This window comes from Callithrix jacchus, chromosome 15 (genome assembly GCF_049354715.1).
Source record: "Callithrix jacchus isolate 240 chromosome 15, calJac240_pri, whole genome shotgun sequence".
Classification (NCBI taxonomy): Eukaryota; Metazoa; Chordata; class Mammalia; order Primates; family Cebidae; genus Callithrix; species Callithrix jacchus.
In genome coordinates, this window is record NC_133516.1 from 61,486,486 (window position 1) to 61,608,381 (window position 121,896).

General features: G+C 39.9%; 1 protein-coding gene across 3 annotated transcripts; it reads right to left on the reverse strand.

Moving 5' to 3' along the window:
- Positions 1-16,769: 16,769 nt before the first annotated feature.
- SUMF1 (sulfatase modifying factor 1) lies at positions 16,770-121,447 on the reverse strand. Of its 3 annotated transcripts, none has more exons than XM_035276164.3 (10): positions 121,165-121,447; positions 108,046-108,219; positions 104,859-104,933; positions 73,874-73,956; positions 71,212-71,334; positions 70,323-70,437; positions 61,453-61,566; positions 28,192-28,251; positions 20,233-20,326; positions 16,770-17,855 (listed from the first exon to the last, which is right to left on the reverse strand). In XM_035276164.3, the coding sequence occupies exons 1-10, from the start codon at positions 121,438-121,440 to the stop codon at positions 17,806-17,808; spliced, it is 1,164 nt and encodes a 387-aa protein (XP_035132055.1). In that variant the 5' UTR covers positions 121,441-121,447; the 3' UTR covers positions 16,770-17,805. The 3 variants fall into 3 exon arrangements, with proteins under 3 accessions (XP_035132055.1, XP_008980306.3, XP_035132054.1); XM_035276163.3 differs by lacking the exon at positions 16,770-17,855 and adding an exon at positions 18,957-19,110; XM_008982058.5 differs by lacking the exon at positions 20,233-20,326.
- Positions 121,448-121,896: the final 449 nt, after the last annotated feature.

Here is a 121,896-nt window from a genome sequence, read left to right on the forward strand (position 1 = left end):
TCTCCCCTGATAAATATTCCTGCACCCTACAGAAGAATTTCTCCTATGTTGAGCTACCTTGGCTGTTCTCCAACTAGTTTTAGAATAAAGAAGCATTGACATGCTGCAGATTCACTGTGCATGGGGATGTAAATTGGTAAACTGGTACGATCTCTTTGGAGAGCTGTCAATGTCCAGAACAATTTGAAATAACCATATGCTTTGATACAGCAGCTAGACATCCAGGAATTTATCCCACAGAAATATCTACACAAATTGGCAAAGTTATAAATAGGTACAAATAGGTTTATTGGAAAAAAAACTTTAATAATGAAAACTGGAAATAACCCACATATTCATCAGTAGGGAAATGCTTAAATAAATTAATTCGGCTATTTAAAAAAGACCTAGAGCTCTATAGTACTTTCACGAGGTATACAAACTATATTAAATGAATAGCCTTTATAGTATTACTCAATTTTGTTTTATAAAAACCTTATGTAAGTTGCCATTGACAGGCCAAGATAGCCAACTAGAAGCAGCGGCATTCTAAGGCTCCTGTGGAAAAAAAACATAATAAGCATGAGAATCCTTCACTGGCAACCAAGGTATCCATATTCTCTCATCAAAATTGATTAGAAGGTTTGGCATGACCCATGGAGAGAAGGAAGAGCAGTGTGGTGTGGCAGCCTACCTGAGAACCACACAGGGAAGGGGAACCTCCTCCTGCCAGCCAAGCAAGGTGGTGAGTGAGCATGCTACCCAGCTGGGGAAACTGTGCTTTTCCCACAGAACTGTGCAACCCATGGACTGGAAGATCCCACTCACGAACCCACGCCACTGGGGCCTAGCATCCCAACCCCAGAACGCACAGATTCTTAAAGCCTCTCAGCTGGAATCTACTTAAGCCTACCGAATTGGTGGGGAGGGGTGACCACCATTGGCCATGGCTGCCTGCTTTCTAAGCCATTTGAGCTCCTTGGGAAAGTGGCAGCAGCCAACACTGGGACTTGCAACCGCCTAACAAGCTAAGCTCCCTGGGCAGGGGAAGGGCAGCACCCCATTTCTAGAGGTCCAGGCTGCTCTTTTCCTCTGCTGGAGTCAGGGAGGCTAGAAGACTTGGTCCCAAGACTCATCCCCATAGCCCAATACATGGCTGTGGCAGTCTATAGCTAAAGTGCTTCTTCAGGTCTAACCCTGACCCATCCTTCCTCAGTAGGCAGGTCTTCCCTGCAGGATCTCCAATAACTCTAGCCAGAGGCTCAGAATTTTGATCTCCTTGGTACTGAGTCTGTAGTAGGAGGGACAGTCACACTCTCTGTGCACCAGCAGACTTAGCCTCTTGTCCTGGTAGCTCTGAGGAATCCGGGCAGCCCAGATGAGTTGGTCCCCCCAGCAAAACACACACTCTCCACCAAGGAACAAAGTGCTTCCTTAAACAGGTCCTGATCCTCATGCCATCACATTGGGTGAGACACTCCAACAGGGGTTGTCAGATACCCTATACAGGAGCAATCCTACTGGCATCAGGGCAGAGGTCCCAGAAGAAGAAGCAGGCACCCATCTTCGCTGCTTTCCAGCCTCCTTGAGTGACATCTCTAGGCAAGGGAGCAAATAAGACGAAAAAAGTCCAAAGTGAACCCCCACCAAATTGCAGCATTTACTTGTCTGGAAAGGATTTTGTTTCTCCTTCACTAATAAGTGGAGGAGAAACAAAATCCTTTCCAGACAAGCAAATGCTGAGGGATTTCATTACCACCAGGCCTGCTCTGCAAGAGCTCCTGGAAGCAGCACTAAATATGGAAAAGAAAAATCCATACCAGCCACTGCAAAAGCACACCAAAATATAAAAACCAATGACATGCTGAAGAAACTGCATCAACTAGTGTGCAAATAATCAAATAGCATCATGATGACAGGATCAAATTCACACATAACAATACTGACCTTAAATGTAAATGAGCTACATATTTCAATTAAAAGACACAGGCTGGCAAATCGGATAAGGAGTCAAGACTCATCAGTGTGCTGTATTCAGGAGACCCATCTCACCTGCAGACACACACAGGCTCAAAATAAAAAGATGGAGAAAAACTTACCAAGCCAAAAAAAAAAAAAGGCATTACATAATGGTAGTAAAAGGATCAATGCAACAAGAAGAGCTAACTATCCTGAATATATATGCACCCAATACAGCAGCACCCAGATTCATAAAGCAAGTTCTTAGAGACCTACAAGGAGACTTTAACATCCCACTGTTAGTATTAGACAGATCAACAAGACAGAAAATTAACAAGGATATTCAGGACTTAAACTCACCTCTGAATCAAGTAGACCTAGTAGACTACAGAATTTTCTATCCCAAGTCAACAGAATATATATTCTTCTCAGTGTCACGTGGCACTTATTCTAAAGTTTTCAACCACATAATTGGAAGTAAAACACACCTCAGCAAATACAAAAGAACTGAAATTATAACAAACAGTCTCTCACACCACAGTGCAATCAAATTAGAATTCAGGATTAAGAAACTCACTCAAAACCACACAATTTCATGGAAATTGAACAATCTGCTCCTGAATGACTCCTTGGTAAATAATGTAATTAAGGCAGATGTCAAGAAGTTCTTTGAAACCAAGGAGACCAAAGAGACAATATACCAGAATCTCTGGGACACAGCTAAAGCGGAGCTAAGAGGGAAATTTATAGCACTAAATGCCAATATCAGAAAGCTACAAAGATCTTAAATCAACACCCTAACATTGCAATTAAAAGAGATAGAGCGGCAAGAGCAAACTAATCCAAAAGCTAGCAGAAGACAAAAAATAACTTATATCAGAGAAGACCTGAAGGGGATAGAGATGTGAAAAACACTCCAAAAAAATCAACGAATCCAGGAGCTGGTATTTTGAAAAAATTAACAAAAAGATAGACTGCTAGCTAGACTACTAAAGAAGAAGAAAGAGAAGAATCAAATAGATTCTTTTATATCACATAAAAAAATGATAAAGGGCTCACACATGGACACAGGGAGGGGAGCACTACACACTGGCGTCTGTTGGGGGGAATAGGGGAGGGACAGTGAGGGCTGGGGAGTCGGGGAGAGATAGCATGGGGAGAAATGCCAGATATAGGTAAAGGGGAGGAAGGCAGCAAATCACACTGCCACATGTGTACCTATGTAACTATCTTGCATGTTCTTCACATGTACCCCAAAACCTAAAATGCAATTTTTAAAAGAAAACAGCACAAAGTATATCCACTTAAGAATTAAGGTTAACAATTTTACCTTTTGAAATATTAGAATAATTCTTTTTAATATATTTCAGTGAAACTTCAATAAAATATATGTGATGAATAATAAATTACCTCATATGTGAAAAAATAAGTGATAAAGGGAATATGACCACTGGCCCCTCAGAAATACAAACTACCATCAGAGAATACTATAAACATCTCTATGCAAATAAACTAGAAAATCTAGAAAATTGGATAAATTCCTGGACGCATATACCCAACCAAGACTAAACTGGAAAGAAGCTGAATCCCTGAATAGACCAATAATAAGCTCTGAAATGGAGGCAGTAATTAATAGCCTACCAGCCAAAAAAAAGCCCAGGACCAGATGAATTCACAGCTGAATTTTACCAGAAATACAAAGAGGAGCTGGTACCATTTCTTCTGAAACTATTCCGAGCAATTGAAAAGAAGGGACTCCTCCCTAACTCATTTTATGAAGCCAGTATCATCCTGATACCAAAACCAGGAAGAGACACAACAAGAAAGGAAACTTCAGGCTAATATCCCTGATGAACATTGATGCAAAAATCCTCAATAAAATCCTGGCAAGCTGCACATCAAAGAACTTGCCCACCATGATCAAGTCAGCTTCACCTCTGGGATGCAAGGCTGGTTCAACATACACAAATCAATAAATGTAATCCATCACATAAACAGAACCAAAGACAAAAACCACATGATTACCTCAATAGATGCAGAAAAGGTCTTTGATAAAATTCTACATCCCTTCATGTTAAAAACTCTCAATAAACTAGGCACGGATGGAATGTATCTCAAAATAATAAGAGTTATTTATGACAAACCCACAGCCAATATCATATTGAATGGACAAAAGCTGGAAGCATTCCCTTTGAAAACCAGTACAAGACAAGAATGCACACTCTCACCACTCCTATTCAACACTGTATTGGAAGTTCTGGCCAGGGCAATCAGGAAAGAGAAAGAAATAAAGGGTATTCAACAGGAAGAGAGGAAGTCGAGTTGTCTCTGTCTGCAAATGACATCATTTTATATTTAGAAAACCGCATCACCTCAGCCCAAAAACTTCTTGAACTGATAAGCAATTTCAGTAAAGTCTCAGGATACAAAACTCAGTGTGCAAAAATCACGAGAATTTCTTTACACTGATTAGGCTACCAGAGAGCCAAATTATGAATGAACTCCCATTCACAATTGCTACAAAGAGAATAAAATACTTAGGAATACAGTTAAAAACAGATATGAAGGACCTCTACAAGGAGAACTACAAACCACTACTCAAGGAATTAAGAGAGGACACAAACAAATGGAAAAACATTCTATCCTCATGGATAGGAAGAGGCAGTATCATGAAAATGGCCATACTGCCCAAAGTAATTTATAGATTCAATGCTATTCCCATCAAACTACCATTGATATTCTTCACAAAATTAGGAAAAAACACTTTAAATTTCATATGGAACCAAAAATGAGCCCGTATACCTGAGATAATTCTAAGTGAAAAGAACCAAGCTGGACGCATCAGACTACCTGACTTCAAACTATACTAGAAGTCTACAGTAACCAAGACAGCATGGTACTGGTACCAAAAGAGACATATAGACCAATGGAGCAGAACAGAGACCTCAGAAGTAATACTACACATCTATAACCATCTGATATTTGACAAACTTAACAAAAATAAGCAATGTGGAAAGGATATCCTCCTCAGTAAATGGTGCTGGGAAAACTGGCTAGCTATGTGCAGAAAACTGAAACTGGACCCCTTCCTTACACCTTATACAAAAATTAACTCAAGACAGATTAAATATAAAACCTAAAATCATAAAAACCCTAGAAGAAAACCTAGGCAAAACCATTCAGGACATAGGCATGGGCAAAGACTTCATGACTAAAACGCCAAAAGCAATTGCAACAAAAGCCAAAATTGACAAACGGAATCTAATTAAACTAAAGAGCTTCTGCATAGCAAACAAAACTATCTTCAGAGTGAACAAAAAATCTACAGAATGGGAGAAAATTTTTGCAATCTATGAATCTGACAAAAGTCTAATATCTAGAATCTATAAGGAACTTAAACATATTTACAAGAAAAAGACAACCCCACCAAAAAGTGGGTGAAGGAGGTGAATGAACACTTCTCAAAAGAAGACATTTATGTGGCCAACAGATATATGAAAAAAAGCTCAACATCACTGATCATCAGAGAAATGCAATGAGATACCATCTCATGCCGGTCAGAATGGCAATTATTAGGATGCTGGCGAGGCTGTGGAGAAATAGGAACACTTTTACATTGTTGGTGGGAGTGTAAATTAGTTCAAACATTGTGGAAGACAGTATGGCAATTCCTCAAGGATCTAGAATCAGAAATACCATTTGACCCAGCAATCCCATTCCTGGGTATATACCCAAAGAAATATAAATTATTCTACTAAAAAGACACATGCACGTGTGTTTCTTGCAGCACTATTTACAATAGCAAAGACATGGAACCAACCCAAATGCCCATCACTGATAGATTGGATAGAGAAAATGCGGTACATATACAGCATGGGATACTATGCAGCCATAGAAAGGAATGAGATCCTGTCCTTTGCAGGGACATGGATGAAGCTGGAAGCCATCATCCTCAGCAAACTAACACAGGAACAGAAAACCAACCACATGTTCCCACTCGTAAGTGGGAGTTAAACACTGAGAACACATGGACACAGAGAGGGGAACAGCACACACCAGGGCCTGTTGGGGGATGGGAGGTGAGGGGAGGAACTTAGAGGATGGATCAACAGGTGCAGCAAACCACCATGGCACACGTATACCTATGTAACAAACCTGTACATTCTGCACCATATACCTGGGTTCTTTTTTTTTAGAAGAAACAAAGAAAAAAGTAAGTTATATATATTATGTATAATTTCTGTGTGTGTATATATTACATATAAGTCATCATATTCAATAAATATCCACATACACATGTATTACATATGTTTGTAAATACACAGAAAAAAGTCTGGAAAGATAGACTGTTTATTGTAGTCACCTACTGGCATGGATATGGGAGAAGACCAGAAACTCATAGGATGAGGAGCTTCTATATTCATTTTACTTACATTTTGAGTTTCTAATTTTACCTATACATTTTCAAACTCTAATAACTAAAAAATAATAAATTTTTAAAGAAATTTGATAGCCAAAAATTAGATAATTCTTAATAAAGGCAGTAGAAGTTCTGAAAACGATTAGAGTTAAAAGATGACAAATTATTCCAGAACTCTCTTTGCCTCTGCAGGCCACATTCTCTATGTCCTTCTCTTCCTCCTTTTTAAGAAGTTAGCAACTGGAACAAACACTTTAGCTTTTCTTTTATCTGTGGAATAAAAGTCTGCACCTCCTCCCTTTTTACTCAGACCTCCTAGGCTTCCCAAATCCACACTACCCCGAATAAAAGGTTCACCAACTCTAGAGATCATATGTACAACAGCAAACAGCAAAGAGAGAGGAAGGGAGGAAGGGAGGGAGGGAGGGAGGACCAAAATAAATCAAACCAGTATCAACAACAAACCCAAACTGACCACTAGAGGGAGAACATCACACATAAAACCACTTTGAGTTGCCACTCCATGGAAAACCATACCCCTAGACAGAGATACAAGGGTTGGCGCCACCAAAAATTGCTCAAAGCTAAAAGCCCACAATCATTCACGTGATTCAGTCTTCGGCTTGCCTAATATATCCTGAAGCAAAGGGTTTTATTAATAAATGCAAAATTACAAATGTGAATATGTTTCCCCTATTAGTGATGTCCCCCCACCCTCCCTGCTCTGAACTAAATTTTTACAAATGTTCTGGAATAGAAGCAAACGTTGAGTTGGAAGCTGCCCTGAAACTGAGTCTTAAGAAACAATACCCAGTTTTGAGCCCAGCCAGGGAGTTAGGAGAAGCAAGTAAGAAACTTTAGTCTCATTTTACAAAGACCAGGGGATTTAATCTTATCAAGGAAGTCCTCTCATACGCTTTTTCAGACTGCTATTTAATGAGGATGATGCAGCACACTTTTCCCTTCATGCTTCACACGCTGATCTCAGTCGCCCTTATCAGTCACATTCTTTTTATGTATTTGTGCCTGGAACGAATGAGCTGATAATGTACCTTTTGATCTTCATTTTTTCCAGTGGATCAATGTGTTCCATACACCTAAGCCTTCTCCCACCGCGCCCCTAAAAAAAGTCAATTTCTTTAGGGTAACATGATTATTTTAAAAAAGAAGCAACAAATTGCGGGGGGTTATGAAAACATGTCTTTCAAAAATGTGTAGCCTTCGCCTGGGCCATTTCAATCCCGTAGTGAGAATAATTACTGCAATGTGACTAAGCATTGACCATCAAAGTTTGGAGTGGGTTTAAAGTAGGTCAAAGGTTGACATTCAGTTCCCTCTGTACTGACTGCTTTAACCCTCCTGCCTTGATTCTACCTTTTCTAGAAGTACTTGCACTTAATTTTCAAAATCCGAAGAAGAAATCGATTCCGTAACTTGTCCAAAGGCACAAATCTAGTAAGTGGTAGGAGAAGAATTTAAATCCAGACAAGTCTGGCTCCAGAGCCCACATGTTCTTAACCACTAATCAATTCCACCTCCTCCCTCCTTGCCTTTTTTCCTCCGGAAAGCTATCCCTTGCCCCAGTAATCGCCTGTCTTCAGTTCACTGCTCCCCACCCCAGACTCACAATAAAACTACGGACTCAATACAGTGGAGAGAACAGAAGTCACAAAAATGGTGTGAGTCCTGGTTCTGCCTCACTCAGCCGTGTCACCTCTGGCATCTTGAGTCCTAGTTTGCTAAGTGCATTTTGGGAATGTTAACCAAAAATAACCAGTTCCCCTCAAGACTGCTCTGCAAATTAAATTAGGTCATGTACACAAAGCCTCCAGCACAGTGCCTGGTACCTAAGAGGTGTCTGCTGGCTGGAAGGCAAACCAGCCAAGACAAGAAAAGACATAGAACAACCACAATTTACAGCACAATGAACACAGTCTACCAGGAGAAAGTGATCTGTTTCAGAAAGTAACACTTTCACCTTCCTCACTGGCTTTATAACACAGCCACCATCCAGGGAAAGATGGCTAGGGACATCACAGGGTGCCACACCACATAACCTCGAGTGGAGGCTGCAATACTCAGGGAATCTTCCATGACTTGCACCGAATACTTGTAAAGCCCTTTTTGGGAGTTGTTTTATACAAACTGATTCCAACTACAGAATTGTTGAGGGCAGTCCATGCAGGGAATTATGACGCAAATTATCTAGGTCCATTATTGCTGTCTCTAAAAAAAAAAGTGTGACAATCCATGACAGGGCCATCTGTCTGTGAAGGGGCCAGGGAAGGAAATTCACCTCTGCATTTAATAGGTCTCCCAAAACAAACAGGAAGGAAGGGCTTCGTAACAGTTAATTTAACCTGCTCTTGTGGTCATTTAAACTCAACTCTTTTTTGACTGTCCTCAGAAAAGATGGAGAAAGGCTGTCATTTTCTCCCAAGACAGATTCAGTCACTCTCAGACCTTGCTCTTGTTCTAGATGAATGGCTTTCAAACTTTTTTGTTTCAGAATCCCTTTACACTCCTAGAAATAATTGAGGACCCCACAGAATTTCCGTAATGTGGATTGTATCTACAGACATTGAACATATTAAAAGACTGAACCAGTGTGGTGGCTCACACCTGTAATCCCAGCACTTTGAGAGATCGCGGCAGGAGGATGGCTTGAGGTCAGGAGTTTAAGACCAGCTTGGGCAACAGAGTGAGACCCCCGTCTCTACATTTTAAGAAAAAATTAAGACTGGGAAATTTTTTAACATAAAAATATACAAGCTCATATTCTGTGAGCCCTCAGGCTACATAACATGTAGTCTCTAGAAAACTCCACTGTATACTCTTGAGAGAATTTAAAAAACAAACAACATCTTAATATTATCATAAAAATCAGTTTGACTCACAGGCCTCCTGAAAGGGGGCTGGAGGTCTCTGGGGTATCCTTGGAGAACTGCTGAGCTAGATAAAACCTACTCTAGGTTATAGCGAGTCCCGTCTGCCACATCCTGAACTCTTCTCCTTGGATATCATATTGATTTTCATTGATTTTTATGATTTTTAGAGACAGGGTATGGCTCTGCCACCCAGGCTGGGGTGCTGCAGTGTGATCATAGCTCACTGCAGCCTCAAACTCCCAAGCTCAAGCAATCCTCCCACCTCAGCCTTACTCCTGAGTTGCTAGGGCTATAGGAGTACGCTACCATGCCCAGCTAATTTTTCTATTTTCTGTAGAGATGGAATCTCACTATGTTGCTTAGGCTGATCATGAACTCCCAGTCTCAAATCATCTTCCTGCCTTGGCCTCCCAAAGTGCTAGGATTACTGGTGTGAGCCACCATGCCCAGCCCCCATCTTGATTTTTAAATCTGATCATTTATGTAGTTAGAGTTTAGATCCTGGACCAATAATTTCAAAAAAGGATTAAACGAGAAGGAAGAATTTAAACAATTAGGCAGAACTACCTAAACGTCTATTCTCTAAAACCGAAATGCAAATTAACACTGAAGACACCACAGAAAACCTTGAACAGGCTGGTCATCGTAGACTGGACCAACAGACTGTCCTCGCTTTTCTCTTTTCTGTCTTTTTAATTATTGTCATACCCATGAATGACTTTTCCATTAGTATTAAACCTGCTAGAGGTTCATTGTGAGGTGGATTCAAGAGGAAAAGTCCCAGAATTTCACAATATATGTAGCAACAACCAGATCTCGCTTTCTCCTTCCCTGAGAACTTTGTGGGACAGACAGACCATACAGGATCGGGTATTTCCAAATTCAAATACTAACAGAGGTTTGGGGATTAATCATGCCAGCTTTTGTCTTTTTGAATGTTTGATATGGGGGTCTATGCAGTCTCTGTGTTCTTTCTTATTCTTAGCCCATTTTGTCCTTTGCTCTGTGGCTGTCGCTTCCTGGCTGCCCAGGGCCATCCGGTAGTACCTTCCAGCTCCTTTGCTTCTAAGAATCATATTCATAATAGGAACAAGTAACTAGGAAGCACTTATCCAAGTACTTTTTCTAAGCACTTTTTGCATTGTCTCATATCTCCCCACAACCCCACAAGGTAGGTATTATTATCCCCATTTTACCTTAGAAGTCATTGCTTGCCTCAAGATGGCACGGTCACATATGTGGTGGTGCAGAAATAGGAGCCCAGACAATCTTATCCCAAGACCCTCTACCCACAACGCTAAACTGCCTTTTAAAGGGAGTGATGCTGGACACAATGGCTCTCACCTGTAATCCCAGCACTTTGGGAGGCTAAGGCGAGTAGGATTGCTTGAGCCTTTGAGCTCAAGACAAGCCTGGGCAACATGGCAAAACCCCATCTCTACAAAAAAACCCAAAAAAAACTAGTAGGCATGGTGGCATGTGCCTATAGTCCCAGATACTAGGATGCTGAGGTGGGAGGCTCACCTGAGCCCAGGAGGTAGAGGCTGCAGTGAGCCATAACTGCACCACTGCCCTCCATCTGAGATTCTGTCTCAAAAAAATAAAATAGAAGACAGTGATGGAAGAGATTGAAGGGGCATCCTTCCTATGTTATTTAAAAGTAAGTAAATCTTATTTGGCAAAGGTGTGGAGCAGAGAAAAATTGTCGACTTTGAAAAAGCAACCAAGGGCCCTTCCCCACAGGCACCAAAGTAAATGTAGGTGAAGCTTTTATCAGTGCCACCTGACAAGGAAAGCCTTATCTCTTTTCCCGATAGTCCGCTAGTGGTTTCCCTTTTCCCCTAAGCGTTGATTCAGAGCTTCTAGCATTACCCTGTTGAGGTCCAAGCTGACATGCTGGAAAAGAGTTGCTCTGATCAATCTTCCATTCCCCTCGGCAAAGAAAACAAGGGTTTTGTCAAACATGGCCCAGACCCAAGGGCGGGAAAGCAATCCTATCCGACCTTCAATTACTCTGAGCTGGATCGCCTTCTTCCCTGACAACTGTGACTAATTCCAAAGGCCCAACCAGCCTTCTCATAATCATGGCTTTGGGGTCAATTACTTTCAGGGCAGATTAGAATCAGATCTGAAGCTGAAAAATTCCACCCCCTTGGTACTAATCCCTTGAACTTTCCAATCCTAAATAGGGCAAGTTTCAGGAAAGAGCTTTTCTCTTTTTTTACAGCCTACCTGAATATTGTCCGTAATAATTTTGCTTAATCAAAAAATTAATTAAACTCTTGCTCTAATGGTCTAAACGCAAGAGTCAGAGGAAGAAAGGTCTGGCCATCTGCCAAAGCTCCATCTGAGGCTCTAGGAGTTAATAATTTCCATGGTGTTTTAAGCACTTCAAGCAACAAAGGCTAGTTTTCACTAATAGCACAGCTGATTCTGGCAAGCCTATAAAACTGAGGCCTGCTCTAGGGTAGTTTGTATCCAGAGAATTAAGTTTTAAGAAATAAAATTAAATCAACAGTCAAAAAATTAAAATTTTGCTATGCTCTGATAATAATCTGCAAACTTAGCCGTAAGTGCTCAAGTTAATGAAAATGGGCTCCGCTGAGATTACTCATGGCTGTTAAATGCTTTTAGGTGGGGATGGGGTGGGGATAGAGGAGAGGCATCTCATAAGGTATTTCTAGGCAAGATGAGGTCCCTGGGCAACCCACGGCCGTTTCTTACATTTATACATTTCTTACTTGATCAGTCATTCTTCAGATATAAATACACACGATTTTTTTTTTTGGCTCTGTGAAAAGAATCAACTCTTCATAATCTAGGCTGCAAATGCAAATTGGCACCCCACAGATGAAATCTGGCTGCAGAAGCAATTTATTAGGTCTTCACAGTGTTTGCTTTTTTAAAACCTTAGTTGGTTGCCAACATTAAAAACTCAGAAGACTTCACACAAAAATGCAAACATCTAGCTAATCCTGGAAACAGGATAACTGAGCAACTCCCGGCTGACATTTCTGTAGGGCAGTCATGGACGAGCACGAGAGCAGTAGCAGCATGCTTAGAACAGGCCTCACTCACGCCCAGCCTGCTTCACCTGTTGATAGATACATCTTGCCTGGTCTTGCACTTCCTTTCTTCCTCCATAGCCAGCTAGCAGGTTAACTCTCTTATGAGAAATACTGCTAATGTCATGTTAATATTTGTTGGAAGGGAGGAGGGAGACAGATATGCCAAATAAATAAAAAAGAAAAAATAAGCCCCACACTAATCCCTTGCATAAAATTCCCGAAGTTTCAGAACAGAAAGCACTATGTTTACAGTGCTTTTTTTTCAAGATATTCTTGAAGTCAACTATGGCTTTTACTACGTGCAAAAAGTTTATTTGCAGCTTGAATACTGAGGATAAAAATGTAATCTATTTCGAAAAGGTGATTAGCAAGAGAATTAGAATTCTGGATTCTCATGGATGAATTTTCAGTCATTATTTTTTGTCAATAGAATTCTCAGTAAAGACAGTCCCTGAAAAAAAAAAAAGAATTTACCAATACACTACTTTGAAGTCACCACCTCCACCACACCCCTGCCCCAACCAATTTTTTTTTAGAGATGGAGTTTCATTCTTGTTGCCCAGGCTGGAGCGCAATAGCGCACTCTCAGCTCACTGCAACCTCTGCCTCCCAAGTTCCACTGATTCTCCTGCCTCAGGCTCCCAAGTAGCTGGGATTACAGGTGCTCACCACCACATCCAGCTAATCCTTGTATTTTTAGTAGAGAGAGGATTTCACCATGTTGGCCAAGTTGGTCACGAACTCCTGAGCTCAGGTGATCCACCCGCCTCGGCCTCCCAAAGTGCTGGGATTACAGGCATGAGCCATCGTGCCTGGCCCCAACCAACTCTTACTAAAATAAATGGTAGCTTCCATTTCTTTTTTTCAACAGTCATATGGACAACTGAGATGCTTTGTTCAAAAAAAGGTGGAAGTGGGGTGAAAAGAAAATGTCCATATTGACACAGATCTGTACTCCATTTTAAGCTGTAGGTTGAATGATGTAGTTTGAGGCATCTGTGCAGCCCATTTTCCATGAAGAAAAGGTCCTTCTTGATTACCACCCCTATTTCCCCCAGGCCCTGCCTTCTTCTAATCATGTTTACAGCTTTAGGAAAAAAGATACATGTTGCTTCTCACTGAACTGTAATGTACAGTCCAAAAAAAGATTGTCCAGGATTCAGGACTAAAGCAGACTTGAGAACAAACCTCAAATTCCTTCCATGCTTCAATAGGGCAAGAAATGAGAATTAGAAACCAACTCTAGATATAAGAGCTCCTAAAACAACAGCAACAAAAAACAGTTTTTTAATACTGGAACTGGCACATCGACCAAATGGTCTGCTCTGCTCCAAGTGTTTATTTAAAGCAGAAATAGCTCACAAGTGATTAATAAACAGAGAATGGAGGACCATAGAATGTGGAAGTCATGTTAAATCACATGCGGTTTAAAATGTGTTTAGAAACAAGCAGGCACAAGCTTTCTCATGATTTAAGAGAAACCCTTAGCAGTATATCAAGACCTGCAGGACAAAAAAATTAATTCTATGAAAGTGCCTTCTTTTAGTGCATGTAGTGGTTTATTTAGTGGCTTCAAGAACTGCTACACTTTCCACTATGTTAACCTCTCTGAAAAACTGAGAGTGCAGATAAAGATGCTGCTAAGACATTGCCCCTCTTAAAGTTGACTGACAAAGAAATCTACATCCCAGATCAGATTTTTTCACTTTTGATGGAAGTGGTCTCCATTAGAAGCTTATGTCCTGAAGGTCTTACATCTTGGAAAAGAAAGAAGTGGCCTCAAGGCTTAATGCTGCTAAGGATCAACTGGCTGTAATGTTGGCTGCAAATGCCAGTAGAGATTTAATTAACTGGTTTTGTTAGGATAGTTATTATTTTGTTAATGTTGTGGCACAATGTACAAAATTCCTTAAGTTTTGAGTAATCTGCCTCTGCCCCTATTTTCCCCTTATGCCTCTATTTTTTGGGTGCAGTTTCACAGACAGTGAGGCTTTTCAGGACTACCTCTATGGCATTCTTTTTTTTTTTTTTAAATTTTTCATTGCATTTTAGGTTTTGGGGTACATGTGCAGAACGTGCAAAATAGTTGCATAGGTACACACATGGCAGTGTGTTTTGCTGCCTTCCTGCCCTTCACCCACATTTGGCATTTCTCCCCAGGCTATCCCTCCCTAGCTCTCCCTGCCGCTGTCTCTCCCCATTCCTCCCAATGTGTAGTACTCCCTTCCCTGTGTCCATGTGTTCTCATTTTTCCTTACCCGCCTATGAGTGAGAATATGTGGTATTTCATTTTCTGTTCTTGTGTCAGTTTGCTGAGGATGTTCTCCAGATTCGACCATGTCCCTACAAAGGACACAAACTCATCGTTTTTGATTGCTGCATAGTATTCCACGGTGTATATGTACCTCTATGGCATTCAACCTGAACTTTTCATACTCTCATTCTGTTGGTCTGCTCATATGTCACTATGCAACATTACAAAGTATAGTGGCTACAGCTTTCCATAGTTTGGGGTATTCTTTAGTTGGTAACCCAGACATGTAGTTCTTAAATAAATGGCTTGTTAGGATGTCATTTTATTTATTTTTAGAGACAAGGTCTTGCTCTGTTGTCCAGGGTGGAGTGCAGTGGCACAATCACAGTTCACTGCAGCCTTGAGCTCCTGGGCACAAGCGAATCTTCCACCTCAGCCTCTCAAGTAGCTGGGACTACAGGCATACACTGCCATACCCACCTAATATTTATTTTTCATTTTTTATAAAGATGGGGTCTCGCTACGTTGCTGTATTCGTGCATTCTCACACTGCTACGAATACCCAAGAGGTTCTCTATTTAAAAAAGAGGTTTAATTGACACACAGTTTCACATGGCTGGGGAGGCCTCAGGAAACTTACAATCATGGTGGAAGGCACCTCTTTACAGGGTGGCAGGAGAGAGAGAGTCCTGAGCAAAGGGAAAAGCCTCTTATATAATTATCAGAACTCATGAGAACTTACTCACTATCACTAGAATAGCATGGGGTTTACGGCCCCCACGATTCAATTACTCCCACCAGGTCTCTCACACAACATGTAAGGATTGTGGGATGAGACTGTATAGGGGAATTCAAGAGGAAATTTAGGTGGGGATGCAGCCAAACCACATCAGTTGCCCAGGCTGGCCTCAAGTTCCTGGCCTCAAATGATCCTCTTGCCTCAACTTCCCAAAGTGCTGGGATTATAGGTATCTGCCACCATCCCCAATTTAGAAATTAATTTTACATGCCTTCCAGTATTATGCTGCTGCTAAAAATGCAATTCTAAAAAGTATACCCAAAACACCCCAAAATATTTATGCAATATGACATTAATTAACAAAAGAAGAATTCAAAATATATACACTATAAATATAACAATGTAAAAAATATATGCAGGTGGGAGGTAACAAGTTAAAACAAACTGTACTAGAGTAGGGTGACTTTAAAAATAAAATCTCTTATTTCCTATATTAGCTATTTGCTACAAATGTTTGTTCTTTTTTTTTTTTGGCCTGGGATTAATCATCAAAAGGTGGAGGTTTGTAGAAAAATATTTAATATCCACAAAATGAACCAAAAATGTGGCTGAACATTCTAGCTTCATGACTTCTTTTTTTTTTTTTGGGGGGGGGGATGAAGTTTTGTTCTGTTATTCTGTTATCCAGGCTGGAATGCAATGGCACAATCTGGGCTCACTGCAGTATTTGCCTCCCAAGTTCAAGCGATTCTCCTGGCTCAATCCTAAGTAGCTGGGACTACAGGTACATGTCAACCACTCCTGGCTAATTTTTTTTGTATTTTTAGTCAAGACAGGGTTTTGGCATGTTGGCCAGGCTAATCTCGAACTCCTGACCTCAACTAACCCACCTGCCTTGGCCTCCCAAAATGCTGGGATTATAGGCATGAGCCACTGAGCCTGGCCTACATAACTGTTTTTCAAGTCAAATGTTTTAACATGTTAAGAGGCTAACATGTAAAAAAAGTAGCAATGAAGTGTTGGTTAAACACTTTTGAGTATTATTTGATTTAAACATTTCTTTCATATGGCACCAAGAAATGGCTTAAGCATTCTCAGGACTGAGAAATCAGGATGGGATCTTGATACCAGGGAGCTTAGGATGAAAGCCATTTTTCTAAAACAAGGTGCTTTCCTGGCATGTGAGGCAAACACTGGGTTTTACAAGATCATTAACTGAGGCAGTGCCTTTGACTTGGCATTATCTACTGTGGCAAGAAGCAGCAAGGTCATGATAGGCTTCCTGGTGGAATACCCTTGCTTTTTGGAATTAAAATTCCCACCAATTACTCACATATCAAAGTTATACACTAGCTAATAAACATGAAAGTTTTCAAGCAAATAAAACACATGTATCACAAAGTCATTTCTTTAAAAGAAAACACAAAGAAGAGAAAGAGAAAAGAAGCTGATGAGAGTGAAGCCTGATTTAGCAGGGAAGTTTATTCGACATAGTGCATGATTCAAAGCATCTGATAACCCATAGCTGACAAGGTTTCCTATACCCAATTACAAAATACCAGACACCCTGAATATAGCTAATTCAAGGTCCTCATTCTCCCCTATACCTAGAATTAAGCAGGTTTCCCCATTTAGCACACATTTCACATTCACTGAAGGCTTTGGGGAGAGGAGGAAACAGAGCTTATGACCGCCCCTCTGAACCAAAGGCACTTAATATTAAAAGATAAAGCACAGTTGAGTCACCCCACAGACATTCCTGTGTGTTCAATGGCTGAACTTCAGCATATCATCACTGGCCCATGTGGGATTCATCATAACAATGTAAAAGACACTGATTTCCTTGGAAAAGCAAAGTGCAGTATGAATATAAAGGAGTCACCACCCCTCCTTTTCTCAAAATAATACATAAGAGAATTCCTACTTTACATGATTAGTATCACCCAAGGTTCACACATGGAAAAAAATAGCTAAAAAATAATCTATCATAAATTCTCACTATGAAGTCACAATAGAATCTGCTATCCTCTTTAGAATTGGTGAGTTAGACAGAACCATGCTGTCCATCCCCCCATTTGATAGGGGAGGGCACCTGAGGCCCAGGTAGGTCAAGTGTCGAACCTGGGGTCTAATCCCTGTGGCAAAGCCTGGGTAGGATGCCAGCCTTCTGAAGGTTCCCTCCACTCCCCTTCCTCTTTAAAGACTCTCCAAAGTAAAATAAGGCGATGATCTCCAGAGACGCAGCACACAATAAAGCACATGCACTGACCCAGGTCAGCAATTTGGTCTCGCAAGACGGTTCCTTTGGCCATTGGGCAGGTATGTAACCCATCTCAGGGTGGGAATTCTTTGAGTGAGATTGTTCAAAGTTCTGAGGACAGCCCAGTGTAGGCTAGACATGACTCCTTCTTGGATTGGGGAAGGCTCTTCTTGGCTGTCAGTCTATGGTGGGCAGGCGGTCGGCTGCACAGCGGAATCCCAGATTCGAAGCGGAGCTATCAGGTGTGTTCTGGCTCCGAGCAGCACAGCGATATCTGTAACAGTAGGACTGTGCAAAGAGAGAAAGCAAGGTAAGTGCTCTTAGGACTCTCAGCCGAGGGCTCTAAACTGTTAGATGCATGTTGCACAAAAGCACCAGCTATAGACAGTACTTCCCCACAACCCTTCCTGTATGGATACTTAACATGTATGCTTTAAAAAGGGCAGCACATTCAAGAATTAACCATGTTTTCCAACGTCCTTTACCTTATAAACATAACACAGATATGGCACAAAGATGTTCAACATTAATTATAACAGCAAAAAAGAAAACGTAACAACCAATGGTTGCCTAAGTTTAGGCACATCCATATAATAGAATAGTAAGTAGCCACTCAGTCATGATTTTACATGATATTTAATGACACAGGAAGTTTTCATGATAAAATATAAAATTAGGCCAGGTGCAGTGGCTCACATCTGTAATCCTAAAACTTTGGGAAGGTGAGGTGGAAGGACTGCTTGAGGCCAGGAGTTTGAGGCCAGCCTGGGCAACACAGCAAGAGCCCCATCTCTACAAAAAATTAGATGAGTATGGTGGTGTGCACCTATAGTCCCACTTACTTGAGAGGTTAAAGTGGAAAGATCTCTTGAGCCCAGGTGTTTGAGGCTGCAGTGCACCGTCACTGAGCCACTGTGCTAAAGCCTGGTTGACAGAGCAAGACCTTGTCTCCAACAAAAAAAAAAAGTTAAATGAAAAAGTCAGAATATATGCTGCATATGTGGTATGACTCAGTGTAGATAACTACATATGCCAAGAAAAGAAAAACAGAAAGATTCAGAATGCACCACAATGTGCACAGTAGTTATCCCTCAAGCAACCTGGGTTTCATATTTCCTATAGGAAAGCGATGCAATATTCTTATACAATAAGTATATTAATTTCTGAAATTAAACCAAGTAATAAGTGATAGACGGCAACTGAAAAAATATTAAGAACAACACTAAGATATCATTTAATAACTAAATAACATGATATCATTTACTAAGTCATATTTATGATATCATTTAATACTAAAAGATTGGCAAAAAATTAGACAACAAGCCTAGAACATCAAATGTGGGAATGGCTGTGGGAAAACACTGCTTTTTAAAAATACATAGCTGTGGGAGTTTAAATCGTAGTAATTAATAAAGCTATACAATGTTGTGTGCGGTTTTACATCTGCGTTATAAAATAAGAGCCAGGCACAAGTACACACATGCACACCAACAGAGACCTTGAGCGCCTAGTACATACCAGACATGGGGCCAGGTATCTTCATCTGTTATGCCATTTGATTGCAACAGCCCAGAGAAAATGACTTACCCAAGATTACACAGTTATTAAAGAAAGTAGAATTCCAATTCAGATCTAACTGTGGTGTGCTTGTTTCCTTGCAAGATTCTACACTCCCAGAGGGAAGGATACCACTTCTCACATCTTCTTTCTCACTGCCCAATACACAAGCCCTGCATGCACTCAAACACTTGCACACACATAACAGCTGAATGCATATATCCCTGGCTACCTAGCAGGTATTCAGTGATTGACCACAAATTACTTCAAAAGCCTCCACATGCCAAAAATAACCACACATGAAACTCTTGTGCCCTAGGATTATTCTCCGACCCAAAATAATGGAGAATAAAAATAAATTAGTCATTCTGTGTGCCATGAGCTTAAATTCTGAGGTGGCCCAGTGCAGCTCAAGTCCCTGCAAGCTGGTTAAAGAAGTTTCACAAAGAAACATGTGGAATAACTTTGGATCTATGCAGAAGTGATAATGTGGAGTCGGGGGAAGATAAGTCAGCATGCAAAACGTTTTTTCTTTTCTGTATTATTCTCTTTTCTTTCAGAAAAGTAAAATGCTTCTTATCTTTATGAAAAGTAGCTCTAAAGTTGACACAGAAATCTCTGGAGCACTTCTACCATAAAAAAGAAAGACAGTGCTCTGTTTTCTATAGACAGTGAAATGATAACAACCAATTTTCTCATTTCCTTGTGGTCAGTGAAGAATACAACATTAGCAATTGTCAGGTAGACAAAAGGAAGATCAATTTAAAATGTGCTAGGAATAATTGATACATTGATGGCATCTACCACTATGTGTAACCTGCATGCAACGGAAGCTCTCAAATGACTAGCGGTGACCATGCAGGAAGACACAGCAAAAGCCTCATTCCACGTAGAGCCTACTCATCGGGCTGTGAAACTACGGTGCTTTGGTATTTCTAGAGTCAAGTTCCTGCAGACAATTCAGGGCCCCATGCAACCAAGCATGTGTAGTGAATTCCACACTACAGCAAACATCAGGTTCAGGGGGAGCTAGACGATGATATGACATTCTCATCCCATAAATGTACATGCATGACCAAAAACAGTCAAGTGTTTCCTGATTGCTCACTGAGTACGTCCACAGAAGAGACCTGAGTAGTATCATAGTCCTGTCTTGTTGGAGACCTCAGGCTGGTTGAAGAAGCCGATGATACATCAAACAGCTACAAAGCATGGAGAGGTAACAATTCTGAGGTAATTAGCAATACAGGTGAAGGAGCTGTCCCTTGTAGAATGCAAATGTTTTAGGAAAGACTTTTTTAGAAGGCCGAAATTGATGTGGGTGGGATTTCCATGATCATGGCAGTGGTCCTTGAACCTCAGCATACATAAGAACAGCAAGATACCTTGTTTAAATCCATGTTCCTAGGCCACGCATCCAGGAACTCTGATTCTGGAAGTCTAGTATGGGCCCCAAGAACATACTTCTAACAAGCTTCGAGGTGCTGCTGATGGTACAGGCCCATGGGCCACACTTTGAGTAACACTGGTTACAGGATTTAGAAAGGAGAAAAGAAGGCACACGAAGTGGAGAAAACAATGGCTTCAGAGGCATGAAGATGGAAACATTCAGGCAAGTTGAGAGCATAGCAAGGCCTCAGCCTGATCATGTCAGAGCATGGTTTAATTATTCATCAAATATACGAGAGCTTACAATATGGATGCTATTTTAGGTATGACAGATACAACTGGAACAAGACAAACAAGATACCTGTTATCAGGGAGCTAACATTCAACAGGGAATTGTCAGACAATAAAAAAACCAATATAGTCCAGATGGTTTCCAGGAATAGTCACCTTGGAAGGAAGGAAAACAGGGAAAGGGGACTGAAGGTGACTAGGAGCCTACTTTAGATAGGGTGATGGTCCGGGAAGGCCTCTCTGAGAAGATCACATGTGAGCTGAGTTGCCCAAAGATCTGGAGCGTGAGAATTCCAGGCAAGAACAATGACTGGCACAAGATGGTTAACAATAAGGAGGAAATGTGGGTGGGTAAATAGGATTGAGTCACATCACACACAGCCTTCTCAGCAGACAGAGGAGTTTGGACTTGATACACGTGAAAACTGTATTAGGTAGTACTGGTGCAAAAGCAGTCACAGTTTTTGCCATGGAAAGTAATGGCAAAACTGCAATTACTTTTGCACCAACCTAGTAACAACTAATATTTTGCTAATTTACTCACCAAAAAGGACAAAATCCAAGACTCATTAGCTATTTAATCTTAGGCAGAGCCTTTTTGAATTTGTTCCCTCATCAATAAAAGGGAGCTATCAATGGAATCATGTTAAAATACTTCATCAGCCAGGCGCAGTGATTCGCACCTGTAATTCCAGCACTTTGGGAGGCCAAGGTGGGTGGATCACCTAACAGGAGTTCAAGACCAGCCTGGCCAACATGGCAAAACCCTGTCTCTACTAAAAATACAAAAATTAGCTAGCATGGTGGTGGGTACTTGTAACCCCAGCTACTCAGTAGGCTGAGGCAGGAGAATTGCTTGAACCAGAAAGGCGGAGGTTGCAGTGAGCTGAGATTGCATCACTGTACTCCAGCCTGGGTGACAAGAGTGAAACTCCATCTCAAAAAAAAAAAAAACCACTAAACTAAACAAAAAAAACTTGATCTTTGCCTTTACATATAAAAGGAAAGCACTAAGCAAGTGGAAGTCATTATAACTGCTACTATATCATAAATGTAACACTCTTAATCACAGAAACTAACTTTGCCTGTCTTATCTGACCTCTTTGGGGTAACTGGCTTCCTCACTAAAACAACAAAGGTATTAGCCAGCTTCTAAGCAGGTCTTTGGAACCTTGTATTCAACTGCAGAAAGATGGTAATGCCCCTGCCAGCATCTGAATGTGGATATACACTTGCTACATAAATGGGAAAGTTAAGAAATCTCTCTGGTGATAGGGCATAGGACTTAGGTTTTTGTTGAATGGCATATTTTTACGTGTCACTTATCTCTTAAATTACATAAGAAACCATTTTAAAATAAGATGCTGTTCATATGCCACAAAACCTAGCATATAACAGCTAAAATGAACTGTTGGGACCTGCCCAAGGCACTGTGTTGATATTCTATGGCTGTAATACAGGATAGCAGAAAAGAAATCAAGGATATGCAAGAGATTATTCCCAGAGCCATATCTGAAGACCCTGGTATATAGAGAATAATGTCATTCTTGAAAGACAAAAATTAAATACACAAAAAAGTTTGCTGGAATACTATCCTATCAATTGTTTTCTTTAGGAAGCATAATGATTTTGTTTTCATTTTGATCTTTATTATATATTTTCTAATTTTTGTGCTATGAAAATGTCTTCTTTGTATAATAAAAAAGTTTAAAATCAGTGCCCCTCCCTTCTCCACCACCGAAAGTTAGTTCTTTATTAGATCACAGCAATCCCTGAGACTGTCCATTAACCAAAAGGATGATAAAGAATTAAACCCTAAAAAGCAAGACTCAATACAAAAGTTAGTGTTGAGAGGTCAGAGCCATCACTTAAGAAAACAGTCAATTCACACCATGATTCCATTTCAAAGACACTCATTCACTTGGCAACATTTATTAATAAGTTGTTCATTTGAAATTCCAACTAATAAAGCACATAATTAAAAAGGTAAATGGCTTCATTATAAATGTCCTCATTGCTCTTTATTTTTTTTCCAATTTTATTTTTAGTGCCAAAAGTGGTTCTTAAGGATGTGAGGTCTTTCGGTGGCTGAAAAATGGGTCATTCTACTAATTAAGAACAGGAAAAGTGGGAAGGACCTGTTTTAGTCCTATTTCATCAAGATGGCTAATTACTGTGTGAAATTGACCTCCATGTCTGTGCTAAGAATGTGATCCTAAACTTGGGAACAATCCATTACCAGCCTTGGGGCTTCAAAGTCAAGTGGAACAGAGAAGAAAACTTTTAAGGACAAAAGGCATTTAAAAAATTATTGTAGCTCATGTTAAACAAAATCATTATCGAGAACTGCACAACAGAACTGAGGTCTCAATTTCCCATCCATTGCTCTTGCTTTTCATCTTGGTGGGAAGGTGAGGATCTCCTTAATGTTGTAGGATGGGCTAAAAACCTAGAGGGATTAATCTAACAACATCAACAATGAGTATTTCTTGAGAACTTACTATGTGAACTGTTCTAAGAACTTCATATGTATTAATTCACTTAATCCTCTCAATAATCCTATGAGGTAGGCATTACTAGTCTCTGCACAGTACTAGTCTCTGTGCTGTATACCTAAGGAAAAATTTAGGCACATAGATGTTAAAAGTGTGCCGAAGGTCACATGGCTTATAAATGGTGGATCCAAGGTTCCAGCCTATTCAATCCAATTGTCACTCTTAACCACATGACATGTTCATAGTTTTTCTTTCTGTGCCCCCATCTCCTTATTGAAGCTATACTTTGGATAGATTTTCAAAAAGTTATGAATGATCATCAGAATTTAGCCAGGCAGGCCAGGCATGGTGGCTCACGCCTGTAATCTCAGGACTTTGGGAAGCTGAGGCAGGAAGATCACTGAGATTAGGTGTTCAAGACCAGCCTAGCCAACTTGGTGAAATCACATCTCTACTAAAAATACAAAAATTAGCTGGGCATGGTGGCACATGCCTATAATCCCAGCTACTTGGGAAGCTGAGGCGGGAGAAGTGCGTGAACCTGGGAAGTTGAGGCTGCAGTGTTCCAAGATCATGTCACTGTACTCTATCCTGGGCGACAGAGCAAGACTATGTCTCAAAAAAAAAAAAAAAAAAAGAATTTAGCCAAACAAACTGGTGTTGGCCCATGATCAAAAATATGTTACCATCTAAGCAAGAAAAATGTTTTAAAAATGAATTACAACATTATTATTTTTACCAACTTTTTTCCTTTTACTGATTTTCACCAATGCCATGAACATTGCTTTTGCCTATCTAGTTGGGAGTATTAGTTGGTTCCTTCTTCAAAACAGAAGAGGGTAAATAATCTAATTATAGATATAAAGATGATGCTGATAGGAGAAACTAACTTTTACTGAGCCTTCACCGTAAGCTAAGCACTGTACCAAGAACTTATATAGGGTGGTTCATTTACTCCTCACCAGAACCTTATAATGGGTGCAATTATGGAATGTTACAAATATGAAAACTGAGGCTTAGAAAGATTAAGGAATTTGCCCAATGTCACATACCTAGCAAGAAACAGATATAGAACTCCAATCCAGATGTAATTTCCAAATCCACATCTCAGTAATTTAGTAAAAGCTGTCACTCTTAATCTACTGGAAAGGCTAAGCACTCTGAAAATAATTCACAACCAACACTGTGCTATTTTCCTGACCTTACAGATATAACCAGACTGGTGTAAAAGACCAACCTAATATACAAATCACTTGACCAAGATTCTGTAAGTGTCCTTTTTCTATGGAAAATCCTGTGGATCTCACTTTGTTTTGTCACTCTGCTATTCTCCTCTTCTGATATGTTATCCATATCATATGAAGCCTGACTAAATTAAAACATATCCTTCAGGTGAGCTAAGAAAAGATAAAAAATGCATGACATAAACTTTAAATCAACCACTAAAATTATAAAACAAAGAGTTACAGCTAATAAGCATAAGGAGAAAAAATGAGGTGATTAAGAAGTATGTAATCAAAAAGAAGACAGAGAACAAAGAACAGATGAGACAAAAAAATATCAAGATGGCACATTTCAACCAAACCATATCAAAAACCACATTAAATATAAATGTTCTAAACACCCAATGAAAGGCAGAGATAATGCCAATAAATTCAATAACTTAAATGAAATGGAAAAATTCCTTAAAACATACAAACTACCAGAATGTACTCAAGCAGAAGCAGATAAGCTGTAGTCCTACAGCTATGTTAAAAATCAGACCTACAGTAATAGAAAAAAAAATTGGACACACTTGCTCACAGCTGTAGTCCCAGCCATTGAGGAGGCTTAAGCAGGAGAATCACTTGAGTCCAGAAATTTGACTCTGTGTCTCTAAATCAATCAATTAATTAATTGTTAAAACTCTCAGCCTAAATGCATTCACCAAGGAATCCCATCAAACGTTTCAAGCATAATGCTAATTCTACATTAACTATTCCCAAAAAATTAAAATAAATTAATATTTAACAACTCAATCTATGAAGACAGTAATACTGTGAAACCAAAATCAGACAAAGATATTACAAGAAAACAACAGAATAAACTAGATGCAAAAATACTCATAATTTTTGCTGATCAAATCCAAAATATATAAAAAAGATAATACATCATGACTAAGTAGAATGTATTCCAGGAATGCAAGGATAGCCTAATATTTGAAAATCAATGTAATTCACCATATGAACAGACAGAAAAAGCAAAATCATATTATCGTCTCAATAGATGCAGAAAGCACCCAGCAAAATTTACATCCATTGCTGATTAAAAATAAAAAACATTAGCAATGGAAAAAACTTTCTCAAGCTGGTAAAGGGTATGCATCTAAAAACTGTGGCTAATACATACCTGATTTTGAAAAATTAAATGTTTATTCCCTAAGATCAAGAATGAGGTATGAATGTCTACTCTTACCACTACTATTCAACACTATACAGAAGGTTCTAGCCAATGCCATACAGCAAGAAAAAGTGATAAAAGGCATCTAGATTAAAAAAGAAGAACTGTTGATATTCACAGATCACATGATTGCCTATATGGAAAATATGATACCACCTACAAAAACATTACTGAAACTAACAAATGAGTTTTGCAAGGTTGCAAGACACAAGATGAACATACAAAAATCAGTACCATTAAGTGTATTTAATAAAAGCATGTATGAGATTAAAATATATTTTAAATAATCTACCGGGAAGCTTATAAAAATGTAGCTTACAGATAAGCTAAAAATTATAAAACATGAAATAGATACATTCATATGCATGGAACTGGGACAGTTAATGTTCTTTACTTGCTTAAAATGTTTTTTATAAGCTTCTGTTACCCCATTTATTCTTGATGAAAAATCTTCTGGTCCTCAATTACTTAGAAAGTAAATGAATTCTCAATTTAGAAAAGTGCCATATGTCAGAGACAAAACTGGTGGCAATTATGATTTTGAGATACTATCGTACAAAGGGAGATTCACCTGTTTTTCATGGAAGTCTGGTTTCCTGGCAGGAAGATTCAGGTACATTCATAGTAACAACTTCAGATAGAGAAACGACCTGGGATTAAAGACTCTGATGTATACATGAACATGTAAATATACTGGGAAGACCTGGGACAATGCTTTTAATTTAAAATTGAAACTAGAATTTTAGGCTGGGCGCAGTGGCTCATGTCTGTAATCCCAACACTTTGGGAAGCAAAGGCAGGAAGAATTTCATGAGCCCAAAAGTTCAAGACCAGACGAGGCAACATGGCAAGACCCCATCTCTACAAAAAATTTAAAAATTAGCCAGGGGTGATGCAGGTGTCTGTAGTCCCACCTACTTGGGAGGCTGAGATGGGAGGACCACTTGAGCCCAAGAGGTCAAGGCTGCAGTGAGCTGTGATTGTGCCACTGCACCTCAGCCTGGGTAAAGAGCAAGACGCTATCTCAAAAAAAAAAAAAACAACAAATTTTATGAAGATAAATTTGTCTACATTTTGTTGTCAATGTAGGTATACATACCTACAAATTCACACATATATATATATACATATATAATTTAGAGAGTTTTTTTTAGGCTAGTGGTTTCCAAACTTGGCTGTATGTTTTTATCACCTTGAGAGCTTTAAAAAATGTTATGTTGGCCAGGCACAGTGACTCATGCCTGAATCCCAGCACTTTTGGAGGTTGAAGTGGAAGATCACAAGGTCAGGAGCTTGAGACCATCCTGGCCAACCTGGTGAAACCCTGTCTCTACTAAAAATCTAAAAATACAAAACATATCTGGATGTGGTGGCATGTGCCTGTAATCCCAGCTATTCAGGAGGATGAGGCAGGACAATCACTTGAACCAGGGAGTTGGAGGTTGCAGTTAGCCGAGATTGAGACACTGCACTCCAGCCTGGCAACAGAGCAAGATTCTGTCTCTGGAAAAAAAAAAAAGAAGGAAAAGAAAAAAAGTAATGTCCAGTTCACACGGAAGAAAAATGATGAAATCAGAATCAGGATGAATCAGAAGCCCGGCATCAGTATTTTATATAGATCGCAGGTGATTCCAGTGTGCAATAAAGCTTGAGAACCACTATTTTAGGACAAAATTTGATAATGGCATTATTATCAAATTAGTAACTTAATTTGGAGCCATTAGAGGTGGTTTTAAGTCTCTAACCACTTGGACTGAATAAATTACCAGGGGAAGCAACAACAATCTTCAAAATGCCGTCTCTGCACAGGGATGGAAAGCTGGGGTTCAGGAGATGCTAAAAATATATGACTCAAAGAAACAAGGGAAGGGATGGTATTCTATTTCCAAATTCCTTCTAAAGCTTATTTATGAAACATCAAGTCACTCCAAACTGACCAAGAAAGCCAGCTCAGAAACTAAAATCATAGCCCAAAGAGAAGAAACACTCTCTGAGAATGATGCTTATTACACAAGGCACATTTTATACCCAGAAAACGGGATGCTCCCATTTCACTGTATCACAATCTGTCCTCCATACATTCTTAACAGAAAATCCAGAAATGGACAGGATTCTCAAATAAATTAAGGGTGTGCTTTCAGACTTACATGCTGAAAAAGGTATATACACTCACCCCCATGCAGTTCATGGGACAACAAAGGTCTCTCAAAGGGGCAAGATTCACTCAATGAAATTTGGTTGACAGTAGGTCATTCACAACCTCTGTCACCTGTGTTACTTTTCTCCATGCATGTAACCAAACTTGAGACGACTGTCCTTTTTGTCTGGTTTCAGTGGGGTTAGGTATGCATTTGCGAAAATGAATGGGACATTTGGGGCTATCATTTACAGTGGATCCATAAAACTGCTATGAGAACTAGAACAGCAAAACAGAGTTTAGAGACATGACTTACCCTATGGCACATGTAGGATCCACCTTTCTTCACCCGGTCTTTCCCAGAAGGGGGACCTTTCTACGGATCAAGAAAAAAGGCTACATTAGACCAGAAATCAAAGCTGCCCCTTACACAGTGGGAGGAAACCCACTTTGATCCAACTAGTTCTCTCATGGTTGCCTAAACTCTCCACACGCATGCATTTCTACTCGTAGGTTTTGTATCTGTATTCATGGGCCCTCCCAAATGCCCACCTCCCCAAATCCTACCCATCCTCTAAGGCCCACCTCAAGTTTCCACTCTTTGGTGAAGTCTTCGTGACAATAGGAAGCAATCCTGCCTCTAAGTCTCTACAGCATTTCTTGCCTAGATGACTAATAAGCAGCTTGGCTGCACCTCTTACCATGTCATGTGAATATGCTAATTTACCCTGTGTTATAATTGGTTTACTCATCTACACTGGCAAGCCTCTTTAAATTATATGGGTTTTTTTGGAAACAAAAAAATTTTTTTGAGACTCCCTCTGTCACCCAGGCTAGAGTGCAGTGGCATAATCACAGCTCACTATGGCCTTAACCACCTGGACTCAAGCAATCCTCCCTCCTTAGCCTCCCAAGTAGCTACACCTACAGGCACGAACCACCACACTCGAGGTAATTTTCAAAAATTATTATTTGTAGAGACAGGGTCTCACTATACTGCCCAGGCTAGTCTCGAACTAATGGGTTCAAGTGACCCTACCACCTCAGCCTTCCACAGTGTTGGGATTACAGGAATGCACCACCACAGGCCAGAATTATATATTTTTATAATCCTACTGTGTAACACTTAATAAACACTTTGCTGACTGAATGAAAGAGTTTGCTTGTTAGCCTTTTTAAAAAAATTTAGGTGTGGTTTATTGATATAAAATAATATACAGTAAAATCCCATCTTTTTAAGTGCACAGTTCCAATGAGTTTTGACAAACATATATAATCATGTAACTGCTATCAAAATCAAGATACAGAACATGGTTTATCTTAAAAAAAAAAAAGACACATAGTGCTTACTATGAACCAGTCACAGTTTGAGTACTTTACAAATATTAACTCACGTATTCTCCACCCAACCTTGTAGGTAAATTAAGTAATTGGCAAAGTTAGTGCCACAGCCAGGCAGCCTTGCTCTAGAGTCTACACTCGGAGGCACTCCACTGTGCTCCCATTTAGAGACCTGAAGTGTAGGAAATTAGGCAGAAAAGAAGGCAAGAAAGAGCAGTAACTACCACTGTAATGACAATTAAGATCTACACAGAGCCAGTATAATGGCAAGAGCTTTTTCTAGGGAGGGCTTCAGATAAAAGTTCAAGGGAAACAAAAATCCTAAAGCATCAGTTGCCAAGATAAAAGCCTCAACATCAGGTAAGCTATACAGAACATCTGAGAGGTACTAATAGGCTTTAATAAGCCAGAACCATATCAGGGGACTCTGTGGGGATAGGGCTTTATCTCTTTTTGTTGTTGTTGTTCAAAAAGACAACTAATCACACAACTGCCTACTATTTGCTTATCGAAAATGTGAGAAGCTGGGACAACGCTGCTCCTATCTTACTTTTTCCTTTTCCTGTGAACCACCTATTTCAAGGGCCCTTACTTAAGTGGTAGAAATTTAAAAAACCACGTTTTCTCCAAGCATGGCTGATGCACTTTCTTGCAAATGTAAACCATGTGGGCAGAAGTGCACATTATCTTCTAAGCATTTCCAGGTACAGATGCTCCTTAGCATGGGATTAGGTCTTGTCCTGATGAATCCATCATAAGTCAAACATTTAATACACCTAACCTATCCAACATCACAGCTTAGCCTAGCCTACCTTAAACATGTTCAGCACACTTACGTTAGTCTGTAATTGGGCAAATCATGTAACACAAAGCCTGTTTTACAATAAAGTGTTGAATATATCATGTAAATTAATACTGAACCGAAAGTGGAAAACAGAATGGTTGTATGGATACTTAAAGCACAGTTTCTCCAGAAGGCATATCACTTTCGCACAGCTGTAAACTCAAAAGAATCTTAAGTCAAACCATTGTTAAGTAGGGGACAGTCTGTGCTTAGAAACACTCACAGACAAAGCCATTGGCTATTCCTCATTCATCTGCAGGGCTACAATATTTCCAAAGCCTTAAATGCTTAATGTTACATTAATAAACTTTTATCAATTATAAACAGGCACACTACAAATGTGAAAAGCTTCATGTCAAAATAATGGCCAGCAGCAGTTTTCTCCCCAGGAATATCTAGAATCTGACAAACTTTCTGAGTGAGTTTATTATTCTATAAAAGACAATTACCAAGAATTCACAGCAGCATCAATGAAAGCATTTCTTTTTTTTTTTTTTTTTTTTTTTTTTTTGTTTTGTTTTTTTTTTTTTTTGAGATGGAGTTTCGCTTTTGTTACCCAGGCTGGAGTGCAATGGCGCAGTCTCGGCTCACCGCAACCTCCGCCTCCTGGGTTCAGGCAATTCTCCTGCCTCAGCCTCCTGAGTAGCTGGGATTACAGGCACGTGCCACCGTGCCCAGCTAATTTTTTGTAATTTTTAGTAGAGACGGGGTTTCACCATGTTGACCAGGATGGTCTCGATCTGTTGACCTCGTGATCCACCCACCTCGGCCTCCCAAAGTGCTGGGATTACAGGCTTGAGCCACCGCGCCCGGCCAAGCATTTCTAACTGTGGAACTCTCTCATACAACGGTCACACTCTCCTATACTGTTTCTTGCTTGACAATTCTTGCATTACACTGCTTTAGGTGGTTCTCTGCATGCTCTGTTACAATGTATCAAATGACAGTTTAAATTGTGATTCAAGTCTCTCACAGTATCTGCCAACATGCAATTTAGAGTCCTCAAGTAAATCTAGGAACAAGAAGGAGCTGATTTGCCGTGAGAAGGCATGGGAACAAAATAGTTTCCTTTCATCATCAACTTCAATGAACTAAGTCTGCAATCAATAACTATGACACTTATCAGAGTGACACAAGTACTAATGACAGTCATCCCAGGCTGACACAACTGCAGCCCTTAACACAGTCCTCAATTTAGGTGACTGCTCAGCTGGTTCTTATAAATAAAACTCTTTTTTGCTAGCAAACAACATGACGATTAGTTAGAACTGTTTGAAATGTTTGCCACTTTGCCTTTAAAAAACAGAAAAATGACTAGGAAGGTATAGTGGGTTGAAGAGTGTTCCCAAAATTCATGTTCACTCACAGTCCCCCAGTGTCTGACCTGATTCAAAACAGGAACTTGGCAGATTTGTAATTTTTGTAATTAATATAAAGCCATATTGGACTAGGGTGGGCTCTAAAGCCAATGACTGGTGTCCCTGTAAGATGAGGAGAAGATGCACAGAGAAACAATGAGATATCTATGGGGTGATGGAGAGAGGGACTGGAGTGAGGTAGCGACAAGCCAAGGAATGCGAAGGATTCCCAGAAGCCACCAGGAACGATCCTCCCTTGGAGACTCCAGATGGGGTGTGCCCTGGATGGCACCTTAATTTCAGACTGTGAGAGGATAAATTTTTGTTGTTTGAAGACATTAAGTTTGTGGTAGGTTGTTATGCAGCCCTAGAAGACTAATCCAGAGAGCTGGGGAAGAGGGGTGTCTCCATTCCAGTTTGTGAAAGACAACATTAATACATCAAAATTAACACTGTCTGATGATCAAGTTATTACTGCAGGTTAAAACAACTTAAGTGGCTATTGGTGGTGGCTTTAAATACCTCATCTGTTTGCCTGTATACCTCAGCAGAAAGAGAGGCTGTAGGGCCCTACCACCTCCACTTCCGGTGCTCAAGAGTCTCCGGGATGCACAAGACTCCACTTGGAATTAACCTAGACGCCCATCAGCAGTGAACTGGATAAAGAAAATGTGATACATATACAACAAATCATGTTCTCTGAAGCAACATGGACAGAGCTGGAGGCCATTATTATTCTATGTGAATTAATGCAAGAGCAGAAAACCAAATACTGCATATTCTCACTTATAAATGGGAGGTAAACATTGAGTACACATGGACACAAAGAAGAGAACAATAGACACTGGGGCCTATTTGAGGGTGGAGGGTGGGAGGAGGATGAGGACTGAAAAACTACCTACTATTAGGCTGATTACCTGAGTGACAAAATTACCTGTACACCAAACCCCACGGCACACAATTTACCCATATAACAAACCTGCACATGCACCCTTTGCACTTAAAAGTTGGAAAGAAAAAAAAGTTTCAGTGGAAAAACACATGGAACATACAGACTCTGCCTATAATCAGGCAGGTACCACCGTGAATGTTGTCTTCAAAGGTACTATTGCCCATAACTGCTCTAGTCCCACAGACACTGAAATATTAACACGTTTCTAATGCTTGCATGGTTGCAAGGAAGAGCAAAACACACAGGTTTCTACATGTCACTCCCAATAACCTCAAAAGGCCAAGGTACAGGCAAGGTCCTCGGGGAAAAAAGATAAAGAAGCAACACTCAGTGTTAGTGCAGAGAAATCTACCCGTTTTAAACATCTGGGAAGACATGAAAGTCTTTACCAATGAAACTAATCCACTGCAGATGCCACAAACCACATACCAGTGAGACTGGCTTGTCTGGAGGAGGAATGAGTCTATAAGGAAGAGGGGTGACCAGCCTGCTCAGGGCTGCCGGGACATTTTTCACAGCACCGTGACTGCACTCTGTGTAGTCAAGAGACACTTCCCTGTCCCTCCTTGTCATGCCCAATACATTGACAAGGAAAGCAACAGAAGGGATGGAGAGTGTGAGAAATTGCCATCACTCAGCAGTCAAAAGGCACTATTAGCAACCTGGATGGGACTGAAGACTATTATTCTAAGTGAAGTAACTCAGGAATGGAAAACCAAACATCATATGTTTTCACTAGTAAGTAGGAGCTAAGCTATGAGGATGCAAAGGCAAAAGAACAGCACAAGGGACTTTGGAGACTCAGGGGAAAGGATGGGAAGGGATGAGGGATAAAAGACTACAAATAGGGTGCACCAGAATCTCACAGATCACCACTAAAGAACTTACTTATGTAACCAAACACCACCTATTTCCCAATAACCAATGGAAATAAAAATGTTAGAAACAAATAATAAACATGTTATTTGACAAAATCCATAGTATGAAATGCTAAGCACCCATTAAAAAGAATGAGGCACTTCTGTATGTGTATACTTTACTATCATTTTTACTAAAAAAATAACAGCATCAATAATTTATTCTGACTTCCTTACAAAAACTATAGCTCAGGAAAATAGAAGAGTTATGAGTGAATATTCTTTATAGAGGAATTCCAGATAATTGATGCAGAAGGAGTAATAGAATATCACTTAAATATCACTATTTCAAAAAGCTTGGCCAGGTGCAGTGGCTCACGCCTGTAATCTCAGCACTTTGGGAGGCCAATGTGGGAAGATTGCTTGAGCCCAGGAGTTAAAGACCAGCCCGGGCAACATGGCGAAACCTCATCTCTACAAAAAATACAAAAATTAGCCGGGCTTGGTGGTACATGCCTGTAGTCCCAGCTACTCAAGAGGCTGAGGCAGGAGAACTACTTGAGCCTGGGAGGCAGAGGTTGCAGTGGGCGGTGATTGTGCCACAGCACTGCAATCTAGACAATAGGAATGAGAGACCCTGTCTCAGAAAACAAACCAACCAACCCTCCTAAAGAACTGAATCTAGGCAATGAGTATCAATGGCTGCTAAAATCAGTGAGTGAAAGGATGATGAAGATCCTTTTAACGAATGGTTCAGACTGACAATGCCTACTTCAATACTAATCAATCTTACTAACAAAAATAATCTTATCAGTCTCACAATAAGACCCATGCATAATATGCCTCCTGATGTAATACAAAGAATGCATAAGTCCTATGAAGTGTTTTTACTCTTCTCTACACACACACGCATATACACACACACATCCTACCTAAAGCCTAAGTATAGTCAAGATTTAAATCTAAAAAAAATACTGTAGGAAATACAGGGGACAGAAGAATATACTAAAATGATTCCACAAAGATGCAATGAACAAAACCCAGACCATGGGAAATTCTTTTAAAAAGAGATCAGGGCTGGGCGCAGTGGCTCACGCTTATAATCCCAGCACTTTGGGAGGCCAAGGCAGGCAGATCACTGGAGGTCAGGAGTTTAAGACCATCCTGGCCAACATGGTGAAACCCTGTCTCTACTAAAAATATAAAAATTAGCCAGTCATGGTGGTACACACCTGTAATCCCAGGTATTGGGGAGGCTGAGGAAGGAGAACTGCTTGAACCCAGGAGGCAGAGGCTACAGAGCCAAGATTGCATTACTGCACTCCAGCCTGGGCAACAGAGCAAGACTTCATCTCAAAACAAAACAAAACAAAAAACAAAAACAGATCAGACATGTTTTCAACAAATAGCAAGGGAGGAAAAAGAAAGGAGACATTATAAATTGAGAGACTTAAAATATTCTCTGATCATGGTGGTGGCAGGGGACAATTCTATATGCCTTGTGGCAGTTTTTGTCCTGGATTATCTTTTGAAGGATGTTTGTGTAACAGTCAGTCTCAGAAGATGACAGAGGGCAGATTTGTTTCCTGGCCAGAACAATAATGTCAAAGGTTGGGTATGTTTATTATAAACCTCTTTTTAAGACTGGAAGTCTCCTAAGCTCAGGATTCCCCGGCTGTGACAAAGACCTACTGTGTCATCCTTATGGGACTTGGGAGAGAAGGGGAAGCAATGTGAATGAAGTGCATGTGGCTTGCTGTGCTGTGATGAGAAAAATCCTGTAACTCTGACACAGAAACTTCATGTCTTCTGCCAGCATCCATGACACTGTAGTGGCCTATCTCATGAGCTTGCAAACACGATTACATTTTAGACTCTTCACAGCCTTGAGGAAGGCATGTCAGCCAAACAAAATGCATAGTATTACTGTCATATAGTTATATATATATATATGAAAAATGTAACAACACAGTGTGACCATTATTGCCTTAAACAATCTTATGTTTTTAAAAAGAATTAAGTGAAAATATAAATACAGTCTTTTCTACTTACCTATTTACCATATTTCCCACTTGTCAGTTCCGCCGGTATCTAACCTAGTGCCATTCCCTTTCACTCTAGAAAAACTGCTGAGTATTTCTTAGTATGGCAGATCTGCTAGCAGCTTCACTGTCTTTGTTAATCTGAAATGACTTTATTTCTCCTTCATTTAAAAAAATGTAAATCTTTATTATGGGTAATTGCTGATTCCTATGAAGCTGTAAAAGGTCAGAGAAATCAGTGTACTGTATGTACATCCAGTTTTCCTCAATGGCAACATCTTCCAAAACTCTGTACTGTATCTCAACCAGGATGTTGACATTGACACAGTCAAGACACAGAACATTTCCCTCACAAGGATCCCTTATGTTGCCCTTTTATAGTTATGACCACTTCCTTCCCATCCCCCAACCCCTTCTTTACCCCTGGAAAACACTAACCCCTTCCCATTCCTATAATTTTGTCATTTCAAGAATGCTATATTAACATAAATGGAATCATACAGTATGTAAACTTTCAGAACTGGCTTTTTTTCCTCACTCAGCATAATTCTCTGGAGATTCGTCCAGATTGCTGTGTGTACCAACAGTCTATCCCTTATTACTATTGAGTAGTATTCCATGGTGTGGATGTATTAGTCTGTTTAAATACTCACCCACTGAAGGACATCTGGGCTGTTTCCAGTTTTTGGCTATCACGAATAAAGATGCTATAAACAGTCATGTACAGGTTGTTGTAGGAACATAAATTTTCATTCCTTTGGAATCAATGCTAAGGAGAGTAATTGTGTCATATAGTGGTCGATGTTTATTCATTTTGTTGTTGTTGTTGTTGTTATTGTTTTAGACAGAGTCTCTCACTCTGTTTCCCAGGTTGAAGTGCAGTGGTGCAATCTTGGCTCATTGCAACCTCCACTTCATGGGTTCAAGCCATTCTCCTGCCTCAGCCTCCTAAGTAGCTGGGATTACAGGCACGCACCACCAGGCCCAGCTAATTTCTGAATTTTTCGTAGAGATGGGGTTTCGCCATGTTAGTCAGGCTAGCCTCAAACTTCTGACCTCATGTGATCAGCCCACCTTGGCCTCCCAAAGTGCTAGGATTACAGGAGTGAGCTACCGTGCCCAGCCAAATGTTTAGTTTTTAAAGAAAATGTCAAACTGTTTTCTAAAATGGCTGTACTCTGTCACATACCAGCAATGTATAAATGATCCAGTTTCTCTGTATTCTAGCCAGTCGCTATTTTTTAATTTTAGCCATTCTGACAGGTGTGTAGTGACGTCTCATTATGGTTTTAAATTGTATTTCTCCGGTGGCTAATATGTTGAGCATCTTTTCATGTGCTCACATGTCATCTGTGTATCTTCTTCTGTGAAGTGTCTCTTCATACCTTTTGCTTGTGCTCTAATTGGATTGTTTTTTTTTTTACAAGTGTTGAATTTTTTATATATTGTAAGTATATGTGGCTTTTGTCAGATATATGGGTTGCAAATAATTTCTCCCACTCTGTAGTTCTTAACAGAATCTTTCACAGAAAAAAAATTCTGATTTTTATAAAGTCCAACTTATTTATTTTTCCATGTGCGGGTGATCATTCTTTTTGGTGTCAAGTCCATACATCTTTGCCTAGCCCTAGATCCCAGGTTTTCTCCTGTGTTTTTCCTAAAGGTTTTAGAGTTTTTTAGTTTAAATTTTAACTCCTGTGATTCACTTTGAGTTAATTTTTGTGTAAGGTGTAAGACTAAGGTAGAGACTCATTTTCTGCCTATGGATGTCCAATTGTTCTGGCACCATATGTTAAGGCTTCCTTTCCTTCATTGAATTGCTTTGGCAACTTTGTCAAAACTCAGTTGGGCATCATATATGTGTGGGTCTATTTCTGGACTCCCTATTTTGTTCCACTGATCTATGAGCATATCCCTCCACCTACATAAAACAGTCTTGATTACTATAGCTATTTAGTTGGTCTTCAAATTGGGTAGATTGGTGCCTCTCACATTATTATTTTTCAAAATTATTTTAGCAATTCTAGTTACTTTGCCTTTCCATATATATTTCATAATAATCATGTCAATATCTATATAAAATATTGCTGGGATTTTGACAGAAATTACATTAAACAATTGGGGGAAGAACTGACATCTTTACTAGGCTGAACTTTCCAATTCATGAGCACTGTCTCTTCATTTATTCAGTTATTTCTTTCACTAGTGTTGCACAGCTTTTAGCATGCAGGTACTACACACATTTTATTAGGTTTACTTATAAACATTTCATTTGGTTTTGGTAACCGTTAATGTACTGTATTTTAAATTTCAATGTCCACATGTTTCTTGTTAGTCTACAAAAATACACTTGATTTTTTTATGTTTATCTTGTGTCTTATAAACTTTATAAACTGATATATTAGTTTTAAGAAAATTTTGGTAGTTTCCTTGGGACTTTCTATGTAAACAAACACTCATGTATCTGCACACAGGGACTGTTTTATTTTTTCCTCACTGATCTGTAAGAATTTCTAGCCAGTAGAATAAGGTAAGAAAGAAATGGTAAGAATTTCCATTTCTTATCTTATTCTACTGGCTAGAAATCCCAGAACTGCGTTGAATAAGAGTTCAGGAAACAGACATACTTATCTTTTTCCTGCTATTAGTGGGACAGCACTTGGTCTTTTACCATTAAGTATAATGGTAGGTACACGGTTTTTTGTAGATGCTCTTTATTTAAAGTTTGAGAAAAATCTCTGTATTGCTATTTTCCTGAGAATTTTTGTCATAAATGAGTGTTGAAGTTTCTTAATACTTTTTCTGCACTGATATAATCATGTGATTTTCTTCTTCTTTAGTGTCTTATTATAGATTACACTGACTGATTTTTAAATATTTAACCAGATTTCACTCCTGGAATAAACCTCAATTATCATGTTTTAAAAAATATATTGATGAATTCTATTTGCTAACATTTTGTTGGGAACTTTTGTGTCTATGTTTATGAGGGATGTTCACCTGCAGGAATCTTTATTTACTGCTTTGGGTTTGGGGATCAAGGTAATACAAACTTTATAAAATGATTAGAAAGTGTTCCCTTCTTTCCATTTTCTATAAGAAATTGTGTAGAATTGGTGTTGATTCTTCTTTAAATGTCTAGTAAAATTCTTCAAGGAATCCATTTGGGCCTGGAGATTTGTTTCTTGAGAAGTTTTAAAATTTCTAATTCTATTTCCTTAATAGTTATACGACTATTCAAATCACCTATTTAATACTGGGTGAACTGTGATAGTTTGAATTTTTTGAGGAAGTGTTGTTCCTCATCTAAATGGTCACATTTATGTGTATACGGATGTTCACCATATTCCCTCATTATCCTTTTGATGTCTACAGTGTTTGTACTGATATCCTGTTTCACTTCTCATATTAGTAATTTGGGTATTTTCTTTTTGCTTTGTCAGTCTTGCTAGAGGTCTGTCAATTTTATAAATCTTTTCAAAGACCCAGCTCTTCATTTCACTGACTTTTCTCTATGTGTTTTTCCATTTTCTATTTCATCGATTTCTGTTTTTATTATTTCCTTCCTTTTGCTTGCTTTGGGTTTGGTTTCCTTTTTGCTGGGTTCTTGAGTTAAAACATATTGCTTTTGAACTTTTTCTCTTCTCTAATGTACACATGCATTTCTATAAACTTCCCTCTTAGCACTGCTTTCACTATATCCCACAAATTTTGATGTTTCATTTTCATTCAGTTCAGTGCATTGTTTGATTCACCTTCGGACTTCCCCTGTGAGCTTAAGATTATTTAGAAGCATGTTTTATAGTTTCCATGTGTTCAGGGATTTTCCTATTATATTTCTGTTACTGATTTCTAGTTTGATTCTACTGTGGTTAGAGAACACATTCTGTATGTCACCATATCCTGTGCCATCAGATGAACCTCGACTAATTAAAAAAATTTTAAAAATTAATTTTTTAAAAAAATTAATTAAATCAAAAAAATTTTTTTATTAGTCGAGGTTCATCTGATGGCACAGGATATGGTTTGTCTTGGTATATATTCCACGTGTACCTGAAAAAAAAGGGTATTCTGCTGTTATAGGGTAGACTGTGCTAGAAATCTTGATCAGATCCTTTGGCTGATGGTATTGTTGAGTTCTTCTAAATCCTTGCTGATCTTCTATCTAATTGTACTATCAATTATTGAGAAAGGAGTGGTACTAAAATTATGGCTTAGTCTACTTCTCCTTCCAGTTTTATTAGTTTTTGCCTCATATGTTTCAGCTCCATTCACGGGGGCACACACAGTATTACTATGTCCTCTTGATGGATTAACCATTTTATCATTATATACGTTCTTTCTTGACTCTGGTAATTTTCTTTGCTTTGAAGTCTGCTTTACATGATATGAATATAGCCATTCTGACTGTTATTTGATTAATGTTTACATAGTATATCCTTTCCAATCATTTTGTTGTCAACTTGCTTATATCATTATATTTGAAGTTTCTTGTAGACAGCAGGTAATTGGGTTGGTTTTTAATCTACTAAGCCAATCTATGTTTTTAATTAATATATTTAAGCCATGTGCTTTAAATATAATTATTGATATGTCATGACTTAAGTCTGCCATTTTATTTTTTGTTTTCTGTCTGTTCTCTTTGTTTTTTTTTCTTTTTTTTTTTTTGTCCATTTTACTTTTTCTGACTTCCTGTGGGTTACCCAAACTTTTAAAAAAGAATTTCCACTTTTATTTACCTACTGTGCTTTTGAGTGTACCTCTCTGTGTAGCTTCTTTAGTGGCTGCTAAAAGGTGTATTTATATTCATAAACATATCACTCTACTTATGTACATATAGTCATAAATATATCAGTCTATTCAGGTCATTTTAACAGTTCCAGTGAAATATCAAAACCATAACTCTCTTTAACTCCCTTTAGCTCCCCTGGGTTATAATATAATCATATTAAATATTTCCTCTAAATACATTTGGAGCCATATCAGACAATGTTATAATTTGTTTCAACTGTCAAATAAAATTTAGAAAACTCCAGAGAAGGAAAGCCTATTGTATATACTCATATTTTGGCTTACCATGTTTGTTCTAGTCTGATTTTCAAAGGTTCCTCCTTCAATGATTTTCTTTCTGTTTAAGAAAATTCTTCTAGCCATTGTTTTAGGATAGGCTGGCTAGCAACAAATTCTTAGCTTGCCTTTATCTGAGAATGTCTTGATTTCCCCTTATTCCAAATAGATACTTCACTAGATAAGGATTCTGGGTTAACAGTACTTTTCTTTCAGCACCTAAAAAACATCATGCCATTTCCTCTGGCCCTCATGGTCTCCAATCAGAAATCCATTGCCATTCAAAAAAATTTTTTTTTCCCTATAGGTGTCATTTTTTCTGGCTGCTTTTAAAAGCTTCGTCTTTAGTGTTCAGAAGTTTAATTATAATAGTGTCTTTGTGTGGATTTCTTTGGAATTACCCTTGATGGGGTTTGCTTAGCTCCTTGAATCTGTGGGTTTAAGTCTCTTGCCAAATTGGAGATGTTTTCAGCCATTATTTTGTCAAGTACTCTTTCTGTGCTATCTTCTTTCTTTTCTCCTCTGGGATTCTCAATACATAAATGTAAGATCTTTTGTTATAATCATGTAGATCCTTGTGGCTCTCAACATTTCTTTATTTGTTTACTATTTTCTTTCCATTGTTCAAATTGGTTAATTTCTTTTGTTCTAGTTTACAGTTCACTGATTTTTTCCCCCTCTATGCCTTCCATACTGCTGTTGAGCCCATAAACTGAGCTTTTTGGTTTGATTTTTCCATTTTCAGTTCTAAAATTTGCATTTGGTTCTTTTTATATTTTCTATTTCTTTGCTGAAGCTTTCAATTTTTTCATTTGTTTCATGTGTGATCATAGTTGCTCACTGATTTCTTTTTTTTCCCATGGTTTCTTTAAAATGTTTGATGGTTAAGTCTAACATCTCTGTCATCTCAGTGTGGGCATCTGCTGTCTATTTAAATTTACTTTGAAATCTTCCTGGTTCTTGGAATGGCAAGTGACTTTTCAACTTAAACCCTGACATGTTCTTATTATGTTACAAGATTCTGGATCTTATTTAAACACCCTATTTTAGCTGGCTTTCTCCAATACCACCCTGGCAGGGGAAGAGAGGGGGTGTGATCCTGTTACTGCCAGGCAGAAGTAGAAGTTCAGGTTCCCTGCTCAACTTCCATTAACAACTCAGAAGGGACCCCTCATTACTACCAGATGGGGGTGGAAGTTTTGGTTCCCCACATTGTTGTTACAGCAAGGTAGGGGTAACCTCTTTACTACCAGATAATATGAAAGACCTGGCTACCTACTTGGCCTTCTCTGGTGCCTAAATGCAGCCTCATGAGGGTACAAGTCTAGGCTCCCCACTCAGCCTTTGCTGGACAGTTTTTTCTTTTGGTGTTTTAGACAAAGTAGTTACTGTCTAAAAGCTTTCTGTATTGTTAGTCTGCCTGTTTCCTACTTGTTCCTTTGGCTAGAGACAGCAGGCTTTTGCTGAGACTTTGTCTGCACCTGTTAGCATTTCTGAGTTGCTTGCTTCCTTAGCTCCAAGTCTGGGATATACAGGGCAAAAAGGAAATATATGAGACAGGGTCTCAGTCTTTCACCCAGGCTGGAGTGCAGAGGCCTGATCTTGGCTCACTGCAGTCTCAGCTTCCTGAGCCCAGGGAATCTTTCCACCTAAGTTTTCTGAGTAGCTGGGACTGCAGGCGCATACCATGATACCTGGCTAATTTTTGTATTTTTTGTAGAGACCAGGCTTTGCCATGTTGCCCAGGCTGATCTGGAACTGCTGGGTTCACCATAATGTCATTTCCAGGATTCTGAGGTCTTCAGACACTCTGATTTCTTTTAACTTTCCATGGTCTGTTTATATTTCTTTTACATGGAGTGTCCAGAATTTTAGTTGTATTTAGGAAAATGTACATCTACTCCATATTTCTAGAACCATGAGTCAAACCTCCTTCACCTTCAGTTTTGAAGAATTATTCTCCTGGATGTAGAATTCTTAGTTGACAGGTTTGTTTGTTTTTCTCTTTCTATTCTTTATGTCACAACACCATTCTCTGGTTTCCACTGTTTCTGATCAGAATCATCCATTAATCACATTATTGTTGTTGTGTATGTTATGAATTGTTTTCCTCTTGTTATATTCAAGATTTTGTCTTTCAACAGTGAGAATATGATTTGTCTAGGTGTGTTTCTTTTTGTGGTTTATCCTAATTGAGGTTCACTGAGCTTCTTGGACCTACAGATAATCTTCATCAAATTTGAGAAGTTTTCAGATTTCCTTTAAACTTTTTTTGTCCTTTTTGCTCCTCTCCACTTGAGATTCCCATTGCACATGTGCTAAAATTATGTTGGGATACATGATGTTGTTGCACAGGGCTCTGTTGAATTTTCTCTGATATTTTTTCTGCTTTTTAAATTTTTATGTATTTATTTATTTTGAGACAAGATCTCACTCTGTCACCCAGGCTGGAGTGCAGTGGCATGATCTTGGCTCACTGCAGCCTCAACTTCTGGGCCCAGGGAATCTTTCCACCTAAGCCTCCTGAATAGGTGGAATTACAGGTGCATAGAATGACACCTAATTTTTTAAATTTCTGTATATACAGGTTTCACCATGTTGCCCAGGCTGATCTCGAACCCCTGGCCTCCAGTGAATTACCTGCCATAGCCTCCAAAAGTATTGGGATTACAGGCATGAGCCACCATGCCCAGCCCTCTCTGCTCTTTGGTTTAGATTAATTAATTTTTGTTTGTTTGTTTGAGACAAGGTCTTGCTCTGTCACACAGGCTGGAGTGCAGTGGTGTGATCTCGGTTCACTGCAGCTTCAACCTCCCTAGGTTCAGGTGATCCTGCCACCTCAGCCTCTCAAGACTACAGGTATGCACCACCACACCTGGCTAGTTTTTTACTTTTTGTAGAGATGTGGTTTTTCCATATTGCGCAGGCTGGTCTCAAACTCCTGCACTCAAGCAATCCACTTGCCTCAGCCTCCCAAAGTGCTAGGATTACACGTGTGAGCCACTGCACTCATCCTGGTTACTTTCTCTTGATCTACCTTCAGGATCACTGAATCTTTCTTCTACTATTTCTAATGTGCTCTTGAGTTCAACTAAGGAATTTTTCATTTCAGTTAGTAGTATACTTTTCAATTCTAGAAATTCTACTTAGTTCTTTTTTATAATTTCCATTTGATTCTCTATTTGTTGACTCACAGTTGGCATATTTTATAGCAACTCTTCAAATATACTTTCCTTTAGTTCTTTAAATATAATCATAATAGCTATTTCAAAGTCTTTGTTAAATCTAGCATTTGGACCTACTGAGTCAGCTTCAATTTAAATACTCCTCTTCTTTAGTATGGGTCATACTTTCTTGTTAGTCTGCATGTTTATTACATTTGAGCTGAAAACTGGACATTTAAGATTTTATATATATATATAATACACATATAAGATTACACATATAATCTTAAATATTTTTATTTTCAGATGTGTATATACATATATATATATATATATATATATATATATATATATATAGAGAGAGAGAGAGAGAGAGAGAGAGAGAGAGAGAGAGAACACACATATATACATAACAGCAACTCTTGATTACTCTATTTTTCTGAGTGTTTTTGTTTTGTTTTGATAACTTACCTGAATATAAACTGCAGAATCTCATTCCCCATGGTCTGTACCCACTGATGTCTCTGTTAAGATTTTTTTTCAATTCTATTGAGGTCATATTTGTGTTGCATACTTGAACAGCTGACCAATAATTTAGACAGAGGCTATCTCAGACACCTTGAACCCATTGGGCTTCCACCCTTCACCAACCAAGGTGTATGAATTGGGGAACAGCATTCAAACTGGCAGTCATCTCAAGTCTCTCTGGCTTTTACTTTTTGCTGGGCTTTCCTGGGTCTTCCCCACTTAGTTTAGTTTAGTTTCCCAGAAAACCTAGAAAAGCTTATTTCACACCTTTAATGTCTCTCTCACTTGCACGATCTCCCTGTTAAATTTCTGGCTGGTCTACCACCCATCCCAAATCACATATGCTAATGTGGGCTAGTCATGCTGCATGATTTCCCAAAATATTCTGACATGAGTCTGCTTTTTTCTGACAAAGCCATAGGCTTTCAGTGCCTGCATCCTCTACCCTGAATCAAGCCTATCTTTGGCTACAAGGCTTTGGTGTTTGTCACCAGTCTGGAAATGGCAGTTATATTTTTTATTTTTGGAGACAGGGTCTCCTTCTGTCACCCAGGCTACAATGCAGTGGTACAATCATAGCTCACTGCAGCCTTGACCTCCCAGGCTCAAGCAATTCTCCAATCTCAGCCTCCTGGGAAGCCGAGACCACAGGCATATGCCACGACATGCAGCTAATTTTTTATTTTTTTTGTAGAGACAACATCTCACTATATTGACCATGCTGGTCTTGAATTTCTGGACTCCCACCTCAGCCTCCCAAAGCGATCATCCCACCTCAGCCTCCCAAAGCACTGGTATTACAGAAGTGAGCCACCATGCCTGGCCTATTTGTTTTTTGTTTTAATGATAGATTGTGACAGCAAGAGGATATGCAATCAGTTCCAAGCAAGAATGTCACATATTCTCACCCATTCTTGCCCTAAGCTATAGAAATTTCTCAAGAATCAACACTTCTAAATTTTTCACCTCCCTTTTGTGGATTTCCAGTTTCCAGTGGTTGTACATGTGTGGTTTTTTTCTCTACAATTTTGTTTAATTTTGTACTTGTTTTCTGTATTAGTGAATCACTTGACCTCTTACACTGCAATTACCAAAATAAGAACCAAACCAAATGTAATTAGGATCCTAACAAGAATGGAACTTATTAGGATCTTGATTCTCAATAAGCCAATTACAGAAAAACATTCATGAGATAATAAAGGCAATATGAATGCTAAGTATTAGATAATATTAAGGAATTATTTTTAAGTTTTTTTTGAGATTTGATAATGCCACTATAATTTTTTTTTAAAGAGTGTTTAGCTTTTATAGTCACATACTGAAGTGCTTTTTTGTGTGTTTTGAGACAGGGTCTCATTCTTATACACAGGGTGGAGTCCAGTGGTGTGATCATGACTCACTATAGCCTCAATTTCCTGGGCTCAAGCAATCCTTCCACCTCAGCCTCCTGAGTAGCTAGCTGGGACCACAGACACATGCACCATTTAAAATTTCTGGGTAAAGATAGTGTTTCACAATGTTGCCCAGGCTGGCCTCAAAGTCCTGGGCTCAAGTGATCCTCCCATCGCAGCCTCCCAGAGTGCTGGAATTATAGGCATGGGCCACAGCACCCAGCCACATACTGCAGTTTTTTAGGAAAAAAGGATATAGTATTTGGGGTTGGTTTTAAAATAATTCAAAGTGTTAGATTAAACTAGACTGGATAATTGTTAATGTGTAATGTGTCACCTTGGCTAGATTGAACCTCATTTCCTAGAATTCTCTTCCCTTTATGTTTCTGGTTAGGATGGGCTACAAAAGACATTTACTGAGTGATCTGGAAGACAGAAGAGTAGCAATAGCCACAGTGTTTTTATTCTCAGAAGACTGAAAACAAGGGCTTCAGGCAGGGCTGCAATTGCTTCTCACTGACCCTATACCCTCCGTTAGTTTTCCAGGTCCTTGGCAGGTATGTATTTAGCTCCATGGTGAAGAGCACTAGCTTCTCCTGTATGAAACCCGCATCAAAACATTTTTATCATCAGAGACACAGCCTCTGTTCATCTGCCTCCAAAAGAAGTCTCTTTCAATCACCTCAACCATCTTTAGAGAAGAAACTCTTTGCTTTCAAATATCTACAATTTAAAATGACTGATGATGCTGTTAATTACCATACCATCTACTTGCTAAGAATATACTAATTCTTATCATTGCATTTCATCCTCATAATCACCCTGGAAAGCAGGAAGTATCATTCTTTTCATTTTAAGGTTGAAGAATACTGAAGCTCAGAGAGATGAAATAAATAGCAACACCAAGATAATACAGCTAGCAAGTGAGACAACCAAGAGTCAAAGTTCATCACACCAGGGCACCTGCAGGCTTACCCCACCCCTGTACCTAACCAGATCGAGTATCATCTAGGTTCAGCAACATCTCTACCCAAGGTACATATTTATGAAAAATAAAGTCAAAATGCCAATAATTTATATTTTTTAACTTAATGTCTAACATGAAGAAAAGATTTTAAGAGTGAGCAGATGAAACAATTACTTGAAATAAAGCTTTCTGAATTATGTTCATTTATCCCCAGAAACAAGGACCAATGAAGAAGGGACTGCAACTAGCGTTAGCCCCTCATGCATGAGGAGAGGAAAAGGTGACCCCCAAAGAAAGGTAAAGAAAGAAAACTAAAGATCAAATTGCAAAGAATAGCTCAGTAAGACAAAGAAACCAAATTAACAACCTCCACTGTATTTTTTCTGTAAAAGCAGAATGCCAGTGCGGTGATTACCATTTTAGTGAAATGAATAAAAACAGTCATTTCTTCCATGCTCTTTGTTTCACCCATGCCAGGTTAGAAAGGAAGAGAATGTCTGAAATTGTATTACACGTGTTCACACCATGGTGGCTCCTCATTTTCCAATAAAATACGTCACTTTCAGAGCCCAAAGTCTATGGTAACAATTCTTGCTCCTGAGTAATACATGAAATCAGATATTTAAAATACCAATCTACATGTAAAACAAATAGCATATAAATAAACAATAGCAGCTAATATTTACTGAGCACCTTACAACCGGGTATTGTTTTCTATTTCAGTCTTCCCAACAAATTTTTGATGGAGATTCTCTTATTAGTATGGCAGACTTATAACTGATCATCCAAATAAGGATATTTTAGAGACTGAAAGGTAGCACTATCAACACTTGTACCAGGCACATATATAAACCAGGAATGTTTGGATGCACAGTCATTAGCCTTATTTTACAGATAAAGAACTAAGGAACAGAGAAGTTGCATAGTATGCCCAAGGTCACTCGGCTAATAAGCTAGGAGTCAGGCTGAAGGCCAGGACGTCTAGCTTCAGCCTCATGCACGGTCATTCTGCCACGTGCCCCTTCCGAGCTAAGTCACAGACTATCACATTTTTCAAATAAATCATTCAGATCTTACAGTTTCAGACACACAAACGCCTCTATAGTTCACAAGTTTGACAAGGCCATAAAAGCACACAATAAAAAGTCTTACAAGAGATTTCAAGTAGAAAGTATCTGCTAAAAAATCTGCAGAGACTCCACAGGATGAGCCCAGGCAGGAGGCATCACCAGGGGATCCAATGCACAGGCAGGGTGGTTGGGAGAACCAGTATCTAGTCTCGGCCTGTCCCTTCCCTCCTGGCCTGAGTTCCCTCATTTGTGCTCCTCTAGAGACCTTATAAGGTCCTTCCTTCCCCACTATTCAATGTGAGCTGGTGGACACATGTCCAAATTCTTCTTTCTTGGAGCTTCTCCATCCCAAATTCTTTCACTTAATCTAGGAAACTTTCTGTAATTTCTTGCTGAGGTGTGAGATAAGCAACTACAATCTTCTTTGAGGTGCCTCACTCAAGGGCCTCAAGTTTTACAGCTTCTCTCCCCTCTGCCAAACAGGAAGGAGAGAGAATAGAAGGAAGAGTGAGGCCCCGGGAAATTGGTTAATTATCTGACCTATATAATGATAGATACATATGCTCTGTTTAAGAGGCATGAATTATTATAACTGTGAAACACAAGGCTATAAAGCATCTATGTGATGAAAACCAGTGAATCTAACTATTAAGAGAAAACACGTAACGCAGTAGATTTCTGCAACAAAGAAGAAACTTTCTCATCATCTGCTAGTAGTGGTAGACTGCCAGATGGAATGCAGGCAGTAGACAGCTAGATGGAATTTGTCTCCTAATAATGCAAGTAGTTCTTTAACTTCAGAAAGTGTAATACACTAATATGTGGCATAAAAGAACATGCCTACTCTATCCAATTGCAGAAGGATTAGATCTGAAGTATAGAGAAATCAGTTTCTTTTATCCTAAGGAATTCATGTTATATAGTGGCATCATCCTGAATGCAAAGGCGACTTCTAGATGAACTAAAACCAAACCACTAACAACACAGGGTACAGACTATATTCACTGAAAGATTTGCTCCAGAATCAGTCACTTATATTTCTTAGAATAACTGTGTAAAACTGTCAGTTCTGAGTGCAAGGCCACATATGATTCTAAGTATCACTTGAAGTGAGAAAAACAGACACGGTTTAGTCTCACTATGGATCTATCACATTCTTTTCTTCTCAGAACCTCCTGTGTTCTTCAGTGACAATTTATTAGCAAGTTATGAGAGAATAAAGCAATTAGCTTATACCAAATGGCATTTTCAGTTAAACATTATTTTCAGAGAACCACTTAAAGACTTCCATGATTTTATTTGGATGTTTTGAAAGTGGCTAAGTGCTAAGTGCCCAATTCTGTATGCTCTATGCTCTGCTGCTTGATTAGATGCCACGTTTACTTCCTTTACTGAGTATAAAGTGGAGACTGGCCATGGAAAGAAGTGTTATTTATAACTGCATGCTACCAGATGGCCTATCTCCTTTACACATCCCTAAAAAGGTCCAAAAAAATATCTTCCATGTATTAGATTTCAGAGTAAGGTATAATTTCAGAGCTTGTTAGCTTATTTCATTTGAATTGTCATTACACATAAAACATAATAGTCATAATTAACATATATCAAATGTTTACTACATGACAACCTCTACAATAGACATTTTCTCTGTAGCATCTCCTTAAAACCTCCAATAACCCCATAAAGGGTATTACTATTTCCTCACAGATGAGGAAGCTGGGTGAAAGGTTAAATAACTTGCTTCAGGTTATTCAGCTGGTAAATGGGTGAGCTATGACTTAAATCCAGGTCCCACTCCAAAACTGCGTGTTTTTAACCATCATGATACACTTCCTCCTTAGTTACATACATATACATTTAAAGGAATAAATGTATACATATGTAAACCCACTGAGGTGGGTTTGCTTGTTCTCGTAACATCTGCAAGAACCTTAAGAAAAGAGATTGTCTCTGTTAGATTCCCAGAACCCAGCACGCAAATCTGGCATTCAGGAGCTTGCCAGTAAATTTTGCTGAATGGATAAAAGTATACACTTACATAAAACTTCTATGTGTGAATATGCATCTTCCTATATTAAAAATGCATCCTCACATCCACATGAAAAAAACTCACAGTATAATCTGGTAACAAAAAACCAGAAAATTTAACTATTCTATTTTCTCTTCTTAATAACCTGGTTTTATTTCCAGATCCTTAGGGAAAGAACAAATGAGTCATACTATGACATGGGGAAGTCACTAAAAGTAAGCTATAGGACAAGAAATGGCGCTATTTAACTTTACAACTCATTAACAAGTCAGACGTCAGATACAAAAACTAGCCTGCCAAATCAATAATTTTTAAAAATAATTTAATGAAAATGAGAGGTTACAAAGGAAAGAAGGATGAGAAACTGATTTAAAATCTCAAGACATTAAAAACCGTAGGAAAAATTCACTGCCTCCCTCTTGCTTGTGGAAGAAGCCACCGTATGACACAGCAATTCTCATCTCTTAAATTATCTTTATATTTATAACAAGTCTTGAGATGCCTGGTGTAACATATGTGCCTTGTGACAAAACATTACTACAAGGAAATAAGTAGCCTTTCATGTTTTGTATTTGAAATAACATCTGGAATCCAGTAAACATTAACAAGTCCAGGAATCAGAAGAGCTGGGATTTAATCCTGACTGCAAATCAAGTTCAACATCTGGGCCAAAGTCAAAACCTCTAGAGCTCCATGCCATGAAAAATGAGTGCAAGACCACATCTCCTTTTCCATAATCAGGAATATTTTGAGGATATGAGAACAAGAGGGTGGGGGTGGGGGGTGGGAAATGCACACGTGAGCACTTTGAGCTCTTCAGCAGAGAAAAGTCCCATATAAATGTAAAGCTTAAGCATGTTGACTTCACTCCTCACTCCTCATTTTTTTTCACTCCAGAAGCACAGCAGTCTGAGGTTAAAGTCAAGACTATTACACAGGGATGCAGGGTCTAAGGCATGCATCTTTTAACCTGAAACACATTTCACACTAAAAATCTATAAAGCTACAGTGGGGAAGGGCTTGGGGGCCATCTTTAAGTTGACGGAGACCACTCTTCCTCCCAAACCATCTGTGATGACTCAGGAGTACTGTGGGAAAACTGTTTATGAATATGGACTGCTGTATGTGAGAAAATGTAAAGAAGAGTATCATTCTATGAGTTGGAATATACATGTGTATTAATCTTTGCTTACAGTCAAGAGTGATGAGATGGAGCCCCAGCTGAAAATATTAAGCAGAAGTCACAGGCTGAGACAGTGTGGGAACATTGGGGGTTTACTGTAATTCATTACCAAGAAAAAAAACATCTGTCCAGGGAGGTCCCAGGTCATGAAGAAGATGGAAAGGAAGACCCACAGAGGTGGAAGACAGGATGCCAAGCCTGGCAAAGGATCTATCCCTCAAAACAGTGCCTAAATTTCCCTTCCTTTCTTTTCTTTTCTTTCTTCTCCCTCCCCTTCCTCTTCTCCCCTCTCCTCTCCTTCCTTCCTTCTTTCATTCTCTCTCTCTCTCTCCCCCCCCCCCACTTTCTTTCTTTCATTTATCTTGCTCTGTCATCCAGGCTGAAGTGCTGCAGTAGCATGATCTCAGAGAGCTGTAACCTTCGCCTCCTGGGTTCAAGCAATTCTTGTACCTCAGTCTCCCGGGTAGCTGGGACTACAGGCACGTGCCACCACACCCAGCTATTTTTTGTACATTTTAGTAGAAACGGAGTTTCACCATGGTGGCCAGGCTGGTCTCGAATTCCTGACCTCATGTGATCCTCCCACCTTGCCCTCCCAAAGTGCTGGGATTATAGGTGTGAGCTACCACATCCAGCCAAGAGCCTATATTTCTGCTCTCAATTACCTCAAACCACATCAAGAGAAGAGATTAAAATTCTCAAGCAACTGACCCAAACTGGGGGCCTAATTCTACCTGGAATTCCTGGAGTACCCCTCTGCCCTGAAAAGCTGCTTAGACATGGTCTGTCAGCTGTGGGTGCAACTAAGGGAACCAAGAAACACAGGCTTTCAAGCCCTCACCCTGAAATTTCCCCATGGCCTTACCAGGTGAAGAAATGTACAGCAAGGAATAAACAATCTTTTGATTGAAAGGAATCCAAAACCTGGGCTTTGGTTCTGGCTTCCTAAGCATCAGTGGAGCAAAAGTGCCTATTACCATGGAAATGATGAGAAACCACCATTAGGAATTCTGAGATTCAAATTCTCTGGAGGCAAGGACTGTGTGATGTTTATGTTTGCCAGTAGCACAGAGAAGGTGCTCAAAAATGCTATTAAACAAATGAAAGAAAAAGAACATAATCCATCCTACTAAGCAACAAAAGGCAATGCTGAAGGGGAAAGGATTTTCCAAACGGAGATGTTCCAACTGAGAGGCGCTTAGAAACCACAATCTCTCATTCACCAAGTGCTTGCTGTGTGGTGGGCACAGTGAGTTTACCTCTCTTTTTAATCCTCAGAACAGCTCAATACTACTGAATCTTACTATTACTCCATTTTATAGACAAGGAAACAGAAGCAAAGGATTTCACCCACTGGCCCCAAGATAGCAGAGTTGGGATGTGGACCTAGGTTGAAATCATTTTAAAACCACCCTCTTAACCATGTTACTGTCAGCTGCGGCTTCCATCATTGCCTACTTTCCAAGCCAGCAGCAGACCCCAGGGGCAGTTGCCCAGATTTACTGTAGCCTTAGGAGTGACTTGTTACATTCTCAGCACAACTTTCAGATGAAACACTAAGCCTATAAAGGTGACATGACTCACCTAGGGCCCCACAACATTTTCAAGCTAAATCTCAGCTGGAAAGCCAGGCAACTGACCTCACTTTCATCACTGAACCATGGCTCTGTTATTCAGTGCAGCAGAAAGAACTTTACTGAGAGAGATGAATAACCGCATTAGCAAACTCTCTGCTCTTTTCTTTTAATGTTTCTGTTATAACCCCAACCCACCCTGCTGACCTGCTGCCATCCCAATCTTACAGCATATGGCTCTCCCTTCCCAGGAGTGTGATACACTGTGAAAAGATGACGAAGAAAAGCCCCTTTCTTGAGCACACCAAAGTAAGGAAGACAATTTACAAGTCACCCTCCAAAGCAGCTAGCTAGTAATCTAAAGGAAGTTCTTAAAACAGCTCTACTGCTCCCAGAAGAAGCAGGAAAACACGACACAGAAAAACAAGAAGAAAGAAGTGCATGAACACACATGCATCCCTCTCAATGCATTTACTTTCAGTATTGAAAAGCCATCATGCTTCAGGACTGAAGGGCAAGCATAGGGCAGCTATGGCTCAGGGCACTGATTAGGCATTTACTTTAAAAGAAGTGGGGAAGGAAAGGAAGAAGAAAATCCTTTCTCCACTTACTGAATTCCTCAAAAGGCTGGATGCTGTCTTTTTTGTCTTTGGGTCCCATGAACCTATCATCATGACCTCACCAATTGCTGCCATCCTTTCTAAGGGCACCTCCTCCAAGAAGCCTTCACAGCTCCAACTGGTGGATAACAGAGAAGTCACCCAGGCACCCCCTCAATCATATCCATAACTAATCTTATCAGAGTACATCCTGATTCATCTGATTGGCACTCAATCTTTCTTTGACAAACTAGAAGCTTCCTAACAGCAGGATTTGTGTTACATATCCCTGTATCTCAAGAGCAGATACAGCCCCATACTACAGTAGATACTTAGGAAACGTAGGCTGACTTCAGTGCTACAGGACTTTGCCTTGGGCCCTGTCCCATTCATACTATATCAATGACTTAAAAACAGCCAAATCTGTTGGTTATAATAAGTTGGAAGGGACAGCTACCACCATTGATGACAGCACTGAGAGCCACAGTGATTTCTATCAGCTGTCTCTCAAGGTTGAAACCCATATACAAAATGAAATCTAATGGAGAGATGAACTAGGCACTGCATTGTTTCAAAATGTAAATATAGAACAAAAATCGAAAATAATTTTAAAAACCACTTTTCACTTTTTTTAAAAAAAAAAACTGCATGTAAAAAATGGCTACATAAAAAAATTACTGTGTATCAAAAATATTTGGGGAGATCTAGCCTGAGATCAACATAGGAGAAAAATGCAAGTTTTATTTGGCTACAGGCTTAACAGCAACCATCAGTGAGGTATGGTTCTCCCTGTTACTACTGTAGCTACTACTCATAGTAACAGGAGTAGTACCCATAGTAGTGGTAGTATGGCACTAGCAGCAACTAGGATGGAAGCTACCATGTCTTACATGCTATTTGCCAAACATTGTGCTAAGCACCTTATTACATTCTCTCACTTCCTTACAACTCTATGAAGTAGGAATCTTCATCCCCATTTAAGAAAGAAGTAACCTGAGTCTCCGAGCAGTTAAGTGACTTGCACAGGGTCACACATCTGGCAAGCCGCAGTTATCCCTGTAACTGTGATTCAAACCCAGCTTTATTGGCATCCACTAACCTAACTCTTAACTACTGACGTAATCTGAGGCCCAATGAGACAGAATGAATAAAAAAGGGAGAGCCCCACTTTTATATGGGCATCTACCAGACAGCGTCTAGAATACTGTGTATAATTCTGGGTGTCCATTTAGAAAAAGGGACATTTTCCCCCCAATTCCTGTTATTCAGAGGAATGTAACTGGGTTGCCCTGAATTGCAAACCCTGTTATCCCAGGTGCAGAAGAACAGGAATGCTTATCTAGAAATAGAAAAATGGGTGGGGCAGGGAAGACACTATGACTGTCCTTAGATATCTGAAGGGCTTTTATGTACAAGGCAGAGGAAGATATGTTCTTGTCCTTGGCCATGGCAGAATGAGGGCCACTGAGCTGACACTTCAGGGAGGATCTGAGGTGGACACAGGAACCTTCAGCGACAACATCTCAAAATGCAGTAAGTTGCCCCAAGTGTTGGAGAGTTCTTGTTCACCAAGAAGTTTTTAGCAACAGGCTATAGGACCACAGTTGTCAGGGGTATCAAAGAAGGAATTTCTATAGGGGGAGAGGTTAGAGGAGGTTTTCCATTTCCCACCTTTCAGATCCACTGATCCTCCAAACTAAGGAGGCCATGATACATTTTGGTGTTCCGCTCTCTTTGCTCAGGAAGAATCAGTAGTTGTAACGTGAGGCTCTGGGGGTGATTTTGTCCCAAAGTGGAAACAAACAGTATTTCTACCATCATCCAAACAGTAACTGGAATTAGAATTCGCTCTTTTCAAGCAAGAAGCATATGTTTGGATAACGTATTTGGAAATGTGTCTGCAGGATCTAAATATCCAAACCATACTTTCAAGTTTATTTCTACTTCTCAATGGTTCTATTATACGGGATGAAGAAGCTTGCAACTGATCCGCAATGAAAAATAATGATGGGTAAACATTGGTACTTCCTCCAGAAGACATTCATCTTCCACTGGGGAGAAGGAGATCAAATTGTTTTCCTAAACATACTCCCGAAAGGCTGATATTTTGATCATCTTGCTTTCCCCTGGGCATTTACTATGTATAACCTGCAGCTGTATTAAATTTATTATCAGCTGAACTTCATTATCACTTTCATGCTTTTTTTCATTTTCAACGACCAGGTTAGTTCTCCATTAAACTGATTTATTCATGTCCCCAGAATGTCCAGATTAAAAATATGTGAGTGAGCCAGGTGCGGTGGCTCACACCTGTAATCCTAGCACTTTGGGAGGCTGAGGCTGGTGGATCACCTGAGGTCAGGAGTTTGAGACCAGCCTGATGAATATAGTGAAACCACATCTCTACTAAAAATACAAAATTAGCCAGGCATGGTGGCACATGGCACATGTACTTCCTGAAGCTGAGGCAGGAGAATTGCTTGAACCCTGGATATATAAGTTGCAGTGAGCTGAGATAACACCAGCCCCAGCCTGGGCAACAAGAACAAAACTCCATCTCAAGGAAACAAAACAAAAACCATGTGAGTGAAGGCCTCATGGCAGGGAATATTTCTCAGTCAATTTCCTCCCCCAGCCCCCAGCACATTCTAGGTATTCAATGAACGCTTGCTTCAAATGATGAGGCTGTTGATGGGACAGTCAATGAGTATGAAAGTCTTAACTAAGGAGAAGGATGATGTGATATTTACTGTTTTTTGCCTGACTGAGACAATGGAAGTCTCATTGCCTGGGTGGAGGAGGATCAGGAGGTAAGTAACACTCTCATATTTCTGTTGCACACTGAGACACAGTGCTGAGAGGCCAGAAGATCATGGGGAAGAGGAACAATCAAAGTGTGGAGTTTAGAGGATTGACAAAAGTACTGTGAGTCCAAGCCCTAAGTCCTATCTTGCAATGGCAAAGAAGTATCTGAGTGGAGTCAGCAAGTGTGGCATCTGCAAGCATGAATATACGTGCTAATCTCTGGCCAGGGGACTGGTACGTGCCCCAAATGTACTTAATGTGCTATGTGTGGATAGGCAAGAGCTCAGAGGAGTGACCACTGCATACCACGGAGGATAGACAAGGAGGGCTTATCCCAGGTCAATTCTACTTTTGTGTGTGTTTATTTTGTTTGTTTTAATTTTTTGAGACCAGGTCTGGCTCTGTTGCCCAAGCTAGAATGCAGTTGTGTGATCTCGGCTCACTGCAACCTCCACCTTCCAAGCTCAAGCCATCCTCCCTCCTTAGTCTCCTGAGTAGCCGGGACTACATGCATGTGCCACCATGCTCAGCTAACTATTTGTATTTTTTACAAAGATGAGATTTTGCCACATTGCCCAGGCTGGTCTTGAACTCCTGAGCTCCAGCAATCCTCCCACCTCAGCTCCCCAGAGTGCTGGGATTACAGGCATGAGCACTGTAACTAGCATATCCCAGGTCAATTCCACACATCAAAGCAACCCTGAGAAACAGAAGACACTTCCCAAAATGTCTAGAGCTATACAATCTACTAGATAATCAAATTCCACATTAACAGAAACAAAACAAACTGAATCTCTGGCTAAAATTTGGTGAGTAGCAGAGATTCATTCAGAGGAGAAATACATTTTGGAAAACTTTGATCCCACTGGACTTTGATGATCCAAGAAGCATGAGCAAAGTTTTCATTGAGAGGAGGAGTATGTGATAAGCCAACAAAAGATAAGTGTTAGGGCAATATCAACAATCATTAATTATAAATATCATTTTCTTCCCCTCTGCTTTTTTTTCTTCTTTCCCCTATGCTTCTAAAGGCCAATGTTCCTTGTTAATTCTGCTGATGGAAGTAAGAAATACTATAACTAGATAGCCAAAACATAATATAAACAAAAACAGTAAAATAACAACAGTCCTCTGGAAGTAGAATGATACAAAGTATTTCATATGTAGTGACAAATTAAATTTCACATAATTTCATCCTGTATAATTATTTCCACTTTGTAGACAAGGAAACTGAAGATACAGTCTAAATTTAGCAGCAGTCCTTTAATATTAAGTGGCAGAGCTATAATCCAAGTTACTTTCATTAATTAATTCCAAAATTAGACTTCTTTCCCTGGATAGCTGGGCGCAGTGGCTCATGCCTGTAATCCCAGCACTCTGGGAGGCAGAGGCGGGTGGATCACCAGAGGTCAGAAGTTCAAGACCAGCCTGGCAAATATGGTGAATCCCCGTCTCTATTAAACTAAAAATACAAAAAAATTAGCCAGGCATGGTGGCATGGGCGCCTGTAATGCCAGCTACTTCGGAGACTGAGGCAGGAGAACCGCTTGAACCTAGGAGGCGGAGGTTGCTGTGAGCCCAGATTGCACGACTGCACTCCATCCTAGGTGACAAAGCAAGCCTCTGTCTCAAATAAAACAAAACAAAAACAAAATGAGAGTTCTTTCCCCGAGGAAAAGAAGCCACCTTAATACAATCGTGTCGCTAACAGAAAGGGAAAGATCTCACAGATCGCTCCATCCTGTCACATCATCAGCTCAACAAGTCAGCATGGTACTTTGGTACTGAAAGTGAGTATGGAGATGTGGGAAATTAGAACGTTATATAAGCTCTACATATTCTTTTAACTGAAAGCATTACATAGTGCCACAAACTAATATCGGTCTCAGACTTAGGCAACTGAAAAGTAAATAAACACAAACCACGTTTTCAAAAACCACATTATTATTTGGTTAAAATACATCACAGCACTGGCCGTATACTAGATTGTGTCTGTGAGGAGGAAAATGATGCCATCTTAATGTGGCATCTCCATGGGACACACACAAGGGACACACACACACATGCACAGCTAACACCAAGCTGACCCTTACTTCACATGGCCAAATACCTCATCTTCTCTTAGATGTGTACAAAGCACACATGGCTGTTTCCACAACCTGCTTTTGCCATAAATGACTGCCCAATAAAATAAAAACTAATGATTAACTTTTGCTCCCTGGCAATCACTGAATAAGAAAAAGATATTTCCTGAATAGCCTTTGCATACAGGGTACTGACTATCCCCAAGCTCTCCAAAGAAGCTTTAAAATTGTTTGCCCTTATAAGTTAGTCATAGAACTAACATAAATACATAACATAGAAGAGGTCAGTTCCTGAATTGAAATATTTACTAACCAGGTAGATATTTTTGTTAACTTTCCCTGAAAATGTCTCTTCTAACCAGCCTCTGCTTATGAAACATCTGGAGACTGGACAGTCATCAAACTCCCCCAATTCTGGATATCTGGAAGTGGCATTATTGTAGGGTCAATAATTATATATAGGTTCTTTGATAAGCACTAGAGATACACAGTCCATTAGGGAAGAAAAGCAAATAAATTAAGATCTCAAAGAGAAATAGGAATTAACCAGCTCAAATGAGAACTACCACAGCTGTGAAGAATTGCAAGGCTCAAATCCCAGAGCGATGAGGTGAACTGTTGCTTTAAATGGCAGATGGAAGGCTGAGAAGCTGAACAGAACTTTCAATAGACTCACAGCCTAAGGAAACAAAAAACTGGAGGTCAAGGCCCTCCAAGGTGGAAGATCTACAGTAAAACCCTTAGACTTTTGGTTGGCACCCTGAAGAACTATAACCAGGGGGAAATGGAAATAGAATGGCCCTTATAAGGACTGAAGCTCTCTTTCAAATCATCTCAATTCCTGACTAGATTGAAGCTCATCTGAAATAGAAGTTTCTAGAAGCAAAGGTAAGTCCTCTCCAGAGACACATCACACTATCTAGATCTCAAATAACCTCCATAATTTTTCACATCAAATGTCTGATACTCAGTCAAAACTAACCAGGCATGGGAGAAAACAAGATGTGACTGAAAGCCAAGAACAACAACAGAAACAGATCAACGTGGTACCAGATATTAGAGTTATCAGACAAACTTTAAAAATGATTACTGAAAAACACAGTGAAACAGCCCTGCACACTGACCAGAGCAGCTTAAATAAAACATACTAACAATATCGAGCACTGACGAGAAGAACAGTTTTTGTTCTTTTTCTTTGGCTAAAAGAGAGAAAGTAAACACAGTAAACTGTTGATATATGTTAAATCTATGTGGTAGGTACAGAGTTATCTATTATGCTATTTTCTGTACCATTCTGAATTTTTGTAACATTTCATAATTAACTCTTTAAACAAAAGATGTGGCTAGAGAGACCAGCGAGGGTTAAATTATTTTAGCCTTCAAAAGTCATGTTCAGGAATTTATAAGCATAAATCTGACAGATGCAGTGTCCTACATCTCTAATCCCAGCACTTTGGGAGGCCAAGATGGAAGGATTGCTTGAGGCCAGGAGTTTGAGACCAGTCTGTGTAACAGAGCAAGACCCCATCTCCACAAAAATTAAAAATAGAAGTAATAAGGTCAGGCATGGTGGCTCATGCCTGTAATCCCAGAACTTTTGGAAGCCAAGGTGGGCCTGAGATCAGGAGTTAACAGATTAGTCTGGCCAACATGGCGAACCCCTGTTTCTACTAAAAATACAAAAATTAGCTGAGCATGGTGACAAGCACCCGTAATCCCAGTTACTTGGGAGGCTGAGGCATGAGAATCACTTAAACATGGGAGGCAGAGGCTGCAGTGAGCTGAAACGGAGCCACTGCACTCCAGCCTAGGGGATCGTGTGAGACTCTTGACTCCCCCCAGAAAATAATAATAACAAAAAAATAAAAAGATAAAAGTAATAAGTTTTAAAAAATAATTTATACTTTATTATTCAGATAGGAGGCATTAAAGGATTTTAAACAGAGGAGTGACTTGCTCTCCATGTAGATCAGTCGAGTTGCAATATAGCAAAGAAAGGAAAGGCAGGGAGCCCTCTGGGAGGCTGCTGCAGTAACCTAGATGAGGGATGATCATGGCTTGTCTGCTGGCAATAAAGAAAAGCTGTAAAGACCTGAATTATGGAGTATCAATTGTCCAAGGATTTGGGGGTTAGTTCTCAAAACTGTTGAATTATATCCCAGTCAAATGAGGAAGCAAAGGAAGTCACTGGGACAATGAGAAACCTAAAATGGGAACAAATTCATTAGTGTAAGGGCAACATCCAGGATAAAGCCTGGGACTGGTGAAAAGAAAAATGAATTTTTCTGTAAATCCTTAGAAGAAACACAAGTAACTCTAAAACTGAAAGCTAACAAGCACACAGCTTGACACCAGATGGTCAGATAGATACATTCACAACTTGCCAGCATTCTAAGGCCTGGCACACCCCCTTCCAAGCATGCAGATGCTTTTATCCGAGAGGAAAAAAATTCTATTTCTGATTCTGACAGCAAATGCCAAGTCACATCTTGCCAGTAGAAAATGACATCTCCCAACTACAAACCCACCTAGAATTTTACAACCGTATTCTCATTTTGACCACTACTTCCACCAGCCCTGCCAGAAAGTGAAAGAAACTGAGGAGGGATGAGAGTTTCTGAAGAACTCAGCTTTTTTATCTGTACCCCCCAAAAAGTAGATCTGTTTCTCTAGATTATTCATGAGCAGCCCACACGTAATTCTGTGAAGAAAAATTAAGCATATCAAACAACTTTACTTCCATATTCTGAAAAATTAGCCTCAGGCAGAGTCTATTTCTTCAATTGCTCCGTAATCCTATACTGAGAAGACACTGAAGAATTAATTTTCTTTATTGTTACCCTTTGAGCCTTATCAAAAGGTTCCAGTTTAAAATTAAGCACATCAAGTACCCAGTCTAGCTAGTTTGGTTATAAATATACATTCTTGGAACTGACTTATGAATGACTACTTTGCTGGAGATGGGATTTTTGCATGATATTTTCCCCCCAATCTGTTCACACCATAAAAAATATTCAGAGATGTTCTTTTTAAAAGAGGCACTTTCCACACACATGCCCATGTAGCGTCTCAATTTTTACATATTCTGCTGGGTAGTTTGGTTTTAGAGGCAGGGTAGTATACTATATGCATTCAACATTTTTCACATGCCATAATAAGTAAAACTTAGACAAACACGATTGTCTTCGGTTACCAAAGTATATGATGCACTGGCCTGACGTACTAAGAGGTTCAGGAATTAATTAAATGACACAACTTCCTGCTTCAACATTTAACCAGATAACACCCTTTCTCATTCTCTCCAAACAATGCTGCTGAATCAAAATTTCAACCCATCAGAACTCAGATACTAGACGCATGATAAATACCATCTAGCAGATCTTAATAGTTAATAATAAAACAGTAATGAACGTTATAGTTACTTATATATCATACTTTGATCAAATTTATGAGACCGAATATAATTTCTAAAGTTATAGGCAGATTTCCTCAAGTAGTTAGCACCTTCACAATCCAGGAGAAGATAAGATGCTCACAGACATTTTTACAAATGCTCTAAGGTTGAAATAAGAAACATGTGCTTAACGTCACTTTGGGGAAATCCCAATATTAATTTACAGAGTATGTAAATATCTCTTGGAAACACATGAAATTCTGGCTGCAAATTGCCCAGAGGACGGATGCTACCATTCCAAGATACGTGCTCTGCAAATAATACTCACTGGGTTAAGTGTTTCTTCCACAGAATGATGAACAGTCCACCAGTCTGAAGTCCATTCCCATGCATTCCCCACTATGTTGTATAAGCCATAACCATTGGGAGGAAAGGCATCAACCTAAAAATAAAGAAAGGAAAAACACTGTCAAACTATCCACCTGGTTTAGAAAACGTCTTCAGTGCAGAAATACAAGAGCTTTAATTTCAGAGTATGAACATTGATTTTTTATTCTAATAGTCAAAGTACAATTTGGCCAACATAAAGACAAAGAAAAAGGCATTATTTGTTTTGGCTTTGAGCTCTTAGAGGGATTTAGAAATCTAAAGAGAGTTTATATTAAATGGTATAGAAGGCAGAGAAATTATTCCTAATAGAGTGACTTAATATTACCATAAATCAAAAATTTATATCAAACATTGGGTGAGTAGGGGGAGAATAGATGATACTTAGACTTTCAAAATCATTCACAGGAAAATCCCGTTGGATCCAATATGAGTTATGTCATCAGAGTTCAGCGTTGCTGGCCACACAATGTCTTTTAGCACCAAGAGACCCCCAGCTCTGTCTTCTCCCCAAGTTTCCACCAACTCATGATCTGAAGCCTCAATACTTAAGGCGATTTATTTTTTTAAAGAAAATGTGAATTCATTATCAAGTGTATTTGTAATAGAGGATTTTTAGTCTCTGAAACCTGAAGTCTGGGGCAAACTATATGCATTCTTCAGCAGAAAATTATACATTTCAAAGGCAAGTCAGACAGTCTGCCACATAATACTGTCACAAATACAGGACCAAAGTGTAGAGTTTTTATAAAAGCGGGGAGGGCAAGAGAAAAAAAAACCTTTACCTGAAACAACAGTAAATGCAGAACAGTTTTGCTGGCTTAATGACTTACTGTTTCTCCCAGCTTCTTAAAATGGAACTTCTCAAACATAAAGGAAAATTTCATTTTTAAAATGAAAAAATATACACATATCAAGCAATTTGGGGGGTTTTAAAAATCTTTTTGTAAGTCCATGCTTTTGCCGTACTAAATGAAGTAGGATGGAAGAAATGAATAAAGTAAAATTCATTCCATGTGGCTTCAGATGGTTTCACATCTACACATGAATATGGAAGCATCTGATGCTTCCGCAATTCAGAGCACTCCAATCAAAGTCACGAAGCTACTGTGAAAAGAACTTAATCTGGATGAGTTGGAAAGCTGAAAATTCTCACCACACTGCTTCCAAAATCAGCAATCATTATGGAAACAGCAGTACTTATTCATTGGTTCATTCAGTAATTCCATGCACAGTGACTAAAGGCAGGGAGTGTTTCAATGACAAATAATGAATGACCTCATCTAGTTTAATGAGGGAGAAAAAAATATATACCCAAAACTCAAAATCCAATTCTGAAAGGCAGAATGGGATGAGTGGGGTAAGAGAGGGAAATAAAAGGTCAGAGAAATTCGTAAGAGGGAGAAATTTCTGGCTGAAGGCATTTTCCTTTACGAAAGTAGAGTTGTCTGGGCAGATTTTGAATGGGGCTCAGAGTTCAAAAGAGAAGAAGAGGCTGCAGGCATAAATTACTTTTTGAAGAATTTGGAGATGATCAAAAAAGAGCATGGTAGAGTAATAGCTGGAAGGAATAGGAAGAAAAAGAAGAAATTCAGTTCTTTTAGGAGCCAGGTTATCAAGTGGAATTAAAAGATGAAACAGGCCGAGCACAGTGATTCATGCCTGTAATCGTAGCACTTTGGGAGGCCAAGGTGAATGGATCACCTGAAGTCAGGAGTTCAAGACCAGCCTGGCCAACACGGTGAAACCCCATCTATTACAAATCCAAAAAAATTAGCCAGGTGGGCACGCGATGTGTGCCTGTAATCACAGCTACTCAGGAGGCTGAGGTAGGAGAATTGCTTGAACCCAGGAAGAAGAGGTTGCAGTGAGCCAAGATGGCACCACTGCACTCCAGCCTGGACAACAGAGCGAGATTCCATCTCAAAAAAAAAACAAACAAACAAACAAACAAAAACAGATAAAACAAACACTGGAGGAAGGAATCATTTTCCAGACTTATAGAGCACAGGTGGAGGTGCCCTCAAATCAGTGTGCCTGAGGTCCTATCTGTGCACCAATACTATTTTGTTTTTCAGACAGGGTCTTGCTCTGTCGTCCATATTGGAGCACAGTAATGCAATCACAGCTCACTGCAGCCTGAACCTCCCAGGCTGAAGAGATCCCCAGCTCAGCCTCCCAAGTAGCTGGGACCACAGTTCATGCAGCAACAGACCCGGCTAATTTTTAAAATTTATGTGTAGTGATGCAGTCTCCCCACGTTGCCCAGGCTGGTCTTGAATTCCTAAGCTCAAACAAATCTCTCATCTCAGCCTCCCAAAGTGCTGGGATTACAAGCATGAGCCACCAGACCCAGTGACACCAACAGCTAACAGCTAACATTAGACAAGCAACTTAAGCTATATAGGTGCTATTTTGTCTGTAAAATAGGAAAAATAATAGTACCTACTCAGGGTTTGGGTATTTTTTTCTTTAGCCACCTTAAATAATTTGATGTTTAAGAGGTAAAATGTGGAGGTCACCGCCCCTAAAATTACTATAGGTGAGCATGCCACTAAGGAAAATACAAATTTTAACTGCCTGTTGTTAAACTAATCCACTAACCAAAGCTTCCTCTTAGGAAACTCAAATGCAAACAAATGTATATGAGAATATTCCTGGCACATTTTCAGATGAATGAGGTGATATGCATTAAAGCCAAAACTAATCACTGGGTAACAAGCAGCATAGCAAAACGTAAATTCTTTCGACTCACTGTGGTCAGAAGAGTTTGCTCCGTATAAAATCAGATCTAGCTGGGTGCAGTGGCTCATGCCAGTAATCCCAGCACTTTGGGAGGCTAAGGCAGAAGGATAGCTTGAGGCCAGGAGTTCAAGACCAATCTGAGAAACATAGTGAGACCCCATCTCCACAAAAGAAAAAAAATTTTTTTTTTTTTTACACAAAGTCTAGCTCTTGTCACTCAGGCTGGAGTGTAGTGTCCCATCTTGGATCACTGCAACCTCTGCCTCCCAGGTTCAAGTGATTCTGCCTCAGCCTTCTGAGTAGCTGGGACTATAGACTTGCACCACCATGCCCAGCTAATTTTTTTTTTTTTTGTATTTTTAATAGAGACGGGGTTTCACCATGTTGGCCAGGCTGGTCTCAATTTCCTGACCTGGTGATCTGCCCGCCTAGGCCTCCCAAAGTGCTGAGACTACAGGCATGAGCCACCATGCCCAGCACACACACAAAAAGTTTTTTTTAATTAGGCAGGCATGGCGGTGTGTACTGCAGTCCCAGCTACTTGGGGGGCTGGGGTAGAAGGATCCCTTGAGCCCAGGAGGCCGAGGTTGCAGTAAGCTGTGATCATGCCACTGCACTCCAGCCTGGGCGACACAGCAGGACTGTCACATATAAATAAATAAAATCAGACCTGAAATAATAAATATATAAAATATTAAGTCAGCGAGCTATTTCCACATGGGCCAACTCATCATGAAAGTTAAATTCCTGCTCCAACAGACCAGAGCATGTGGACACAAAAGAGCAGCTTAGGTGGACTTGAGATACTATGGGTAAACAATTTCCATAAGATAGAGATCTCATTAAGTCTCATTGTAAACACAGACGGCAGCTGTCTCTTTCTGGCTGGCTTGCTTGCTTTCTCCTCTAGCCCTGTTTGTCAAATTGGTTCCTTCAGGGCTCCCAGTAAATGTTCTCATTTTGTTTTAGCAACTTCCATGGCGGCTTCTTCAGGTAAATTTCCTACACATATGCTGAACTTCCAGTCAAATATTCCAATTCTAAACATCTGTAGAGTGTCCTTATTTCATACTGAACATCATGTTTTCTGAAAAGGTACACTGATTTTAGAAGAATAAATGGCTCTATTTTCCTTTTTCCATGTAATTAAATAGAAAAGAAACTCTGTAGCTCCAAGTGCTGTCAAATATGCATAACTATCCAAGACAATCTTGTCAAGGCCCTTTGCTAAAATGAACAGGCACTTATATCATTTGTTTTGTTCATCAAAAATGCTTAACACAGGCCAGGCACAGTGGCTCATGCCTGTAATCCCAGCACTTTGGGAGGCCGAGGCGGGCGGATCACGAGGTCAGGAGATCGAGACCATCCTGGTCAACCTGGTGAAACCCCGTCTCTACTAAAAATACAAAAACTTAGCTGGGCCCGGTGGCGCGTGCCTGTGGTCCCTGCTACTCGGGAGGCTGAGGCAAGAGAATTGCCTGAACCCAGGAGGCGGAGGTTGCGGTGAGCCGGGATTGCGCCATTGCACTCCAGCCTGGGTAACAAGAGCGAAACTCCGTCTCAAAAAAAAAAAAAATAAATATATAAAAATTAGTTGGCAGAGGGAGGCTGAGGCAAGAGAATCGCTTGAACCCAGGAAGCGGAGGTTGGAGTGAGCCAAGATCATACCACTGCACTCCAGCCTGGGCAAGAGAGCAAGACTCCATCTCCAAAGAAAAAAGTAAAGAAAGAAATGGCTATCACAGGCTTGTCCAAATGAGGGCCTCGAAGGTCATCACCTGTGTCTTTGGAATGGAGCTCACCTATCTTTCAGGACTAACTGATCCTGTTCAACTGCTGATCACATGGACCCTTCCACACTTTGGCTTTCAAAGCACTTATTTGAAATCTGCTACGAGGACAACTAAGAACTGCATCTACTGCTCCACCCAGGCCCATACCTAGGCTTCAAGTTTTACCGCAGCTGCCTTGCTTGTCACAGCCCAGCAAGCGTGAGGGGATCCAAGCTGCTGAGATCGTTTTTCTGCCAGTGTCTCTAGTGTGTCCACTGCCTAAGAAAGCCAAACATGAGCAGTGCCATTCATTTTCTGGGTTAGTTGCATCCACAGGTCAGTTGTTACACACCCCTTAGCAGATTCTGACTTTAATGGCCACTGTCTTGCTGTCTGTAACAACCAACACCGTTCTTGAGGTCTAATGAGCATCCGCAGCAGGCACCTTCACTGATACTCCATGCATCCGGCAGTGCCACTTCTGCTGACCAAAAGCAGCCCACTGGGCACCCTCATTCCACGTCCAACTCCATACCAGCAAGCTGGGCTTCCTACTCATTTAAAGTTTGAGGAAAGATTGAGATCATTTCCTCCCCAAGACCTACTTGATCAAATAAAATGATTTGCCTGCAAGAGTAGCAGCGCATTCTAAGGGAAACTTCGGAGCTGCTAGGTTTGATAAGTCATTTGCCTGCTGCTACTAAATAATTCACCCATTTCCCATGGGTTTGTGTTGATTTATTATATATGAAACTCCCATATATGGAAATATATATATATATATATATATGCACTCATATACATATTTAAGGGATACTCTCATGCAATTTATTTCTTGTATTAATAAATGCTTTATTTATTTATTCATTCATTCATTTAACTGATACAGAATCTTACTCTGTTGCCCAGGCTGAAATGCAGTGACACAAACTTGGCTCACTGCAATCTCTACCTCCTGGGTTCAGGCAATTCTCCTTCCTCAGCCTCCCACATAGCTGGGACTACAGGTACCCATCACCACATCCAGCTAATTTTTATATTATTAATAGAGACAGGGTTTCATCATGTTGGCCAGGGTGGTCTTGAACTCCTGACCTCAGGCGACCCACCGGCCTCAGCCTCCCAAAGTGTTGGGATTATAGGCATGAGCCACTGTGCCTGTCCCAAAACTATAATGCTTTAACTACTATTGCTCAAAATAATTGTTCATTTCTGTTAGGTCAAGTGTCTCTTTGCTCTTCATCTTTTCCAAAAATCTTTTTCTTTCTCTCTTGCTTGTTTGGTTTTTCAGTTTAAATCTTGGAATCACTTGATGATGTTTCCAATAGCTACCTATGTCACATTTAGAAATAAATTTTGATCCCTGCACTTTGGGAGGCTGAGGTGGGTGGATCACTTGAGGTCAGGAGTTTGAGACCAGCCTGGCCAACATGATGAAACCCCACCTCTACTAAAAATACAAAAAATTAGCCAGGTGTGGTGGAGGGTGCCTATAATTCCAGCTACTTAGGAGGCTGAGGTGGAAGAATCACTTGAACCCGGGAAGCGGAGGTTGTAGTGAGTAAAGATGGTGCTACCACACTCCAGCCTAGGTGATGGAGCAAAACTCTATCTCATTAAATTAAAAAAAAAAAAAAAGAAAGAAATTTTGGAAGAATGATTATTCCATGAAACAAAAAGGCTAATATATTTTTAAATAACTACTGCTTGAAGGGTTGATGAAAGAAAATTATTCTCTGTAGGAACAAACCCAGTAAAGGGCTGTTTCTCGACCACAAGATTTCTTTTCTCACAGTGTTAAGAAAAAAATAGAAATGTTGTTGCTATGCTTTGAATAATAATGTCCCTTCAACAATTTATATTGAGACTTAATCCCCAATGCAACAGGATTAACTTTTTTTGGTTTTTTTGGAGATAAAATCTTGGTCACCCAGGCTGGAGTACAGTGGCGCAATCTCGGCTCACTGCAACCTCCACCTCCTGGGTTCCAGTGATTCTCTTACCTCAGCCTCTCAAGTAGCTGGGATTACAGGTGCCCCTCCATCACACCCAGCTAATTTTTGTATTATTAGTAGAGACAGGGTTTCACCATGTTGGCCAGGCTGGTCTCGAACTTTTGACCTCAAGTAATCCACCTGCCTCAGCCTCCCAAAGTGCTGGGATTACAGGAGTGAACCACTGTGCCTACCTGCAGCAGGATTAATTTAATTCCTACATGCAAGTATGGCCTCTGAGGGTGTGACTATATCATGAGGGTTCCTCCCTCATGAGTGGGAATAGCGCCATTATAAAAGTGCTCAAGATTGAAGGGAGTACTCTTCCCCTTCTGCCTTCTGCCTTCTGCCAGATGAGGACACAGCATTAGTCTTCTCTGGCAGATGCAGCCAACCCAATCATACTGGTCCCTTGATTTTGGACTTCCCAGCCTCAAGAGCTTTGAGAAATAAACGTCTATTATGTACAAATTATCCAGTCTGTGGTATTTTGTCACAGCAGCAAAAAGGGTCTAAGACAGTCTTTAACATGGCTTTATGAGTATATGATTATGCCAGCAAAAGAATGGTGAGAAAGGAACTCTTGTACACCCATAGAGGAAAACATGCCCCAAGCCTTGTAGAAAATAACTCAACCATATATCTGAAACTCACCAAGAAAGTTTTCTAGCCTTTGACTGAATTATTTCACTGCAGGGAATTTATCTTTAAAAAATCATCAAAGGGCTGTATGCGGTGGCTCACACCTGTAATCCCAGCACTTTGGGAGGCTGAGGCGGGAGGATCACCTGAGGTCAGAAGTTTGACATGAGCCTGGCCAACATGGTGAAACCCCATCTCTACTAAAAATACAAAATTATCCACGTGTGGTGGTGTGCACCTACAGTCCCAGGTACTCAGGAGGCTGAGGTGGGAGAATTGCTTGAACCTGGGAAGTGGAGGTTGCAGTGAGCCGAGATTGCACCACTGCATTATAGCCTGGGTGACAAAGTGAGAATGTGTCTCAAAAATAAATAAATAAATAAAATAGCTCAAGGTTGAAGGGAGTGCTCTTTTGCCCTTCTTCTGCCTTATGCCAGAGAGGACACAACATTAGTCCCTTCTGGCAGATGCAGCCAACATCAATCATGCTGGTGCTTTGGTCTTGGGCTTCCCAGCCTCCAGAACTGTGAAAAATAAATTTCTGTTGTTTATAAATTATCCAGTCTGTGGTATTTTCTTACAATGGCACAAAGGGTCTAAGACATTCTTTAACATGGCTTTATGAAAGTATATGACTATGCCAGCAAAAGAATGGTATACACCCATAGAGGAAAACATGCCCTAAGCATTCTGGAAAACAATTTGGCCATATATCTAAAACTCTTACCAAGAAAGTTTTCTAGCCTTTGACTAAATTAATTCACTGCTGGGAATCTATCTTTCAAAAATCGTCAAAGGCACAGGTTAATATTTATGTACAAGATGTTCACTGTAGAAAAGAAATAACCTGTTTCTGGCAAATACATTAGGGTTCATTTATAAAATAGGGTTCATTTCCAGATGCTGAAGGATAATGTATTTGTGGCATACTGCTAATGACAGATGAAACATTTCTGATACAGGCAGGAAAAAAATAGTAGAATTTAAAATACTATATCAACTGACCTAAATGCATTATGTAAAAATAATATGATACATATACATTGGAAACACATATGCTGGCAAATATGGTAGTTAAGATCATGGGCTTTGGAAATAAACCGACCTGGTTCAAATCCCAGCTGTGCCGCTTTCCAGCTGTGTAACCTTGGGCAAGTTAGTTAACCTCTCTGTGCCTCAGAATGCTCACCTGGAAAATGGGGATAATAGTACCTACCTTACAGAGTTGAATGGACAGTAAATGAGATAATTCATGCAAATGGCATAGCACTACGCCCAGCACATTACCAGCACTCAATAACTACGAGTCATTACTAGAATCATCAACACAGAGAACTAACGAGAAGAAATGCGCTAATATGCTAACGGGGGTTATTTCTGGGTGGTAGAATTCCAGGTCAGTTTAGTCTTCTCTTTTGTACTCTTTCTGTTTTTCCAAATATTCTGCAATAAGAATTACAGAATCAGAAAAGAAAATCCACTATACAAAAAAGAGCATCTGATGAATTATTAGTATTTGCAATGTGCAACAGTGAATGGACATACGAAGGCAACACCATGTGAGTCAGAAAGTGGGCAATGCCTTTCACCCCGTGTCTACTGGGAGCCTCAGTTCTCAGCAGCTGCTGCCCTCCTGCAGAGGTCTCATTACTCACGGGCGCAGTTCCTTGGAAGCCATCCTCGCCAGTGTTGGTCACCGGAAACTCGCCCTGCCAAATGTTGGCATAATGCTGGCCTTTGGGCTGCAGTTTGTTGCCCCAGGGGAAAAGTCTGTTAGAAGAGACACAGGCATCAGCCTGTCAAACAGGCACAGGTTTTGGATTAAAGTCAAGAGAAGGGATGCAATGAAAAAGAGAACATTGCTCGCTTGTTCTGGGTGAACCTTTTTAAAATATATATAAATAAGTAAAGCTTTTAATCAGGATTTATTTTAAATTTCCTTATAACTTCCCATGTCAAGCTCACAACAGCCTCAGTCTTGCCCAGGTACTCAGGAGGCCTGAAATAAATCACAAAACTAAAAGAAGGACTTATTGAAAGCTGAGAGAGTAGACCTCATTTTGGACTTATATGGTAGTGTGATCAGGCACCATCACACCACACTTTTTTATAAAGCCTGGGCTATTTTAAGGAGGTTTTCCTAGAAGATGTGAACCCAACATGAGTTTTCTATCTCATGGCTCTAGAAGCAGAGAAATACTGCTGCTTCAGGAGATGCCTAAAATAAGAAAATGCTAAAAGCAAGGTAGTCTGCCAAGAAGCTCTAAGCAGTGATACGTAACTCAGGGGGGTTGAATTGCTAGGACTTGCTTTGGGACTGGAGGGAGCCCAGATGGCCAGACACTGGGTTTGAGGGTAATAAAAGGTTTGCAATCCATTCTCCAGTGTCTTCTAAGTAATTTTGTGGAGATGAGGAAAAATCAATAAGAAAAAGAATTATTGTCGTTATTGACCTTCTGACCAAAGTAAGTTCCACAGAGTTTTTGTTGCTTGTTTGTTTAAATGATCAACATATTGTCAGGCAAGATGAGACCCTCTAACTACCTATTGTGCAGGCCTCCTCGACAGCTGTATTCCCACTCAGCTTCCGTGGGCAGCCGCTTCCCTGCCCACATGCAGTAGGCAACTGCATCGTTCCAGGAGACGTGGAGAACTGGATGATCTGGCCTGGGGAAGAGCGAAAATAGAGTGAAAAGCAGCACCAGCCAGAACAGGAAGCAGGAACTGGCTTCAGCAAAGCGCTCATAATCCCTCCCAGTTCAACCTGTGACGCTGAGGTCATCCTGGTCCTGAAGTCAAACCTTAGCCATGCTACATCTGTCACCCTCCACCCCAGGATTCTGACAATCCAGTATCCCAAATGGGTTACACTGCCACTAGGAGCTAGACTCAAAACACTTCTTCACTTTGTAGGCTTGGATTCCCCTAGAATTTCATTGGTATGGCAGATGCGGAGATAATCCAGTTGCTAGAAGGGCCATCAGCAGAAGCTTCCAGCTCCTTTGGGGTTTAGCAGAGCTGAGAGCCATCTCAGAGCCACCGATAACTGACCACAGCAGGGGCATACAGCCCCAGCCATTTCAGCCTACTGTGGCTCAACCTATGACCATATACACCATAGAGCCCCATGTGTTGTCTGGAACTTCACTGGGCCTGCATTGTGGCTGTGGCTTCTCCCTCTGCTCTGTCCTGCTCTGGCTCCCTCCTTTCCTCAGTTGTGGGGACCTAACATTTTTGCATCCCAAACTCTATCTAAGCTGTTTCCAGAGTACCCAACCTGTGATTCTGGCTTTCAATTCTGTGTCTTTCTATTTTTCCTCTACAGGTGGCTAGTCTTTTTTTCCTGAGGGTATAAAAAAAAAAAAAAAAAAAACAGAGAATGAGGGGACAGACCCATTCACCCAGCACTAGATGGCTTTGGTTGAATTCCCTGCTCACTTTTTTTAAAGTGGGCTACACATTCCTAGTTCATTCCTTATATACCTTTGAATTCCCCATATTAATTACACCAGGGCTTTCATTTATTCTTTCAACAAACATCTACTGAGTATCTACCATGTACCAGTCAGTGTTGCTAGCACAGACAAGAGATGTACCCTTTCCAAAGACCCAGTTGGTGTTGACTACATGAATAACATACATTCCCCTTTGGATTTTCCTTCCTCCTTTAGCTTTTCCCTCTGTAACTAAATTCAGGAAAGCAGATATGAATTGGGAGCTAAGGCGCCAAGTCCACCCGAGGAGCCCAGGAATCCTTTACTTTCTACTTTGAAGGCTAATTTCAACACAGAGACTTCCAAGTCAGGCTTTGAAAGACATCTGATATTTGTCAAGGGGCTTTATCTCTAAAGCTGAACTTCCTGTACTCCTAGCTCTCAGACAATAAGGGCAATAACCAGGAATGTTGTTAAAAATAGAGGCTTAAAAATTGCATCTGAAAAATTAGGTTAGGAGAGCAGGTTTCTTGGGCTGTTGAGATGCTGAGTCCTAACTCAAACTCTGCTCCATCTCCAGGGTTTAAAGTGTTACTCTATTTTTGCTTGAGATAATTATTTCTTTGCCACCCTGGAGACTTGCTGACCGACTTGGCTGTCTGTAGTTTTCCAGTTAGATGGTGGCTTCAAAGAATGCCAATCCGGGACTAAAGAGCATGTGAATCCTAAACCCAAGGCCTGGGCTTCTACAGTGGCAACCTGGCAGGACACAACTATTTATCTATAAGACAGACATCTTCTTCCTCAAAATGACCCACTAATAGAGAGAACAGAACCAGAGTATAAAGATTAAACATGTCGGCCAGGTGTGGGGGCTCACGCCTATAATCCCAGCACTTTGGGAGGCCCAGGTGGGTGGATCACAAGGTCAAGAGATCGAGACCATCCTGGTCAACAAGGTGAAACCCCATCTCTACTGTGCTCTAAAAATACAAAAATTAGCTGGGCATGGTGGTGCATGCCTGCAGTCCAAGCTACTCGGAAGGCTGAGGCAGGAGAATTGCTTGAACCCAGAAGGTGGAGGTTGTGGTGAGCTGAGATCGTGCCATTGCACTCCAGTCTGGGTAACAACACCAAAACTCCATCTCAAAAAAAAAAAAAAAAAGATTAAACATGTCATGAGGTTTGCAACATGCCTCTCAACGGGAGCAGGGAGGGCTGGGTGCAGTGGCTTACACCTGTAATCCCAGCACTTTAGGAGGCCAAGGCGGGTGGATCACAAGGTCAAGAGATGGAGACCATCTCGCCAACATGGTAAAACCCCATCTCTACTAAAAATACAAAAATTAGCTGTGCATGGTGGCATGCACCTATAGTCCCAGCTACTCGGGAGGCTGAGGCAGGAGAATCACTTGAACCCAGGAGGTGGAGGTTTCGGTGAGCCAAGCTCACACCACTGCCTGGACACAGAGCAAGACTGTCTCAAAAAGGAAAAAATAAAAGGGAGCAGGGAAACCTGGAAGAGGTAACTCTTTGACAGGCCAAATGAGGAAGGAAAGAGGCCACTAATTAAAAGCCTTCTTATGAGCGAAGTACAGTGTTTCGTTTTTTACATACATTATTTCCCACCATATTACTTTCCTACCAATCAAGTAGAGTTTGTCACTCTCACTATTTTACAGATGAGAATGCCCACTGGGTTATTTTGAAAGAGCAAAGGGTATCTATTTTAGAATGGAATATGTCAACTGGGAAGGAGGGACCAGCCTCACCTGTGCCGAATAGTAGAGCCGGGCCCTTCTGGGTGTCTCCAGTTAGCACCTTTCACAGGTAACCACCAGGGAGCAGCTGCAACCTCAAAGCAACCCAGAACAAGCTGGTATTAGCTACAACTCTAGAAAAACATCGACTCAGTACATGCAACAAAAATCTCAGTCTTCAACTTCCATTTGGATTACCAAACAAATACATCTACCAGAATAGCAAAATAAAGACTTATATGTAAATAACTCTCTAATAAACAGTATTGCTTCATATCATAAAGCATCACAGTGAACAATAAATATGTATTCAAATGGTGTATATCCGTAAGAATTTTTTTTAAGTGCATGGCTAGCCAATCCTATGTAATCTCTGACAAGGGAGACAGGTAGTACTGCTGCTATTTAAAAGATGAGGAAACAGAGTTAACCTTACAACTAAATGCGAGGCTGAAGGTCAATCGTGGTGGTTAGAGATCAAGCTGAAGCACAAAGGAAAAACTGGGGTGTTTTTCAAAAGAACCTAATTCAACTTCCAGCCCACCATTAGCTGTGTGACCCTGGGCAAGCTCACCACTTGTCTGGACCTACCAAGTACTTGTCTGTGAAATGGGAGCACACCCACCTGCCTCACCTAACAGAATACAGAGGTCAAATCAGGTAAGACTGGAAACTGCTCAGCAAATCGTAACTAGAACCTTAACTCCTACTCTATGGTTCTGTTAACCGAAATAACCACAGCCAGTGCTCCTCACTTAGTGAATGGTTTAGTTAGGAACACAGGCTTTGGAGCCAGTCACAATGAGATTTGAATCGTGGCTCTGCTGTGTATGGTGTAACCCTAGGTAACTTATTTAACCTCTTTCTCCAAGCCTGTTTTCTCATTTGGAGATGGAGATAGTAACAGCACCTACATCTTGGGTTACTACAAGGAGGAAATATAACATGCACACAGGACTTATGACTATGCCCTTAGCAACTGAGGTTAATGACTTAGCAAGCACTCAGTAAAGGGAACCAGTCTCACCACGGCCCCATGACAGTCAGTCACAAGGAAAGCCATAAAAAAGAACCATTGTTGCTAATACTAGAGCTAAAGGAGGTTGTAAACGATTCTTCTATTTTTCTTTTCATTTCTTTTTTTTTTTTTTTTTTTTTTGAGACAGGGTCTCACTCTGTCACCAAGGCTGGAGAACAGTGGCACAGTCATGGGTCACTCCAGCCTCGACCTCCCCAACTCAGGTGATCCTCCCAAGTACCTGCGACCACAGGTGTGCACCACAATGCCCAGCTAAATGTTTTAGTATTTTTGTAGAGATGGGATTTTGCCACATTGCCCAGGCTGGTCTTCAACTACAGGGCTCAAGTGATCCCCACCCAACTTAGCCTCCCAAAGTGCTGGGATTACATGTGTGAGCTGCCGCATCTGGCCTGCAAATGATTATTCTAATACAAATACAAATGAAAATGACTCAAGGTTATCCCCAAAACAATGTTACTCTTTGATTGTTTTCATCCTTTTGAGCTTGTCCGAGCAGAGGTTAAGGGAGAATACGTCCTTGCTAGCAATTAAAGCAATCACTGAAAACACCAAGTGACATTCTTGTTCATTCTCTTTTCACATCAACACAATCAGAACATTCACGATATCTCAATCATGATTTGATGGGAAAATCCAATTTTTCAAGTATTTCAACAAAAGAAGGCATTGGGTCTTTAAATGACACCATAGCAAGGTGTTTTTCTGTTTTGTTTTTTAATGAAGTCTCTCTCTGTTGCCCAGGCTGGAGTGCAGTAGCGTGATCTCAGCTCACTGCAACTTCTGCGTCCCAGGTTCAAGCAATTCCCTGCCTCCTGAGTAGCTGGGATTACAGGTGTGTGCCACCAAGCCTGGCTAATTTTTTGTATTTTTCTTAGAGATGGGGTTTCACAGCAAGGTGTTTTATTTTACAGAGAACAAGCTTCTATTTCATTTGGGGCACTTCAGAAGCTTATCTGGGGCTGTTCTCATTGACTGGGCTGTGCAGGTTTAGGTGCCCATGACAGGCAATTCATTCAGCGTCAAGGGAGATGCTGCAGTGGAAGCTCAGGTCAGCCCACACTTGTGTTTCAGGAGGATCTTCAGATTACTCGTGCAACTCTAAAGCACCACCATCAGAAGGTTTTAGTTCTTAAAATTACAAAACAAAAATAAAAATGCTCTAAAAAATGATAAAACACAGCAATATGTTAACCTCTGTGAAATCTGAGAGGTAGATACTACAATGACTTTTTTCTCATACCCTTTTGTGTTTTGAAACATTCCATCATTAGCGATTTCTTTTAAAACATGATTTGTTTATCCATTCTACTACTGATGGGGATTTGGGTAGGTTCCAGTTTGGGGCTTTTATGAATAGTGCTGCTTCTACGAACATTCTTAAAAGAGTTGTGGCTTTTGCCAAATATATGTATGCATTTCTGTCGACAGTACCTGGTGGAGTGGAACAGCTGGGTCTTAGAATACACATATGCACAGAGTTAGGAGACACAAAAACACACAACCCTTAAACAGGAGAAGGCCTCACCATTTCCTACCCCTTCTTTTTTTTAAGTTTATTTTTATTTATTTTTAATTTTTTATTTCCACAGGTTTCTGGGGAACGGGTGTATTTGGTTACATAAGTAAGTTCTTTTTTTTTTTTTTTTTTTTTTTTTTTTTTGAGACGGAGTTTCGCTCTTGTTACCCAGGCTGCTGGAGTGCAATGGTGCGATCTCGGCTCACCGCAACCTCCGCCTCCTGGGTTCAGGCAATTCTCCTGCCTCAGCCTCCTGAGTAGCTGGGATTACAGGCACGCACCACCATGCCCAGCTAATTTTTTGTATTTTTAGTAGAGACGGGGTTTCACCATGTTGACCAGGATGGTCTCGATCTGTTGACCTCGTGATCCACCCGCCTCGGCCTCCCAAAGTGCTGGGATTACAGGCTTGAGCCACCGCGCCCAGCCATAAGTAAGTTCTTTAGTGGTGATTTGTGAGATTCTAATGTATCCATCTCCTGAGCAGTATAAACTGAACCCAATTTGTGGTCTTTTATCTCTCCCCCGAGTCCCTAAAGTCCACTGTGTCATTATTATGCCTCTGCATTCTCAGAGCTTAGCTCCCACTTGCGAGTGACAACATATGTTGTTTGGTTATCCATTCCTGAGTTACTTCACTTAGAATAATGGAAACAGTGTGAAGATTCTCTAAAGAACTAAAAGCAGAACTACCATTTGATTCAGCAATCTCACTACTGGGTATCTACCCAAAGGAGAAGAAGGCATTTCATGAAAAAGATATGTGCACACACATTTATAGCAGCACAATTCAAAATTGCAAAAATGTGGAACCAACCCAAATGCCCATCAATCAACAAGTGGGTAAAGAAACTGTGGTGTGTGTGTGTGTGCATACATACACACACGTGCGCACACGCGCACGCACACACACACACACAGATACACAATGGAATAGTACTCAGCCATAAAAAAGAATGAATTAATGGCATTCACTGCAATCTGGATGGAAATGGAGCCTACTCCTTTTTCAAAGAGGAACTTTCCTTCGAGTCATTTTATGTACAGAAGCCCCCAGGGCTTCTCTCTAGTGGCCTCTCAGCCCATGCCCTTCTACTCTCCTTTTCCTCTTAATTCAATCTGGTTACAAATATTTACTGAGTACCCACTATATAGCTGACATTGAACCTAATTCATGGAGGGGAATCTACAAGTCCCAGAAATCCTCAGAGTATGATTTAAGACAGCTGGTATATTAAATAGCTTTAAAAGCATTTATTTTACAAATAATAATCGGTATGGTTTGTATATTTATCCCCGCTCAAATAGCATGTTGAAATATTAATATAATCCCCAACATTGGAGGCGGGGCCTCGTGGGAAGTCTTTGGATCACTGGGGTAGAACCCTCATGAATTTTTTGGGCCATCCCCTTGGTGATGAGTGAGCTCTCACTATGTTCACAAGAGATCTGGTCATGTTAAAGTCTGTGGCACCTCCCCCCACCTCACTCTCTTGCTCCTGCTTTCAGCATGTGAAATGCCGGCTCCCACTTCAACTTCTGCTATAATTGAAAGCCTCCTGAGGCCTCCCCCAAAGCTGATACCAGAGCCGTGTTTCCTGGACAGCCTGCAAAACTGTGAGCCAACTAGACCTCTTTCTTTACAAACTACCCACCCTCAGTTATTTCCTTATAGCAATGCAAGAATGGCCTAATACAATAATTAATTCTTTGGATAGAAAGTGTGAAATTAGTCACCTCATTTTCTTTCAGAAAGTCTCTAAAATTCAAATTGGTGGGTCCAGATACCACCCTACACACATCAGTACTATAGTTTTTTTTATCTCATTCCACCCCTGACCCCACCCTCTCCCATACACACACCTACTCACTCACACTTTCTCTCATTCTAAGGTACCTGCTTTTCATTTCTCCCAGCATCTATTCTTTCTGAAATCTTTCATGTTACCTAGCAATCCACCCAAAACACACCACTAACTGAACACCGTGGAGCTATATGATGATCACCAATCTCAATGATGTGCACAGTAAGATGGAAAAAACACATGAACACACTCTGGCCAGAGCATGGGGAAGAGAACACCACAGCAACATTATCCTTGGCCAAGGGCTGCAACCTAGTTCTTTGGTCCAAAATAGTAAGACCCAAAGCAATTACACAAAGATATATGTATAGTAAATCTAGACATAATATTGTTTCTAACTTAAAATTACAAAATAACCCACAGTCCTTGATGTCCATGAACAAAGGAATACTATATGGCTAGTATACATGACATGGAATACATAAAATACACTCTAACGTGGAAATAGGAATATAATATACAGTCATAAAGGTAACCTGTAGAATATACATTTGATTTCATTTCTGTAAAATATATGCATAACAATGTTTGTTAGTATAATCAGGAGAAAAATATCTGGAAGAATATATGCAAACTTAACTGTGCAAAGGATTAGGAGAGTACTATTAGACATTTTTAGAATGAGTATGTGTCACTATCACAGGTTTTCTCAACCTCAGCACGGCTGATATTTTAGGCCAAATACCTTGTTATGGGAGACTGACTGTCTTGTATACTGTAGGATGTTTAGCAGCATCTCTGACCTCTACCCGCTAGATGCCTGTTGCATCCTCCCTCTCCCACACCAACTGCGGCACACAAAAATGTCTCCAGACATTGCTAAATGTCCTCAAGGGAGAGCAAATTATCTACTGCATTATGATAATTAGAAAGAAAATTACTACTCTTACATACTAATATACAGTTCATAGTAGCATAATAGTAAGAGTATCTGACCCTGGAGCCAAGTTGCCTAAGTTTGGACAGCAGTACCACCTTTTACAGCTTACAGGATCTCCAGCTGCTTATATAACCCCTTCAGGCCTCAGTTTACTCACCTAAAAAACAGGAATAAAATACTACCATCTACTTCCTGGGGTTATTATAAGGATTAAATTTAAAAATACATGTAAAGTGCTTAGAAAAATGCCTGGTACAGAGTGTTAGCTGTCATTATTACTACTATTCATTTATGTTAATTGCATGTTACAATATTCTCTTAGAGCTTTCAAAGAACATACATTCTAATTAGTGAAAATCTACCCCCATAACTCCTTACCTTGAGCCCCCTCCACCCTTTTCAGAGTATTGATCAGCTGAGAAAAGTGACCAAGGGCTAAGAGGTGAATGAAGTGTTGGAGCATACGTCACTTCCAAAGACTTCTCAAGAAGACATACCATCTTCTATCACAGTCATGACGTGAGAACCATCTACACATAAACTAACCCACTCTCTAAAGCAAGCAGCACCGTGAGGGTAGGATGGGGGGGCGTGTATTTGTCCATTCTCACACTGCTAATAAAGACATACCCAAGACTGGGTAATTTATATAGGAAAGAGGTATACTCTGGTTTCTTTTCAAATCATATAACTCTTTCACCTTTTACTATAAAGGAAACAGGTTTAATTGATTCACATTCCACATGTCTGTGGAGGCCTCACAATCATGGCATGGCAGAAGATGAAGGGGAAGCAAAGGCATGCCTAACATGGTGGCAGGCAAGATGGCAAGAGAGCATGTGTAGGGGAACTCCCCTTTATAAAACCATCAGATCTCGTGAGACTCACTATTACAAGAACAGCATGGGAAAAACCCACTCCTATGATTCAATCACCTCCACTGGGTCCCTCCCATGAGGATTATGGGAGCTACAATTCATTCAAGATGAGATCTGGGTGGGGACAGAGCCAAACCAATTCAGGGAGGTGTGAGGGGTAAACAGAATACAGGAGAGATCCACAAGCCTCAATCTCCAAACTCTGGAAAGTTTTAGCCCCTGTAAGGGAACTAAACTACACCCTGTCTATGAGACAGACATTAAGTCACCATTGCAATGGTCAGGTGCAGAGTCAGAAACCATTTTCCTATTTCACACATGAAGAAGAAAAAACTAATAATCAAAGTCACCCACAACTAAGGACTGACAAAATCAGAGGCAGAGCCTTATTCATCCTGCCCAAGTTTCCCTTGGAATGCCAAATATTTTCTGGCCAAATTTAGGGCAAATACCATCTCAAGTCACTAGATGCTTTCCTTTTCCAAGTGTTACTGTTTCTAAACATTTCACATAACTTGTTCTTGAACTCCTGATTCTGTCTTGAAAATAAGTGCTATTCTTAGGTTTAGGAACTTAACAAAATAAACAACTTTTGAGAGTCATACATTAGGCATTTTATCAAGGCTATACTGCAGATTATGACATCTCTCATTCCTTTTAACAAGAATAGTGTTCAGATGTGTTGTTTACAGAGCAAAAGCAGCAACATGAGTGGACTGACATCTATGATAAACCTCAATCTAAAAAGAGACTTTTTTTTCTTTTTGGATGTGGTTGTCCACCTACACATGCTCTGCTCAACTGAGACAATTTCCAGAGTTTCAACACTCCCTTATATCCAGAGGAAAAAGTACTTTAACATGACCTATTTCTAGTCAACCATCTCCATAGCAACTGTCTAGGGTTTAAGTTGAAACAGCTGTACAAGCCAGCCAGTAACCAATTACAATGTAAATAGGACCCATGTGAGTTTTGAGGTCCCCTTGAGAAATGAACTTCAGAGAGCAAGGACATGTTTCCCACCTCTCCCTGGGGACATAACCAGACTTGTAGTAGCAGCTTAAAGAATAGGAAACAAGACAACAAAAGTGTCTTTATTCTTGCCAGAGGTGGCAAATTATGCTTCTCATACACACACAGCACAGAATAAAATCAGCACTGGAAAAAGAGAAGCTCTGCATAATTCTGCACACTCAAGTGTAAAGATGTCAAGTTCACAACTTTACAACTGCTCACTTAAAAATTAAATGAATTTAGACAAGCAAATTTAAAAGATGGACGTTTCTTGAAATGTAGTATAAACATGACAGCTATCCCTATAAAAACAGCCTGGGAGAATTTTTCAACTGGCATCAGTGAACAATGAGAAATTACAGATCTGTTCAAATTCAGGAAGTATAAATAAAACCAGAGGAGAATTTAGCAACTGAAGGAATTAAATGGAATAAAGAGCACACAGTAAAAATATTTCTTCAGTACCCAATACAAGTGTGGAAAGCTAAGAATGAGGCTTGAATAAAGGCTAAAAACAAATTCATCATGAAAATAGGTAGTCAAGTCTGACAGCTTATTTCAAATTAAATCCTAAGTCAAGTACCTTGACAACTTAATAGACTGCATGGGAGAGAAAAATGCATGCTTTTTCAAATAGGGTAAAAATATTTATGAAACTTAAGGCAGATCTGAACTTTTTCAATATTTTTTGCTTCAGTTCTTAGTGAAATTCCTCATGCTATAATACATTGCATTCTCAAGGCACACAATCGGAAATCAATATACTCAAAACATTTCAGGTCCTTAAGAGAGGAGTGAAAATGCTATGCAGAGTTATTCACTATTGAGAAAGTGCAAAAAATGGCTTTAGGAATCTATGGACTCAAAGACGCCTCAAAAGTCATCCAGTTTACTCATTTTCAGTTGAGACCTGCATCATTATCAGGGGTTAGGAGGAATTCATTTGGGGCTTGTAAAAAAACATTAACAAAAATAAGAGAAAAACACTTTATTATTTAAAAATAATTTTTTACTCTTTTTTGTCAAATAAGTGACTATAAATTGGTATAACCTGTCTTGAAAGCAATGTGACAATATTCAGAATCAATTATTTTATACCTATTTGAAGGAATACATCACAGTCATTAAAAATTATATGCTGGAAAAATAAAATTTGAATAAATGTCAGCCCTTTACTGAAAGTGAAAAAAGCCAGTTACAAAAATGTTTGCACAAGTGCAATTAAAAATATATCAATATAAACACCCACCCACATACCCACACATTCCAAGAAAGTATTAGCAGTACATATATTTAAATGTTTGCAATGATTATTTCTGGGTGGTGAGATTATGGGTATATTTAAAGTTCTCTTGTATCCTTTGTTTTCTAGAGAAAGGGTCATGCTCTGTCACCCAGGCTGGAGTGCAGTGGCACTATCTTTCCTCCCTGTAACCTTGAACTCCTGGGCTCAAGCAATCCTTCCACCTCAGCCTCATGAGTAGCTAAGACTATAAGACCACATTTGGCTAATTTTTTCATTTTTTGTAGACACGGAGTCTCATTATGTTGCCTAGGCTAGTCTTGAACTCCTGGCCTCAAGCAATCCTCCCAACTCAGCCTCCCAAACACTGGGATTACAAGTATGAGCCACTTCTCCCGGTCCTGTTCCATTTTTAATGTCTGAATTGTCTACAGTAAACATTTTTTATTCATATGTTCATTTAATTTTAGTTTCATTTAGTTTTTTCTTTTAATGGAGCTGAGACTTAATTTTATATTGAAAAAACAAAAGTAAACAAAATCAAATAAATGTTCATTAAAAGTTTCTCATATTCATCATTCTATTACAAATTTTATTTTTATATTCACCTTCCAGTTTCATCAGCAAGTATACGTACAGTTTTTCCAAATTTTATATAGAATGTTTTTATTGATTTTATTAAATATTTTTCTATGTTTTATCTGAACTTCATAATGATCATTTTTAGTGGCTGCCAATATTTTTGTCTTGTCAATACAATACACTGCAATTTCCGGTCTCCTAACATTGAACCGTTCAGGTTATGTTCAAGTCTGTCTGTGGTTGCTTTTTTTGCTATTACAGACAACACTATAGTGAACATCTTCAAACATCTTCATGTACATTTTTTGCTTCTGCTAAATTTCCACAAGCAGCATCACTGTAACCTAAGAGCATGTCTTTAGAGCCCTTGCTAAAAATCATTTACAAAAATCCCCAATAGTATTAGATGGGATGGTTAGTTTCCCTCTGGAAAGAGGTCAGAATGTACATGTAAATCATGACACCCAAGATGAAGGTATCTATTTCAACTCTACAAGAAGGCTCCACTTATACTTATACATTTTTTCCAGTGTCTAAAACAGGGAAAATTACAGAGAGTTGGAATGCCATCTGATTGTTGCTGTGCTATGTTTTCATGCTTTACAAGCTCTGAAGCTTCTAAGAAGAGGGGTCAAAGAGAAGACAGAACATAGAAAAGGCATTTTAAGGACAGAAAATTCTCCCACACACATTGTTTTGGAGGTAAACCACAATATAAATAATCCCACCTATTATTTGTAAAAGACAGGAAAAAGAGTATCCTCAAGGGACAGGGGCTCTTGTTGCAAAGGCAGCAGAGGCTCACAGCCTGAGATGATCTACTTCCTACTTATATTATCTTCAAATGACCATATAACATCATGGCTCTATTGCTGGCCCTTCAACGAGAGGCTAGTACTGTACCAGCCTATCTCAGCCTAGGGCTGCAAGAGCACTGGACAAATTCTGAACATCCTGCAGAGCTAATTTCCTCAGGCTACCAGCCTAGCACATCTCATTTCACCCTGCAGCAGGACACTGCACCAGTGGCAAGATGGTGACTGCTTATTCTCCTCCTGTTGGAGGAAAACTATGCAGGAGATATGTGCATACTTTTAAAGGATTTTAAAGTGCAAGGACTTTAAAGTGGGGAAGGATCTGAGAAAATAGCTACTGAAATTCCCTCATTTTATAGATGGGAAAATAGGCCTGAAAAGTGACAGATAGTTTGGGAGAGCCAGGAAAATAACCCATGGCTGCAGGTTTACAATAACCCACGGCTGCAGAGAAGCTGTAACGCCATAGCCCTCTGCCCTCCACCAGCAGAGAGCAGCCACCCCACATGACAGAAACGGCAGCGAGGCCAGGTTAGCCCTGAAATCGTGGGCCAAGGTGGGGCAAGGGCATTGCCAGCCAGGTGTCTCCGGCTGGCAAAAGTGATTGAGAAAAGTCCTAAGTCACTATTATCCAAGCATAATTAGGAGCATCCCACTTCACTTTCAAAAGTGTATTGATTTGGACAATAAATTATGCAGTCACTCTATGAATAGACGGTTCCACAATCTCAGCTTGAACAATTTGGGTGACAGACAGCACTTCCTGGTATGCAGTCCCTGTCATGTTCAGATCATTCTAACAAAGTTCCTAATCTACAGCTAAACTAAAATCTGTCTCCTGGAGACCTTCCATCTGCTGTCCCTGTCAAGGTTCCCAGGGATCACATGGAATAGCTCAAATTCTTTTTCTATATTCTTTCAGACATTTGCAGAATAATCATAACTCATTTACCTCTTAGTCTATAGGTTCAGTAATTTAATCAACCTTTCCCAGGCTCTCCAATTTCAAATTAAGGGCATCACCATCTCCCCAAAACCCAGGAGTCACACTTGATTCCTGTCTTTCCTTTTCTCCCTATGCCTTTAGAGGTACTTCCAAGTTATCAGACCACTTCTTAGCTTCTCTCCTCCTACCACCTTGTTCCTCAGACCCATCATCTCTCATCTGGACTATCACAAAACCCTGCAGAACCAGAATGGTCTCTTTGAAATGTTAATTAGATCCAATGGCTTCTAACTCTGTTTAAGATGAAAACCAAACTTCTCCTAGGCCTACAAGGCTCTCTGCAATCCACCCCTGACTACTTCTCAAACCTAACCCTGACCCCACACATCACAGTCCCCCTTGTTCCTCACTCCCTCCTTACTGTTCAAGCTGGCTTTGCTCATTGTTTAGGTTTCGGCTCAGCTGTCACCACCTCAGAGGGGCCATCACTAACCCTACAAATAGAAAACCCAAGAGCTCAACTGCATTATACTCTAATCACTTTCAATCCATCGTTCTGTTTTATTTGAATGACAGTCCGTTGTCACAGTCAGTTACAAATTCACCTGTTCAGTCTATTCCTTACTAGAACTATAACCTCCATAAGAATAAGGATTTATATCTAGTTATCTGTTGTATCTACCGCACTTAAAACACAAGCTGGCCGATGGTACATAAGGGATAAACATTTTTTTAATGAAAAAAGTCATCTGTTCCTTAGGTTTGCAAGATTTTCAAACCCCACCCCACCCCTGAGTAACCCTCTTCTGCAGAAACATCAAATTTGAATACAGTCTTTCAGTGGGATATCCTTTTGTTCTTCCTGGGCCATTGTTGCCTCATCTATAAGAAGATTTTTTGCCAGATAATTCTGAAAGTTTCATCAATTCTAAATTCTTATTTTTGCATAAGTTTTGCTTAAAGCTAGACATCCCTAGGCATGACATTCTACTCAACAGTTTACCTTTGTTTTCCCACAGAGGCTGATGATACAGAGTACAACATTTGAGAGGCAGGGAATATCAGAATCATTTTTACTTCTTAATCTAAGTTAGGCCTCAAAAGAACCAAGACTTGAAAGGAAATTTAAGGTCACATTAAGCAGATATTTCAAATCTGAATGTCTGGGACCTCAGCATGCCTCACACACACTCAATCTGATCAGGTGCCTTGGAGCAGGTTATAAAAAATAATGTGTGCCCTGTTATCCTATTACATTAGGGTCTCACCTTCCAGGGTTATCATGTTTTGCTTCCTGAGCTTATGCCACACGCTGACTCCTAAATCAAGTGAACTACTCTTTTCAAAACAAGACACAAAAGACAGTGTTATCTTCTTATCCCACCCAGTCAGCCAGCCCCAGCCTGCCCTTCCTGAGTAACTCACTTACTGTAAACCCACCTTCACCCTGGTGACCAGGCCAGTGTTCTCTCGCCAAGGAAAAGCTGACTTTACAATATGAGATGGGTCATACCAGGTCTGAGCCCTGCTGCTTTCAAAAACTAAATGCTCCAAAAGATGATATTCAAATGGCATTTTTTTTATTTTTGAGAAATATTTATTAAGTGCTTATAAGTGACAGGTACTGTGCTGGGGATAAAGTGGTGACTAATACAGATGCAATCCTGCCACCACCACAGAACATACCTTCTAAAGCAAGCCTGTCCAACCTGTGGCCAATGGGCCACATGCAGCCCACAATGCCTTTTTTTTAAGACGGAGTTTCGCTCTTGTTACCCAGGCTGGAGTGCAATGGCAAGATCTCGGCTCACCGCAACCTCCACCTCCTGGGATCAGGCAATTCTCCTGCCTCAGCCTCCTGAGTAGCTTCATTACAGGTGCCTGCCACCACGCCCAGCTATGTTTTGCATTTTTAGTAGAGACAGGATTTCACCACATTGGCCAGGCTGGTCTTGAACTCCTGACCTCAGGTGATCCATCTGCCTCGGCCTCCCAAAGTGCTGGGATTACAGGTGTAAGCCACCGCGCCTGGCCCACAATGCCTTTTAATGCAGCCCAACACTTATTCATAACTTTTCTTAAAATAGTACGAGATTTTATTGCATTTTTTTTTTAGCTCATCAGCTATCATTAGTGTTAGCATATTTTATGTGTGGCCCAAGATAATTCTTCTTCCAATGTGGCCCAGAGAAGCCAAAAGACTGGACACCCATGTAGTATAGGGAAGGGCATTCAAGAAATATGCATACAAATAATTATCATAAGTGAGATAAACGATATGAAAGGAAGGCACAAGAAGCCATAGGAACAAACAACATACGGAGATAATCTAAACCTGGGATGTAGATGACAAAACAGTGTTCCCAGAGGACTTCCCGGAGGAAGCGTGGCTGAGACCTGATGCTGCAAAGCCAAAGGTGTGCAGTTAAAGAATGTGGACACAGCAGGTCCTCTGCCAGATGCTCTGCCCTGGCCGGGCGCGGTGGCTCACGCCTGGAATCCCAGTACTTTGGGAGGCTGAGGCGGGCGGATCACCTGAGGTCAGGAATTCAAGACCAGCCTGGCCAACGTGGTGAAACCCTGTCTCTCCTAAAAATGCAAAAAATAGCTGGGCCTGGTGGCAGGCGCCTGTAATGAGGCTACTCAGGAGGCTGAGACAGGAGAATTGCTTAAACCCAGGACACAGAGGTTGCAGTGAGCTGAGATCGTGCCACTGCACTCCAGACTGGGTGACACAGTGAGACTTTGTCTCAAAACAAAAACAAAAACAAAACACACAGATGCTCTGCCCTAAGTGTTCCCAAGATGAATTCTTCCTCATCAGCAATGTTCCCCTCAAATGCCTTTTCTTCACCCAGGCCTTCCTGGATCAACAAATTTGGCTTTCCACACCCTTCCTCAACTCCTCATCAGTACTCTTGACTGTAGCACCTTGCTGGTTGCCATCCTGATACTAACCTCAATTTGTTATTTCATATGACCTGGACACTTCAGCATAATGTGAGTTTCATATACTCTTGCTCCTTTTGAATAACTATTGCATAATTTTTAAACAAAATATATTTTCATTTTACTTCTCTAATACAGTTGATGTTAAAATTAATTTACTAATCGGGAAAATCCAACCTACTTTTGGCTAGTGTCTGTTACTGCATCCCCTAGATATTGAGCAGCTAAAGGGTAAGGAGGGTATCTTTCATCCCTTTATTCTCATTAACAGAACAGCACGATACTTGGAAGACAGTGGGACATTTAGGGTTGTATGCTAAGCACAAGACCATATCTTAAGCCAGAAAGCAAATTGTCACAGGAGACTCACTTCCATCACTAGAAGCCAAAGAATACACCCCACTGATGAGATACAGACCTCAAGAACACATGAATCCAAATGATAGGTCAAGAGATCTCACTGTATATATCCAGAACAAGTGAAGGTGGGGCTCCAAGGAAGGACATTCTGATACATACTACAACATAGATGAACCCTGAAGATGTGATGCTGAGTGAAATAAGTCAGGCACAAAAGGACAAAGATTCCACTTACATGAGGTACTTAGAATAGGAGAATTCATAGAGACTCAAAAGTACAATGGAGGTCACCAGAGGCTGAAGGGAGGGAAGAATGGAGAGTTATTGTTTAATGAGCTTACAGCTTCTGTTTGTAATGATGAAAAAGTTCTGGAATTGCATAATGTTGATGGTTATATAACATTGTGAATGTACTTAATGCCACACTAAATTTTATGGTTAAAATGATACCATACACACAAAGTATGTCATTAGTATATTCCTCCAGTCAAGGACTCTGATATAATCTAAAAGGATTTATTTCATAGTAAATTGCATATTTACAATATTTGGTATTCCACAATAGCAAATATTTTCAAAACATCATTGTAACTTGAGAGAATGCTATATGAGGTATTACCAAACCTTACAAATGAGCAACAGTAGAGCAAAGCAAATTTAACTTAATGTTCAATTAGATCAAGCAAAGAGATAGTCCCCTGGAAGAAACCAGAACACTGCCATTTACTAAAAGGCTTTCTATGTGCTAGGTGCTGTACCAGGTGGTTCTGGGTACAATATTTAACTTGGTCTTTGCAACATCTCTAGGAGGTAGCATTATTATGCCATAAGACATTAATTAAAACAAGTAAAATACTAATGAATAAAAAACTACAATGTTGTGCTGGCAAGAAAAAAAATGAATGAAGAGAGTTGCGAATGATCACAAGCTTTAGGTGAGACAAAACTTATAGTCTGTTCCTGACCAGGTAGATTTTTCTTGAAAAAATAAAACTGCCTAGAGAATTATAACAAGCCCCAGAGACCCAGTACTGAGGGAAGTGAAAATGAAGAGATACCAACACCAAGATGACCCAGAAGTTAAAATTATCGAACAAAGACTTTCTTTTTTAAATTTTTTTGAGACACAGTTTCACTCTGTCAACCAGGCTGAAGTGCTGTGGCACAATCTCAGCTCACTGCAACCTTTGCCACCGGGGGTTCAAGCAATTCTTGGGCTTGAGCCTCCCAAGCAGCTGGGATTACAGGCTGTACCACCACACCCGGCTAATGTTTGTATTTTTTAGTAGAGATGGGGTTTTGCCATGTTGGCCAGGCTGGTCCCGAACTCCTGACCTCAGCTGATTTATCACCCCTCAGTCACCCAAAGTGCTTGGACTACAGGCATGAGCCACCGCGCCCAGCCAAAGACTTTAAAGGAACGATTACAATTACCATCTATGAAGCAAAGGTGAATAATCTTGAATGGAAAGATGAGAACTCTCAGCAGAAAAAAAAAGAAACTATCTTTAAAAATGAAACTTTAGGCCGGGCACAGTGGCTCATGCCTGAATCCCAGCACTTTGGGAGGCCGAGGTGGGTGGATCACGAGGTCAAGAGATCGAGACCATCCTGGTCAACAAGGTAAAACCCCATCTGTACTAAAAATACAAAAAAAAATTAGCTGGGCATGGTGGTGCGCGCACCTGTAGTCCCAGCTACTAGGGAGGGTGAGGCAGGAGAATTGCTTGAACCCAGGAGGTGGAGGTTGGGGTACGCCGAGATCATGCCATTGCACTCCAGCCTGGGTAACAAGCGAAACTCCATCTCAGAAAAAAAAAAAAAGAAACCTTATTTTATTTATTTATTTATTTTTGAGATGGAGTCTCACTCTGTTGCCCAGGCTGGAGTGCACTGGCACTCCCTCGGCTCACCAAAATCTCTGCCTCCGGGGTTCAAGTGATTCTTGGGCCTCAGCCTCCCAAGCAGCTGGGATTACAGGTGTACACCACCATGCTCGGCTAATTTTTGTATTTTTAGTAAAGACAGGGGTTCACCATGTTGGTCAGGCTGGTCATGAACTCTAACCTCATGATCTGACTGCCTTGGCCTCCCCAAGTGCTGGGATTACAGGCATGAGCCACCGTGCCTGGCCTAAAAATGAAACTTTTGAATTGTAAAGTACAATACCCGAAATTAAAAACCTACTAGATAAGCTGAGGAAAATAATGGAGAAGAAACTCAAGAGAATGACAGAGAAAATGGGGAACTTGAAGACATCTCAACAGGAAGTACACAATCTGAAGAACACAGAGAAAAGACTACCTTAAAATAATGAACAAGCCTCAGGAACTCTGGGATACTATCAAAAGGTCTGACATTTATACACTGGAGTCCCAAAAAGAGAGGAGAGATGGGGGTGTTAAAAAAAAATAAGTGAAATAATGTCTGAAAACATCCCAAATATGGTTAAAAACATAAATGGACACACGCAAGCATCTCAACAAATCCCAAGTAGGATAATCCCTAAGAAAACAAGGTCCAAATGCATCACGATCAAACTGTTGATGACAAAAAATTTTTTAAACTTGAAGGAAGACATAAAATAATAATACAATACATATAAGAAAAGTGTTTCAAATGACTGTCATCAGCAATCACGTAGACCAGAAAAGATTGTGAAACAACATTTGTAAAGTGATGAAAGAAAGGACATGTCAATTCAGAAAACTCCCTTCAGGAATGAAGGTGAAATAAAAACATCAGATGAAAAAAAACTAAAAGAATTCATTACCATAAGACTTACCCAAGAAAAAGTTCTAGAGGAAGTTTTATTTTAGGCTGAAGGGAAAAGATACCAGAAGGAAACATGGAACTTTAGGAAGGAAGGAAGGAAGGAAGGAAGGAAGGAAGGAAGGAAGGAAGGAAGGAAGGAGCAAGAGAAATGGTTTGAACACATATAACGGACTATTTTTCTTCTTTAAAATATGTATGCAGCTGAGTGCAGTGGTGCACATCTGTAATCCCAGCAGTTTGGGAGGATCGCTTGAGGCCAGGAGTTTGAGACCAGCCTGGGCAACAAAGCGAAACTCCACCTCCATTTTTAAAAAGTAAATAAATTAATTAAATATGTATGAGTATAGCAAGAAAAAAAGCAGAACATAGTCTAGGTTTTTTCCAGTGTATGTACCTGTACATATAATATATGATAATGCTAACACAGGGGATGGGGTAGTGGAATCTATATGGTTATAAGACACATTTACTTAAAGTATTAAAATGTTAACTCTATAGAGTGAGTTGTTATGTATGCATATTATATTGTAATCCTTAGTGCTACCAATAAAAATAATACTAAGGCTGGGTGCGGTGGCTCACGCCTATAATCCTAGCACTTTGGAGCTCAAGACCAGCCTGACCAACACAGAGAAACCCCATCTCTACTAAAAATTCAAAATTAGCCAGGCAAGGTGGCACTTGCCTATAATCCCAGTTACTTGGGGGACTAAGACAGAAGGTTGTGGTGAGCTGAGATCACACCATTGCACTCCAGCATGGGCAACAAGAGCAAACCTCTGTCTTAAAAGAATAAAATAATACTAAAGATATAGTTAAAAAGATAACAGAATTACAATGGAATACTAAATACACATAGATATATATATAGATATAAACATAAATATTCAAAAGTGAGGTTAACAGACTTTGGAGGATGGAGTGAGAAGGTCTAACCAACGTCTAACTGGAGTTTCGGAGAAAAATAAGTGAAAATAGAGAAAGGGAAATATTAAAAAGATAATGGTTAAGAATAGACCAGAGTTGTTAACTAAAAAAAAAAACTTCCCAATATACGGGTTAAAGAAGAAATTATAATGGACATTAGAAAATACTTAGCAATAAGCAATTGCAAAACTATTAACTGTAGACACTTGTAGAACTAATAAAGGAGACTAACATGCTACAGATCCTGGAAACCCAATGAAACTTGGCAGGATAAATACAAGAAATCAACACCTAGAATAATAAAGACAGAAGATAACCTTAAAATCAGCTAGAGCTGCATTACCTAAAAGAAAAAGAAAAAAACAAAAAAGAAAACCAAAAAAACAGCAACTGACTGATGACTGACTTCTTAAAGGCAACAATAAATACCAGAAGACAGTGAAATACTGCCTTTAGTGTGCCAAGAGAAAATAACTGCCAACCTAAAATTTTTACTTAGTGAAAATATCTTTCAAAAATGAAGTAAAGACATTTTAAATAACAAAAAAGTTGACTACCAAAGGATGTTTTATAGCCAGAATAGAAATTGATCTGACAGAATTCCCGAGATGCAGAAAGGAATGGAGAGTACAGATATTAGTAGTTATAGGAGTAAAGAAACACTGACTATATAAAAAAGTATTAACAATGTCTAATTAGTGGAAGAACAAAACGAATTAGAATGAAAGAGTGGACACCAGTAATATGAAAGTTGGATGGGGATGACTAGAGTAACGTCATGGTACTATACAACAGAAGTTAATGTAATAATATACTTTAGCCTTTACATACAGGTATTAAAATTGGTTAACTACTAAATGAGGAGACATAAAGTATATAACTTTTAAGAAGACAAGCAAATTAGCTTGGCATGGTGGCACATGCCTGTAATCCCAGCTATTTGGGAGGCTGAGGCAGGAGAATCACTTGAACCCAGAAGGCGAAGGCTGCAGTGAACCAAGATTGCTCCAACTTGGGCAACAAGAGTGAAACTCCATCTCAAGGGAAAAAAAAAAAAAAAAAGAAGTCAAGCAAAGTTGGAATGAGAAGAAAAATAAAACACAGGCAAGAAATTGAGGAAAAAGAAGAGAGAAAAATAAAACAGAAGGCAAAGAATAAGATGGTAGAACTAAATCCAAAAATATCAATAGCCACAATAAATGTAAATGAACTAAAGTCTTCACTGAAAGACAAAGAATAAATTACTTTTAAATGAAGCTATATATTATTTACAAAGGTATACCTGAAAATATAAAGATACAAATTAAAAGTGGAAAGAAGCCTGGGAGTGGTGGCTCATTCCTGTAATCTCAGCACTTGGAGGCTGAGGCAGGTGGATAGCTTCAGGTCAAGGAGTTCAAGACCAGCCTGGCCATCATGGTGTAACCCCATTTCTACTAAAAATATAAAAATTAGCTAGGCATGGTGGTACGCATCTGTAATCCTAGCTATTTGGGAGGCTGAGGCAGGAGAATCACTTGAACCCTGGAGGCAGAGGTTGCAGTAAGCTGAGATCATGCCACTGCACTCCAGCCTGAGCGAGACTGTGTCTCAAAACACACACACACACACACACACAAGTGTATATTAGACAAATACCAAAGAAAGCTTGTACATCTATGTAATAGATACCAGACAAAATAGGCTTTAAGCTAAAAATAATTATCAAAGTAAAAGAGAATCTCTATATAATAACAAAATATCCAATTCAATAGTAAGATATGGCTTTCTTTACTATTTTAATTATTTCACTTTATAAATAGCATTAAAACTTTTTCTCAATAAAAAGATTTCAATATTTAGTTTCAATAGCTATGAAGGCTAAAAGAAAGAAAAAAGACATCTCACAGAAGTACACAGATTAAAATGAAAGATGCACCTCATTAATGACAAAGATTCTTTCTCTGACTAATGAGTTCCCTCTGAACTATCTTTTCAACTAGGCCCTGAGTTTTGGGCTTCCAAGTTCATCTCTGCATTGTCCGGCTGCAGCAAGAATCCTGCGAAGTCAGTTTGCCTGTGCTCAAATGTGTGATTACCCTTGATATCTGATCAAACTCCTCATGTTCCCCAGTTCGCCATGTGATGTCTGATCACAGTGGCCTGCCTGCAGCAAGAACCCTGTGAGGCCAGTTAATCCAGAATCCCTACTTACCACTGATGTTTACCCTTAGTAATTTCTCATCTGAGGAAGACATACCTCCAAACTTACATACATTTAATAACATAGCTTTAATATACATAAAGTAAAATTTGACAGAATCACTAAGAGAAATGATCAAATCTATCATCTTAAATGGAGATTTAACTATTCTTTCAGCAATTACTAAGATCAAACAGAAGGAAATATTAGTAAGGATATAGAAAATTTGCACAGCAAAATGAACAACTTCCTATAATGGATATGTATAGAATATTGTACCAAATTAATATTAAAAATTATTTTCAAATACACATGATTCATTTATGAAAGTTGACCCCCTGGTAGACGCTAAAGCCGGCCCCAACACATTTCAGGGACCAATATCACAAGGGCCACATTGTCTGACTATAGTCCCACTGAATTAGATCTCAGTACCAAATGAAAACAACGTAACTGAATGCTAAAAAGTAAAAATCTTATAAACTATATATTAAAGAAGAAATTATAAAGGACATTAGAAAATACTTAGAAATAAACAATTACAAAGCTACTTTAACACTTGTGAAACTAAAATGGTCACTTAGAAATATGCAGACTAAAAGGTTTACATTAGCAAAGAAGACTCAACAATTTTAAACTACGTATTAAACTTAAGAAGTCAAAAAAAGAATAGCAAAGAAGTTAAGTGAGGCCAGGTGTGCTGGCTCACGCCTGTAATCCCAGCATTTCGGAAGCTGAGTCAGGCGGATCACTTGAGCTCAGGAGAATGGGAACAGCCTGAGCAACATGGCAAAACTCCATCTCTACAAAAAATATAAAAATTAGCCTGGTGTGGTGGCACACTCCTATAGTCCCAGCTACTTGGGAGGCAGAGGTAGGAGGATGGCCTGAACCCAGGAGGTCAAGGATGCTGTGAGTGGAGATCACATCTCTGCACTCCAGCCTGGGTGTCAGAGCCAAACCCTGTCTCAAAAAAAAAAAAAAAAAAAAACGGTCGTGGCTTTTCCCCAAATCATTTGATAAAGCAGAGCTCAGATTCAAAACCCAATCTCTCTGATTCAAAGGCTATGATCTTTTCCTTATGTCTTCTCCAAATAAACAAGTGAGTTTGGGCAAGAGAAGTCTTAGTGACCTTATGAGAGGGGAAAAAAAATCTTTCTTAAATTTCTTTTTGTTTTTTAATTATTAGTTTTTTAAATATTAGAGATGAGGTCTCACTATGTCTCACCAACTCCTGGCCTCAAGCAATCCTCCCACCTCAATCTCCCAAAGTGCTGGCAGAAGCCACTGTACCCAGCCAAGAAAAAAATCTCTTAAAGCGGAATTGAAGTTTTCAAGAAGGTGCTGCTTTAACTACTAGAACACTGAAAGTTCAAACATTCAAAATGATGCTGAGCAGGCCAGGTATGGTGGCTCACGCCTGTAATCCCAGCACTTTGGGAGGCAAGGCAGGTGGATCACCTGAGGTCAGGAGTTTGAGGCCAGCCTGGCCAACATAGTGAAACACTGTCTCTACTGAAAATACAACATTTAGCTGGGCATGGTGGCAGGAGCCTGTAATCCCAGGGAGGCTGAGGCAGGAAAATCATTTGATCATTTGAACCCAGGAGGCAGAAGTTGCAGTGAGCCAGGATCACACCATTGCACTCCATCCTGAGCAACAAGAGAGAGACTCCATCTGAAAAAAAAAATAACGCTGAGCAATTTATCTGACTTACATGTGTTTATAGTTATTTTAATTTACTTTTCCTATGTACTGAAACTTGCCTTTCTGAATACTTTCTGGCTTGGTTTACACTGAAGTTAACTTACTAAAGCTTTTCCAAAAATTATTTTGGGGGTATAAACTTAGAATTCTGCTGGACCTCAAGGCATTTCTCATTGCAACTCATGCACATTCAGATAACTGGATCGCATCCTTACTAACAGCTCTTTTTCTAGTTTAGAGTCTTCTTGCAGTTGTGATTAAATAACAGAGGATCAGACTGCATTATTCTTTGCCTTCTGTCCCAGTCCAGTGTCATCCAAATAACAAAGCACCCAGCACCACCTGGCCAGGATATGACTGCCTAGAAATTACTTCGTACTGAAAGGGGGGGAAAAAAAGACACTTGGTAATTTTTATCCGTCACTGAAATTGACTTTCAGTTGAAAAGAACTTAAAATAGCCTACTCCTTTCCAGTGTCAAGGATACCTATTCAGGTATTTGTTTCCTTAAACTGTTAATCTAGAAAGTGCCAAGCTACAAATGAAGAGATAATCCTTGTTTCTCAAGTTCTCATGAACAGCAACTGTTTTCTACCCAGCCTACAGCTGTCCCTTGTGTCAATGTTTTATGAGGCATATTAATAACACAATTATAAAATCAAAACAGTCTTCATATTAAATACTGGAATTATACCTTAAATACTATCCTTTTTTCAAGAAAGGAGGGTTATCTATAGCAGGGGTCCCCAAGCCGCAAACCAGTACTGGTCTGTGGCCTGCTGGGAACCGGCTGAACAGCAGGAGGTGAGTGGCAGGCAAGTGAGCAAAGCTTCATCTGTATTTACAGCCACTCCTCCTTGCTCGCATTACCTCCCAAGCGCCGCCTCCCATCAGATAAGCAGTGGCATTAGATTCTAATAACAGTGTGAATCCTATTGTGAACAGCTCATGCAAGGGAGCTAGGTTGGCTGCTCCTTATAAGAATCTAAGGATGTGGCCTGATGATCTGTCACTGTCTCCCATCACCCTAGATGGGACTATCTAGTTGCAAGAAAATAAGCTCAGGGTTCCCCACTGACTCTACATTACAGTGAGTTGTATAATTATTTCATTATGTATTACAATGTAATAATAATAGAAATAAAGTGTACAATAAATGTAATGTGCTTGAATCATCCCAAAACCATCCCCTCCCCTGCCCTACATCGGAGAAAAAACTGTCTTCCACAAAACCAGCCCCTATGCCAAAAGTTTGGGGACTGCCGATCTACAGTATAATATCCCCCCAAAAAAACAACCACCACCACAATAACAAAACTAGACTTAATCCTTTCTGGGATTTAATATCTATACTTTTTAAGATTCTTGTCTCAAATTAAGTATCATGAATAATTCATGATTATTATTTGGATAAAAAGACTCTGTTTTAAACCATTAAATTCACCAGTTTAAGATATTCTTACACACAAACTCTGAAAGCTAGCTCAATGTTTTACCTCAAAACTTTACATAAAAGGAAAGCTAGCTAAGATGGCAACAGCATCAGCAAAGCTTTTGAATCTCTCCAAATCCATGTATAAAGCCAGACAGAGCAACTAGATAGCAATACACAAAACCCAAGAACAATGCTCACAGCAAATCCATATGACAAAGTATCCTCATCAAACCCGTAACACACAGGAACAGGTGAAGAAAAACTGCCAATGGCTATACAACCTGTATGGTGTCTGTGGCTGGGCAGTGGCTGGGCAGGAGAAAGCAAACAAAGCAGCAGAGAATCAGACCTGTGCAAAGGAAAATCCCAAAAGAGCCAATAGGTATTACTGGAGGGCATGGAGGAACAGTTAGAGAATAGCAGCTCACACTGGAAGGAATTTTCCCCACTCCAATAAGCAGTAGGTTTAAGGGGCCCATGGTAAGAAAGTGGGAAGGTGTCCAAGCAGCTGTGCTGTGCACCACAAACTCTTGAAACTGCTCTGCCAGGGTTCCCTCCTAGAACAGAGCCTCATGCCAAGGAGAAATCTCAAGAGACAAAACCAAACTCCTGAAATAGCGGGACAAGAGAGAAAAAGGAAAGAGAAGTAGTGGAGGAGGGGAAGACATCAGGAAGTCTCATTAGACAGGAGGCCATCACTGAAACACTATGTTGAGAACAATGAAGAGGGAGCTCAGGGAAGTTACAAAGCTACCCTGAACAATGTCTCTTTCTAAAAGTTCAGAAAAACTGAGTTCACATAGAAATGAGCAGCAGAAAAGACTCAAGCTCAAATCCAATCTATAAGAAGTAAGAGAAGAAGAAGCAGAACAACATCCTTATGAACAACAAATGTAGTCAGGAACACATGCTCAAAAAAAAAAAATCCAACATGGTGTTTCAAAATGAGGGAGGTGAGCGTGGTGGCTCACGCCTGTAATCCTCGCACTTCGGGAGGCCAAGGCAGATGGATCACATGAACTCAGGAGTTCGAGACCAGTCTCGGCAACATGGCAAAACCCCATCTCTAGTAAAAAATACAAAAAATTAGCTGGGCGTGGTGGTGGACCCCTGTAATCCCAGCTACTCAGGAGACTGGGGCAGGAGAATTGCTTGAGCCCAGGAGGTAGAGGGTACAGTGAGCCAAGATTGCACCACTGTACTCCAACCTTGGCGACAGAGCCAGGCTCTGTCTCAAAAAATAGAAGTTTTTTAAAATGAGGTAAATGACATTAGGAGAATGATGTATGAGAGAACAAAGTAAATCAGAATCCACAAACTCAGATGAGGTAGAGAAGCCAAGTAGCAACCAGAAATAAAAGAAAACATCATTTCAGAAATAAACAGATTAATTAAAAGACTCAGAAGACAAACAAGAAGAAAAATTTAAAATAAAAAGATTCCAGGCACGGTGGTTGATGCCTGTAATTCCAGCACTTTGGGAGGCTGAGGTGGAAGGACTGCTTGAGCCCAAGAGTTTGAGAACAGCCTGGACAACATAGTGAGACCTCATCTCTCCTAAAAATCAAAACAGGCTCGGTGTGGTGGCTCATGCCTGTAATCCTAGCACTTTGGGAGGCTGAGGTGGGCAGATCACCTGAGGTCAGGGATTCGAAGACAAACATGGTGAAACCCTGTCTCTACTAAAAATATGAAAATTGGCCAGGTGTGGTAGCACATGCCTATAATCCCACCTACTTGGGAAGCTGAGGCAGGAGAATCGTTTGAACCGAGAAGGGGGAGATTGCAGTGAGCCAAGATTGCGCCACTGCACTCCAACCTAGGGGACAGAGACCCTGTCTCAAAAAAAAAAAAAAAAAAAAAAAATCAAAACAATTAGCCAGGTGTGGTGGCATGTGCCTGTTGTTCTCGCTGAAGTAGCGAAGTGGGAGGCTCACTTGATACCAGGAAGTCAAGCTGCAGTGAGCCAAGATCGTGCCACTGCATTCCAGCCAGTGTGACACAGCAAGGCCTTGTCTCAAAAAAAAAGGGGGTAGATAAATACTGAAAATGGATAAGAAGAATTATGTAATGAGAGATATGAAAAGTTCCTGAAGAATAAGACAAAAATAAGAACACAAAAAACTAGTAAAAACTATAATAGAAAAATCCCCTGAAGTTTAAAAAAAAAATTGTGAAACTAGAAAGCTTCTATCCCATACCTGAGAACACTGACCCACAATGACCAACACCAACACACAGTCTAGTGAAATCACTGGAAACTAAACAAGAAAAAGGAAAATTGTTGGGTATTTAGGCAAAAACAACTAATTTTCAAGGGAAAAAAATGAGACTATCATAAGGCTTTTCAATAGCAATGCTTTACTCCAAAAGAAAAAGAAATACAGTATGTGAGTTACTCAAGAAAAATAAATGTGAACCAAAGATTTCACATCCAGAAAAACTGACTTTAAAGTATAAAGAGCACTAACAAACTGTTACCAACATGCAAAAACTCAGGGCATTGTGTTCCCATGGCCACTTGCGAAGAATCTGGTTAAGAATGAGCTTGATCAATTCAAATGACTAGCAAGACATGAATATAGAGAGCATTAAACATGTGGTTACTTGTAGAACTAAGATTAGTTGAGAGCTAAAATGGAGAGAGTACTCTCTACGATAGACATATGTTTCAATAACACAGAAATAGTACAATATTTTAAAACTAGGGTAGAAATAAGAAAAGCATATGTAAACGTTTGGGATTTTTTTTTTTAAACCTACTCTCAGTAATTACACTGGGGATAATAACAGTATTATTGAGACCATTATGTACGTAATCTGGGATAAAATAAATGAGTGATTACGGACTAGTCTATCATCCCTTGAAAACCAGGATTCCTGCTGTGGAAGAAAGGCGATGGATGTAATACAGAACAGGTTAAATTAAAAATCACAAAATGGAAGTATCAGTGTAAACTCATTTGGCATTTTATCTCAGTCTGTCCACTGCAGAGGCCTAGAAACAGTGACCGACCTAATAGCAATGAGCATACCCAGGGTCTAGACAGGGTCCTTGAAATGCTATTTTCTACTAAAAGATACTTGAGCTTCTTAAGAAACGGCTTTAAAGGGTTAGGAGTAGGGGTGGGAACAGATCTTGACACTACAGAAAGCAAACCTATGAAGCCATGAAGGACTACCAGGGTCACCACTAGGACTCAAGACAGTTGCCTAAAGCTGGGGATAGGAATCAGCAATGACAGCAAATGGACTTGTGGTTTCTTTTAGGGCTGATAGATATGTTCTAAAATTAGATTGTGGTGATATAGATAAATTTTTGATACAACCCTAAAATAAGTGAGTTGTATCAATGGTGAGCTTTCTAGTGGTAAACTGTATTATATAAAAAATCTGGAATTATACACTTAGTATGGTGAAATTTATGGTATTTAGATTACATCTCTATAAAGCTGCTGGAAGAAAAGATATGCCCAAACCTTCAAAAGGGATCATGGTTTCAGTGTTAAAAAAAGAAAAAAAAAAAAACCATAAAATATGTGTTTGTTTTTATTTTTCCCACAGACAGGGTCTCACTGTCACCCAGCCTGGAATACAACGGTGCTATAACAGCTCACTGAAACCTCAAACTCCTGGGCTCAGTGATCCTCTCACCTCGTTCTCCTAAGTAGCTAGGACTATGGACATGTGCCACCATATCTGGCGAATTTTTTGTATTTTTTTGTAGAGATGGGGTCTTTCTCTGTTTCCCAAGCTGGTCTTGAACTCCTGGCCTCAAACGAACATCCTGCTTTGGCTTCCCAAAGTGCTTGAATTACAGGCATGAGCCACCATGCCTGGCCATAAAATATATTTAAAGCCATGAGTTCATGAAGACTTTTTTAAAATCCAGTGATTATACAAATCTACATTTATGGTAAAATTACACAGATCTAAATATATACACAGACACACAAATGAATACATATAAAACTGGTGAAATCAGACAAAAACAAGTGGGTCATATGAATGCTCAATTTTCCAGCTGTGAAACCATACTATAATTATATAAGATGGTACCACTGGAGGAAACTGGGTGAAGGGTACACCAGATCTCTGTATTATTTTTTACAACTGCATAAGAATATATAATTATCTTAAGATGAAATATTTAATCAAAAAATACTCTAATTGGTCACCTTTGAAGAATAGTAGGGAATCAATTCCTATCTTTTTTTTTTTTTTTTTTTTTTTTTTGCCAATCAGTTTTGAGCTAATCAGGTTGCTCAGGTTAGCCTTGAACTGATGACCTCGCCTTCGCGAGCGCCATGAGCTCCGGCGGGAGCCACTTTGGACCCCCAATTCCTATCTTAAAAGCTAGTAAACAATCAAGCATTTATCCTATCTTTCCTGTATCACCTGCAACAATGGTTAAGAAATAGCAGATGGGGGCTGGGCACGGAGGCTCACGCCTATAATCCCAGCACTTTGGGAGGCTGAGGCAGGTGGATCATGAGGTCAAGAGATTGAGACCATCCTGGTCAACATGGTGAAACCCCGTCTCTACTAAAAATACAAAAAATTAGCTGGGCATGGTGGTGCATGCCTGTAATCCCAGCTACTCAGGAGACTGAGGCAGGAGAATTGCCTGAACCCAGGAGGCGGAGGTTGTGGTGAGCCGAGATTGCACCATTGCACTCCAGCCTGGGTAACAAGAGCGAAACTCCATCTAAAAAAAAAAAGAAATAGCAGATGGAAGGAATGATCTCTTTATGAAAGTATTTCCATTAACAAATGAAAAAGATCTATTAGATTACCACCATCTAATATGGTTTGGCTGTGTCCTCACCCAAATCTCATCTTGCATTATAGCTCCCATAATCCCCACCTGTCATGGGAGGGACTCAATGGGAGGTAAGTGAATCATGGGAGTGGGTTTTCCTGTGCTTTTCTCATGATAGTGAATAAGTCTTATGAGATGTGATCGTTTTATAAAGTATACAGTTCCCCTGTACACACTCTCTTGCCTGCCACCATGTAAAATGTACCTTTGTTCCTCCTTCACCTTCATAATTGTGGGGCCTCCCCAATCATGTAGAACTGAGTCCATTAAATCTCTTTTTCTTTATAAATTACCCAGTCTCTGGTATATCTTTATTAGCAGCATGAGAAGAGACTAATACACCATCTTACAACCTCCAATGGATTAATGGATTAGGCACTAAGCATCAACAGCCACTAACATCATAAAAAGAAGCAGTAGCAGACATCAGGCGCATCATGGGGAAAGAACCCACCAATAATCTAATGTCTTGCTGTAGGGTTTAAACGTGAGTCTCATCAGGCCTGGGGATCCGTTACCAATTTGCAGGAAATACAGAGGACAGAGGGAACAGGTGAACTGCACCATGACGGGGCATTCAGCAAAATCCAGACTGTGGGAAAGTCTCCAAGCTAAATGTTCTAGATTCTTCAATAGATAAATCACTGGAGGAAAAAATAAGGGATAGGGGAAAGCAGTGTGATAAAAAAACCTGTAGATTAGAAGAGTCTTAAAAGATACAAATTTCCTTTAAATTGGCAAGATTAAACGTGGGATGTACACCTGGGTAGTAATATCATAAAGAAATGCAAAGAAGTATCTTCTTTGAAAAGCAAGGTAGTGGCTACTTTTAGGGACAGAGAGGGGTGATGACTAGGATGTGGCACCTGGACAGAACTGCTAGGGTAGGCAGAAAAATTCTAATTCTGGACCTGGATAATACTTACAAGTGTGTTCACCTTAGGATAACTCAGTAAGCTCTACGTTTGTGTTGTGTGATTTTCTGTATTTGTCTTATTTTACAAAAAAAATTTTTTTAAAAAAGGAGAATTTATCTCACTTTCATAACCGTCATAAATATAATGCAACACTTAAAAATAAATGCATGAAAATAAACAATATTATTAACTAGCTGCTGCAGACACTTCCAAGGCCTCTTCTATGTTAAAATGGAGAATAGCAGGTGTAGTTGAGTGTTAAGGATATGCTAGCACTCAAACGAGTCTTTCGTCTTACCGTGAATCAAGTCTTGAAAGATACCTAAAAGGAAAGTGTTTTCTCACTATGTGATTCAGGGTGATTGGAGGCTTGCCTATCTACCACCCAAAATCAACCCCCCTACTATTTAAATCTACCTCGTGTGCCAGCTCATATCCTACTCTTCTGGAGACACTGGTTACAAAGAAAAAAACGGTCTGGTTCAGTGAATGAAGGTAAGTCAAGCCTTAAAAGGAGGATGAAAAAAAATAAAAACTTAGCTCTCACAGATCATTGACAGATTTATGTTATTCATTCAGCCCTTTCTAAATAAGCTTAAAAGGTTTGCTTTTCCATTATGAGCATTTAAGCAAGTTACTGACACTACAACCCAGTGAGAGCTGCTTGTCCTCATCCTAGTTACAAGCACAGACAATTCCCTATGTACTCAACAGGCACCTTCAGAACCTAGCAATGATCCACCTCCATCTTCACGCCTAATATGCTTGGAAGTTCTCAAGTGACAAGAGGCCCTGTATCTGAAAACGCAAATTACAAAAATAAGCTCCCTCACCTGAACTCGGTATCTTAAAATGAGGCACCATGTCCCAAGTTGCTGGCTCATCAACACTAGCCTAAACTGACCTCAAAGCCCTTTAAAAAAAACAAAAGAGGGATGGGGGGAATATCAGATCACATAATAGACTTATAAACTTGTAAGGAGCAAAGAAAGCTGTGAAATTCAAATGTAGCTCAATCACATTTTTCAAACATTTATCTAAAACACATATTAAAAAGTGGCTTGATTCACCTATATGTGATCTGAAAGCAAGTCTTGTTTTATCTTTTCTCCCAAGTTTTTCTACATTTGGTTTAAGAAAAAGAAAATGTAAGCCAGGACCGTTTAATTTTTCTTGCACTGCTGCTCACAAGAGAGGACAGAGTGAGGCCCACCCATAAAGATGAAGTACAAACAGGAATTAAAAGGAAACTTCCATTAAAAAAGAAGATGAGGGTCGGATCCCTTTGTTTTCAATGTCTCTAGCTTCATCAGCCTCCTTTGAGTGGGCAGACCGCTGTTTCCTTCCCTCTCTCACTATCTCCTGTCTGCTCTGCATTCTCTGCCCTCTTTATTTTGTGAACCCTCAACTTCCCAGCTTACCCTCACTCCTTCCCTTGTTCTTATATGTTCAAGAGACATGTAGGCAAGGAAATACTAAACATACACAAACCTGCTAAAATCTTTGAAACAAGAATCCCAAGTTCCACCATCACAAAGATGCTTGCTGAAGTCTACTCCACAATTTGTTTCCATGATGTCTGAGAAATCACACCTCATCTGCATTCCCTGGATCCTCCAGATGCGAGTGTACACCCCTGAGTGTAAGAACCAGTTCACCACATCCATTTCTTATGAACACTCAGAACAAAGGGCTCCTTTCTTGAATGCTGGTCTGATCCTATGAATTCAAAAATGTTTAAGGAAGCTCCATCTCCACACCAGCACCTGAGGAGACTGAGACTTTAAGAACAGAATTTTAAAATGTTCTCGTTGAGCCCTCCATTCTAGAAATGGCTGTAAGTAAATCAAACTCAGGAGTGTCTGGAGCCTACTGAGCTCTACCTACCAACACAATATGTTCCCAGGTACACAAGACAGAAGCTAAAGGCAGACCCAGCACTTCCTCAGATACCATCTTGTGCCATTTTCCTTAAGATAGGTATACTGGTGCATGGGCCTGTTATTTGGGGCCAGTCCTCAGCAGGAGAATGGTTAGGTGTTAGGGGGAAAGGCAGGTGGCAAGCATGGTTTGGGTTTTTCATGCAAACCCTTTTCAATGAACCTTAGAGAAATATAGGAGCCTGTTGAAACATTACTTACTGCCTGTTGAATATCAGTCTTCACCTGTTCACTCAACATGCCTTCAAAGACAAAGGAGTCGCCAAACTTCTCAGCCTATAAGGAAGGTAGAAAATAAAAATCCAGAAAAGGTTGTAGTAATGTGTTTCACGTGTGCCATTTTCTTTGCACACTATTAAAGTGATTCTTCTTGTCCAGTTGAACTTGCATCTGTCTTAGGACTTCCCAGAGGACTCCAAAAGGACCTAAAAATCTCTGGCTTCCTCTTAAAACAAGTTAATGTCACTTTACAGATACCATTGTCATTTAAGACTCACTTAGCTGATAAGAATGCAGCCGGAACAAGATTAGCTTTTGAGAACGTGACTGTTCCTGAAGGAAATACATTTCCCCAAGTATTACAAATGACTCTGGGAAATAATAGTATTGTGTACATGTGAGAGTAAATAATCAAGCTTTGTCCTTTGCCCTGGTCCTGACTCTAGCTAAATGAATGAAATGGCACTGTTTGCTCATATTCTGACACATTCTAGCTTCCCTAAGGGGTCAAATGTGCTTACAAATCTCAACTGGCCAATTCAAGCACCAGATGGAATCTCTATTTTCATGATTTTATTTAACATTAGTGTCTCAGTTCTTCACCCACCTGATTATTTTTGTTGCATGTAACCCTATTCTGAAATGAGGTCATCTGTCCCTTGGCGACCATGACTTTCCTACATTTCTGAGTGTTTTTATTCATCTCCTAAAATACGTGGGCTCTTCTTTTAGCCCCTGAAACACTGTTGCTCCCTGGAGCTCTGCCCTTGGCTCTCTGCACTTCTACTACACCAGTGGCTCTCAGGCTTTGTGTAGCTGAGATTATGTAATCAGCTTGTCAAAACTACATACTGCTGCTCCCTAACCCCAGAGATTCTGAGAGTCTAGTGTGAGGTGTAGGATTCTGTACGTGTAAATAGCACATAGCTAGTTGTTCTAATACAAGCAGTTCAAGGAATATACTTTGAGATACACTGACTGATTCTTGTTGATGGACAACTTCTTTCAGTCCCATCAAATTAACTATAGCCAGTACGCCAAATGAGTCTCAAATCTCTGTCACTAGTTCTGTCCTGTTCTTACTAGAGGAAATTAACTGAGTACTGGATCCTTATATTACAGCTCTTATAAGCACCTCCAATTCCTTTTCTGGGTGGAGCCTACTACCTTTTCTTCACCCCTAATCTTCTTCCTGCATTCCCTTGTGACACGGCTATGCCTAACTACCTAAGCTATTTATTCATTCAACAAACATGTATCAAAACCTACCATGTGCCCAGTTTGGAGCTAAATTAGAGGATATAATAAGGTCAATATCAGATAGCTATGGTCCCTATCCTTATTGTGCTTAAGTGTGGGAGCACAGAAAAAAATCAGGCCAAGCAAAGAATGGAAAAAAATACTTACAACTTTACTTCACCTTGTAAGGTAAAGAGTGTCATAAAAAACATCCTTGAGAAAGTGACACTTAAGTTGAGATGACTCAAGAATGAGAAGGAGCCACCCATGCACAAGGGGGATAAGCACGAAGACTGTGAATTCCAAACAGAGAGAAAATACAGGCCAAGCTCTTGAGGTGGGAAAGAATGTTGAGTTTTCAAGGAAGAGAAACAAAACCAGCAGGGCTAGAAGATGGTGTGCAAGAGGAGCATGACGTAAAGTGAAGCTGGAGAGATGGAAAAGGAGTCTACAGAGTGGCATGAAAACACAGAGCATTTTGTCCAAGGCAGCTCTTGGTCCTTTTTGAGCTCTTTGGCAGCCTGGTGAAGCTCAAGAACCCCCTTCTTAGAATTAAATGTTTAAACACATAAAATAAAATCAATAGTATTGTGAAGAAAAGCCATTACATCAAAACATTAAATAAATTAGTGCCATAGTACTAAATATGCTCTTCCCTAATATATTAAATAAGATCTAGTGGCAGGTCTCATATTTCAAAGGTGGGGATGAAAGTAAACAATATTTCAAGATCTCTGCAACAACAAAAATATGATTAAAAATGTCTGTGACTTCTGCTGGTGACGAAGTCAGAGGCACTGCTACTATTGCTGTGGTTTGTTGTTTGATTCATAATTGAAGGAAATACTACATTTTGGCTTGAGGGTGGTAAATAAACAGATATATTAGGTCGGTGAAAAAGTAATTGTAGTTTTTGCCATTAATAGTAATGACAAAAACCACAATTACTTTGGTACCAACTTATAACTTTTCCCCATCCATGTTTTTAGAGGCCCTAAATTCTGCTTATTCTATCTAATCTTCATGGGGAACCCTGGTTCTTTAGAAGTCTTCTAACTTAAGTAAACTATTGAGGAACTTGAGCTGAGAGTCTCCTTGTGAAATCAAAAGGAAAAGGACTTCTGCTTACTACAAATTATTCATTTAATAATAATTTACACAAAGATGACTGGGGTGCTTAAAAAAAAAAAAGGAACAGGGACTCCACAAACTGAAGACAAGGGTAAAGGTTTTCTTTGAGAGAAAACTGGAAAGCCTACAAAGCAAGTATATTTCAGAAACTCACAGAAACATCCATAGACTAGAAAGGCTTCCTCTTCCTATACCCATTTGAGACAGCATCCACTTTCAGAAGCTTGCTTTGTGATTCCGTGACCATCAGATAATGCCCGGAACTGCCACAGCACAGCATGCATGAGCTGTCAAGGTGTTGGAAGGAAGCCACAAAAATAAAAAGCAGCGCTTCTGTACTTATCACTTAAAAAACATGTAATCCTTCTGGAAAAGCCAAAGTGCAATTTATTGAGAAGAAAAGTGGCCTTAATTTACATGCCATCTGTATCTCAAAAAGCCTTAGTGGACAGTGGTATTCTCTAGCATAGTAAAGCATTAACACAATATAGTGTAATAGTTACGAACACAGGTTCTGAGGACACACTGGCAAGGCTGGAATCCCAGCTACCACCACCGACTAGCTGTGTGATGTGGGGCAAATTGCTCTTCTAATCTTCAGTATGCCACTTGAAAAATAACCTGCCTCATGGGGTTGCTGTGAGAAATTAAGATGAAATATATATAATAAAATGCTTCGCACGGTTCTACCACAGAATGGTAAAAGTGGTCAGTGGTCCGTCAATCCTAGCTGCTATTAAAGCATTCTTAAAAGTTCTGGAAAAGAACAAGTTCTCCCTCCTTTCCCCAATCCCATTACCTCTGTCAAATAGCCAGTGGAGTTCACAAACTTCTCAAATTCAGCATTATTGACTTCATAGGCATCCATGTAAAAGGCATCAATAGTAACTCTCCTTGCAGGTGCTTCCCCATCCTGCTTTATTTGAGGATCATCTGTGCCCATTGTAAATACTCCTGCAGGGATGAGGACCATCTGCAGTAAAAGGTGAAACACAGAAAGTCATGCATTATGGCCAAGGTGTACCTGTGTAGGGGTAAAGTTCCTAGCACACAGTAAGCGTAAGCACTCAGTAGTAAATCTTCACCACAGCAATTACTATAAAATTAGGAAAAATCTCTCTATACCCCAATGAAGGTGAATCACGAGTCACAAAAGAACTGAAAATTCTTTAGGTAATCTCCTTAACCAAACCTCTACCTGATGTAAATCTGTACTGGCACTGGAAACAGGTCTGGAATAAGTCACCAAGCTGCTAATGGCTGGATGTGGACACGGGGAGAATATTCCACTTTTCTTTTTTCTTTGAGACAGGGTCTCACTCTATTGCCCAGGCTAGAGTGCAGTGGCATAATCACGGCTCACTACAGCACTGACTTCCCAGACTCAAGTGATCCCCCCACCTCAGTCTCTCAAAGACCTGGAGTACAGGCGTGTGGCACTGTGCCTAGCTAAATTTTTTGTTTGTTTTTTGAGACGGAGTCTCACTCTGTTGCCCAGGCTGAAGTGCAGTGGCATGATGATGGCTCACTGCAACTTACGCCTTCCGGGTCCAAGTGACTCTCCTGCCTCAGCCTCCAAATAGCTAGGATTATGAGTGCCTACCACCATGCCTGGTTGTATTTTTAGCAGAGACAGAGTTTCACCAAGTTGGCCAGACTGGTTTTGAACTCCTGACCTCAGGTGATTCGCCCACAATGGCCTCCCAAAGTGCTAAGATTATACAGGTATGAGCCACCACGCCCGGCCCAGCTAATTTTTTTTTAAGTTATGGGGTATTATTGTGTTGCCTAAGTTGGCAACTCCTAGGCTCAAGTGATCCTCCCACCTCGGCTTTCCAAAGTGCTGGGATTATAAGCCATCGTGCCCAGCCCCACCTTTTTCTTTAAACACATTTTTTATTCTCATATGCTTTTGTTTCTTTTAATTTATTTTTTTTGTTTTTTTTTTTTAGACAGTCTTGCTCTGACACGAGGCTGGAGTGTAGTGGTGTGATTTCAGCTCACTGCAACCTCCGCCTCCCTGGGATCAAGCAATTCCTCTGCCTCACCCTCCTGAGTAGCTGGGACTATAGGTGCATGCCACCACGCCCATCTGCTTTTTCGTATTTTAGTAGAGACGGGGTTTCACCATGTTGACCAGGATTGTCTCGATCTCCTGACCTCGTGATTTGCCTGCCTCATCCTCCCAAAGTTCTGGCATTACAGGTGTGAGCCACTGCACCCAGCCGTGAATCATTTTTCAAAGCACATGCAAAAATGCAATTTATGATATCTTTAAATAACCACTGCATGAATTTTGGCCTCTAACAATCATAAAAAAGGCTTACATCACTAAAATAGAAAATTTTAAAGCTTACTAAGGGACTATGTGTTGTATAATTCCTTATAAAAACCCTAATTGCAATTACTTTGTTCCTATCTACCTTCCCACATGAACTCTAAACTCCAAGAAGACAGCAACCGGGGCTGCCTTGTTCCCAGCTGTATTCCCAACACTAAGCACAGGATCTGAGGATCATACTGAAAATTTTCAGTTAAAAAATGCAGGTCCATGCTCAACATCGTGAGTCATTAGGGACATGCAAATCAAAACTATAATGAGGTTCCACTTCCTGATCACTAGCATGGCTATAACAAAAAGACACAATAACCAGTGCTGATGAGGATGTGAAAAATTTGGAACCCTTGTATGTTGCTGGTGGGAATGTAAAATAGTTGTTTAGCTCTTTGGAAAAGCAGTTTCTCAAAGAGCTAAACAAAGAGATATCATACGGCCCTGCAGTTCTCCTTGGTATATAACCAAGAGAAACATATCCATGCAAAAACTTGTATAAAAACATTCATAGCAGCATTATTCATAATTGCCAAAAAAGCAGAAAAAATCCAAATGTCTATCAACTGATGAATATATAAACAAAATATGGTATATCCATAAAATGGAATAATATTCAGACATAAAAAGAAATAAGTGTTGGTTCATGCTATAACATGGGTGAACCTTGAAAATACTATACTTAGTGAAAGAATCAACTGACAAAGGGCCAGATATTGTATGAATCTATTCATATGAAATGTCCAGATAGGCAAATGCAAAGAGACACAAAGTAGATTAGTGGTTGCCAGAGGCTAAGGGGAGGCAGGAATGGAGAATGATTGCTAATGGGCATAGGGTTTCTTCCTGAGATAATGAAATGTTCTGGAATTGGACAGTGATAGTTGTAACAGCTCATAACTATACTAAAACCCACTGAATTGTACATGGTGAAAGATTGAATCGTATGCTATATGAATTATATCTCAATTTGTTCAACAACCACAGGCCTTCAACCCTACCATCTATAAGAAATACGTTCTTTACAGACACAATATCTTATTTTCAAATCATCTGAGTGAGTCAATTAGTGGACTCCTCAGCAACTTAGGACTTGCCAAGTCCCTCATCTATAAACAAACGTTCAATATCACAGAATAAAATGGATCATAACAATTATATCCCACATATACAAATTTGATAACCTTGAAAAAAATGGATAAATTCCTAGAAACATACAGCCTATGAAGGCTGAATCAAGAAGTAGAAAATCTGAACAGACTGATAACAAATAAGGAGACTGAATAAATAATTTTAAAAATTGGTCAGGCATGGTGCCTCACGCCTATAATCCCAGCACTTAGGGAGGCCGAGGCAGGTAGACCTCAATGGAGGTCAAGAGTTCAAGGCCAGCCTAGCAACATGGTGAAACCCCACCTCTAGTAAAATTACAAAAAAAAATTAGCCAAGCATGGTGGCACAGGCCTGTAATCCCAGCTACTCAGGGAGGCTGAGACAGGAGAATCGTTGGAACCTGGAAGGTGGAGGTTACAATGGGCCAAGATCTTGCCACTGTACTCCAGTCTCGGTGACAGAGCGAGACTCTGTCTCAAATAATAATAATAATAAATTTCCATCAACAAAAGCCCAGAACCAGATGGCTTCACGGCAGAATTCTAATTTAAAGAACTAATACCAATACTTCTCAAAGTCTTCCAAAAAACTGAAGAAGAGAAAACACTTCCAAACTCATTTTACGATACCAGCATCACACTGATACCAAAGCCAGACAAAACTACTACTACAAGAAAAAAAAAAAAAATTACAGGCCAATATCCCTGATGAACAAAGATGCAAACATTCTAATAAAATACCAACAAACTGAATTCAACAGCATGTTAAAGAGCTCATACACCAAAATTAAGTGGGTTTATCCCTAGGATCAAAAGACAGTTCAACATATGCAAATCTACAAAATGTGATACACCATATTAGCAGAATGAAGGACAAAACCAAATGTTCACCTCAATATATGCAGAAAAGGCACTGAAAAAATTCAACATCTTTTCATGATAAAAATTCTTGACAAGTTAAACACAGAAGCAATGTACCTTAACGCGAGCCATATATGAAAAGCCCAGAGCTAAATACTCAACAGGAAAAAACTGAAAGCTTTTCCTCTTAGATTCAGAACAAGCCAAGGATGCATACTCTTGCCATTTGTATTCTATATAATACTGGAAGTCCTAGACAGAGCAATTAGGCAAGAGAAAGAAACAACATCCAAGCTGGAAACAAAGACATTATATTGTCCCTGATGGTACGTGGCATGATCCTGTATACAGAAACCCTAATGACTCCATCAAGAAACTGTCAGAGCTGAGGTATGAATTCAGTAAAGTTGCAGGACACAAAAATCAGCATGTAAAAATCAGCAGCATTTCTTTATACTAACAATGAACTATCTGAAAAAGATATTAAGAAATCAATCCCATTCACAATAGCTCAAATTTAAGAAAGACACTTACAAGTAAATTTAACCAAAGAGGTGAAAGAACTATATACTGAAAACTATAGAACCCTGATGAAAAAATAGTATAAAAAGACAAATAAATGGAAAGGTATCCTACGTTCTTGGATTAAATGAATTAATATTAAAATGTCCATAGTACCCAAAGCAATCCACAGATTCAATGTAATTCCTATCAAAATTCCAATGTCATTTCAAGAAAACAGAATAAAAGGAATCCTAAAGTTTGTATGGAACTGCAAAAGACCCCAAAGAGTCAAAGCAATTTTGAGCAAAAAGAACAAAGGTGGAGTACACATACTTGACTCTAAAATATACTACAAACCTAATCAAATGGCATGGTACTGGCATAAAAGCTAACACATAAACCAATGGAACAGGATAAAGAGCCCAGAAATAAACTCATGCATTTGCTGTCAATTGACTTTCAACAAAGGCACCAAGAAAACACAATGGAGAAAGGAAAATTGTTCAAAAAATGGTACTGGGAAAACTGAATATCCACATGTAGGAGAATGAAATTAGATCCTTATCTCACAAGTTAACACAAAAATCAGCTCAAGCTGTATTCAAAACTTAAGTGTATGGCCTGAAACTATAAAACCACTAGAAGAAAACATTGGGAAAAGAAGCTCCATGACACTGGCCTGGCAAAGACTTCTTGAACTTGACCCCAAAAGCATAGGCAACAAAGCAAAAATAAACAAATGGAATTGCATCAAACCGAAAGGCTTCTGTACAGCAAAGGAAACGATAGAATAGAGAGATATCCCAGAATGGGTGAAAATCTTTGCAAATCATGCATCTTACATGGGGTTAATATTCAAAATATATAAAGAATTCAAATCAATAGCAAGAAAACAAGTCAATTTAAATATGGGCAAAAGACCTGAACCAACATTGTTCAAAACACATACAAATGGCCAACAGATATAAAAAAAAATGCTTGTCATCACTAATCACCAGGAAAATGCAAATTAAAACCACAATGAGCTATCACCTCAAAGCTGTTAGAATGGCTTTCATCAAAAAGATGAAAAATAACAAGTGTTGGAGAAGGTGTAGAGAAAAAGGAACCCTGTGCACTGCTGATGAGAATGTAAATTAACATTATGGAAAACAATATGGAAGTTCCTCAGAGAACTACAAACAGAATTACCGTATGATCCAGCTATTCCACTTCTGGGCATATGGCCAAATGAAAGCAAACCAGTATGGTGAAAAAAACAATCTACACTCCCATAATAATGGCAGCATTATTCGCAATCACTAAGATACAGAAGCAACCTAAGTGTTGCTTATCAGATAAATGGATAACAAAAATGCCATATATATATATATATATATATATACACACACACATACATACACATATTTATATATGTAAATCAGAATACTTTTCAGCCTTAAAAAAGAAAAAGACTCTGTCATTTATGACAGCATGGATGGATGAAACTAGAGAATGGTACACTATGTGAAGTGAGCCAAGCATAAAATGACAAATACCTTGATGATCTCACTCATATGTGGAATCTAAAAAAGCTGAACTAATTGAAGTATACAGTAGAATGGTGGTGATCAGAGGCTTGGGGAGGGGGGAAAATGGAGAAAGAAATCTGCTGATCAAACACTACAAAATTTCAGTTACACAGAAGAAATAAGCTTTAGTGATGTATTGCAGAGTGGTAGCTATAATAAATAATGCATTATATATTTCACAATTATTAAAAAATAGATTTTAAATGTTTTCACCACAACATATAAGTATGTGAAGTGATAGATTTGTTAATTAGCTTGATTCACTCATTCCACAATGTAAACATATATCAAAACATCATATTGTACCCTAAAAATTACTATATAATTATTTGTCCATCAAAAATAAAATTTAAAAAAACAAGGGCTCCAATTGGGGGCGGGGAAGAAGTCAAGGAGAGCTAACTAGTTGGATAAAGAGTCACTTAGCAATAACAGCACAAGCATTAGAAACAGAAATTAGGAATCCACAATCATTGATTATATTTTCGATTTCCACTGACTTTCCTTGCTAGCAGTTGCTTTGATTCTATGCATGCATTTCCCAATAAAAATGGTGCTATTTTCATCTATGATAAATTAGTAATAAATATGTTTTTATTTGTCCAATGTACTACTACTGTCTCAAGAAATCAACTTTGACTACTTGTATCTCCTACCCCCAACATTAGACAGGCCATCTAGTCTCACTGGCTCTCCTAAATATGTATCCTCTAATCGCTCCCTCTTTTCTATCCCCAGATAACTGCAGATACCTTCTAATTGCTGTTCCTGTCTTCAATCTCTACCTTTCACATCCCCACTTGCTTCCAAGTCATCTATGTTCCATTCAATAATTCATTTGACAAATATTTAAGCCCCTACTAATGCTTCTGAAAATGTTAGTCTTCTGTACCCAACACAATTTTCCAACAGAAAAAGGTTAGAAACAACCTAAATGTCCATCAATAATAGTAGGCTCATTTTAAGTAAACTGTGAGGTTTCAATAAAATGGAAAATTAAGCAGCCATAAGAAAAGCAAAAAGAAGAGGGGGATATAAAAGGAGGCTTGTGATATATTGATATGGGAAGACCTCGCCATGATGAGTTACACGAACAAAGCAAGGTGCACAAATGCTAGGTATGGTGTGCTGTCATTAGCGAGAAAGTAGGCTGAGCGATATACATTCACATAGTTTTGTATTTGCTTATATTTGCAGAATGTAGCTTTGGAGAAACAGACAAGAAATGCATCCTGGTTGCATTGTCTGAGGGGACAGGTTATTGGGTAAAATAACGTATATAATGAAAAATTGTTCATTTTATACTCTTCTATATATGTTTTAAAATTTTTTAACTACGTAAATGTACTATTTAAAAAAATAAATTGTCAATCTGACCATACTACTTTCCTACTTAAAATTCCTAGTAGGTAGGAATCCCTATCACCTTTCAGAATAACATACATAAACAATAGAGCTCACAGCTCACACTCTCTCACCCTGTATTTCACCTGCATTTCCATGAACCACTTTGTCTCTTCATAAATGATGTCATGGTGCAAGGATCACCTCCAGGAGGCCTTTCCTGCCTGCACATCTCCCTAGTTCATGTGCCCTTCATTTTGGTCCCTCTAATGAATATCGCTATTCATCCCAATATCTGACACACATAGTGTGTGTGTGTGTGTGTGTGTGTGTATACTTTTTTTTAAGAGATGGAGCTCCTCTCTGTAGCACATGCTGGAGTGCAGTGGCATGATCACAGCTCACAGCAGCCTTGATCTCCTGGGCTCAAGCAATTCTCCCACCTCAGCCCCTATGTAGCCGGGACTATGGGTGAGCACCACCACACCCAGCCAATTTTTTTTTTTTGGTAGACATGAGGTATTGTTCTGTTGCCCAGGCTGGTCTCCAGCTTCTGACTTCAAGTGATTCTCCTGCCTCAGCCTCCCAAAGTGCTGGGCTTGTAGGCATAAGCCACTGCATCCCATCCAGAGTATCTTAATTCTGTGTTTTCATCTTTTCTAGAACTTAAGCTCTTTGGGGACCAGAAATAAATCTTTTATTTCTATATCTCCAGTGCCTAGCATGCTGCATGGTCCACAGGAGACACAAAAAATCTTTAATAATTGAATGAGGTCATGACTGTAATGAGGAATTTACCATTTGAATTATGCATAACTATAATTATAAAATGCTATTTAATTTATAATAGTTCTAGATATGCATAACATGTCGACATCACAGTGAAACCTGTTTCACAGATGCAGGTCAAAAACTGAACTAGGTTTGTCCATTATTCTCACTGTACTGTAAGAGCTGGGGCACAAGATAACCCAGTCCTAAGAAGAGAAATCAGCATTTTAAGCAGCTCCACAAAGTAGTAGAAAAACTGAAACCTTCAGACAAGTTTCTAAAGTAGTCTTAAAATGATGAAGAGGCTCTTATCTAAAATGATGATAAGACTTAAAGTAAAAGCTTTCCTGTGGCACACAAATACTTCCCTTTATGAGAACAGTTGTTCATCCCTCAGCTCAAAGGCCCACAGGAAGCTGTGCCCATTGTTCCTAGTGAACTTTTACAATCATCTAATTTTTCTCATCTTCTCCCTCAAAGTGAGTACCAACCATGCTAATGCAATCATGACTTCCACTGTGGACTTCTGGCCTAGTTTCTTTTTCTTTTTTTCCTTCTTTCATTAACCATCAGAGATAGCCAGTGCTGAATAAGGCAAGTTTCCATTCTGGATGCTAAAGATAAAAATAGCCTGGATCACTCTGAGTGGATCATAATTTCTCATATATACCAATTAAATAAAGTGTTGTGTCCTACAAATGTCATTCAAGTGAAAACCAGAGCATCGAGTGTCTCACTGTGTAGGACCCTAAGCCACATAAAAAGGACCATTTTAATCAAGTCTTCATTGAAGGTCCAAATTCAAACAATCCAAATCTTCTTCAATCTGAAGGTGAGATAAACCCTCCCCCACCACACGACAGCTTCTGCCACAGCCACTGAAGCCAGAAGTATAAGTGAAGTCAAGAATGACTCTATTATTAATTGGAATAACAGAACCACATTTGGGCTACACACCCAGGCCATATGCAGTGGGCACTGCTATTTTGGTCCATCCAGCACACATTCCTTCTATTTCTTATAAAATACTGAAGTTCCTTTCCAAAACCATTTATTAAGCTAAGTGGCGCAGGCGTACTGGATGACTCTATCCCACTTCCCACCGCCCCACCAAGCCTGGCCAACTATAGCATTCTTTTGACCACAGAGATGTAATTAGGGATAGGCCCAAAACCCAATCAAAGTTCATCTTTGAACTTTTGTTACAGCTACACCAGGAAAGAACTTTTTCTATTTTATCAGTAGGAGAAGGGACATTACCTGACAATGGAGCCAATGCAGAAGAACAGAGACAGCCAAAGGGAAAGGCCATGGAGATGCTGCCTGAGATGAGACCCTGCATCCAGGTGTGTCTGGGGACATATTTACTCTTGAACTTCCAAACTAGGAGAGCTATAAATGTTCCCTCCTGCTTAAGTTTTTTCCTGCTTAAGCCAGTCTTGTCTTTTTTACTTGCTACTGTAAGATTTTTGTCTTGTACACAAAAATGGAATGTAACTCTTCTCCTTTTCCTTCTTTCCTCTCTTTATCCTAACACTGAAAGCTAAAGGCTATTGTCCTGAGTCTCCCTAATAAAAATTAATTAAAATAAAGGCTCATGAAGAAGCTGGGTGAATAAGAGAAGCATGTGCTCTGGATCTGTCCACAAACTCCTGCCTTATCTATCTATACAGGGCTTACCTATCCATTCCATTCTGTCACCCTACTGCCTCTACAGAAAGACACTAATCATAGATGAAATGACATTCAAAGTTTCTTGCAGTTCTGAGCTATATGATTCCATTAAGCTTCAGCTGCCTCATCTGTAAAGTGGGAGACGGCTCTCTCACAGGATTCTTGGGAGGATGAATACAGCAAAAGAGTATTTTACAAATGTTTCTTGAAAAAACTATGTGACATTCTTTATTCCCAAGGCAGTTTATCAATATTGTATCCGTCATTCAAGAAATTATTACAGAATGCCTAAAATGTATAAGGCACTTGGGGGATATAGAGATTAAAACATCTTAAAATGCTTCCAATATAGAATATCAGACAACTACACACTAGCACTACATTACAGCAAATATGTAATGTAGTTGTCATCAAACAACAACAGAATAAGCTACGGGAATTGAGAGGGCAGAAAAACTACTTTGTAGGAAGTAGAAAGGTTTCATGGAAGAGACAGCACTCAATTGTGCCTGGATGCCCAGGGAAGCATTACCAGTCAGAAATTTCCTCAGGCAATCAAGACTGACTTTATCCATACTCAGACATGCCACCTACAATGTTTCCATCCCATGATCCCAAATGCCTTTCAAACAAGTCTTCTAAAGATACAAGCAGACTAAAATATTTTGCGTCCTTGTTACAAAATAGTAAGTCATGTAGAAAACTGATAGGATAATTTTCTTAATGAGAACTGCATTTTTAAAACCAGAGGGAATATACATCAGTTTGTTAAATGTCTATATTGTGTCTCAGACAGTTCTAACTGCCATAATGTTCCAGTGAAACTGAAAAATCCAAAGCCCAAACAAACAAAAAGACTCATCTAAAAAGTGTTACATTAAAAAGTGTAAATATGTCACTCCAAGAAGACCTTAAATCACTTATGTTTCCCAGCACACACCATGAATTTCCACAATGTGACATGTGCTCATGCTCTTCTCCTCCTTGGAATGTCCTTGAATCTGAAATTCCATTCCCAGCTCCTGAAAATATCTTCTCTGATGCCTAGCTCAAATGTGACCTTTCCTTGAGGTACTACTTGACTTGTCCTTGAAGAATGAATTCTTTCTTCCTCTCCAGGTACTCTGGACATACTTCTCCTATAGTATTCTCATTATAAAAAATGATAATGATGCTTGTGTGTGTGTGAGAGAGAGACAGAGAGAGAGAGGAGAGAGAGAGAGAGAGAGAGAGAGAGAGAGAGAGAGAGAGAGAGAGAGAGAAACACCTACCAGAGTGTAAATGCCTTACGGGGAGTATATGGGTCTTTTTCTTTTCTGTATGCCCAGCACATAGGACGAATCTTACATAACAAGTCTTATATTGTAATGTACCAAATAAACAAAACAAAGAGGGAAAAAAAGGCAGAACCACCACTGTGATCATTTACTTCTGAAATACTGGAGTTCCTAAATTTAGAATAAATGGCAAAGTGTTAGAATTAGACCAAAGTCATCTGCACATGAACTAAAACATTTGAAACCAAGGAAAACAGATAAAGAACAATCTGCTATGACGTCACTGTCTTGATAACAAGACTTCTTCAGGTTCAATCATTAGGTTGAATCCTTGAAGGCTTGAAGGTATATTCTCATCAACCACTAATTTGTTAATAAACTGAGATGCCCCTAAACATTGTAGAAAGCAGACTAAAATAACTGGCCAAAAATGACCCATATAGCATCCAGTCAAGACACAAAAACACTCCATAGGGATGAAAAATGTACATCTTGTAAACATAATCCAAAAGATTCTAGCATCCACATCCCATTCTGGAACCCACAGGAAAATGGAATGTTTAAAAATGAGGAATGTTCAGTACTTGCCAGCGGAATCAAGACAAAATTTTGAGACAGACCAATGTATATATGCAAGTGAGACAGCTGCCCTATTAAAAAATAGATAAACAGATATAAGGATTTCTTCTTAGAAAGAGGGAGAGATAGGCCGGGTGTGGTGGCTCAAGCCTGTACTCCTAGCACTTTGGGAGGCCAAAGTGGGTGGACTGCCTGAGCTCATGAGTTTAAGACCAGCCAGGGCAACATGGTGAAACTCTGTCTTCACTAAAATACAAAACAATTAGCCAGGTGTGGCAGTGTGTGCCGGTAGTCCCAGCTACTAGGAGGCTGGGGCAGGAGAATTGTTTGAACCTGGGAGGCAGAGATTGTAGTGAGTCAAGATTGCGCCACTGTTCTCCAGCCTAGCAGCCCGGGTGACAGAGCAAGATTCCCTCTCCAAAAAAAAAAAAAAAAAAAAAGAAGAGACTGATTATCAATCAGGCAAGTTAGAAAGTAAAGAGGAATTAAAGTCAAGTATGGCCAATACACACTAAAACAGTAACCAGGAGTCTTCACCACACAAAAGATAAATAATACTACAGAGCATGTTCTAAGGGGTAACAGGAAAAACTTCAAAGGCCCAAAATTACACAGGATGGAAAAACAATGACAAACCCAGCTATCAACTTCCTACACTCTACACCTGACAGACTAAATCACAGTCCTGACCTCACCACCCTCACAGCCCAGTTGGGGAGAGACATCAGCAGAAAAACATCTTTAATAATTGTTATGCCAGAGTAAACACATACTGCTGAGGCAGGATAGGGAAATAATGAAGGGGATAGAGAGAAGGTCAGGTGAAACCTGCTGTGAATGTTACCTCTCACCTAAGTCTTAAACACTGGTCAGGATTAACCCAAAGGAAAGAAAAACGGGATGGGAAAAAGATAGGGTGCACTAAGTAAACAAGATGGAGCACCAGTTTAAGAGTCAGATGACTTGACTTCTAGTCCTACAAGTTGTTCCGACAACACACCAATACGCAAAATACCTGGCAGACAGAATGAAGTAATATTCACTCATTTATTTTCTGAGACAGACTCTTGCTCTGTCGCCCAGGCTGGAGTGCAGTGGCACAATTTCAGCTCACTGGCACCTCCATCCCCTGGGTTCAAGCAATTCTCCTGCCTCAGCCTCCCAAGTAGCTGGGATTACAGGCGCCCACCACCACACCTGGCTAATTTTTGTATTTTTAGTAGAGACGGGGTTTCACCACGTTGGCCAGGCTGATCTCGAACTCTGCACCTTGTGATCCACCCGCCTTGGCATCCCAAAGTGCTGGGATTACAGGCGTGAGCCACCATGCCAGGCCAGTAGTAGTTATATATCCTAGCACTTAACACATCCAGGCGCCATGCAAGACACAGATAAATTAATAAAACAACTACAGTTTGTTCAGTCCTTCCTATGTGCTAAAGTGCTAATAGCAGGATAAACCATACAAGCCCTTGTCCTCAAGCAGAGTCTGCTGGAGGAGACTACAGATAAGTATACAACCCACCCTGTTGAAGATACTGAGACCCAAGATCCTAATTTATTCAGTTAAGAATAGAGAAAATGATTAATTAAACCATAATTTAATTGACTTAAAAATTTTGAAATCATCATCAAGAGAACAGGTTAGAGGGAGGAAGAAATAGGAGGTAAAAAAGTAGCATAATCCTCCAACCAAACTCCCTAATGCTCAATTAAACGGAGTCTTCCGGTGAGGCACAGAGAAGGAACCCCTCAAACGGGATAGGCAGGTGCTCGATTTGGGGTGTGGTTATAACCTTTACTTTCCTTCCTACTAGTCCCTTGCTTTGCCTACTCCAACCCCATCCAGGAACCCAGCAGCCCCCACCCGCCTCGGAGGAATCGAGGGAGCACCTTCGAGTGCGCGAGCGGCCGCTCTCCGGGTACCGGGCCCGGAGCGTTAGCCTCCCGCGAGTATCGGTGAGCGGCCGCCGAACTGCCATGGGCCCCAGGCCGCTGGGGCGTGCCGCAGCCGCAAGAACCCGCAAGGGACCCCGCGCCCGCACCGGTCCCGGCCTCCTCGCTCTCGCTCCCTGCCGCTCCCCACAGCAGCAAGAGCAGCAGCAGCAAGAGAACGCGACCCGGCTCGGGGCAGCGTCCACAAGCCTGCCCTAACGCGGGCGCAGCCATGTTGTCCGGCGGGCCACGTGATACAGTGGGTCACGTGGCTGAGCCCTCCTTAAAGAGGCAGAAGTTTGAGCTTACGAAGTAGTCAGAAGAGTTGCTCTTCTCCACCTTTCTTCAGGTACTTCTTAGGCGTTCCTGCTTGCCTGTGCTGACGTCAAAACACAGCAAAACACAAAACTCAAGGCCTTCCACAGAACGTGCACCCCTTTATGATTTCTTGGTTGAAAGATGACAATCAAATTTGTTGGGCATTTGCTAAGTGCCAGAGTACTATGCTAAGCATTTCATTTTTTAAAATCTCATTTAATCCTCACAAAGGCCCTGTAATGTTGGGTTTACAGAACAGTTAAGTGACTTGCCCAGATCATATGACAAATAACTATCAAAAGCAAGATTTAAATACAGGGAATCTAACTTTAAACCCTGAGTTTTAACCGTTATGTTGTACTGCAGACAATT

Coding starts and splice junctions, on each gene's coding strand:
- SUMF1 (XM_035276163.3), bottom strand. CDS start 121,440: ATGGCTGCGCCCGCGTTAGGGCAGGCTTGTGGACGCTGCCCCGAGCCG. Junction 73,957..104,858: donor AGACTGATATTCAACAGGCA/GTAAGTAATGTT, acceptor GGTTGCTTTGAG/GTTGCAGCTGCTCCCTGGTG. Junction 70,438..71,211: donor CGAGGAGGCCTGCACAATAG/GTAGTTAGAGGG, acceptor CTCTTCTAACAG/ACTTTTCCCCTGGGGCAACA.